Source organism: Physella acuta, unplaced genomic scaffold, assembly GCF_028476545.2.
Source record: "Physella acuta isolate Inbredline_101_S28 unplaced genomic scaffold, ASM2847654v3 ptg001131l, whole genome shotgun sequence".
NCBI classification, from domain to species: Eukaryota; Metazoa; Mollusca; class Gastropoda; family Physidae; genus Physella; species Physella acuta.
The window spans coordinates 3000-147178 of NW_026732648.1; the positions used below are offsets into that span (position 1 = coordinate 3000).

Sequence of the window (144179 nt, forward strand, 5' to 3'; positions counted from 1 at the left end):
TGGGCTATTGTTTAAATAAAAGGAATGATATCTGAATGGATTAGTAAGTCTTGGAGCCATAGCTTACTGCCCCTGTTTTGCTGCAATAAGCGGACAAGTGTCATGTTTTATGTTGGTTTTTTTTTCCCTCTTTTTTTCCCTTGCTATTCCATAATGGCACAAAAATAACTCGACACCGGAAGCTTTTTTTAAAAACTGGAATGGTGCGAGGTGGGAGTAATATAGGCTGGGTAGCTGACTGAATATGACCTTTAAGCCGAGATGTTACGACACTTGTAGGGATGTTTGAAGGAGAGTCTGTGTATTTTCTGTAGACCTCACCTCGAGCTGAGGTATATGCCCGTCTCGTGCTATGTGTACTCAAGCTACTAACAGACAGGTGTTATGCTCTGATGCCAGCTACTGCTGAGATAGAGCTAGATTTTTTTTAAAAACCGTACACAAGCGATATTTTTATCTCCTTCATCTTCTGACGCAAGCTTGACTTCCCTTTTACCTATTCTGTATTACCTTACGACAGTTTAGCTATTAGCTGAATAGTTGTCTCTCCTAGCTCATTATTTGATTAGTTTGGTGCCTGTCAGAGAGATTTTTAAATGCTTTCTCTTCATGAAGATGCTATATGTTACGGCACTGTCACAGCAATTATTTTTCGTTCAGCTGCTAGTCTTGTTGTTGTGGTGCTGTACGCTAGGACATTCATGAGATTTCTGTAAAGTTGTGGCCCTTCCGTCTGGTCGTGCCATTTATTATGACCCTCCTGTGGGTGTCATGAGTTATGTCACTCATAAATCTGCTGTATGTTATGTCACTCATAAATGTGCTGTAAGTTACGTCACTCATAAATGTGCTGTATGTTACGTCACTCATAAATGTGCTGTATGTTATGTCACTCATAAATGTGCTGTAAGTTACGTCACTCATAAATGTGCTGTATGTTACGTCACTCATAAATGTGCTGTAAGTTACGTCACTCATAAATGTGCTGTATGTTACGTCACTCATAAATGTGCTGTAAGTTACGTCACTCATAAATGTGCTGTATGTTACGTCACTCATAAATGTGCTGTATGTTACGTCACTCATAAATGTGCTGTAAGTTACGTCACTCATAAATGTGCTGTATGTTACGTCACTCATAAATGTGCTGTATGTTACGTCACTCATAAATGTGCTGTATGTTACGTCACTCATAAATGTGCTGTATGTTACGTCACTCATAAATGTGCTGTATGTTACGTCACTCATAAATGTGCTGTATGTTACGTCACTCATAAATGTGCTGTATGTTACGTCACTCATAAATGTGCTGTATGTTACGTCACTCATAAATGTGCTGTATGTTACGTCACTCATAAATGTGCTGTATGTTACGTCACTCATAAATGTGCTGTATGTTACGTCACTCATAAATGTGCTGTATGTTACGTCACTCATAAATGTGCTGTATGTTACGTCACTCATAAATGTGCTGTATGTTACGTCACTCATAAATGTGCTGTATGTTACGTCACTCATAAATGTGCTGTATGTTACGTCACTCATAAATGTGCTGTATGTTACGTCACTCATAAATGTGCTGTATGTTACGTCACTCATAAATGTGCTGTATGTTACGTCACTCATAAATGTGCTGTATGTTACGTCACTCATAAATGTGCTGTATGTTACGTCACTCATAAATGTGCTGTATGTTACGTCACTCATAAATGTGCTGTATGTTACGTCACTCATAAATGTGCTGTATGTTACGTCACTCATAAATGTTCTGTATTGTACAACCTCTAAACAGCACGGTATTGTTTCCTCGAGGATGTGTACAAATCATACTTGTGCTGGTATAAACAACATACTGAAAGCCAAAAGCCTAATCGCAACAGCCAGTCTGGCATAGCCCAAAGCCTAATCCTAACTTCATATTTTGGCATACCGGTACGCGGTACGTTATAGTCTCACCCTAGCGTGGAATACACAAGTGCCACACTAATCTACACTGATACTACATCACGTCTCATCCATCTCCCCCCCCCCCCCTTCAGTTTTTTTTTTCTGTACAAAGCAATTATTGTAGGTAGACAGATGCGTACAGGTTCGTCAAAAAACAGTTACAATTTTGAGGCTTTTATTGAGATTCTTGTGGCTTTTATCTTCAAGTAGAATGCACTGGTTTTTGCCGTGTCTTCCTCAGAACTATGCAGGCTTGCACGCTGCGTTCTGTTGAAAGATCTTTACCTTTTTTATGTTCTAAGATTCTTGTCTTTGTTCTCAGAATCTGCGACTGATTTTCTTGAGCGGGTTGTTGGTTTTATTTGACTAGAATGTTAGGTGTGATAGATACGTTCATCGGGTAGGGGTAGGACATACCATGGCTGTCAGCGTAATTGAAAACTTGTATTTACGGTTTTATTTGAAGTTGTCATTACATTTACCTTGATTCGCTAACTAGTTGAATGTTTCAATGACTTCAATTCAAAAAAAAAAAAACATTATGTATATAAATGTATTTTTTAATTCTAATGTTGGAAAAAAATTGTTCCTACACAATGAAGTATTACGATGCCGTTGATTCCGATTTCAGTCTGCTTTTCTTTCTGGATATGCTGCTTTAACCTTTGTCCAACCAAGAACAAACTTCAAGGCAGCAGTTGCTTGATTTTTGAGTTATCTCTTCTAGAAGGGTTGCTGTCCCGAGCTATTTAGCATCATCTGCCTGGCGGTTCGAACTCGGGAATTTTTTGTTTAGCAACCAGGCATTTTATGGACCCGACAAGGCCGACGATAAATTTAACTATTTCTTAAGTTATAAATTTGCATATGGATTGTCGTTTTATTGTTGCAAATTTAAAAATAAAGATGTTTCCGAACTCATACCTTGTCCATCTTTTTAAAAAATATATAAAAATATCAACTTTTGTAGGAATTTGGAAATAGAAGTTTTTTAACAACACAAACATCATTTACTTTATTTATTATCTCAGCCTAATTGTCTATGCGATTTCTACTGTAGTTTAACGTTCAAATACTTCAGTAATCTTGACTGATAGCCCCATGTTACACTAAAACTAACCCGACAATTGTATCCTGATTTCTGTAGTGATTGTGATAACACTTGAATTTTTCCTCTAAAAGTTCAGAAAGCAACGTCAGTGAGAGGTAGGCGGTGCTTTTGATGAAAATAGAAACGTAAAAACAATCAGATTAAATAATCGCTGTCTGGATTTTTCTGTTTGATGAATCAGATTAAAATAAAAAATTACCGCAACGTTCGTATTAGTCTGTCTGAATTTTTGTATTGCTTTTTAAAGTCCTTGCGATGAGTGTTTAGACTCTGGTCTGGAATCGAAAAGCTCTTGTCTATAGTTTCAAGTAGTTTTGAGGTAGATTCGCCAGTCAGAGACAGACCACTTGTAAAACTTGGCGAATGAAGTAAAGATTATCTCCCTTGTGTATTCTCAATTCCCTTTCTCTCTTAAGCTTATTTTTTATTTAATTTTTTTTATATTAATATATCTTTTTTTATGGGTTAGAGAATATTTATGACAGAATGTGGGTTAATGCGGTCAAATGGTAGAGCTCAAGAAGGTAATGATTTAGGTTCCTTTGTCCAAGTCATTGAGCACACACAGCTCTAATGAGTATCTGATTGCCTTCCGGGAAAGTAATGGCGGTTGGTCTTGGTGCTAACTATATCTCTTCATATGCCAAAGTCTAAACAAAATATAAACTCTAACTCACCAGCCCTATCGGTCAGATAGCGAACTTAACTTTTACTTATTACACAGGATAAACGAACAATCCCCTTCTTATTCGTTCTTAATTTTTTAGTGTTGAAAGGGATTCCCTCCAACACAATTAAGTATACGTATCAACTGGTTTTGCGCCATTTGTTCACTCCGTCCGATTTCCGCCTGCTTTTCTTTTTGGATTGGCTTCCAATAGTCTTTGTCCAAGAATAAGCTACAAGACAGCAGTTGTTTGATTTTTTACTTGTCTCTCTTAGAAGATTTGCTGTCCCCGGCTATCCTCGTCTGCCCGAGGGTTCGAACTTGAGACTTTGTGGTTTAGCCACCATGAGCTTTACCGACTCGACCACGCCGAGCCCCGACTTCAATCGTTTAGGTGAAGTTAGTGCCAGGTTGTACAAACCTCATTTCTGGCCGTACATCCTGTCCAGAGCTGGAGGCTAAACTTTTTCATCCTCTATTAAATCAGTACAGATCACTTGTGGAGATCTCTATCCCTCCCACTATACCCGGTATATAACACTTGTAATTTTTTTTTTACATATGTCCCATTACCTTTGACCTTTAGCGTGGGGTGGTGATCTTCTTTGGATGTTTTAGATCGACCTTAAACTGAGCGAACTTCTGAAATGCCAGGAGTATTTGGAGAATGTAAACAAGTGTCTTACCTGTTGGGGGGGGGGGGGGGCAGTGGAGGATGTCCATGGGAGTCAAGGACCGCGTTTTATAAGCTTCCGGCTTTTGGGGTACCACCCTCAAGTACTTATCATTTCTGTATTATATATATATATATATATATATATATATATATATATATATATATATATATATATATATATATATATATATATATATATAATACAGAAATATATATATATATATATATGCCACATGCCTATCTATGTTTAAATCGACTAAATTCATCAAAAATATAATATATAGGCTTATTTTCCCGTTTGTTTTAGATCATTTTTCCTGTCACTGTATGTTTAAGTATGTGCGCGTGTATTTATGTAAAGCCATATTAATTGCACAGAAGCATGGATTAATTACGGTAAAGTGAGCAATTATGTATTTCGTGCTAACCATCGTGTTGTGCAGTGTATTGTATCAGCGAAAACACACACACACACACTCACACATACACAGAGTTCAGATGTCAACTCATTGTCTGTCCCATGTCGGCATTTAGTAGGCCCGAAAGTGAATTGGTTGATCACTTTATTAACGACTCTAAAATGTCGTCCCGTAAAGCCAAACATTTTCATTAAAAAAGTGTTACCTGTCATTAATTTTTTTTAAATGTTGGTGAGTACATCACGTTTTTAATCGTGGTCTATCTGACAAGTGTGTTTTCACGTGTCGAGATCGTACTTAGCACGTGCATCGTGCTAGGAAAGGGATGATTGGCACATTTCTATTTATTGCTTTTCACAAATTTAATTGATATTTAATCCTTTAAAGTTTGTTTTTCAATTTCCTTTCCCTAGGTCATTTGACGCTTGCAAATGTCTTAAAATAAACAAATCTGTATTTATACAATCTCTATTTACATGTCTATATTTACAAAATAAGTACAGGCTATATTTGCAAAATATGTATATACAGTCTATGTTTAAATAATCTCTATTTATACATTTAGTAAATCGATATTTAATAAGACTATACAAAAATCTGCCAGTCAACCAGCTCACCTGTCTACCTACCAGTCTCCCAGCCCACTTGTCTACATATCAGTCTCCCACCTGTCTACCTACCAGTCTCCCAGCCCACCTACCAGTCTCACAGCCCACCTACCAGTCTCCCAGCCCACCTACCAGTCTCCCAGCCCACCTACCAGTCTCCCAGCCCACCTACCAGTCTCCCAGCCCACCTACCAGTCTCCCAGCCCACCTACCAGTCTCCCAGCCCACCTACCAGTCTCCCAGCCCACCTACCAGTCTCCCAGCCCACCTACCAGTCTCACAGCCCACCTACAAGTCTCCCAGCCTACCTGTCTCTGCGAGTCTCCCAGCCCACCTGTCTACCTCACAGCCCACCTACGAGTCTCCCAGCCCACCTGCCAATCTACCAGTCTCCCAGCCCACCTGTGTGGTATACAAGCCTACACGTGACACCATCCATCTATTCAATACAACATCTCATCAAAAGGTCAACACCCTGCGAACGTCACACTGTCAGTACCCGCCTGTCGTGTAGAGACAGTGGCATGAAACACCTCAGTATATACATCAGCATTATCTTTTCCCGTTCGTGCCTAAGACATATATATATATATATATATATATATATATATATATATATATATATATATATATATATATATATATATATATATATATATATATATATATATATCACGGCACTAAGTGTTTAATATACCATCTGAAGTAGAGAAAATACAAGAAACACCTATCGAAAGTCTGGGGAAAAAAAACGCATTCGATGTGTTGAATAACTATCGAAAATGCATTAGCGTTGCACAGTTTGTGTATATTTGTACTCATGTATAGCACAGTCAATATACATTTTGTGTGACTGTGTGAAACAAAGTTTGAGTAAATTGTGTGTTTGTAGGTAGCTGTGTGTGTAACACGTTTTGTATTTGTGTGTGACTGTATGCAAATTGTGTGGTATGTTACAGTTATGGGTGTTTACAGAGTCTATGTGTGTTTGTTGTAACACACAGTTAACGAACGTTTTCAGTAAAACCATTGCATTTCATCAGCACGCTGACGTCAAAGGTAACTAAATAAAACTAACTTTTTTTAAACAACCTATTTCTTAACGGTGAGTCTCTCGTCTGCTCAGTTAAACGGTATCCATGTTTCCAGCGCAGCAGGATCGTGTACACATCACCTGCCGCAGGTGTCACTGTCACAGCTAAATCGTTTAAAGTCAGGATGCCTTACCGTTGATTGCAACCATCTCGCTGGATGGAAGCAGGAATTTTTACACCTGCTCGCATCGCCACATGCTGTATTTAAACTCAGAGAGAAAAAAAGACTTCTTGTAATTTATTGAAAGAAATCGGTTCGTGCTAAATGTTGCGTGTCGTAACGAGTACGCTCATGCTGTAGGTTTAGGGGCTGAAAAACTAGTAACTTTTTTAAACACGGGCTGGTAAAAAATTTTATGTTTCGAACTAATATCTTTTTTTTTTAAATTAGTAACAAGCGTGTATATATCATGGGGACCAAGTGGTAGAATGGTAGAGCATTTAGCTGCTAGCCCGTGGGTCACGAGTTCGGATCTCCGGACGTGACTGTTGGCGAGAAACATGAACTCTACTTTAAATGCTCAGTGGATGCTATATCAATATTTACTATTTACTTTACAACACTAATTCTTCACATAGAACCTAATTTTAAAGCAACACAAATATTTAATCTTTTAATACAGAGAAGTGAAATGGCTCTTCTAAAATTTGTTTTTATTGTTTGGAATAACATTTTAAAAAAATAATTTTTCTTAGAGCATTTAATTTTTTTACAAATTTAAACGTCTGAAAGCTATTCCATATCAACTGTGAGATAAAAAATATAATGTACTGGTTTTTATTTATAATTATATGCACTGATACAAAGCTAAGCGATCCAGTTTTTTGTTGTTGTTATTAAAAGTATTAAAATAATTAAACACCATCATATTAAAAAGCAGGTGGATCGATGTCTAAAAAGGCTGTCGAAAAATAAAACATTTGTTTATCCTCATTGATAGGAAATAAGCGGTTTTTTTTAAATTTCCTCTATCATAATCATAACAAAGAGTGACTGAGGTATAGACAAAAATACACCTACACAAAACGTAGATGCTTATTGCATTATTCAGTTAAAATTCTGAATATTTGCTCTGATTAAAATCATTATACTGTTTTCTTAGGCTAACCCTAACAACTCCTAACCAAGATGTAATGCGTTAAAAATATATAGCCGTACTTTCGATTCTGTCATGTGGCAGTATAGCATACGCACTTTCCGCAACTTATTCTAAAAATATATGTTGAAATAATCTTAATTTTTAAAGGGATATAACAACCTAAAAAAAGCAGGGGCTAATATTCAAAGTTCAGAAATGTATAAATAACTACTATTTTTTCTGAAACTGTTTATTTCCAATCGTATTAATAATTTTAAAATTGTATTCAATAAATCATACTAATAATACTGTTTGATTTAATGGTGTTTAAATAATTTTAGCATTTCAAATGAAATTTTGAACAGTTTAGCTTTCTATCAGTGTATTTAATTATTAGCGCAAACCAGTTCATCTTAATTTGCTGAGGTAGTGATAAATGATGGCATTCGTACTTCTTCTGCAGTTTTTCAAAAAAATTGCTATTTCAAACAAATTGTTTTCCTTAAAGGGAAAAAAACAACAAATTCAAATATCATTATTTCTAACAGAAAAAAACAACCTTTAAAATGTAGGAAATCACACATCCATGTCCTATAAAAAGTTGTATTAGGTTAAAGAAATGTTTTGTGAGAAGAATTAGCCTTGTGACTAGTGCAGGGGTCGGCAACCTGCGGCTCGCGAGCCGCATGCGGCTCTTTTGGTGTTCAGTTGCGGCTCTTCAGCTCCATGCACAAATATTAATAATTATATTATTACCAAAACTCATAAAAATATTAGTCTGCAACACTCGGTAATAAACGATGCAACAATAGACATAAACAATAAACATTTACTATTCAATTAGAATATTTGATTACTCCCTATATAAGTGTACCCCCTATTACATTGTCCATTCCGAATTGAAACATTCAACTTCATAGTGTATATCACAAAGAAATTAAACCAGCTAAGTGTAAAACTGAAAGGAAAATCTAGCCTACGTCTTGCTTGAAGAAGTGGTTTGTTTCGAAAAAAAAATACTTTTTTGTTGAATACATGGTGAGCCATAAATTACTTAATTACGAAAAATCTGAAAAAATATCGTTATGAAACCAATGCTACTATTTAATCAATTCAATTTTAATAAAAACAAAATGAAGGATGTTTTCACTGAGAGACTTGAGCTATTCAAAACAAATGCAAGTACTCTGACTTATATAGTAGATCCTCTCAACACAAATTCAGATGAGATTATTTCATATATTCAAAGCTATTTATTAAATTCAGATGAGATTATTTCATATATTCAAAGCTATTTATTTTAAAATATATATATATATAGTATGATATTTGTTTAGGATTAAACAAATATACTATTGACATAAAAATGTTAGTGGCTCTTTAAAAACGGGTAAGATTGTAAATTGTAACTTTTGGCTCTTTCGTCTCAAAAGGTTGCCGACCCCTGGACTAGTGGTATATTTTGATGTTTATGTTTTACAAATGTAATGTCCCCATGTTTTACAAACGTAATGTCCAACATCACCGAAATGTCCTCATGTTTTGCCAACGTCATGACTAACATGCCACCGAAATGTCTTGTTTTCCAGGCCTACACGTTCCTCTTCATCAGCTCCATGTGTAACCCTATCATCTACGCCTTCCGATCTCCGGCTTTCCGTGAAGGCTACAAGGAGATACTTTGTCAGACACCAAATTACGTCATCAGCGACGGTAAGTACGGTGTACCGTTCTGTCAAATTTAGAATTTATTTATATTTTTAATTACCGAGCTTACCACTATTTTATGAACTTACACATGCTGATTAAAATTTAAAAATATTTTTGTCAGTAAAAGTGTTTGTAAATGTATGAGAACTTGGATGTTTATGTTATACAACCTATGTTTTGTTTTGTTTTTTGGCTCATAGTTTTTAAATTGTATTTTTACTCTTGATCAGCTAGACATTATTTGAAAAAAAATCTTTGATTTTTTTTTCTTTTACCGAAGGATCTTATGCTTCAACGTGTGAAAAACAAAAAAATTGTAATTACATTCTTAGATTTCAAAGTGTAATATTCACTTACCAGTAGGTCTTCGTTAAAAATATGTGTATTTTTGTTGGCAATGTGATATCTAAGAGCGTGTGTGAGTCTCCGTCATAACGGCATGCGTGTTTCTTCAGCTCTTAACGCAAGTTGGTATAGTTTTCGTCAGCTAAATATCTGACCCGGTTAGGCAGTAATCCATCAGTAGTTTCTTTTCTGTAGGATGTCCATGAGTCCACCCAGCTCTAATGGGTACCTGCCTTTTAGGCTAGCAGGCAGCCGAAAACACCATCCCTCTAATTGATTTATATATACTTAAGTGCTCCATGCCACTGTGACATATATATATATATATATATATATATATATATATATATATATATATATATATATATATATATATATATATATATATATATATATATATATATATATATATATATATATATATAGGAAAGCGCCACAGGCTTTCTGTGTGAAAACAAATTCGTCTTTAGTCTTAATCATGTTGACCTACCTATGAGTCAGAAAAGGAGTCGAAGTTTCGCGAAGCACAAAAAATAATTAGTTTCTTTTACTCGGGTACATTTGACTTGAATGTCATTATGAAATGCGACGTTTGAGTGGTTTTTACGAGTTGATTAGACCAACATTAGCAACAAACAAACTTGAGTGATGTGATTGTCTTTATTTTTTTGGAAAATATCTATATGAAATGTGTTTATTTAGACATGGTTTTCATTTTTTTTTCTTTCATAGGTCATAGGCATTACTTTTTTATTGTATTAATTTTTTTTAACTGAACACCAAAGTAATCTATTATGTAAATACGTGAAATTAAAAACATGTATGTCATGTTAATTAATTACAGCTTGATGATTAAGGGTGTTGTTTTTGTTTTAGTTCTATTTACATTTCAATACTTCTGCTCCTTAATACGAGTTTCCACAAACCAACATTTTCAGTGTTTAAACCGTTGATCCATTTCATGTATATCTGTTTGAAACTGTTCAAAGCTATATTTAAATATTGCATACTCACATATTGCTTTATTTACTTTATGTTTAATATCATTTGTATTTACTTTTCAGCAGTCCTTATACCTCGTAAATTTTTTTTTTTATCTACGACTGATAAAACACTGCTTCATTAACTTTTGTGGATTTTAAAAGCAATTATATTGTTATATGTCGAGTCACCAAAACTAATGAACTCTACTTCATCTTTTCATTAAGTTATGTCTCAACAACCGAACAAGTATATGTGTATGGACTGATGGCCTGTAGTTCTAGACTAGTAGATAGACTTGTATATACTTGTGTGAAACATGTGCCACGTTCCGGGTCTTAGTATATAGACTTTTGGTGAACATGTGCCTTGTTCTAGTTCCTAGTGTATAGTGTTAAACATGTGCCATGTTACAGGACCTAGAATATAATGTTGAACATGTGCCTTGTTCCAGTTCCTAGTGTATAGTGTTAAACATGTGCCATGTTACAGGACCTAGAATATAATGTTAAACATGTGCCTTGTTCCAGTTCCTAGTGTATAGTGTTAAACATGTGCCATGTTACAGGCCCTAGAATATAATGTAAAACATGTGCCCTGTCTTGGTCCTAGGGTATAGTGTAAAACATGTGCCTTGTTCCAGGTCCTAGTGTATAGTGTTAAACATGTGCCATGTTACAGGCCCTAGAATATAATGTAAAACATGTGCCCTGTCTAGGTCCTAGGGTATAGTGTAAAACATGTGCCTTGTTCCAGGTCCTATGGGCACCATCAGATGTGTGACACGTAAACACAACGGCTACTTCACCTCCATGTACTCTAACAGCTTGACCAGGTACTGGCTCAGCATGTACCTTATCCCGGCATGCAAGGGAGACAATGACAACTTCCTGTTTACCTTGAACTTGTTTTTTTACTATAAAAAAATGTATGTCCCTAAAAAAATCCAATTACCTTTTTTTTTTTCAATTATCCGAACTTTGTACTATTTTAAAACTTTTCTTTTTCGACTATAATCTTCTCCGTTGTTTGCAAGCTGTAATTATGGGATGTTCAGTTATAATACACGTGTGAGCCATACTAAGCCTTTAACATGAGTAAAGGTGTCGTTTTATCAGGGCGAGTATTCTTGCTCCCTCATCTACATGTACTGTATTCAAACCAAGGCCTAACATGCGTATATCACTGGACACGCCCATAATCGCTGACTCACAGCGTTCTAATTTTTTTCTCTAGTTTTTATTTTTTTACAGATTCCGTGCCATATGCCATAGAGCTGCATTTGTCAACCTGCATGTTGATTGTATTACGATGTATTCATTTTAATTATTTTATAATTTCGACACACATAATTTTTTTTTAAATTTAGTTTACCCAGCAAGATTAAACGTTTTTTTTTAACCTACTATCAGCACATTTTCTAAACAATTTGTTGAACTTTAGGTGTTTATCCTGAAACATTTTGTCATTTGGAAACGTGCATCTGCAAATTGTTATAATTCTAAAATCAGAAGTTTTCCATTTATTTAATAATTGATAATTAATTTGAACTAATCTTATTTAATCAAATAGTTATCCTTATATGAAATGAGTTGTAGCTGATATTTATGTTTAAATTAAGCCGAAGCCTGACATCAAAATGTCTTGTTTACTTCCTTCTCAATCAACGCCCAATTAAGCACATCAAAAACAGCAACAGTCTTATGTCCCTCTGAGCCTCAGTTTTTAAACGTGTATTAGAAATGTTTGCTTATTAAATGTTATCCTGTCATAACTTCTCTTGCGCGTGCCATCTTAAGGGAGATGTCGCGTGCCATCTAAAGGGAGATGTCGGAAAATCTTATCAAATTGTTGAAATAGCTAGATGTAGATTATTAAGTCAATAATCACATTTTTTTCTGGAGATTTCTCATTAATGATATAAATAAATAAATAATTCGCCGTATGTATCTAAGCTAATTTATATTTTAAACTGGTTTCTATAATTTCATCAACATAGACAGTTATACATTTTAATTACACTTAAAAAGAAATCTCCAAATCGTGTTAACCTCTTTTAGTATTTGGTTAGAGCAGTTGTATTTCGAATATCTAGTTTGATTTTTGTCTGTCCTCTCTTGTTAAATATCATTTGAAGGCTTAGTATTTGTATCAATGTTTACAAAGACCCCCCCCCCCCCCCCTCACCAAGGACATTCACACAATGATATCAAGACAAATGACCATTTCCTCTACTCTCTGACCCCATCTGAGTCACTCAACTTCACAACCCATTTTTCACATGGGAGTTCCAATATTCACTTCAAACTAACTTTTTTTTTAAAGACGTTATCACCAGTCCGTACATAAATGGAGTGGCCTAGCGGTAGAGAGCTGGACTGCTCGAGTTCGAATCCGGGTTCAAATTAGTAGACTGTCCCTGAATCCACCCATCTCTTACGGGAAGTAAGACTAGTGGGTATAGTGCTGACCACGCTATCCCTTCATATGCCGAGGTCACATAAATAGATGAACTCTACTTCACTTGACCCATAGACCGTCAGGTTTGGAAAGAGTATCTTCCTTACAGTATTTAGCATATACTGTATACTATTTTGCTCACTAGGAAATACCATTGATACATACAAAAACGGGCTAGATTAATTAATTTATCGACGAGACATGTGTTGGCTATTGGTGCGTATTTTTACATTGTTGAGTACCGCTCAGTACTAGACATTATGTTTGATATGCATTGAAATAACTGTCCGTAAAATGTATTTTAGCGCGGGTTCGTCGTTCTATAATCACCATCAATATAGACATGTGATTAAGTGCCATCAACTTTTATATAACAAATTACCGTTACAGATTTAACATAACCCTTGAAAAGAAGTGTCTTATACAAAGAAAGATCATAAAAGCATGAATGTGCCCTCGACGGAAATAACTGCCAATTTGTTTACAGGACCATCAAGTGCCATTAAGAATTTATACACGGAACCTGATCGCCGCTTTTAACGTCAGCGAAATTTCCATCCATTTTATGAGTCTAGTTTTTATGTATTTTTTGTGTTTTAACCTTGAAGTGAAAGTGCTTTTCAAACATGGAAGCCTGTAATTGCTTCTGCTCATCGCATTTGATATTTGTAAGCAATTTACTTTCATCGATCTTTTACTGTTGTGGGATAGAATTATAATTTTAATAGCGAGACCATGGCAATTTTCAATGCTAGAGAGCTGTACGCCTTTGCAATTCAGAGTTGTTGGCAGTCAAATTGGTCTTTGTTAAAATACATGCTATTAATAAACATTCTTACCCCATTGTTTTCTAAAATACTAAAAGAGCTTTTCATCCTGTATATAGCTATAGATAGACAGACAGACAGACAGACAGACAGACAGACAGACAGACAGATAGATAGATAGATAGATAGATAGATAGATAGATAGATAGATAGATAGATAGATAGATAGATAGATAGATAGATAGATAGATAGATAGATAGACAAATAGACAGACAGACAGATATATTCTAAAGAAACCCACCCTCTATATTCATACTTGAGAAGTCGGTTATACATGATAGACAAATAGACAGACAGACAGTTATATTCTAAAGAAACCCACCCTCTATATTCATACTTGAGAAGTCGGTTATACATTTTCAGGCAAAAACAACATTTTAAGTCATCTAAGAAAACTCACTTAACGTTTTAAAACAAGACAAACCCACATTTTGTTATGAAGATGTAAATGTTATTATTCTAGTAAAACGCTACCGTTATTTCACCATCTCCTAGTGAAAACATAACTTTGAAGTGTGAAGCCCTCGTGAGTTGACGAGGGTGTCCGACTTTGACAGGAACCCAATGGAAAGATAACTTTGGTGGGGGGGGGGGGTGAAAGAGATCAGTTTCTTTGTTATGTCGGTTAATTTAAGTGCAGACTTGAACACTACTTGAGGACACAATGAAACGCCTCTGCCCCTCCCCCTCGCTACTCTGAGCTTCCTATACAAACCAGCAAAAGATCGTCGTCTGCAGACGTCCACGCGATACTTATCGTGTCTGAGTTACCTCATGAATTCTGATGGAGTCCCAATTAGCTGTGAGCCGACACGTCTTGTGGCCGTACTAAGTCTGTGAGTTAAGTTGTGGCGATATGGGTATCGGATCTCTTCACGTTTATGTTTGGCTGGTATTGTAATCGCTGTCTATATAATAGAGCACCGGTATTGTAATCGGTGTGTTCAATAGAACGCTGGTATTGTAATCGGTATGTGCAATAGGATGCTGATATTGTAATCGTTGTGTTCAATAGGACGCTGGTATCGTAATCGGCGTGTTCAATAGGACGCTGGTATTGTAATCAGCCTGTATTTGTGTTCCAAGAAAAAGTTTGAATGCTTATATAACCAAGCACGTAGATAAAATGAGATGGCAGTTTGAATAATGTTAACATTTATTAACCGTTACAAGTCGAAAAGCGGGTGTAAATTATAATTGTGTGGTAAGAGCAGTTAATGTGGGCGTTAACTACAACGTTAATCAGTGTAGATAATAAGTGCGTTAACACGGGTAGTTAATAATAAAGTTAATAAGGGCAGATACTATGCGCGGATAAAATCACGATACATCTCTAAACCTTGTTAGTTAACCTCATTAAAGGTTTTCGTTAAAACTTGTATAAAGATCACGTGATGCGTTTTCCCTTCATCTTTTCGAATCACTGATTTGTTGGTGGTAAAAAAATCAAATATGCTAGGAAAGGAAACGTATTCCCAATTCCTCAGCTATCTGTATTGGAAAGTATTCTCTACATAGATTTTTTTTGACAGGAATTCCAAAATTTCGACCTCAAAATACGCCAATATTTCAGCAAGACAAGTCTAGTTCCGTAGTGACGTCAGCAATAACAAATCACCAAGTCATAGGCGCCATCTCTTGTAGAGATCTTGAGACAGTCCCCGCTTGTACAGTACTTGACAGCCATCTTGCTGTGACGTCAGGCAAACATTCCTTCCCTCCCTTTGATTACCGGGTTGGTTTTGAGCACTGATAAATTGATTCGGATTTGTGCTAGAGTCATTGGACGATTTGATAACGAGGAAAACACGACCTTTCCTTGTCTGTTAATGACCTTGCTGTTTTGTTTTATATTTCTGTATCAGCGGTAGCAAATTTTACCCAAATGTCAATAGCTCAATAACGACATTACATAATGTGTCTCAAAATTAGGTCTTTCATAGTAAAGCGCAATCAGGCTGGTCTAGATAAGTGGCTTGAGAATTATACACATAATGCCACCCGCACATATATACACAGAACCGTGTTTTTACAAGACATGATTCCTACATAATACCGTTTTACTACCATCCCGACAGATTACTACAGAATACCGTGATACGACTAGCCCGACAAATTCCTACAAAAGACCGTCTTACTACCATCCCGACAGATTCCTACAGAAGAATACGGTACTACCATCCCGACATATTCCTACAGAGGACCGTCTTACTACCATCCCGACAGATTCCTACAGAAGACCGTGCTACTACCATTCCTACAGATTCCTACAGAAGACCGTGCTACTACCATTCCGACATTTTCCTACAAAAGACCGTCTTACTACCATCCCGACATATTCCTACAGAGGACCGTCTTACTACCATCCCGACATATTCCTACAGAGAACCGTCTTACTACCATCCCGACATATTTTTACAGATGACCGTCTTACTACCATTCCGACAGATTCATACAGAAGACCGTGCTACTACATCCCGACAGATTCCTACAGAAGACCGTGCTACTACCATCCCGACATTTTCCTACAAAAGACCGTCTTACTACCATCCCGACAGATTCCTACAGAAGACCGTGCAACTACCATCCCGACAGATTCCTACAGAAGACCGTGCTACTACCATCCCGACAGATTCCTACAGAAGACCGTGCAACTACCATCCCGACAGATTCCTACAGAAGACCGTGCTACTACCATCCCGACAGATTCCTACAGAAGACCGTGCTACTACTATCCCGACAGATTCCTACAGAGGACCGTGCTACCAACATTTGATCGATAAAAATAGCTCTTGAACCTGAAACCGGAAGTGTGAGCCGCAGGGACTTAATGGACGTTGTTTGCTTTTATCACTATACGGACATTTTTTTTTACTCACTTTAATTTAATCAAGTGTCCCCAAAAACTCGAAAGATGTGAGTTTTTCCTTGTTAAAGGCAAACTTTTTGCTATCCTACTAGAGTGCTAGTGTTTAATTATGTTTGGTTAAATCAGACTTCTATTTCCCCAGAGTGTTACCAGCTGTTCACAATAACAGTATAGATAGACTCTAATTGCGGTTATATCCCTTTATTGTCTATTGTCAGGGACGATTATTGTTATGTTTTGTATCCTACTAACTTTTGAGATTTATTGGGTTAATAGAAATTGTGGCTCAGATAAGGGGAAATAAGCTAGATTTTAAAATGGTGTGTGATATGTGCATTTCCACACTGGAGTTAGTGTCCGATCACTTGTAGTCCCTAGCGGCTATTAGAATTGTAATCTAGCTGTCGGCCTATGTAAAACAGGGCGATAACTCACCGAGCGAAGCGTCCAACAATCAACACACGTCCCGCAATACTTTTATCTCTGCCTGTCAATGCAGTAAGCCATCGTCTGTACATCATGCATTTTTAAAATGTAACCAAGTTGGGTTTTTTAACATTCTATTTGATAAAGTCGATCCCGTAAAATATTTATAGGTGTAAACTGAACCAAAATGATCTGCTAACGCTACACCTAATCTCAGTTTAGAGTACATCATGCGTCTATGTTTTAAATACTATCAAACTACTTTCTTTCTTCTAACAAATCTATCTTTAAGTTTTTACCATCTTTTAACAAAGATATCTTATGGGATTAAAACTATCTTTTAGACTGTACCGTGCATATGTTTCTACCTTTTTCAATACGGAGATTTCCGTGGGTTCACGGCAGTTTCTTTCATATATCTCTTCAGGGGAGGGGGGGGCACTACCTTAGGTCCGTCCTCACCCCTCCATGGAAATATTAGTGCGCTTTTTTTTTTCAAAAAAATTCAATGTTAATTATCAGACTCAGCTGTTTGTACGAGCGTTAAGTCTAAATATTATTTAAGTGGAAAACTACAAACAATTTTTACATTTCAGAAAGCAAATAGCTCACATTTAATTTTAAATTTTTATTACACTTCTCATGTCTTATCTAATTCATTATCTTTTGTTTCTTATTTTGTATATTACAAATGTCAACAGGCTATTCCCCATTGACGACTGAGCCCACCATCTACAGCCCCGCCCGCATTTGCCTGACACCCCCACACACCAATAATGGACCTAACCGACTAACCCACCCTTGCATGGTGCAACTTCTTCCTCTCTTGCAGGTCGCCACTCTCACAGCCATTATAGCAGCGCCATGCCGGAAGCTCGTCGTCTACGTCCGGTCTAACCTTTAACCTCTCAGGTTTCTTTATTTCGTTTCGTGGTTGGTTTTTGAGTTTTGTGTTTGCCTGCCTTTTCGCTTGTGGCCTGCTGTGGCAAATTGTTGTTTTGGTTTTTTATTGCTTTTTATGTTAATGATTTTTTTTATTAATACATACGATATATTTATAATAATGAGTAAATTTATATCTTCACAAATATTCTTGTAAAATATGCCAAAGCTTCAAACTTTTAAATTTTGTTTCTAAATCACGCAAAAAATGTGTTTGTATAATGATGAAATGTAAATTTTATTATTTCATCCTTAGAAGATCTATAGTTAAGAGTAAAGGTTCTGGCCTTATTAGTGTTATAAGAAAAATTAACCTTTCATTAAATGAATGTAAATATTTGCTGGTATTAATTAACATGAGTGTGTGTTTATGATGGTTTGGAGTGACATCCCCTTTCTTTATGGACATGGTTGTTTAGTTTTATTTAGGTTTTTTCCTTTAATGAACTAAGCAGTTAAGAATTTATCGTAAATATAATTACTTTACTTATTTTAGTTACTAAAGTAAACCTAAAGCTGGGTGTACAGCAAAAGAAGTCTTGACGCACGGCTTCTAAATTTAGGCAAATATGACGCGTGACTCTTAGCCTCAAGCAACTATGACGCGTGACTTCTAGCCTTATACAGCCATGACGCGTGACTACCAGTATTAAACAGCTATGACGCGTGACTCATAGCTTTAAAGAGTTATGACGCGTGACTCTTAGCTTTAAACAGCTATGACAAGTGACTACAAAATATGATTTAGAGACCTTTGTGAATTATCCGTGTAACTTTAATGATATCTTCTTTAATATTTTAGTTCTAGTAACGTTATACTTACAATGATGGCGCACTTTATTCTCTGATTTTTCGTTCTCTTTATAGTGAAGAAAAAAGGAAAGGAGGACTTCCTTTTGGGCATGTATTGTTTTCGTCTGTTTGGATTCACATACTTGAGCACGTATCTAGTCGATGATAGTATCACATGGCAGTTGTTTTGTCGTCTCTAGCGTTTCATTGGTGTCTCAAATGTAGTTTGTTTTGCTGGGTTATAACTAGTTTTATCACTATATATATATATATATATATATATATATATATATATATATATATATATATATATATATATATACTCGCACTAATTCAGATCGCAAAAAGTCCTGACTAAATATGCAAATGCTATGTATAATTACGTTTGGAATAGACTGTAATATATGTTTTTGTATTTATACTAGTACAGCCAGTGTTAAATTTTACAGTACTTGGTTTTGTTAGCAGGCCAGGATGTCTCTGTCGTCTTTGCACTCTACTAGATCTAGTTGTCAGTCTTTGAAACGTCCAGAAACTGAAGTAATCATTGGGCTAGTTCTACTGTAATAATTTTAAATTTAGTCCACACCCCACACATATAAATTATAAACCCAGACAAAAGTGAACTTGTAACTATGATATAAAACACCGTTGGTTAAAATTAATACTCGAGGAATTTTTTTTAAGGATGAAATTAAAGGGCGACAACCCGAGTCTGTTGCTTTATATTTACTTTCCATCTCTGGAGAGTGCTCTGCCTACACATCGGTGTTAAATGACACAGTACATGACTGAAGTCTTTTTCTTGTGTACTCATATGAGAAGTGCTTGTATATATTTCCATAAGTAGCCTTTGTTTAACTCTTAATTTTCTATTCTCGATTTTTTTTTCATTCTTAAATTTATTTGATAATATGTCGAAAAATATACAAACATGCAGTTATGTAATAAAATGAACTGAAGATAAAGTACTTTTCTAAGCAGCAATAATGTATGTATATACATTGTGTTTGCAATGAGTTTAGTTTTTTTTTCAAGTGAGTAGCATGACTCTTGTTTATGTAATAGTTATTAAAATAATTCGTTTTTTTTATTCAATTAAGGAAGGTTTAAATTCGTTTTTTTTCTACACCTCAAATTTCATCAAAATCTTGGCCGGAGTTCATTATTTAACATCCCTTCAGTCAACACAATTCCAGACTTAAAAAAAAAAAACAACATTCGGCGAGACGTATTGTTTGTTGAAAAATTAGCTCATTAAACTTTTATAGACTCATTAGATATTGACATTTTGTTACAATTTTTTAGTCATTACCTTAGTTATTTGCTCTTCATTTAATTGGTAATTTTCAGTTTAAATTTCATATTAGACAATGTACTCAAGTGGAATTAAACCTCGCACTTTAAACGCTTATAATAGATTTTTTGTGCTTTTTAATTACTTTTAGCAGTAGTGTTTTCATGTTTTCTGCTGGTTGTCGGTTACCATAGTAGGTGGACAAGTCGCTAGTGAACAGAACTTTCCTCATAGTTCCTTCCAGGCATCTCATCTCTTCGTGGGGGGGGGGGGGGGCAGAACAACTCCCCTTCCGAAAGAATGCTGCCCCTCCCCACGAACAAAATGGAATTTATATAGGAAATATATACTTTTAACAGTGTCCGCCCCTCCCCCCCCCCCGGGAAATTTTAGTCCGTCCCCCCCCCGCCCCCGAAAATTTCAAAAGCCCCCCCAACCCCCCCTGAAGAAAAATGTCTGGAAGAAACACTGTTTTTGGTACGAATGTGAATCACTTTACACCGAGAGAATCGTGTCTCTATTTTTCCCCCTTAAGCAGATAATGGTACCTCTGATATTCTTCAAGCAGAGAATACTTCTTCTCTTCTGTCATGACATTAGAATATTAACTGACTGTCCTCTAGTATACGTGTCTTATCTCCTTTCAAGAACATGAAAACCTAGACTTTTTTTGTTGTACACCCATTTAGGCTAATTTAAATACATATTTTATAATAATTAATTTTTAAAAAAATACACTACAAATTTAAAAGTTGCATCAATACTTTAATGAAGAGCTCGTTTATTCATTAAGTCAACGAAGTTAGAACTAAGTTGTGTGTAGATATTGCTCTCTGCCTGTATGTAACGCATCTCTGGGTCACCATGACCTGTCTGTATCTTCAGTGTTGGTCGGGACTTGACAGATCGGCGTCTCAAGTTCAAATCCGCTAGCGCGGATCAGCTCTACATCCGCCATGTTAACAAGCTTAGGTGAACCACGTGTTTCCGGTTGTTGCATAGCCAATCGTCTGCATTCTACTTTCTTTCTAACATTGTTATGTTTATTTAAAAGAAAAAGAAAAACTAATACTATCCTTGTTTTAACGTTGATTATATTTTTTTGTTGTTGCATCAATTACTGTTTCTAACCAAATAGAGTAACAAAATCCGTTGCATGGAGTTTGTTTTGATAGGTTTTTGTTTGATTTTATTTGACTTGAGACTATTACTTTCTAAAATTATATTCGGCTACCCGTTAGATTATACTAGCTATGATTTAACGCCTGGTTTCTTTCTTGTGGAGTTATCCGAAAATTCTTGGAACTCAATATCATATTGGGACTCATCTTCAAGCCGTATCTCTAGAAACTATCTAAGATCTGATCTACATATCTGATCTACGCTGCTCATAAAATGTGGGCCTCTTCTATTCAAAGAAGGAAACAACGTTGTACACATTAAAAACGCGATCCGCTTAAACCTACGTAATCTACATCATACAATAGAAATAGACTCCTTTCCCAAAATATTTTGAACACGCTCTTCCCATGACTAGACCAGGCGCAAACAGTACTAAACCAGGCAATGTTTGCCGAGAGAAATAGGGCCTTTATCGCAGATTTTATGGCACGTACTTTAAAGGGATGAGTTCCAGTTCCCTGCCATAAACAATCTCACTAGATGTGCAATACGGAAAATCTTGTTTATATTACAAAAATACGCGCACCCAACCCCCCCCCCACCCCCCACCTAGTTCTAATCACGTAGCCCCAACCCTCTTAACCCTAATCCCAGATTAGTTTTTCTCCAGCTATAAATAGACCCGACAGTGTGATCAATCGCGAGTTATGACCAGTGCCCGGTCTGCAGCTCTGATGAGATCGATGATAATCACGGTCCTACAAGAGCACAGCGTCCATTCTGTGAATGGCGCCATTGTCTCGTACAGGACTTGACAGCCGCCTCGCCCTGTGATGCCAATGGGAGTTTATGACGTCACCGCGAGTGTGACTGTAGGGAACAGGACACAAAAAAGTTCAACGCGTTGGATATTAGATCTATAATTTGTTGCCGTAGAACCAGTCTAGAAATTTGTTTGCATGGCGAATTAGATAGTTGTTTGCTTGAGTAAACTTTGTTTCATTAGGTTATCTCCCCTACCTCTCCTACAGGAGTGCTGCCCCTTATGGAGCTTAAGCTACAACTATAATTTATGAAGTTTTTTTTTCTTGTTTTTTTGGCTGTTAAACTAACCATTGCTAACCTGATAGAGTCAAACATGATTTAACATTCTTGTCGTTGAATACTTTAAGTTCATAAAACATAGTTTAGATATTCTTTTGGCACACAACAGCCTATCTGTTATACTACGGTAGCCCGTCTGGCAGATAGTAGCCCATTTGTCATACCGGGCATACAGTAGCCTGTTATACTAGGCATACAGTAGCCCATCTGTCATACTGGGCATACAGTAGCCCATCTGTCATACTGGGCATATAGTAGCCTGTCATACTGGGCATACAGTAGCCTGTTATACTGGACATACAATAGCCTGTTATACTAGGCATACAGTGACCCATCTGTCATACAGGGCATACAGTTGCCTGTTATACTGGGCATACATTAGCCTGTTATACTGGGCATACATTAGCCTGTTATACTGGGCATACATTAGCCTGTTATACTGGGCATACATTAGCCTGTTATACTAGGCATATAGTAGCCCATTTGTCATACTGGGCATCTAGTAACCTGATAATGGCATACAGTAGCCCATCTGTCATACTGGGCATACAGTAGCCCATCTGTCATACTGGGCGTACAGTAGCCCATCTGTCATACTGGGCATACAGTAGCCTGTTATACTGGGCATATAGTAGCCCATCTGTCATACTGGGCATACAGTAGCCCATCTGTCATACTGGGCATACAGTAGCCCATCTGTCAGTTCTAAACACTAAGCATGTGAAAATTAATCGATTGTGTAAAAACTTACTTTAATGTGCAGACATTTAAGTTTTTCTTTAGGATAAGTCAAGTTTCTAGTTTTGTAATAACTCATTGCTTTATTTTTTTAAAGTTTAAAACACTTCAATTTAAAATAAGAATTAAAAAAAAAACTCGATTGAACAGAGATTTTAAAAGTGTTATTGTTAAATTGCATTTCAAATGTTTCTAATCAGGACTAATGTCAATTGCATTTGTCTCGTTAGGATTGAGTTAAGTTTTTAATCTTGTGGCATTGAATTAGTGGCCGGATGAATGTTGATTTGTTCTGATTTTTGGATTTACTGCCATCAGATTGGCCAACGGTGCACCGGACAGGCGGATATCTGCAAGCGCTGACCAGCTACGTCGTGTTGACCACAAAGAGCTTAGGTGAACACATTTACCTCGTAGAATTTACACCCCCCCACCTCCCTCCCTATACACCCTATAAATGTAAATGTAGAAAGCACAATGCTTTTTAGGTGGCTTTACAAAAACATTAGTGAACTTGAGAATGTGAGAGAATTACTTTTGTTTACTAGCAGTACAAACTTGACTATTAACTTGACGAGTTCCTATAAATTAACTGTTACATGTACATCTGATTCTTTTGAAACTTGCAACACTTTCCATTCTTCTGGTGACATAGTAAAAAAATTCTTCGTCTCACGCCTCACTACTTGGGCATACTCCTTGCCACTCTTATCTCTTCATATGATAAGTCTGATAAGGTCACAGAAATAGGTGAACTCTACTTCATACTTAATATTATATCCCTTCGGGTTAGTATTTTTTTCCTATCCTCGCTAAGTGAAAAGTGAAAAACAAACAACCTAAACAGCCTAAATATTAAAAAAGGTATACACAACCAATTTAAAAGACAGTTTATGAATGCACAAAGCTAGTCCGCCCCAATGAAACTAACCCTAAGTCTCTGATCTTACTACCAGCATCTTCAATGGACATCCAGCTAACTTGGTGTATCCTTACGCCACTGGCCAACACAGCTCCAGTGATCTTTCTGATGAGAGGTGATTTGGTTTCTTGTGTGCTTGCTGTTCTTTTTTAACACACTGTCATACTACTAGGTGATTTGGTTTCTTGCTGTTCTTGTCTAACACTGTCATACTACTAGGTGATTTGGTTTCTTGCTGTTCTTGTCTAACACTGACATACTACTAGGTGACTTGGTTTCTTGCGTGCCTGCTGTTCTTGTCTAACATACTGCCATATATCAAGGTGACTTGGTTTCTTGCGTGCCTGCTGTTCTTGTTTTAACACATTGTCACATAACTAACATTTGCTATGGTAGACCAACCATAGTTGTAATATAAAAGACTCGCAATTATTGTTCTATTTAGCATCGCCTGCTTTAGAAAAACAAATTACTCACCAAAATCTAAAATTTCAATTTTAAAGTTTTAAATCGTTATTTTTTAAAATGTGAGTTAAATGGAAAATGTGTACAGCATTCAATATATTTAGGCCCTATAGTTTCAAACTTTGAGAACCTTGCCATGTTTAATGCATAGTATGAAATATGTCATCCTTGTAGACTGATTTCTTCATCTAATTTTGTTCAAGAGTCTACATTTTTAGGCATGCCATATCACAGTTGCTTGTTAGCTATGAAGCACCTATTGTTAGGAAAAACCTACATTTTTGTTGATGGTTCCTACCTTTTTATCGAAACTTTCAAGTTGCTGTTGTCTTACTATTGTTTTAATGATTCTGGTGCACTGTTTCAAGCTGATCATGTTTGCATTTGTTTCATTCCCGTAGTCAGATTTTTATTTTTTATTTCACCTAAATAGTCTAATATTATTTGACAACATATAAATGGGGGGTATATGTGTTTTAAACAAGGCGTGCTTATCTTAATGCCATTGTAAGTTTCTTAATCAGTATATATAATTAGAAACGAAGTTGGAGGCATCCTACTTTTACCCATCACGACGACCCAAAAATCTCACCAGTCCATCATGAGCTTTATTTTAAACTAACATACGACTATAAAATATGTGTTTATGTTTGCAAAGACACCTATTTCTAATAATTTTTAAAAGATTGAAAGCTGTTTATATTTTAATTTTAAATATTTAATCAAGTTGCAACTTTCCGTGTTACGCTGATTAAAAATAACAGACTTTATTTTCAACTTTCTTTAGGATTCACCCACCACCATCTTTTCAAACTCCATTACTTGTTCAAGTATAGCCCTAATTGCCATGTTGTTTTTTTTAAAACAATTCAGCAGTAAATCACCCAAGAAGAAGGGATATTATCTCAGTTCTCTCCCCTTTCCCTGGCTCCAACCCCCACCCTTCCCACCTGCCAAAGCCAATGAGGGTAATTCTGCAAGACTCCCCGTAAATCCTGCCAAAACGAAGTAAAACTTTGCCCCTGACAACTTCCTGTATTGGAACATAAATATTGCTTGGAGTTGCCTGAATGTGAGTTTTTAGAATAGTATCCTGGCTTCTCTCCAAGGCTGTCTCATAACTTTAATTTTTACTGATTAAATAGAGGAGCTACCCATATTGTAGCATAACTTTAATTTTTACTGATTAAATAGAGGACCTACCCATATTGTAGCATAACTTTAATTTTTACTGATTAAATAGAGGAGCTACCCTTATTGTAGCATAACTTTAATTTTTACTGATTAAATAGAGGGCCTACCCATATTGTAGCATATAGGCCTAATATAATTTCTCCCAGTTTATTGGATATCAGATCCCTATCCCAATATAGCTGCTATCCGATTTGTATCTCAATATATCGGCTATCCAATCCATATCCTGATGTATCTGCCATCTTATCCCTATTCCCAGTGTATCCTTGTCATATCCTCAGAAGTTATTGCCTTTCAATGTTTTAAAATAGTTTGACCACGAATGGTTTACTCATTTGAGGTTCAGACCAAAAAGATGTTGTAATCACACTAAATACTATAATTATTTGGATATAATGTATGGGCCATATTGTGAGAGGTGGATACTTCATGAGATTTTTTTTGGAAGTGTAGTAAAACCATTTCTAGAACTGTTGGTTAGAATTCTTTTAAATCCAGTTTTAAATTATCTACTCTACTGCACATTGCCCCCCCCTTCCTCCCCCCCCCATGCTAATACTGTTGAGAGCTAGAGTGCAGTATGTGAAGAAGAAAATGTTTCACTAGTTTCCTATTAAATAGGTTGAAGGTCATAATGCAGTTGCATCATATATGTTTGTATGTGTGCTTGGTTGGCTGACAGCTTGCATGTTATAGATATGGAGTTGTGTGTCATGCTGTTGTTAAAGGTTATGTTAAAGTGCCTGTGGGTTTTGTTTTCTGTTGTTTTTAGTCAATGGGCTATGTTATGTGTTTGTGCATTTTGATATGACACATTTTGTTCTACGCTTAGTTTAGCTGTCATTGTAGCTTAAAATTTACTCTTTACACCAACTAGAGGACTGTGTTATACTTTTGGTTTTGTTGCATTGAAAAAACAAAGTGAAACTTAATTTGGTTTTAAATTTAGATCAAGAAAGTTATAAACCTTAATTTTGTGATTTAAAACATAACCTAACACTTTAACCATAGTGATTTTATGAGATGTCTAATGCAATGTATTATTGTTTTTCTTCAATTAAATAATTACCTGCCACTATTTAGTTTAAATTTATTTTGTAGTTGAGCATAATTGTAGCCTACACCTTTTTATCTTTAATGGTATCCTCTTTCTATTTTATTTACGTAATTATGACTCTTTTAAGTTTAAATATGTAGACAATTTAATTTATACCATATTTGAGGTTATATGTTTTTCTGCTACATATTTTATTAGTTGTAGACAATTTCTTGTTAATCTACTGTTGACTTACCAGTGTTTTTGCTGTTTGATTATTATTTTGTTAAACATTTTGGTCAAATCCAAGGCTTTTTAAACAACAGGTCACCACAGGCAAATTTATCTGGCAAAATTAATATTTATTACACTTTTTATTTTCATTCCTAAAAATTGTGTGTAACAATTGGGAGGGGAAACAGTTTAAGAAGCTTTGGACTGGTTGAAGCTTTCTGCTTTCACATGCTGAATTTTTTTTAATGTTGATCAACTACACCATAGATTGAGCAAGGAAAGGTCACTCTAAACCAACTAGTTTGAATTTTTAAACTGCTGGCTTGTGTTACTAGTTTTCAATTTGAATGTATGTCATTAAAGATGTTTCTGGTTACATTCTGGTAAAAACTTATTTGTTTGAGAGTGCTTTGTCACAGTAGTAGCACCCAGAGTTCTAGAGGTTTTCTCCAATTCCTACCAGCTAAAGCACCACCACAGCCAATTTTTTGCTGCCTCTCACCTCCCCTACCATACCCTGCATGTTAAAATTACATGACCAACCATTTATCAACAGTTTTAGGTTAGATATCACACAGAAGCCAACCCTGTTGTTTTGTATTGTTAGATCTAGAGTTGTAGACTCTTTCTGTTATTTTGTTAATTTTATTTGTTTGTTTTAGAAAAAGATGAAACCTACCTTTTTATCTTATTACAATAATTTTAAACAAAGATTCCTTTTTATTTTGCTTAGGATTCATTTAATTTGGTTGGGGTAGTAATGTTGTGCTTTCTATTTTCTTTAGTTGTACACCATTTGTTTTTTAAATAGAGCACTAAAATTGTTGTAAATACTAGCTTATTTCTAAAGCAAAGACTCAAAATTATTTTTTATGTCATTCATAAGAGATTTCTAACATTCTAATTTATTAAAATTTACTCTGTTTTCTTATTGTTTATATGTTAGTGGATCTAATTTATTATTAATACATTCTACATATAATATTTATTTCTAATTAATTTCAATCAAAAAATTTATTATGTTGTAATTTGAAATGTTTATTTTATGATTTTATCTAAATGATCTCATTAACATTCACTCCCAATGCACAAAAGATCTGTTTTTTTGTGACTTAAAATTGTCTCTGCTAAAAATGTAAACTTTGTTTTTTCTTTTCCCACAGACTCTGAGCAAGTCTCCAGAACCAACAGGTTGTCATCCATCATATCAACTTTACGTCGTGGCAGTTCTGTCAGTTCAGGGCGTCGCAACACTGTCACATCCATGTATGACGTCAATATCGAGCCCATGAGTCCATCAGAAGGCGGAGGGCGATTCAAAGCAGCTCGTCAAAAAAGTTTATTTAAATTATTGAGGTCAACTCGACAGTCCAACGCTCAAAGTGTTGTTCATCGCAATGGGGATTTAATTATAATGAAAGGTGGTAAAATTGTAAGCGTCAGGCGAGGGACAGAGGGGAGAGAAGGCAGTCCATTCTTAGACCGCATGCAAAGACTGCAGGAGCAGGCAAAGAAAAGTGGGGAGATAACTGCAGCGCTGGCAGGTCCAGGGCAGGTCATGTTTGGGTTAATGTGTGAGAGGATCAAGAGCAGTGACGACCAGATGAAGAGAAAATCTGACAACGACAACAACAACGACAGCTTATCGGATGTCAGCGATGACGTTTTTACAGAAAACTCATCCAGTTTGGACAACCAGGATGATAAAGAAGATGAAACTTGTAATGGTCATTCTGGTCCGAACTCTAATTCACATCAAAATGGGAAAATCAAACACACAAATCACAAACGTAAAAGGAAACCTCGCAAGAAATCTAAACCAGAGGCTGAGAAAATATCTAATTCTCTGGACATTGAAGCTGGTGTCTTATCTACAAATAAGGATATTGAAAATAAAAATGTCGATAGTAAAAATCAGGAATTTAATACAATAGAAAATTTAGTGGCAAATATTCATAAGGAGTTTACAGATTTCACATCAGTTCATAGACAATCTGCTTTTGTCTGTGAAGATAGTGAAAAGAAAAGACACATCTCTAATAGTACTGAGTCACTCAGGGAACTCTGCAGGTCAGCTCTGAGTAAAAATTCAACAGGTATTGTGATAAATGTTTCTGAGGATAATGAAATCTTAAATGTGATGCCTTTAACTCCAAACACTAGGGAGCACTTGGCCAAGTCTGACATGCATCTTGACCAGGATAGCACTGCAAGGCATGGTCCACCTGGCGGGCATGTGCCATTCTGCAGTCATGTGACTGAACACAACAGATTACAGCCGTCAAAGCCTTTTCCTGTTTCTCATAGCGCTATCAACATGTCCCGCCTGCAGCCTGCCAAGCCTTTACACTTGTCTCAGAGTTTTGACAATCTCTCACGTCGACCTGCTCACATGAGGCGGCTTCCCTCAGTCGAATACCTGGATCCACCTGTCCATATCTTCAGGTCTCACAGCAATGTTCACATGAGTACAGTAGCTGAGCATGTCAGGTCCAGGTCTAAATCTCCACAGTCAAGGTCACGGTCTAAGTCACCTGATCACAAGGCAGGCACCAAATCTTCAAACTTACGCTCACTTTCCCCATTTCGAAGGAAGAATATCTCCAATGAAAATACATTTCTTTAAACTATGTTACTGTTAGTTTAGAGCAGGGGTCTCCAAACTTTTCAGTCCGAGGGCCGCATTAACCATCGAATTTCAGTTCGGGGGCCAGTTTCTTCCAGGCATGTCTTTGATTTTTCTGGGCAAACTTCCTCAGCCATCACCAACAAACGATTTTTCCTTGGACAAAAAGATTTCTGCGGGCCGGATGAGAGGACCTCGCGGGCAGCATTCAGCACGCAGGCCGTAGTTTGGAGACCCCTGGTTTAGAGCATACTTAGTTAAATTTTCAAAAGAAAAAATGTCTTCATTAAAAATGCATTTCTGTAAATTAGGTTTCTGTTTTTCATTTCACTGTCATTTCACCCACCAGCTTAACTTAAAAACAAAGTTTATTTTAACTTTGTACTTACAGATTCCTGTGTACTTGATAGAAAGCTTGGCCAGTTTCATATAATTTGTATGTGATATTTTATTTTTTATGTACAAATCTTCAATATTCATTTGCTTTTAACTAGTCATACATGACAGAATCAAATTCTACCACAATTATCAAAACAGTTACTTAATTTTAAGTAATAGAATCATTTGTATGAAACCATGTATTATTCTAAAGCTTCATTTAATGCGCAAAAACAATCATTCCGAATAACCAAGATATTAGCAAATTTTTTATCACATAGTCAGTCTTTAAAAGAGTATGCGCCGTTGCCATAATATCATATTGCTAGTGTGAGAGATGATTTGAAATATTTTTTAATGTTAAAATTCAAACTTACGAGTTTTTTTAATACAAAAATTGGAACATGAAATGTTTTAGTCACTAAAATGTTTCAAAAGGAAAGGTTTCTATTATTATTGAATTATCAATGACATTGTAATTAGTGTAATTATTTTTTTGTGGGATTACCATAAGGCTTTAAATGGCAATATGAGAACTACTGCTTGTCAGCTCTGCAAGTAGGCCTAATTAATTGACACTGCAATTAATATGTTTTTAATATTTTGTACGCAAGCTTGCACTTGATTATACTCATATTTTTCAGAGTATTTATTACAAGAAATAAAGTATTTTGTTCAAAAGCAGAGCCTTTTTTATATATATGTTTAACTATAAACAGTATTTTGAATAATAGAAAAAGCAGTATTTGTATCCATGGAACGAAAAATGAGAAACCCATTTATTGTCATGTTTGTTTTAGAATTTTCTAACAGTGAATAAACAGTCAAAGACAAACCATCATTCTCTGTCAACCTTGGTTTGAACTTACATATATATTTACCTAAATTACTTACAATGTTTTTTTTAATGAAGTTTGCATCTTCATTATGTACATCTTTAGAAACTTTCTCCTTTGTGAAAAAATTAACTATTTTACTTTAAAATGAACTATTTAAATTTGAAAATGAACTATTTAATGTATAAAACAAAACTGCCATATTTTATGATGTATTCAATCAATCTTGTTGCTAGATGTTATTTTAACTACTGTTATGTACCTACTTACAATTGTATGTCTGTGACATAATATGTTTTTTGACTATTTTTTTATCTTTGATATTTGTAATTATTGTATCTACATCTTTAGATTGATAATATTTTAATTCTGGTCTTATCCATAATAGATAAACTGTACATAGAGCAAGGGGTTGTCGCAATTCCTATCATCACATAATGCCAAAACTGTTGCTTTTAAATTAATTTTACAGGGTAAAAGTGAGTGTTCTATAGCATGAAAAAATACACTAAGCTACATAGTTATGAAATGTAATATTGTGTATAGAGCTATCATTCACATTGTAGAATAATTTTTCATTTACAAAATATTCCTATCGATCACATACAGCCAAAATTGTTGCTTTTAAATTAATTCTCCAGGGTAACAGTGAGTGTTTTATAGCATGAAAAACTACACTAAACTACACATTTATGAAATGTAATATTGTGTATAAAGCTAGTATTCACATTGTAGAATATTTTTTTTCTTTTACAAAAAATTGCTCCATGAATCACCCATTATATTTTATGTTAGTTACTCGCTCACTAGTTTTTGATCTCCAATCGGGAATTACCATAATAAATTAATAGCCTCATATTTTATTTAAGCCATGTAAACTGAATTATAATTTTGTTTCAGTGATCTGCCTTTATTGTTTATTTAATGTTTTCATTTACAATAATGTGTTGTTTTATTTCGATGTGATGTTTTTATTGTACAAATTAAAGAAATAAAACTTTTCCCTTATCTGCTATGCTCAAATACAAGTCATTCATACTAAATCTGCCTTTGTTTTATTTGCAAGCAAATGTTTTGATTTATTAATGTGTTGATTACTGAATATCAATATTTAATAACTCCCAAAATGGACATTTTCAACAAAGCCTTAATGAAAGAGAGATAACTCAAAATATTATTTTGGTTCGTGTTCTTTTATCAAGATTATGGTATTCCCCATTTTGAATTCTTGATGTGCACTGTGTTTAGTTGCAAGAACATTATGTTGGCCAAGAAAAAAATACTTGGTTATTTCATCTTACAGTCATAACCACCCAATATTGCTATCATTGGTTTTAGCTGAAAATATATTCAAATTTTTGTATGGGAATGCTGAAAATGGAAATTCTATACATTGAGTTAATCACCGTCCAAAATATCTAAATTACAGGATGGAGGCTGATTAGTTTAAGAGATAAACTTTCAGTTGATTCAGCTACATTTTGATGCAAATACATATGTGCGTTTATGTTACAAATATATGCTGCTGTTAATGGAAATATTACTCCAAATGGTGTGGGTCTGTGCTGCAAGGAATATTGCCTACACTCCACACTATTTTCAGCATTTTGTGTAGTGGAATGGTTTCCTGCATATCTTGCCTCGCTGATTCTGCTTTTCATGTCCTGATCCACGCTCTGTCCTTATTAGATTCCTTATACACGTAAAGTGTCCTTATTCTTGCCAATATGTGAAGTGATCTACCTCTGAAAGTCGCTCCCAGCAGCTACCAGTTGCATTGCTTTTATAACATTTAGTGCCATTATTAGTGCAACACCCTGTATGTCTGTGACCTTAGTTACTGATTATATCTTCAGCTAGTGGGACGGAGTGGTCTAGCGGTAGAGAGCTGGACTGCTAACCCATAAGTCTCGAGTTCGAATCCGGGTTCAAATCAGTAGACCGTCCCTGAGTCCACCCAACTCTGATGGGTACCTAACTCCCATTAGGGAAAGTAAAGGTGGCTGGGCATAGTGCTGACCACACTATCTCTTCATATGCCGAGGTCACAGAAACAAGTGAACTCTACTTCGCTTGCCCCATAGACCGTCAGGTTTAAAAGGGTAACTTTACTTACTTTACTATATCTTCAGCTAATAGCCAGGTCTGCCTGCTTTGATTCAAGCAGGTTTCACATAAGCCAAGAATCATGATGTTTGGATCCGTCTCATTTCCCTTGCTACTTGAAGGGAGAGCAATGAAAGGTTCATCTCTTACAAGTCATTATTCTGGTTTTTTCTTTAGTCACCAGATTGTTGATTCACTGGCTTTCCAAAGGCTTTCACTAGCACACAACATAAGCTCTGGAGAGGAATCTTCATCCCTATGCTTTTGTTGGTTTAAAGTGTATTTTCTGTATCATGTAGTTGATGGAGTAGTGATGATATAAGCTAACTGTTAGCCTAAAGTTTTTCATCCTAATGGCGCTTTTTTATTAGCAGTTGCCCACTATGAAGAATACATTTAGTAGGCCTACTTATGAAGCCCATTAAAAGTCAATGATAAATGTAAATATTTTCCCATATGTGCTAAGGATATAGGGGGCAGATGAAGTAGTGTTCACCTGTTTCAATGATCTTAGCATACAGGAGGATAATGTGGTCAGAACTTTGCAAAAAATTACTTTCTTTCCCTAATATCAGATATGGATATCAGAGTTGGATGGACTCAGTGACATTCAAATGATTTGAATTAAGATTCTAACTCAAGACTTTTGGGTTAGCATTCTAGCACTCTAATATTATTGAACCTGTAAAGAAATCGGACATGCGAAAAATAAAGTTAATTTATCAAATGACGTGTTTTTTCAGTAGTGGCCGGTATTTAGAGTAGCGTGGCAGACTTCTTATAGATCTATGTCTCGGTAAATAGTCAGACCATTCTAATGTAAACAATTTTCAGTTGCCTTAACTACGAATGGAAATGTTTCTCTGTAGGCCAAAATTTCAATTTTTTTTTTCAAAATAGTTTCTAGACCTAGAATCTAGCTCTAGATCTAGATTCTATTAACTTTATCAGTTGAACTAAAGATTTAGAATCTAAATCATGATTAGAATAAATCTAGATCTAGATCTAGAGAGTCTAGAATCTAGATTCTAGATCTAGATTCTAAAATCTAGAAAATCTAGACCTAAATTGATGGATCGAATTCTATACTAGAAGACACTAGAAGTAAAACCAGATTGGCGAGATTATTCATTAATAATTATTCAAGTCATTAGTCAAGATCTTGCTCACTCAATCAATCTGCAATCAATGATATTAAATGATAATGATTGAATCATAGGCCTAATGATTTAATTTTAAATTTATATATTATATTAGGTTAGGTTAGATCTAGAATCTAGAATTCTAGATCTAATAATGTCTAATATTAATAACGTATTAGTATTATACTTTAACTTTATACAATCATTGTTTAAATACAGTGAAGTTCCCTTTTCTAATTCAACACAGTCCATAGGGCCAGTGAAGTAGAGTTCACCTGTTTCTATGACCTCTGCATATGAATGGATAATGTTGTCAGCACTATGCCCAGCTGACTTTACTTTCCCTAATGTAATGTGAGTTAGTTTCCCCATGAGAGTTGGGTGAACTCACTGATGGTCTACTGACTTTAACCCAGATTCAATCTCGAGAGTTTCCGGTTAGCATCCTAGTGCTCTACTGCTAGGCCATCATGTCCCATTGCTATATATAAGCAACATCCAAAACAATAAATTTGAATAATAAAAGCAATCTCATTTAAACAGGCCATGTTTAATTTACATTTTAATTTATATTTTCCTAATATTATTAATATCTTAGATCTGAGTCTAATCCAATGAAAACAAAATTGAAATGTACAAACAGAATAAGACAGAAATCAGACCTGCTTCATCAGTTACAAGAGACACACAAGAATTAGTTCTAGCAACTCACGAAAAACAAGAAAACCCTACAGCAACAAATACTACTGATAAAGCTAATAAAGATACTGTGATCGATGTGAGTGATACTGCAAAACATGAGCGTAAAATAAAAACTATACACATGCAAAAAAGTGCAGAAGGCTTGTATAATAGATTGACGAGGAAGCCACATTGGTGTTAACAGCCTTTATTTACAGACGCCATGATGGTAAGAGAGGAAGTGACGAGAGACACATAATACACATAAACATGTAAGGGACATCACTCAAGATTATCTCAATCTATTACATCCCTTTACCCTTAGAACACAATAACACATCTCTCAATAGAACAATTGATAGTATCCTGAAATCACCAATTATATTGTAACATGAACACTATGGTAGATTACATCCTTACAAACAATGCACAATATGCCACAACATAATCAAGATACAAAACAATGATGTCAAAGTCTTTTTGACCTTTAAAATCATAGGTCTAACTTATTTGGGACTTTGATTGTCCTGCATGACCTTCTCAGTAGCTTTTGATTTGGTGACTCAAGATTCTGACCATCTGGATTCTCTATCTCAGGAGGTCTAGGATTTAAATCATTAACTCCAGAATTTACATTTTCTGACTCCAGACAACTTGGTTCACTCATATCAACAGAACTTGGTTGTGGACAACTGAGTTGATGTGAACTGTTCAGATTTGGTGGGATTGACAGATTCACACTTATTATCTGCACAAGTTATTTTTAACTGTATAAGGCACAGGTCCTGTACATTGAACAATTTGACCTGGTATCCATTTTTCCTTTCTCCCATAATTTCTTAGATACACATTCTTATTAACTGCAAATTTTCTTTCAATGAATGTTTGTCATGATTTAATGGAACTATTTTTGAATTGGCATCTGGAAGTATTATGCTATTATTCAGATCCTTGACTGACATAGATTTCTTTGATTGATCAATTTCCTCAGGTAATCTGATAGTGCTTTCCTGGTAACCAAAAATACTGTTTATGAGTAATATTCTGGACCATATCACTTTGCAACTGTGATCCAGTATTTGAAATGGGTGTATTAAATGGCAAAAATCTTTTTTCTTTTCTTTTGATGTTACCCTTTTAGTTTCTTTAAGTGCTAATGATGTTAGCAAAGTTGTTTGATGATCACATTCCTTCTTACTAATGTATTCTCTTTAAAACATTTGAAATTGCCATATCACCATAATCATTTATTAAGTTACAAATACTTTGTTTAGGCAACTCTGACTGATAATGGACTGCATCTTCTCCATCTTTTATATTATCTTCACAAAGGGTTTTATTTCTTATTTTATATGGCTTTAAGTCATCATTCACAGACTCTTCAGGCCAACCATTCTTACAGTACTCATATACTTTTATTAAGCACTCATCTTTTTGTGTTTCTCTTTTAATATCATTCACATTTATATTGGAGTTATCCATGATAGTGAAGAGAACAAATACATCTTCTGGTACATAGCTCAGGCTTTGGTTTTTTAAAGGTAATCTACTAAGACTATCTGCACTATTCTCAGATCCAGGTTTGTATTTCAATTCATAATTGTATGCAGTTAGTGTGATAGCCCATCTTTGAATTCTTGGTGAGGCATGCTCAGGTAGGGTTTTGTTTTCTCCAAATAAACCTAGCAATGGTTTATGATCTGTAAAGATGGTGAACTTCCTACCAAACAGAAACTTATGAAATTTCTTAACACCAAAAATGATGCCTAAGCCTTCCCTATCTAACTGAGAATAATTTTTCTCAGCCTGGTTCAAAGATCTACTGGCAAAAGCAATGGGTCTGTCACCCTTCTCATCCATGTGGGACAAGACTGCTCCTACACCATCTGGTGAAGCATCACATGTCAATACAAGTCTTTTCCCTGGGTCATAGTGAGTTAGTAAGGTGTCAGCAGACAAAGCCTCTTTTGCTGTATTAAAAGCAGTATCTTGTTGTTTACCCCAGTGCCAAGTTGCATTTTTCTGTAGCAGCTTGTACAGTGGTGATAATTTACCAGACAGATTTCCTATGAACTTTGCATAGTAATTTATTAAGCCCAAAAAAGCTCTTAGTTGTTGGGTATTTTCAGGTTTGGGTGCTTCTTTAATGGCTTTTGTTTTCTCAGGTTGAGGTCTGATGCCTTGCTTGCTTAATATATAACCAAGAAAACTAATTTCTGTCAGCATGAATTGACATTTATCTTTGTTTATCTTTAAACCTTTTTCGCCAACAATTTTCAAGACTTTATCTAGTGTTTTAAGATGTTCAGTGTCATTCTTACCAGTTATGTACACATTGTCAAAGTACACACAAACATTTGGAATGTCCTTAAAAATACTGTCCATGACAGCTTGGAAAATTCCAGGGCTAGATGATATGCCAAAACATAGTCTTTCATATTGGTAGAGTCCTTTATGTGTGTTTATTGTCGTATAGACTTTTGAATCTGGATGCAGTTCTAGTTGAGTGTAAGCATGACTAAAGTCTAATTCAGTGAATTTGTCTCCTCCTGCCAAATTCAAAGAGATTTCCTCAATGTTAGGTATAGGGTACCTATTTAGCTCTATTTGCTTATTCAGTGTAGTTTTATAATCTCCACAAATTCTTATAGAACCATCCTTCTTTAACACTGGCACAATGGGTGTCGCCCAATCGGAATAGTCTACCTTCTTTATAATGCCATTAGATTCCAATCTACTTAGCTCATTTTCAATTTTATTCCTCATTGCATAAGGTGGAACTCTAGCTTTGCAGTATCTTGGATTTGTATCTTTAATGCTTAACTTCACTGTTCTATCATTTAGTAATCCATGATTACCAAAAACACATTTATTTTCAGATATAACTTTATCTAGTGAAGTAAGACTAGATTCTTTTACATTCTTCAATGAACAAATACTCTCCCAATTTAACTTAAGATCACTTAACCAGTTCCTACCTAGTAATGGCGGTCCATTTCCTTCAACCACAAGAAGAGGAAGTTTAACACTTTGACCATTATAATTTACATGAACCATACACTCTCCTATTACCGGAACATTGTCACCAGTGTATGTTGTTAGACACTTGTGACATGGCTGTAGAGGCACTGATCCTTCTGTGACAGCGTCAAAATCTTTCTTTGTTATAATTGTTAGAGATGCTCCAGTGTCAAGTTGGAAGCTGATGCTCTTACCGTTGATATAAACTTGTACATTGATGGGAGCATGACTTATTGATTTAACAGAGAACAGGTTGAAATCCGGCTGCAAATCAATTTGAGCATTTTCACAGGTAGAGTGGTTCATTGGTTGGGTTAGGTAGTCTTGGTGAGAGTTAACATAGTGCTGCTTTTGGTTGCGGTACTGTCTTGACTGGCTAGATTTAGCAACAGACGAAGACTTTGCAAAGCAGGCCTTGGCAATGTGACCTTGCTTACCGCACTTATAACAAGTTGCAGACTTGAACTTGCACCGATGAGATGCATGGGGACCTTTGCATCGATGACATTTTTGATAATTATTACTAGATTTAGATCTAGGATTTGAACGAGCAGGCTGTTTAGCATAAGTTGGAATGCTCTGATGGGGTTGATGTTTATTGACTAACCTGCTGTTTACTGCATGGATCTCTGAAGGTGCTAAAGATCTCGCCGCATCTGATGACTGCTGGAATGACATTGCAAGTTGTATTGCTTTTTCCAATGTTAGATCTGATTCGAGCAGCAACTTTCTTTGAACATCAGGACTGTTTACACCTGTCACAAACTTTTCACATAGTCTGTCAGACAGCGTGTCTCCAAATTCACAAAATTCACTTAAATGACGTAAAGCAGCAACATATTCTGATATTGACTCGTTTGGTTGACGAGTCCTACTGTCAAATCTAGCTCGACATAGAAACTTTGATGGGGTAGGCGCATGGTGGTCTGTTAGCAATTTGCTCAGCTCGTTAAAGCTCTTGGTAATTAGACTAGCTGGTGCGCATAAGTCCTTTAGTAGCCTAAATTGTTGAGGCCCTATGACTGTTAACAAAATAGCTCTCTTTTTGGCTTCTATCGTCACGTTGTTTGCTTCTAGGTAAAAGCTTAACCTCTCTAGGTAATCTTGAATGATTTCATCATTCGCATCAAATTGATTTATTTGGCCATACAGCGCCATAATTCTAGAAATAATTAGCTAATAAGCTCTAGCAAACCTCTTTTTTGCGTAAGTAGGTGCTCTTTCTAGTAGATGTTTATCCTTCGTCGCCAATATAATAGATTGACGAGGAAGCCACATTGGTGTTAACAGCCTTTATTTACAGACGCCATGATGGTAAGAGAGGAAGTGACGAGAGACACATAATACACATAAACATGTAAGGGACATCACTCAAGATTATCTCAATCTATTACAGCTTGAATAAAACACCTGAAGAAATAGCAGCTAATCAAGCTAGAATGGAGCCTGAAAATATCCAAAGCATTGAAAAAACTGATGGAAAGACTCACCCTAAAACTGATGTAAGGCATGAAAAAAAGAAAAGAGATTCTCACAAATCTCGAAGGAAAATTGCTAATGAAGACTCAACAAAACAAAAAGGTATTTCATCTGAAGGATCCTCAATGGCCAACATAGAGAGCCCCAAATCAACATCCAAAGACACTGTATCCCCTTTGACACCATCTGCTGCACCTGATATTTCTGTCCTATTGAACCAGCAAAACCAAGACAAGGGAGTTAAGTATGATATGTTTCAACAAGCAATGACTCCATCTACTGATGTAACAATAAAGAAACCTCCTATCAATGCTGATGATTTGCTTATAAAAAAAAGAATGCTTAAGAAAGTTGATCGTCATTCAGAATACAATCCAGGTTTGTGAAACAGAATATCATGCAATATTACGTAATAAAAAACAGTAGTGGTTGGTCATTTTATTTATGTTATATGGGACAAGAGAGGGAATATAGAGCAATATGTAATCCTATTTTCTTTTGGCTTGATGAATCAGTTGCCAAGCTTATAATTTTATTACCATATTTAAGGTGATTTCCTTTGTGATGATTGGTGGGTAAAGTATGTCAATTACTGGTGCATGATCTATCACTTAGTCTTGCATAGTTTAGTATTTAATGCACTAACTTGTATGGTGTGTTGTTAAAACTATTTCCTACTATCACAGTGACTCTTTCAAGGAAAGAACTTTTTGAGGAGGAATTTGAGAAATCAGGAAATATACCACCCGAGTATTTACCTATTCATATTGTAAAGGTAATCTGAGTACTGTTAAAATTGTGTCCTATTCATATTGTAAAGATAATCTGAGTACTGTTAAAATTGTGTCCTATTCATATTGTAAAGGTAATCTGAGTACTGTTAAAATTGTGTAACCATAATAATAATAGTGCTGAAAGTATCTATATTGATGTGATTGTCATTTGCAAGAGAAACTGAAATCAAAAAGATTATGCAATTTGTTTTTGTATGTATAGGAAAATTTAAAAAAATAATATTACTAGTATCCTTACAGCATGGTGGTGGTTCATTCATAGGTCAGATAATATAGAGATCAAATGAAGGGCTTGTGTATTCAGCACACTATTGAAGCCTTTTTCAACTAATTTAAGTCAGGTGCCCATCAGAGTTGGGTGGACCTAGGTCATCATATGACTCAAAGACCTTTGCATAAGTAGTTGTAATCTCTACCAATCTATCAGTCTGTCATCCCATAACCCAGGGGATGGCTGAGGCACTGCATTTTCTTTTTCATTCCTTTTAACCTTCTTTCTTGGGCTTCTGCTGTTTGAAGTAATTCTTTAACCGGCAGCCTAGTCCATCCATTGATGTTCAGACTTTAAGCTTATTCATTTAAAAAACTGTATTATTCACAAAAGCATGTTTTTTTTTTTATTTTCTTTTTAACTATTGCCATCTTATTTTGTCAGTTGTAGGCCTACTCTGTTTTTTCCAATACAAATTTCATATTCAATTTTTAAAATATTTTCATATAGTTCAACTTAAATGTAAAGTAGAAAAAGTATAAAATATTCATAATAACATTACATAATAATATTACAAAACAAATACTTTTCTTTCTAATTATGCTTCTTGTCTAAGCCAATATATTTAAATCCGAAAAGCACATATCTTAATTCAAATTTGAGGTGTAGTCTACCTTTCTAAAGTACTTTGACAAAACCTTTTTGACAGCCCATCATCATCCAGCAGAACCTTTCTGCTGATCTGGTGACCTTGAACCTGAATGGAATTGACCAGCTGACAGATTTCCTGTTTGCACACTTGCATGGAGGCGGCATGACAACTGTTCCCAAATTTTCAAATCTAAAAAAATTGAATATGGTTGGTAAGTCTGAATTTAAATGTTGAATCTGTCAAAGTCTCATTAGATTTCTGTGCATAACTGGGTTGTCAGGGCTGTGACAAAAGTTTGGTAACTGCTACAGGCTTTGTTTTTATTTTTAGGGTGCACCAACATAAGTGATCAAGGATTAATTTGGATAACTCGTTTATTTCCTGACATACAAATGGTTAGTTTTCATTTATTTCTTTTTTATTATATAAGCATCTTTAAATAATTCAATAGGTATTTAAATTAATTGGAATAATTTTACTTTCTTCTCTGTTTAACTGGTTAGACTAGTTTAATTAAAAAAAAAAAATATTATTTACTTAAAAAGATTGTTTTTGCTATTTCTTGGCTTGTTAAATTTTACTTTATTTTTCATATTTTACCTCCATTTTGTAAAGATATTAGTAAATAAGAAAATATTTAAAAAGCTAAAGAATAATAATTTTTGAGTAATAAAATTATATTCAATTATATTTGCATCCATACCTCACTAAAACAAGTTTTGGTTGTTGTCGACTTGCCAAACCCACATATTTTTATACCAATAATAGGTAATGATACTTTTAATCCTAGGACTATGTTAATGTTTTAGATTAATTATTATAGGGCTAGCTTCGAGGTACCATTATCATCAATACTAACTGTACGATGATGTAGTGTTTCCTCACAGATATATTCCAAAATTTGTATTAACTGTTGACTGAGTACTCTCTTGTAGCACCAAGTCTTAAAGTAAAAATTTCTCTTTAGACCTTCCAATCCATTGGGCAGATGAAGTAGAATTCATGTTTTTTGACTTCGGCATATAAAGGTATGATGTGGTCAGGAATATTCCCAGCTGCCTTTAATTTCCCCAATGTAAGTCAGGTACACATTAGAGCTGGGTGGACTCAGGGACACTACAGTTACACCTCCAAATTGAGATCTGAACTTTAGACCTTCGAGCTAGCACCTAAACGCTCAAGCACCAAACCTCAACTTAACATCAATTAAACTTCTGCAGCTGGAGGTGAATGCCTGCAGAAAAATCACAGAGAAAGGCCTGCACTATTTGTTCAGTAATTGCAACAAGTTGCAGAATGTGTCTGCCATGGCTACTAATGCTGCCATAATTCCAGACTCATACGGTAAGTCTCTTTGTTTCTTATAATTTCTTGCATTATATGTCATCATTTATATAGTGAAATGCTATTTTTCTGCTAATTATAAACATTTATTACTAAGAGATTGTATGCATATAAAGACAAATATAACTTATTTGTTGGGTGATCACTACTACTATGGTGCATAAAAATACAAGTGCTTTTTACTTGAAATAATAATCAAGCGGATACCAAATTGCAATCATTACTGTAGGTAACTGTATGTTACTTAACTACATTGATCAATTTTTTTTAACTTTGTTATAATGGATACTTAAAATAAACTATTAAATAAAAATATGTTTTTTTTTGGTAGTTCACACCAGACTTTCTAAAGGCTCCTTTCAGTGGGCAGGTAACCCACTTATATCAGAGGGGAAACAATACTCCATCTTGACAGGTAAACAGAAAAACGAGAAAATGTTTTTTTGCAAATAAAAAAAATAGTTTGAATGTTGTAGTTGATTTAGTGTATTGTTCAAGCATTATACAACATGATTACCAACATAAAAGCCAATAGTTCAGTGGCTCAAGGCTGTAAGACTTGGCTGAGTCCAATCAGCTCTATTGGGTACTTGACTGTGGCGAGGGCAAATAAACGTGGGCATAGAGTGCTGACCATACAATATTTTCATATGCCAACATCATTGAAATGGATAAACTCTACTTCATCTGCTCTAAGAACCATCTGGTTTGAAAGAGTACTTAAAGTGCTGATTGCATCAGCATTAGTTTTAGCACTTTTTAAAATTGTATCCTCTAACGTTGTAGACAAAATAATTTTGTTTTTCCATTTCAACAATATGATCATCATAGACAGTGTTGAAACTAAAAATTATTGAAATATAGGCCTAACCTAAAACATATATTTAAATGCGCTAGCAGTTTAAAAATAATGTTTTGTATCAAAGGTGAAAATCAGGAAGAGTACAAGGACCTAGAGAAAAGAAAACTTGTTATTTTGAGGGATGGAAGCCTGGATGAGCAGGTTTTGAATCTTCTCAGTGGAGGTAAAAACAAAACCCTGAAGCCATTTAGTTGTTGCCAGTCTTTTGTTTTGCCAGGAACAACAGACTCAAACACTTGGAATATTTTTGAAATACCTGCACAGAGTGTAAGTGGCTTATCAAGTTTTGTTTCTACCTTACAACATAATGGTAATTTTAATTATAGAAATAAATATTACATTGTTGATGCTACAGATAATCAGATGTAAGAAATATTTTCTTATTGATTAGAATTTTTTGCATGAGAATTTTCATAATTTTTTTTTTACAATTATTTTTGCTTTAAATATAAACACCTAAGAACATTATTATCATTCTTTATTGTATTAAATATTTCTGTCAGATATTCAGTTGATTCTATTATACCAACAGTTGTTTTTAGATATGTACGCTTATACTATACAAACTCTAAGTGCTAGTGTGGTGTTAGATATTTTTCTATCTTCATTAAAAAAGTATATTAATCACTAAAATAGTGACTTGTCTCAGAGGGTTCATTTACAATGATTGTTTTCATCCTAGCCATTTAACCAACAATGTTTTCTAGCCTCTAAAAGAAACCTTAGTCTCTGAAGGTTCTGTTGTAATGAACATTTAATGAACAATGTTTTCTAGCCTCTGAAAGAAACCTTAGTCTCTGGAGGTTCTCTTGATATGAAAATGTAACAAACAATGTTTTCTAGCCGCTGAAAGAAACCTTAGTCTCTGAAGGTTCTGTTGTAATGAACATTTAATCAACAATGTTTTCTAGCCTCTAAAAGAAACCTTAGTCTCTGAAGGTTCTGTTGTAATGAACATTTAACCAACAATGTTTTCTAGCCTCTGAAAGAAACCTTGGTCTCTGAAGGTTCTGTTGTAATGAACATTTAACCAACAATGTTTTCTAGCCTCTGAAAGAAACCTTGGTCTCTGAAGGTTCTGTTGTAATGAACATTTAATGACCAACGTTTTCTAGCCTCTGAAAGAAACCTTGGTCTCTGAAGGTTCTGTTGTAATGAACATTTAATGCCCAACGTTTTCTAGCCTCTGAAAGAAACCTTAGTCTCTGAATGTTCTGTTGTAATGAACATTTAATGACCAATGTTTTCTAGCCTCTAAAAGAAACCTTAGTCTCTGAAGGTTCTGTTGTAATGAACATTTAACCAACAATGTTTTCTAGCCTCTAAAAGAAACCTTAGTCTCTGGAGGTTCTGTTGTAATGATTGTGTATACTCCACCCACTGAGGACACTAAAATTGTTGCATGTGCAGAAAAAATGGCGGACATTATTGCATCAGTAATTATTAAGGTATTAACTACTTGTTTTTATTATCTAAATAACTTTAAATTTTATTTAATTGTTATGTTAATAATTTTAGTTTTGATGTTGATATTTTTTTCATAAAATTTACATATAATCTAACAAAACACACCATTTAATTGTTGCAATTCTTTTGAATTACCAATAACAACATTCTCTAATACTTGAAAATTTTTTGGACTGATCACTTGTGGTACAGTTGTGCTTTTCTCTTGAGGAAAAGTTCATATTTGCTTGTAAACTGTTGAAAGAAAATAAGTACAAAAAATAAGAACGGACATTGTTAAAACATCCTGCTCTGTTGTAGAAGTTTCATCAAATCATTAAAATATTTCCAGCAAAAACAGCTGTGTTCACTAAGTATGGGGTGTTACTAAACATCTAGGCACAGGATAAAGTGATGACAAATTTTATGATCCTATTCTTTTTAATAGTTGCTGTCGGGTTTTTAACAACCCTCTGTTCTATAATTGTGTCAAAAGTACAGTTGTGCTTTATATAAATGTCCTTCACCTTCACCCCCAGTGTTCTGATGTTGTGTTTCTACTTGTGGAAGTATCTGACACACCTGGTGGCAGCAAGGTGAAAACTTTGATCAAGAGAAGAATTAAATACCTCATCAAAAGTCTCTATGCTGCAACCTATGAGCTTTACCAGTAAGGTTTTATTTGAGGAAAATTTATGAAACTTTGACAGATTATTTTCATTTATTTGATTTATTTCACACCACAAGTTCACATTTTTAATATAATGATTTTTTCCATACCCTTATTATAAAGCTGCTATTCTTCAAATAACATATTACAGGATGCAGTTTTCTAACATAATATATGTAAGTTAAAGGTAACCTCAAGTTTTTACTTCTGATCAGGAGGAACTATCAATTGGAACACCTTGACTTTAAAGGTCAGCAAGGGTTAGCATGGGGAATCTCCAGTCTAGAGAGTTTAGAAAATCTAGTGGAAAAGGAAGAGACTCAGAGAATGACAACAATAAATGTAGTAAGTTTGCCTTCATGTTCAGTAATTACTTTACACATATTAATTATGCTATAAAATCAGCATTCACATCCAGACTATCAAAATATATAGGGTGTAAAATACCGAAGGTTTATAAAGATTTTTTACCAAATATGTTGTTGATACTTTAATTTAAAGTATTATTTGCTAAGTTTATTTCTTGAGATATTAAAAAAAATGGCTTTACTTATACAGTATTGTAGATCTAACAAATTAGAGAGTTAGCATACTGCATGCCAAGGTCTGAGTTGTTTTTTTAGAATAAAGTGTGCTATTTGTACATTTTGAAAATCTGGGCCTGTTTTAAGAGTAAAAATGTTCTAATTTCTTTTAACATTTTAATTTAAAATACATTACAATAATTAATCTGTTTATATTGAATGATAGAAAAATTTACCTATGTAAATTTATTGCTATTGCAGACCAGAGAAAATTTTCAGAAGGATGTGACCTCAGCTTTAATTAAATGTGCTGAAAATGTGAAGGTCCTTGTTCCCTGGGTGCATTGTGAATGGTCGAAAAAAACATTGGAAATTATAGATAAGGTGGTTTTTCATAGTGTTTAGTTATATATCAGGTGTTTTGCTCTGTGTTAGATTACAAAATTATAGGTCTGTGTTTTGTCTAATGTATTAAACTGTAGATCTGTGTGTTTTGTTCGATGTGTTAAATTACAGATCTGTGTTTTTTCAACTGTGTTAAATTGTAGATCACATGTTTTACTCTGTGTGTTAGATTACATGTCAGATGTTTAGTCCAATATGTTAAATTATAGATCTGTGTTTTGTCAAATCTGTTAAATCATAGATCAGATGTTTCTATGTGTCTGAAAACAGAGTCAGAAAAAATTATATTGAAATAAAATACAACGATATATTTAAAAGAAATTAAATTGGTGTATAAAATATGTTCTCATCATCCTATCTTTTGTTTACTCTACCAATTTTAAAATTTAAAAAATAAATAAATCTTCTAGTTGCTATTTTTAAATTAATTTCATAGTCTAAAATGAAAAAAATTATGCAAAGGAGACATTTTGATAAAATATTTTCAGTTAGACAGATCATAAAAAACATGTTTAATGACAAATTTACTCATTTTTCCATTATTCTCCACCTATCAAAGAGGTTTTTCATATCAGAATTCATTATTTTACTTTATTTTATTCTTGTCCAGCTACCCAAGTCAGGTTTTACAGACCAGAAATCACTATTTCACCAAACAGATGTGGAGGCTAAAGCTCAGGGATATACCAAGTACTCCTATCAAAAATTAGGGAAGGTTCTCAATCTGCTGCACTACTGGGTAGGTTTTCTTGATTTTGTAACCTTTACTGCTTATAAAAAAAATTGATTATAGGAGTAAGTTATAGATTTTTTAACAATATGTTTGTAGCCTACACATAGAAGATGAGCATAACGATGTTGATTTTTCAAATTCCTTTTAAGCTATTTATCAAATATTTTTAGTCTAATGATGTGAAACAATGTAGAATTTTAAGTACATACAACTTAAAGTGAAATATAGCAGTAAGAAATTCTTTTTCAGTTCATTAAAGTAGTTTAATCTTTTCTTTATATGCTACTTTTTTAAAGTAAGCTACAGGTTTAGAAATTAGTTAAAATGAGAGGTAAAAACATGTTTTTGTTTCATACCACAATTTCAGGGAAATGGTCTGTATTTGTGGCATCAGCGAAAGAGTTTGTGTGCCACAGACCTAATGACTTATGAAAGTCTGTTGGTCAAATTCCTGACTACAACACCTCCTGACAAGGTCAGGGTCACCTCCATAGGTCACAGTGTTCCATGCTGGAAGGTCAATTCATTTGAGGCTTTTATTCAAGCAGAAAAACTTCATGGAGAGGTGAGATTTTTTTTTTTTTTTTTTTTTTTGCATTTAAGCAAATTCTAAAAATTGTATGTTGATGTGACAATCGCTTTGATTTTTACTTTTTATTTTTTAAAATTTTTTTGCATTTGACATTTTAAATTATTTTTGTTATTTGCTTCTTCCTATTTCCCAAGTGTACCTAAAGCTTTGTTATATTGGTTTAGAGATTCTTGCTTTTATAATTTTTTACCAGGCTTTGAAAGCTGCAGATATTTTTAAAAGACAAGGCTTGCTTATAAAACTGAGTCCACTTTTGTTTGAAAAAAGCCAAGATGGAGATTCTGTGTATGTAAGGATGTCAGATATCCCAGAGAGTCACAGCATGTTGGTGAGTTGAAATCTTGTGTGTCTCCATTTTAAAGGCTCAGTTGGACTTAGCTAATATTCTCACTGAATTTTTTAATACTGTCCTATATGTACATAGGTGGACTGAATGTTTTATATTTTTCACAATATGAAAAACATTAACTGCCATTAAAGTATTTTAAAAAATAAATAAACAATGTTTTAAAAGCTCAGATAAACCTATTTGTATTTTAAAAAATGTAAAATTATAGCTCCTTTAATTCCTCAACTCATGAAGTTGTCCAATTTACAAAATTCTTTTTATTATTAAAGAAGTGGACTTTTTCAAGTTTAATTTTCTATTTTTTAAAGTCACAAATGTTTAGCCAAATAACAAGTTGATCCATTAAAACAATGTTTCTCAGCAAAGTTTATGGCCCGAGCCTTGCCCTCAGCAGAGGATTATACAAACAAACAGATGCTACAACTTCCTACCCACAATTCCTGACGGCTTTATGTCAAAACTTTTAAGGTAGCTTTACATGTTTCCATTTTCAATAAGCTTTTAATTAATTTTATTCAAGCAGCTAACACATTGAAGACAAATTTAAGCAGCTTTATACCTTCCACCATTCCTATAAAACCTTGTCCATCTTAAGTGCTACACCCATTTATACAACAAGTGTGTATGTGTGTATATTTAACGAGCGGCTAAGTTCATTACAAAAATTAACTTCTGGTTTTGATGAACAGGTCAGTGTTGAAAGTGTTCCAGCCCTTGTGTATCTGGCGCACTGGTTTCTTGATTAGACAGGGTCCAGTGGACATCAGAGCCTCTCTACACAGATACAAGGGTGACGCAAGACTTGACAGTAATCTATTTTTTATCTCGCTGTTTTTTTATGACTGTCCAATGTATTATATTTAAGATACACTATTACTGGTTCAACTGTGACTCAATGTATTTTTAATTTTAAAAGTATCATTTAACTTAAATAAAAGCCAAAATTTTATTTTAGTTCAATGATTACAAAATTAATCATGTAATATTTAATTAACTGATTTATGTTTTTTTAATCTATAATTTACCAAATTGTTTTATTGTTTTGAAATAAATTGTATCAAACTGTGACCTAAATAGCTGTATTGATTGTAATACATTATTTAAATATATTTAGTAAAACTAATTAATATTGTACTTTATATGTTTCACTGACCTTTTTTAACTTATCTGTGACCCGAGTATGCTTAATTAATAATATGCATAATAAATTAAAATTAAAATAATGTTTATCTCATCAAGAAATCAGCCTCAAGTTTTAACATTATGCTTTACGTAATTGTGCATTATTGAACAGCAACTCAAGAATTCAGCCTTTTGTTTTCCCAACCCCAGAGACTCCAGTGCTGGTTGTATCTGCTAGGGCTGTTGACATCAGGCAGAAGAAAAGTTCCAGCATCATCGACTCCTCGCAGGAGGCTCGCAGTACCATGTTTGCTGCTCTCAGACAAGTCCTGCTAGTAGTGGACAGTGTGGTGCAGAAAATGAAACTTTATGGATTTGTATGTGGTGCTTCTGTCTTAGCTAAGTGTACACTTTATGGATTTGTATGTGGTGTTTATGTCTTAGCTAAGTGTACACTATAAATTTGTATGTGGTGTTTCTGTCTTAACTAGGTCTACACTTTATGGATTTGTATGTGGTGTTGCTGTCTTAACTAGGTCGAGATTTTATGGATTTGTATGTGGTGTTTCTGTCTTAACTAGGTCGAGATTTTATGGATTTGTATGTGGTGTTTTTATCTTGGTTTAGTGAACATTGTATGTGGGTTTTTTTTTTCTAGGATAGATCCACAGTGTGGATTTGTATGTGGTGTTTCTATCTTAACTAGGTCGAGATTTTATGGATTTGAATGTGGTGTTTTTATCATGGTTAGATCTACACTATGAATTTGTATGCGATTTTCTATCTTGGTTTGGTGTAGGTTGTATTGATTTGTATTTGGTGTTTGTATCTTAGCTAAGTCTACACTGTAGAAATTTGTATGTGCTGTTTCTGTCTTCATTAGGTGTACATTCGGCTGAAATATTATTAAAAACATTACCTTAAAACTAGTGTAAAAAGCTAATTATTATTTAATTTAGAAAGTTACTGTTTTTTTTTTATTTAAAAAAAAGTAATTTCAATTTTTAAACAATTTATGCTGTTTCAATATATTTAGTAAAACTTTAACAAACAGTAACAATATATTTGTATACAAAATAACAGTTTATAGTCTAAGGAAAGTATAGTGTTGCTTAATTTTATTAAGAACATATTTTTCTTTTTAATGGAGTAGGGGAGGCAACTGAAAAAAAATGAATGAAATAATTTAAATAAACAAATGTGCCTAAAGCCCAGATTTTTGTACAGGTGACACTAGTTTGTCCAGAGTGCTCAGAATCAAACACAGAGAAAATGATTGACGTCACGAAGACATGGCACCTGCCTTACTACATTGGCTTGATATCCAGCAGACACAAGCACTGCAAGAGTCATCCAAAGATTGACCACAACTATTTGTGTGAGCCCCAGACTGAGCAAGGAGGTTGGTCACAATTCTTCTTGGTACATTCATAAGGGACCATAGAAGGTGGGTCACAATTCTCCTTGGTATATTCATAAAGGGCCATATGAGGTGGGTACCAATTCTTCTTCGTACATTCATAAGGGACCATAGAAAGTTAGTCACAATTCTTCTTTGTACATTCTTAAGGGACCATATAATTAAATTGGGATAACTGCTGCTGTTTTAATTTTGAGTGTTCATTAATATTCAACATGCATAGCATTTGTAATTAGAGACTAGTAAAAAGAACAAAAAAAATTAGTTAAGTAAGCTATTTTGGTTTGGCCTTTACAGAAAGTCTGTTGATTCCACATCACAACTATCCCTACATGATTGATGCTAATGTGATTGTTGAAGATACTATCAGGGCAGATCGCCATAGGCCAATGGATTCCCCAGAAAAGTGAGACATGTTTGTTTACGTTTTCCAATAGATAGTGACATTATTTTATTTGTCTTGTTTGTATTTGGTTTCCATAGAGAGAAACAAACTATGATTGATGGATTTATTTTAAAAGCAAAATAAAGTTGTCAAAATATGCTTAAAAAGTAGAGTCCATATGTTTTTTGGCCTCTGCATATAAAGGGATGGTGTGGTCAGTACTATGAACAGCCGCCTTTACTTTCCTAAATGTAAGTAAAGCACCCATCAGAACTGGGTTGTCCTACAGTCACAAGTCTTAACAAAGATCTGAACTCTAGACCTTTGGGCTAGTAGCAAATCGCTCTACCATTTCACCATGCCTCCACGTTTACATATGCGTGATCAATTTAAATGAATTTAATTTTAACTATGTATATAATAATTTGTTACACATATGATGTAAAAATATATAATTTATAAAAAATATTGTATTGATGTTTCCTCCCCTCAGATGTTTTTACTGTGGAGGAACTCATGGCGTTCTCTGTTTACATTGCCACATGTGCTCCAGCTGTGTACACCAGTTTGCTGTAAAAAAAATTTTTTACTTTAACTTTCCATAATTTTAAAATTGATAATTATTTTTTTATATTTACCAATATTTTTAAAAATAGTGTCAAACAATGTTTACAAATTACTTATTTTGTGTAAATTGGAGGTGGGTATGAAATTAACTGGATTACAATTGCTTTTAGTATCTTAGCCATAATAGCTGATGAAGTAGAGTTCTTCTGCCCTATCAATATTCAGCTCTTGAGAAGCTCTACATTTCTTACATTTGATAGTAAAAATAAATTACTGCTTATAAACATGGGAAAAAATTTATTATAAACAAAGTTTAAAATTAGGTGGGACATCAACGGAATTTTTTTATTATCTTATATAAGGTGAAACAATAAAAGGATTTCTGCCAACTTTGTAATGTCTATGCATTCTTTAAAATAAAAAACATAGTCTAAAGTTATAATTTTAGAATCAGCTATATAAATGAAATTAAATATCCATAAAGTAAATTAGTAAAGTACCCTTCTAAAACAGGCAGGCCATAGTGCAGGCAAAATACTTTCTCTAACGTGAGTCAGGTATCCATTAGAGCTCAGTAGACTCAGGAACATCCTACAGACTCAAACTCAAGACTTTTAGGTTAGCAGTCGTAAGCTCTACCACTCGACCATGCCATCCTTATCTATGACCTTATATTTTTCTACAGAAAATGATTAAGGTTGTCCAACCAGGCCATATCACATCCAAGTCATTCAAGCTGCAGAAGTATGTTGAGATGCAGCTCAAGAACGATGACCGCATTGTCAGCAACACAAAAGGGTCGGTGTACTACTACAAGAAAGGTCACCGCATGAACTTCCTGCCCCCAATGACTCCATTCTTCTGGGATGAAGCACAGATAACTATATCCAAGGGAGCGAATTTCTTTTTAGTTATGACATTGTAAGTTTATTAGAGCTATTTAAAGTTATTATCAATTTGATGTAACAAAAAAAAAAAATTTGTATTAAGGGTTTTGCTTAAAGTTTTTTCTAGTATGTGTTGAAATAGAAAATTCAGTTTGAAAATAAACAGTTAAAGTTTGTATATTCTAAACAAAGAAGCTATACATTTCAGGTTGTGGAGAAATAACTATGATAAAATGTATAAAGTTGTTTAGTAGAAACTTGAAAATCATTTAACATTTAAATTTTTTAAGGTGTTGTGCTAGAGTTCTGTGTGTGTTTTCAGTGGTACTGGTGTTGTGTTTTCAGTGGTACTAGTGTTGTGTTTTCAGTGGTACTAGTGTTGTTTTCAGTGGTACTGGTATTGTGTTTTCAGTGGTACTAGTGTTGTGTTTTCAGTGGTACTGATGTTGTGTTTTCAGTGGTACTGGTGTTGTGTTTTCAGTGGTACTGATGTTGTGCTAGAGTTTTGTGTGCGTTTTCAGTGGTACTGGTATTGTGTTTTCAGTGGTACTGGTGTTGTGTTTTCAGTGGTACTGGTGTTGTGTTTTCAGTGGTACTGGTGTTGTGTTTTCAGTGGTACTGGTGTTGTGTTTTCAGTGGTACTGGTGTTGTGTTGTGTTTTCAGTGGTACTGGTGTTGTGTTTTCAGTGGTACTGATGTTGTGTTTTCAGTGGTACTGGTGTTGTGTTTTCAGTGGTACTGGTATTGTGTTTTCAGTGGTACCGGTGTTGTCCTGGAGTATCGTGGGATTGCAGGAGAGTTTGTCAACCAACAGGGGAAGATGCAGCAGAATGAAGTATGGAAAAGCAGGGATGCCAATCTGATTAATGTTCGTCTAGAATCTGTTGAGGTAAAAACAAACTGCTTCAATCATACAAAGATTTTAATTTAACTTTTTCAAAGACTTTAATTGAATTTAAAATTGTTCTCATTATTTATTTATTTGAAGACAGGGTTTAAGCATCATAAAATGTGTTTGTTGCTCAAGCTTTTTTCACCAGATTGCTAGAGTGCCTAAACATCAGCATTTCAAATTGACTTTTAATTTAGTATTATACAAATGAAGTAAAAGTAAAACATCTAAAATTACAAAGTAAAAATTAGAATGTAACCTCAAGAAACATACTTTGGCAATAAAAAAAAAAAACATGGAAAAAGTGTTTTAAACAACTTTTTAAAATACATTCAATAAATAGCTTGTTTTTCTTTTTGTGGTGAGCAACTAGAATGTATATACATTTTAAAAATATTATTTGTATGCTAAAATTGACAACTAGACAAAAAAAAACATACAATTATGTTTCATAATATTTGCAGCAGTCTAGATTTATTATTCCTCTGAATATATCATGGTGTGTAAGTTCCACTAATGTGTAAAAGTACTCTTTGTTAAAAAAAAATTTGCTTTGACAGGTGGGTAAACGTGTGAGAGTGGTGATTGCAATAAAAGGTTTGGACGTTCTGACTGAAGAGGTTGATGGCTGGCACATGAGGCTGGAACTCCTCTCAAAGAAAGCTGGATATTATACCATACATACACCTGGCATTAAGGTAAAACATTGAGTGATTCGTACAGCTGGTAAACATTTGGGTGGGTCATACACCTGGCATTAAACATTTGGGTGGGTCATACACCTGGGTAAACATTTGGGTGGGTCATACATCTGGCATTAAACATTTGGGTGGGTCATACACCTGGGTAAACATTTGGGTGGGTCATACATCTGGCACTAAGGTAAACATTTGGGTGGGTCATACACCTGGCATTAAACATTTGGGTGGGTCATACATCTGGCACTAAGGTAAACATTTGGGTGGGTCATACACCTGGCATTAAGGTAAATATTTGGGTGGGTCATACACCTGGCATTAAACATTTGGGTGGGTCATACACCTGGCATTAAACATTTGGGTGGGTCATACACCTGGCATTGAGGTAAATATTTGGGTGGGTCATACACCCGGCATTAAGGTAAACATTTGGGTGGGTCATACACCTGGCATTGAGGTAAACATTTGGGTGGGTCATACACCTGGCATTGAGGTAAATATTTGGGTGGGGCATACACCCGGCATTAAGGTAAACATTTGGGTGGGTCATACACCCGGCATTAAGGTAAACATTTGGGTGGGTCATACACCTGGCATTGAGGTAAACATTTGGGTGGGTCATAAACCTGGCATCAAGGTAAAGTTTTGGGTGGGTCATAAACCTGTCATTAAGGTAAATATTTGGGTGGGTCATACACCTGGCATTAAGGTAAACATTTGGGTGGGTCATACACCTGGCATTAAGGTAAACATTTGGGTGGGTCATACACCTGACATCAAGGTAAACATTTGGGTGGGTCATACACCTGGCATTAAGGTAAACATTTGGGTGGGTCATACACCTGACATTAAGGTAAACATTTGGGTGGGTCATACACCTGACATCAAGGTAAACATTTGGGTGGGTCATACACCTGGCATTAAGGTAAATATTTGGGTGGGTCATACACCCGGTATTAAGGTAAACATTTGGGTGGGTCATACACCTAGTATTGAGGTAAAAATTTAACTAGACATGCATAATGTATAACGGTAAACAAGGTGGGAATTATGCTGTCAGCATATAAGCCATTATAAGCCTAGTATTAAAGTGCTCATTAACATAAGACATGTAACATTAATTTACCAATCATTGATGTTTTAAAACAATTCTTACATTTAGTTAATGAAAAAAAAACCAATGAAACAATTTGAAAAATGTAACAAAATGAAAAAGCTCGGTATGAAATTTTTGTTATCTAGAGGGAGTGGCAGTGGAATGAAAATTACTTTAGTGAAGGGTCTTGTCTAGAGGTGATGGTGGATGAAAACACAACACATCCAGCAGTCATCAAGGAGAAGTCAGCTGACGGATACCTCACTCTAGGTACAGCAATCTTAAATGTGATACTTTAGGTACAGCAATCTTAAATGTTATACTCTAGGTACAGCAATCTTAAATGTGATACTCTAGGTACAGCAATCTTAAATGTGATACTCTAGGTACAGCAATCTTAAATGTGATACTCTAGGTACAGCAATCTTAAATGTGATACTCTAGGTACAGCAATCTTAAATGTGATACCATACTCTAGGTACTACAATCAGTGACTTGTTTTAACTGTCTCTGATATAATTTGCAGTTAAAGTACAGTTATTCTCTTAGTAATACCAGGTAGCTATAACTCCTTTCAAATTGATTTGGTGAAATCCCTTTGGAATAAAGCTGATGATTCTTAGATAACAATTATCATCAGATAGGTTAAATTTTGAATTTTTTTTTCAAAAATGATATTCCGTTTCATTCTTAACCACTCAACCAAAAATATTTTTATGATTATGTATTTATTTCCTTTATTATAAATGGGATCAGTAAATGACACAGATAAACTGTGAGAGATCTAACTTTAATACTGAAATGTGTTTCTTAATTTGTTTTACTATTTGATAAACTTTCAACACAACTATGAGATAGCTAACTTTACTTTAACAATGAAGATGTATTTAGAATTTAAATTTTAGATTAACCTTCAGCTCAATAAACTTTAACAATGAAATCTTCTCTAGATGTAAATGGGGAACAGATGGAGCATGTCTACACCAGCCCTAAGCTCAGACCTGCTGGAACTACCTCTGCTCTCTCAACCCTACTGGCATCAACTTTAAAACCTGGTAACAGTTACATGTTACATTTATTCTATTACACATGTGTAGGCAGTTCGGCTACTAGCCAAAAGGTCTCAAGTTCGGATCTCAGCCCGGACTCAGGGCTGTAGGATGTTTCTGAGTCCACTCAGTTTTAATGAGTACCCAACTCACATTGGGTAAAGTAAAGGTGGCTGGGTATTGTGCTGATCACACAATACCTTCATATGCCGAGGTCAAGAACCTTACAAACTCTACTTCATCAGCCCTATGGATCTTTAGGTCTAAAAGGGGTATTTTTTTTACATGTGCAGGCTACATCTAGGCTTCTATCTGTAATATTTGAGTAAACTTAAGATATTTCCATTCTTGTGCCTTATGTTTATTAGGGCAGATAAGCTCAAGTCCTGATAAGCTCAAGTCCTTATTTATCCATATTAAAAACTGTTTTGTGTATGGTGTTCAGATTTAATAAATATTCCAATTGATTTTTTTAAAATTATAATTTATTACCAAAACAGTGCAGGCAGGAACATTTTAACCAAAAAAAACCATCTGTTGCTAAAACTGTGTTATAATTTTTTTTTTAAATCTTTAAATTTAAAAAATAATTGCTTATATTTTTTAATCATTTTTATTATGTCGAAACAGGTGAGACAGGTGTTGAAAGAAGTCCAGTGCCAGTATGGTCATTTCTAAAGGTAATTGAGTCATGTGTATCAAAAGGGAACTCATTCAGAACTTTTCCAATTTAGGTAGTCCCCCTTGGTGCAGGAGCAAAAAGTTTGACAGAAATTCACTGCAGAAAAATATACAGATATAACTTAACCTTTATAGCATGTCTCTCATTTTTATTTTTTAAAGCAACAGTTTTGTGTAAATTAATGCAAGCATGACACTTGTATCAATTAATTTAAAAATGAAGTGTAGGAGAAATAACTCACACCAAATTTTTTAATTATAGAAATCAAACTTACAAAGAGTTTAACTGTTAGCACTTTCTAAGGAACTTTTATGAAATTGGCATGAGTACAAAAGCAATCATTTTTTGTGTTTTCATAATGTATCTATATAGGATAAAAGTGTAAAGTGTTTCTTGAATATTAGACCTATAAATTTCATACATTTCAATTAAACTTATTTCATACTTAGTTTTCAATTCAATTAGACTATGGATATTATTGATACTATGAAATGGTAAAAAAAAAATTTATAAAAAGCCTTTTCTAAAAAGGGTTTTTTTTTAAAAAAAATATGTCCTAAAAGTAAATAATGATCATCTGTTTTAATGACCTCTGCACAAAAAGTGGTGGTGTGTGTTGCAAAGTGAGTTTTGGTACAGGGTCGATGCTGAACGTTACTAACAATAGATGACGACGATCCAATGAAGAACACAGAATGACGCTACGATGTTTCCATCTTTTATTACATATAATACCAACAGCTACATAGACGATAGACGGGACGACGACTTCTAGACATCCTCACAAGACGACGACAAGACCAAGACTGACTTCCAACTATCTTCATAACAACCAAAACATTCTCTCTTACGTCACATCCTTATTTATTCACGCATTCATAATCTTTTATTAATACCGCTACACACATACTCTCAAACCATCCACAACTTTATTAACTCCATTCAACTACACACATACTCTCAAACTCATTCAATACACTTAAGTCCATTCACAAAAGTGTGGTCAGCACTATGCCCAGCTGCCTTTGTTTTCCTAAAGTGAGTCTGGATGAACTCTGATGGGTGTCCTAAAGACTCAAGCCCAGGGATCCAAACTCGTGACTATTTGGCTACCAGTCACATGATTTTCCTCTCATTTACCTAGTCCCTCAGATTATGCTAATGCTGGAACACAAATACCACTAGAAAAAGGATAATGTTGCCTAATATTTATTTGGAATTGAATTTCTGTCATCATATTTTTTTGCAAAAAAATGCATCCTTTGCATAAAAGAAATTTAGTATGTATAAATATATGTATATATATAAGTAACGGATACAGTAATATTCACTGTTTATATATATATATATATATATATATATATATATATATATATATATATATATATATATATATATATATATAAACAGGGAATATTACTGTATCAGTATATATATACTGTGTATATATATATACATGTATATATATAAAGACTGTCAGACTGAGAGACAGATCTACTGCCTGACTAACAGACAGTTATACATTTATAAATGGAGACAGGCCTATTTTAATAATCTGTTTATTGCCATGTAGAAAAAAATAACAATGAATATTACTGAATTAGTTATTTCCCATATATAATCTAAAGTTTATCAGGGGGAAAAATCAATGAGTACAATTGGTAAAAAAAAATACAGTGATATTAAAATAATACATTTAAAAAAATAGAAAATGTAATTCATTATTATTATTTTTCAAATCATATTTATGAAAACTCTTATATGATATCCAAACTCTTTTTATATTTTAATTATCTTTTGACACTATTCGAAATGAAAACCATTTAGATTTGTGAAATATTGAATTTGTAGACCAGATACAGTTAACTTTACTCAACGCTCTTACATCTCCTTGCATGATTTAAATATTATTTAGTCAAGTAAATCCTTCATTTAAATCCTTCATTATATAATAAAGACTTTAAGCCTTTCTAACCAACAACATCAGTTGAGGATGTCCACACACTTGGTAGCTGTGAGGAGCATACATTGCTTCTATGCTTGCAGGTCAATATAAGCAAATTACCCAATTCCCCTCATTCACCCTAGACCAGGGGTCGGCAACCTTTTGAGAGGGAAGAGCCAAAAATTACAATTTTCAAAATTTCCCAGTTTTTAAAGAGCCACTAGCATTTTTGTTATTTCAATGTTTTATTATTTGATTAAAAATAGGTAAATACATTTGATTTTTTATTTAAAATAAATCGCTTTAAATATGAAATAATATTTGTTCATATAAAACATACACTTGTTTCACCAGAATTATGAAATTAGTAATAAAAAATATAAATATAGGACTATTCAAATCCACTTTAGAAGCAGTTAACCTTTTTGTTTTCTTTCTTGACGGATATCCCCGGCTCAGAAGGCGCCTCCAATACCCAGGCACGCCTCAACATGGCAAAAACCGACTACCTGGCTTGTATATCGGCTTGACTACCGTGTATCGGTCGATTCTGTCCTTTGCTTCTCACCAGGCTTATCTTTCACCCCACTGAACGCAGGGTAAACTCGTACCCCACCGTCTAGTACCCGTCTCAACAGTTGGAAGCTAATAAAAAAAAAACTACGTCACTCACGTCAAATTAATGATTACTGACAGATAGAGAAACGCATTCTGAATAAAATTGCATTCCCCATTTAACGATATTCGAAAAAGTCGGCTTTTGGGCAGTGGCAAGCATGGAATTGTTGCCACGGGGCTGTCCACAATATGGCTTTGGGGTTGGACCTGGTGCCCAAGCTACTGTTAGCTGTCCGTATACTTTCTAGTGCACATATTCGCACTGTTCTCTAATGCGTCTTTTTCTTCTGTTTAAACATGTGTTTCTTTATAGTATAATTTTTGTTATGAGTTTTGAAAATAAAATACAAGGAGCGGGAGAGCCACATCTTGACATCAAAAGAGCCGCATGCGGTTCGCGACCTGCAGGTTGCCGACCCCTGCCCTAGACTTGTCTAAGGATTCTTGTCCTTTACCATTCCACAACAACACAGTGCAAGTAAAAATCACCATACAGGCACAAATGTAGACCTACCAAAGCTCAAGAATATCCAACATGCCTACCATGATCAACACACATAAAGACACATTTCTTTACCCTGCACATTCTAAGCAGAAAAGTTGCAATGTTTGACTAATTTAAAAATTTAATAAGCTATTTGTTATTTTATCAGAAATCCAAGATTTTAGTCACCAATATTTTATTCCCCAAGATTTTAGTCACCAAGATTTTAATCACCAAAATTTTAGTCACCAAGGTTTTTTTAGTCACCAAGATTATAGTCCCCAAGATTTTAATTCTCAAGACTTTAGTCCCCAAGATTATATTGTTTTTAAAATGATTTGTGCTGACAAATAGTTTGAATTTGATGCTGTAATGTGTATCTCTTAAATTTTCTTTGTTCTTGTATTATGCATATACAATTGCATATTTTCTTTCTTTATTTTTTATTTACCAACAATCTTTTTAGTCAACCATTTTTAAATGTGCTTTCCATTATGTAATTTTTCTCTCTTCATTTTTTTTTCTCTCCAGCTCCAGGTACCCTGTGGCTTTAGAGCACTGCTTACACCTGCAGTCAACAGCCGACCAGGTCAAAGTTCAGATCAAGAAAGGCCCCAAAATTTGGTTACAGCCTGTACAGGGATTAGCTTTCCTTCAGGTTGTTCTATACTTTTTGAAAATGCTATTCTGTACTTTTTTAATAATGTTCTATACTTTTTAAAAATATTTTTAATACTTTTTTAAAATACTATTCTATACTTTTTTCAATACTATTCTATACTTTTTTCAATACTATTCTATACTTTTTAAAAATATTATTCTATACTTTTTAGAAATACTATTCTATACTTCTTTTTAAATGCTATTCTTTACTTTTTAAAAATACTATTCTATACTTTTTATAAAATATTTTTGCTAAAACCTATTCTTCTTCTCATGAACGATGAACTATACTTTTTTTTAAAAATACTATTGTTTATAAATCTATTCTTCTTTTCATAAATGATAAACTATACTTTTGTTTATTTTAGTTCTATCTCTTCCTTTTATGCCTGTATTTAAACTAATTTATACTATCTAATAAAAGTTTGAAATTTTCACTTTAATTTGAAAATGTTGTTTTTTACATTATTTATTAAAGGCTTTGATAAGATTCTTACCTTGCTTATTTAGTCTAACATTTATTTACAGGAGGATTTAAAAACTAGTTACATCATAATATGCTTGCTGTCTTAACTCAGATTTAATTGTTATGTTTGTTCAATGATCCTTTAACACTTAGTGGTAACTTAATTACTTTTGAGGATGTTAGTTCATTTAATTCACTTTTTATTTTGTTTTAATACAGTTCTTTATGCCAAGCAAGTTCAGCTGAGGGATAGTGTAGAAAAGATTATGTTTACTGATGGCAAATGGAACTTTCCAAGTAGATTTTTTTTTAATTTTCAGATTTTAAAACTATTTTTATTACTTAAATAAAACACCTGTTAACAATCTCTAGTTTATTTATAATTTTTGTGTTCTTTCTTTTTTTTTAAATCAGAAATATTTTTTTTATTATTATTATATTGGGAAAAGCAACATTATAAATCTTTAATGCGGAAATTATTTTAAAAAGTAAAGCTAGAGTGCACAAATAATTTTATGCTAGTGAATTTTAAAAACTGTTCTGAAAATTTTAACTATTATTAAAGTTCATCTTCCTTAAAAATAAAAAATGAATTCTGTATTAATTTCACTTCAGCTATTTTTATGTATGTTGTCAGTGACTGCCCTAATGCTGCTACCCAGCAGACTATCTAAAGTGGACATGACTGCATGTTCTCAGCAAAGTTTAACAGGAAAGTTTAAATTACATCCCCTGTGCTGCTTCAGAGGTGAGGTTATGTGTGGATAACATATTTATAAACAGAATGTCGATATTATAAAAATGTGCATCTATTTTTATCTAATTGTATCTGTTATATAAACACAGTTTTGTTGTTATTCTTTTATTGTGTTTTTACAATTTATCTATGTATGAAAAAGTATTTCTTCAATATTAAATATACTTGATACATTTTAATTAAACTTAATTTATCCATAATTTTATAAATCAATTATATTATGGATATATTTGCTACTATAAATAACACAAAGGGATATTGTGGTTGGATGGTTTACAATAGCTAACCCAAAAGTGTTGAGTTTGGATTCTGGCCTAAAGTCTGTAAGATATCCCTAAGACCTCTCAGCTCTGATTATAACCTAATTCCTGTTAAGGAAACCATGGTGGCTGTGCTATAGTCATTGAAACAGTAAATTCTACTTCATTTTTTATATCTTTGCTGGTAATAGGAAAAGTTTAAGAAAATAACACAAACCTAAAAAATCAACCTTCTCTATACCAGGGGATGTAAACACAGTTCTGTCCTCTGGTCCGTGTGTGCCCCAGCTGAAAACTTTAGAATGCTACCATGTTGTCCACATGCTGGACAATACCGGGTTTGAGCTGGACAACATCCGGCTAGAGGACTCTGGAGAGACACCTACAGCAGAGTTTGACTTTGATCAAGTTTTATCTGGCCAGTCACCAGAGCTGGGCCTGCTGTGGGCTTGGATGATTATGGTGCTTAGACTTCAACATGTGAGATTGGTTTTTTTTTTTGTTGAAATTTTTGTGTAGGTCTAGATAAATAGATACTATATAAAATAAAATAAAAATTCAAAGTCAAATTCAAAATAGAATATTGATGCTAATTGCTAAGATTTTTTAACTTTAATGCTAAAGATTTTATATATATATATATATATATATATATATATATATATATATATATATATATATATATATATATATATATATATATATATAGTACTTCATCCTATTTTTTGTTAGCTCCTACTTCCAGAAAAATAGAGTGCCTACTAAAATATTTAAAAAATTCCCCAAGTAACTTTTTAATTATAATATTTTATTGTCTATGCAATGTTCTTTTATTAGGATGATTTAACAGAGATAAAGAAAATAACCAAAGACATTCCAAAGATAGAGAATGTATCAACACATCAGGTTAGCAATAAATATAATTTTAAAAAAAATTATAATGAGGCCAAGTAGACAGATTAAAATTTAAAAAGACCAAAGGCTAATGCATATAAAGTAAAAAAAAAAATTGACAAAAGCCTATATAATGAAAAGCTGAATGCAAACAACTTACTTTGAAAAGTATATTTTTAAATTATTTTTTTATTCTTTCTAATCAGGTCAATTCTGGACTCCGACAAGTGCTGACTTTTCTAAGTCAGGCACTTTTTATGAGTTTTGGCAAAGACTTCCAGTTCAAAGAAATAATTTCGGAAGCAACTATTGAGGTGTCAAATTTGTTATTTTACCATTAATACTTTTGTATTGTTAAAAAGATACAATGCATAAATGTATAGTAACATAATGAATAGTGCTATATTTCTCTTCCAAAAAATTTCTATGGAAATTTTTAAAATACTATCTAATTTTACAATAAGCCGTACCTAAAATTATATGAATAATGTCATGATAATTAACTATAAAAAATTTTGTTTTTTAATTGAACATGTATACTTACAGCTTTGGAGTGCACTGATGCTACAGTTTGGAGAATCTCAGGGGCTTGTCCGAGTGTCCCAACTCTTCACTGCTGAGAGTATTTTGGTGTGCGAATCTCACAGTGCAGCCTGGCAAGTCAACAGGCAACTGGAGCACTTCTCAGAGTTGCCAGGACTTTACCCACAGTTTGTCTACTCTCTTAACCTCAGTGGGAACAAGATTTCTGACCTGCCTCCACAGCTGTTCACTTGTAAGTCATAACTTTTGCCATCAGCTTTTTACAATATTTAAAAATCTTGTTTACAGTGTGAATTTAAAGTGTGGTACTCTGTATTAAGGCTAATGAAAAATAAAAGTAAAGTACCCTTTTGAACCTGATGGTAAATGGGGTTAGGAAAGTAGAGTTGGCTTGCTTCAGTGACCTCTGCATATGAAGGGATGGTGTGGTTAGCATTAAGACCACCCACCTTAACTTTCCCTAGTATGCTTACAATCATAATTATTACCATATTTATTTCAATTTTGTTTTCCATTTTTTAGCCTGCAACTTTTTATTTTGTCCATTATCTATACATCTTGAAAATTTGACTGAAATGCACATATTTTGTTTGTGGCCAAAGTGAGCCTTAACAAATGTTTATCTTGTACCAAGCGATGCCAAACCTGAAGGATCTGTGTGTGAGCAACAACAGGATCTCCTCCATCCCAGTAGAGATTGGCAACTGTAAACAGTTGTCCAACCTGGCAATAGCAGAAAACAATTTGAAGGACCTGCCCAGCACCCTGCACAGATGCCAGGACATTTTACGCTTAGACATGGAGAAAAATAATTTTACAGGTGCATAAAATTTTTAATTATTTAATAATATATAATAAATAAAAATTATTAAAACATTAAACGAAAACTTTTCAATACAATTTTAATTTGAAATTAGAGTACATGACTTATGATATTTTTTTAACAAAGTGGACTATTTAGTTCAATTATCTGCTGTTTTTAAATTACAATTGTTAATTGTTTTCAACACAATATGTATCCGAAGTAGGTGGTTAAATGTGTAAGTTCCCCAATTGATAGCCGTACAATTTTGACTTGCATGTATTATCATTTGTCCAATTGGCTATGTACCCTTTCCAATGAAATGGATTATGAGGCATCTTTTTCTTCAGCACTACAAAGGATAGTGTTTTCAACTTTAACCTAGCTCAGTACAGTATCTAACAGTAGAAGTATAAATGACTGGACATTGTATTTGGCCACACCGTACCACCATATGCCTTGACCTCACCAACAAATCAAGCCTGTAAAAAATGTGCTATTTTGTTTCTTATGTCCTATAACACTGTGGTTTACAGAGCTCCCATCAGTGGTTCTAAAACTGAAGAATTTGAAGCGCCTGTATGCCCAGCACCTCCAGCTGCTCTCACTGCCAGAAAACATTGGTGACCTTGACAACCTGGAGACCCTGTCACTCAGCGGGAACTGCCTGACGTCCCTCCCTGACAGCATGCGCAAGATGCAAAAACTGACCACTCTGTCCATGAATGGGGTGGTCTGGCTGAAGAGTCGCAGCAACAGTTTGCTGTCCAGGGAGAACTTTGAGGATTTTCTCAAGGTCAACAACCTGCACCAGTGGCTGGACAGGCGCAATCAGGTTCTAACTTTGTCTCAACTTTTCTGTTTAATGATTGCTTTTATTTTATATGTTACACTTATTTTTAAAATTGTAACTTTTCTGTTTAATGATTGCTTTCTTTTTATATGTTACACTTATTTTTAAAATTGTAACTTTTGTCTTTTTTGTTTAATGATTGCTTTCTTTTTATATGTTACACTTATTTTTAAAATTGTAACTTTTGTCAACTTTTCTGTTTAATGATTGCTTGCTTTTTATATTTTACACACTTATTTTTAAATTGCAACTTTTGTCAACTTTTCTGTTTAATGATTGCTTTCTTTTTATATTTTACACACCTATTTTTAAAATTGCACCTTTTGTCAACTTTTCTGTTTAACGATTGCTTTTTTTTTATATGTTACACTTATTTTTAAAATTGTAACTTTTGTCAGTTTTTCTATCTAATAATTGTTTTCTTTTTTACATTTCTACACTCTTTTCAGTATAATGATTGCTTTCTTTTTATATGTTACACTTATTTTTAAAATTGTAACTTTTGTCAACTTTTCTGATTAATGATTGCTTTTTTTTTATATGTTACACTAATTTTTAAAATTGTAACTTTTGTCTTTTCTGTTTAATGATTGCTTGCTTTTTATATTTTACACACTTATTTTAAAATTGCACCTTTTGTCAACTTATTTGTTTATTGATTGTTTTCTTTTTAACATGTCTACTCTCTATTTTGTTTAATTATCATAAGCTCTTAAAGTTTATACACTCAACTAATGTTAAGTTTTGTAAAAACTTGTTTTGTCTTGACTATTAAAACATGCTGTGTTGGATTTAATGCAATGAATCTTGTTATTAAAGAAAAACATTTTCCCGAATATTTTTGACTCTGCTGATTTATCATCTGAAACTGATTCCATGGTGTTTTGACAAGATGATTATTTCCCCTTGTAGGACAAGTCCTCCATCTTCCAACTGTTTGATGAGGACACCAATGGTACTTTAGACTCCAGGGAGATTGGGAAACTCAATGCTACCATGTTCCACATCTTCCCCAGGTTTGGCTACATGGGCAAACAGCAGCCAGGTAAACTACCCTGTTTTTACCTGTAACATCTGGTATATAGAGAAACAGCTGTAATACTCAAATCTAATTTAATTTACAAAAAGTATTAGGGGGCCTAAAAAAAATTTTTTATATAATTTAACATTGTGCAAATAATAAAAATGTTCTCCAAATTTTGATTTCTGTTTATTTATTTTATCACTTAGAGTGAATAAGAAATATTTTGTACAATTTACGTGACACTTCTGAATGTAAATACTGTCAGAGATTTTCTTAGTTGTACAATTTTTAGTCTTTTAACTTCTAACATTTTCCCCACATTTTTATTGAATTTCCTGTAAGTTTCTCTTGTCTTCTCTCTGGATAAAACATTAATATTACAAATGACTGATAGCTCTACTTGTTGCCCTTAGATGATGATACACCCAGTGGGTTCCCTGAAGTGCTGTTTGAGTTGAAGAACCTGCAGTACCTGTCCTTACAGTTTCTTGGCATTGTCAGCGTCCCAGAGGACATAAAAAAATTAACAAAACTTTCCACACTCCATCTTGGCAACAACCCTAATTTGTTGACCATTTCTGCACATGTTGGATCCTTACCTTTAAAACGTGAGATTTCCATGTTTTATTTCAAAAAGATTTTTTTTTATTAAGAATGCTTTGTTTTTAATTTACTTTTAATCTAATTTTATAAAAACCCTCTTCAAATATTTGTTTTGTTCTATTGTTTCTTTTTTTATATTGTTGGTGTTTTATTTATTTATTTTTTTTAGCTTTCATGTTTTATTAATTTAAAATTTATTTTTAATCTGAATTATTTATAATTTATTTTTAATTTCAAAATCAGATTAATAATATAATTATTTCAATCAATTATTAAAAATTTGGAACCATCTTTGTTTTTTCAGGTCTTGAACTGGAGGCGTGCCCTCGTCTGAAAACTCCTCCCAAAGAGATCAGGGCTAAAGGTTTTGTAACCACAATGGCATACCTCAAACGTCTGGTCACGGGGTCAGTGACCTGTCACAGGACTAAACTGATGCTGGTTGGGCTAGGGGGAGCAGGTAAAACCAGGTGAGAAATAAGGGAGACAATTATTTATTTGCTACACAGGAGCTGGTAAAACCAGGTGAGAGATAAGGGAGATAACAATTTATGTAAAACTGGTTGAGATAAGGGAGGCAACCATGAAATATTTGATGAGAAATCACATTGTCAAGTGAGTTATGCTTCCTGTTTTAACATGCCTGACTCAAGTGATGCCCATACAAAAACTATAGAACATATTTATTTTAAACTATATATTGAAATATAAAAAGGACCAACTCAGAAGACAACTTCAAAACTAAATAGGTAGAGCATTCAGCACATTTTTTAAAAATTGAATTTTATTTTGATGAAATAGTAAATTGCCTATAACAGAAAAATAGTTGATCGTGCTCACACTATGAACTGCTTTAGACTAATTGCTTTAAATAGCCCTCTAAGTCAGTAAACTTCCTTGAGTTCACCCAGCTCTGAAGGGTACCTAACTCACGTTAGGGAAAGTAAAGACATGGTTGGACATAGTGCTGATCACACTATCCCTTCATATGTCTAGGTCACAAAAACAGGTGAACTCTACTTCACTTGCCCCTGGACCATCAGTTTCACAAAGGGAACTTAATATCTACTATCACTCTAAATTTTCTTCTAACATAAGCATGTTAACATTTTCTCTGCAGCCTTGTCAGAACTCTGCTAAGTGGGGGAAAGACAAAGCTAACTATGGAAGAAGAGTTAACAGATGATAGGTTGAGCTCAGTATGTCTACCAGCTTATACTACCTTAGCTCTGTGCTCATTTCCCTGGATTAGAATAGTTTCATTATTTAAATGTACATTATTTACAAAAGTCTTCTTCAGATAGAAAAGTATATTCTGTTTTAGTAACATTTTTTAGCTAAATGCATGCAATATAAGCTGATGTTCAAAATAATTAAGGATTTTAAAAAAAAAATTTAAATTTAATTTTCAAATTTATAATCTTTCTAATTATTTTTTTAAGAAAGTTGAAATTTAGTAAAAAAAAAAAAAAACTATTTCATTTGGACTTGCTTTGATGACCAGGGTGGGGGGGGGGGGGGGATTTGGGGCTTAAAGATATGCCTGAAAAAAACCATTGCAATTACAGAAGTAAAAATCATCCTCTTAATTTCTTTGATCAATTCCTTTTCCCTCTAATTGTTCCCTGGAAGTAATTGTTTCATTCTTTTAACTGTTCCTCTTTTTAAACTTTTCCCTGTTCTCTTGCAGGGATTGACATTTCCTCTTGGTCAGTGCCTACAGAGGAAGGGGAGTTAACCTTCAGTGTTTGGGACTTTGCTGGTCAAACTGTCTACTACAATACCCATCAGGTAAAAGAACCTGCAATCTTTGTTTGCTTCCCACTTTTACTTTAATAAATTTGTAAAAACTAATTTTTATGTTATAAAACTTAAAATCTATTGCTATTTTAAATGTATTTATTTTGAATTAAATTATGAAAGTTGTCCAATATATAATATAAAATATAATATAATATTTGATATAAACTTTTGTGGGTGTAGAATTAAACTATCCTTGATTTTGTGACTTAATCAACAACAAACTTTCATCAATTTCTTTATGTTCACAGTTCTTCCTGTCAGACAGAGCGGTTTACCTTCTCTTGTGGAACATCCGTCTGGGCCACGAACATGCTGGTCTACAATTTTGGCTGAGCTCTGTGTCCGTCCATGCACCCAAAGCCCCCATTTTTGTTGTTGGTACTCATCTGGACAAGGTCAAGCTACTATCACACCAATTATAAAATTATTAAATAATTACTTGCTTTATTATAAAAGGGTACTGATAACTTTACTGGGCATATTCCAAGGTTGTTTTTTTAGCTAGGATCACTACCCCTAACCCCTGATTATAGACAGTGATATTAGTAGGTGTTTTCCTTCCTGAATTACAACTGAGAGTGGTATAATTTTAATTGCATCATTGTCCAACAGATGTCAAAAGTGGAGTTGCCCATCATAGAGTTACAGAAGAAATACCCACAAATAATTGGGTTCCATTTTGTTTCTTCTCTCACTGGCCAGGTAAGTGATGACTGTGTAGCCATTTTATCATCAATAGTGCTGTTTTTTTTTTTTAAATCAACTAAAAATATTAACTGGAAAAATAAAAAAACTACTACTTATTTTCAGTCTCAAATATTTTAATTAAAAATATGTTGTTATTTTTAAAATTTTTACTCAACCAAATATTTCTAGGGCATAGAAGAGTTAAAGAAACAGCTGATACAAGAAACATTGAAACAACAATATATTGGAGAAAAAATACCAGGAGTCTGGCTCAGCTTTGAAGAATCAATTAAGAGGCAAGTTTTAGTCTGCACTTTTATTAGTAAAAGATTTTACAGCATATTGTTCTAGGAGTCTAACCTTAAACGTAATATTAACATAACCTGCTGTAATATAATGTAGCAAGAATAAATGTTGATTTCATTTAAAAAAAAATTCTATTTTTAAGGGAGTTAACCTATTTTTCTGTTTTCCGATAAACTCACCACATTTTTAGTAAAAAACAATATTTGAATGGCTGTTATCAAACTATTGGTTTTGTTTTATATTTCAGTATACATGATAGAAATGTGATTGAATATAAGGAGCTAGAGACCAAAGCGAACAGATCTGGCATATTTGATAGTACTGAGGTATGCTGTTTGTGCTGTAGTCAATCTAATTTTTAAAAGATTTTTTTCGCTAACTAGTGTAAACATCAATGGAAATTTTTATGATTTAACAGCATAGTTTTAAAAATTAGGGTTGATTTAGTGAAATCTAAAAATATTTTATATATATTATAGTAATAAAACTTTTTATTTAAAATATTCCTTCACAATGTTTGCTAATTTTTTTACCCACTCATGTGGATTTCTGTGTATGTAACTGTTCTTGTGTTTATTAAAAAATTAAATGTAATCCACTTTTTATTGTGTGTGATGGATTAGGTAGCCCAGGCAGTACAGTTTTTACATGAACTTGGTTCTCTGCAACACTTCAGCAACGCCAATCTCAAGTCACATGTTGTCATAAACCCACAGTGGATAGTTGATGTCATGGCATGTGTGGTGTCTGTCAAAGATTCTCATATCAAGGTATGTGTGTTGTGTTTGTCATTCTCATATAAAGGTATGTGTGTTGTGTCTGTCATTCTCATATCAAGGTATGTGTGTTGTGTCTGTCATTCTCATATCAAGGTATGTGTGTTGTGTCTGTCATTCTCATATCAAATTATGTGTGTTGTGTCTGTCATTCTCATATCAAGGTATGTGTGTTGTGTCTGTCATTCTCATATCAAGGTATGTGTGTTGTGTCTGTCAAAGATTCTCATATAAAGGTATGTGGTGTGTCTGTCATTCTCATATAAAGGTATGTGTGTTGTGTCTGTCATTCTCATATAAAGGTATGTGTGTTGTGTCTGTCATTCTCATATAAAAGTATGTGTGTTGTGTCTGTCAAAGATTCTCATATAAAGGTATGTGTGTTGTGTCTGTCATTCTCATATAAAGGTATGTGTGTTGTGTCTGTCATTCTCATATAAAAGTATGTGTGTTGTGTCTGTCAAAGATTCTCATATCAAGGTATGTGTGTTGTGTCTGTCATTCTCATATCAAGGTATGTGTTTTGTGTCTGTCATTCTCATATCAAATTATGTGTGTTGTGTCTGTCATTCTCATATCAAGGTATGTGTGTTGTGTCTGTCATTCTCATATCAAGGTATGTGTGGTGTGTCTGTCATTCTCATATAAAGGTATGTGTGTTGTGTCTGTCATTCTCATATAAAGGTATGTGTGTTGTGTCTGTCATTCTCATATAAAGGTATGTGTGTTGTGTCTGTCATTCTCATATAAAGGTATGTGTGTTGTGTCTGTCATTCTCATATCAAGGTATGTGGTGTGTCTGTCATTCTCATATAAAGGTATGTGTGGTGTGTCTGTCATTCTCATATAAAGGTATGTGTGTTGTGTCTGTCATTCTCATATCAAGGTATGTGTGGTGTGTCTGTCATTCTCATATCAAGGTATGTGTGTTGTGTCTGTCAAAGATTCTCATATCAAGGTATGTGTGTTGTGTCTGTCATTCTCATATCAAGGTATGTGTGGTGTGTCTGTCATTCTCATATAAAGGTATGTGTGTTGAGTTTGTCATTCTCATATAAAGGTATGTGTGTTGTGCCTGTCATTCTCATATCAAGGTATGTGTGTTGTGTCTGTCATTCTCATATAAAGGTATGTGTGTTGTGTCTGTCATTCTCATATAAAGGTATGTGTGTTGTGTCTGTCATTCTCATATAAAGGTATGTGTGTTGTGTCTGTCATTCTCATATCAAGGTATGTGGTGTGTCTGTCATTCTCATATAAAGGTATGTGTGGTGTGACTGTCATTCTCATATAAAGGTATGTGTGTTGTGTCTGTCATTCTCATATCAAGGTATGTGTGGTTTGTCTGTCATTCTCATATCAAGGTATGTGTGTTGTGTCTGTCAAAGATTCTCATATAAAGGTATGTGTGTTGTGTCTGTCATTCTCATATAAAGGTATGTGTGTTGTGTCTGTCATTCTCATATAAAGGTATGTGTGTTGTGTCTGTCATTCTCATATAAAGGTATGTGTTGTGCCTGTCATTCTCATATAAAGGTATGTGTGTTGTGTCTGTCATTCTCATATAAAGGTATGTGTGGTGTGTCTGTCATTCTCATATAAAGGTATGTGTTGTGTCTGTCATTCTCATATCAAGGTATGTGTGTTGTGTCTGTCATTCTCATATAAAGGTATGTGTGGTGTGTCTGTCAAAGATTCTCATATAAAGGTATGTGTGTTGTCTGTCAAAGATTCTCATATCAAGGTATGTGTGTTGTGTCTGTCATTCTCATATAAAGGTATGTGTGTTGTGTCTGTCATTCTCATATAAAGGTATGTGTGTTGTGTCTGTCATTCTCATATAAAGGTTTGTGTGTTGTGTCTGTCATTCTCATATAAAGGTATGTGTGTTGTGTCTGTCATTCTCATATCAAGGTATGTGTGTTGTGTCTGTCAAAGATTCTCATATAAAGGTATGTGGTGTGTCTGTCATTCTCATATAAAGGTATGTGTGTTGTGTCTGTCATTCTCATATAAAGGTATGTGTGTTGTGTCTGTCATTCTCATATAAAAGTATGTGTGTTGTGTCTGTCAAAGATTCTCATATCAAGGTATGTGTGTTGTGTCTGTCATTCTCATATCAAGGTATGTGTGTTGTGTCTGTCAAAGATTCTCATATAAAGGTATGTGTGTTGTGTCTGTCATTCTCATATCAAGGTATGTGTGGTGTGTCTGTCATTCTCATATAAAGGTATGTGTGTTGAGTTTGTCATTCTCATATAAAGGTATGTGTGTTGTGCCTGTCATTCTCATATCAAGGTATGTGTGTTGTGTCTGTCATTCTCATATAAAGGTATGTGTGTTGTGTCTGTCATTCTCATATAAAAGTATGTGTGTTGTGTCTGTCATTCTCATATAAAGGTATGTGTGTTGTGTCTGTCATTCTCATATCAAGGTATGTGGTGTGTCTGTCATTCTCATATAAAGGTATGTGTGGTGTGACTGTCATTCTCATATAAAGGTATGTGTGTTGTGTCTGTCATTCTCATATCAAGGTATGTGTGGTTTGTCTGTCATTCTCATATCAAGGTATGTGTGTTGTGTCTGTCAAAGATTCTCATATAAAGGTATGTGTGTTGTGTCTGTCATTCTCATATAAAGGTATGTGTGTTGTGTCTGTCATTCTCATATAAAGGTATGTGTGTTGTGTCTGTCATTCTCATATAAAGGTATGTGTTGTGCCTGTCATTCTCATATAAAGGTATGTGTGTTGTGTCTGTCATTCTCATATAAAGGTATGTGTGGTGTGTCTGTCATTCTCATATAAAGGTATGTGTTGTGTCTGTCATTCTCATATCAAGGTATGTGTGTTGTGTCTGTCATTCTCATATAAAGGTATGTGTGGTGTGTCTGTCAAAGATTCTCATATAAAGGTATGTGTGTTGTCTGTCAAAGATTCTCATATCAAGGTATGTGTGTTGTGTCTGTCATTCTCATATAAAGGTATGTGTGTTGTGTCTGTCATTCTCATATAAAGGTATGTGTGTTGTGTCTGTCATTCTCATATAAAGGTATGTGTGTTGTGTCTGTCATTCTCATATAAAGGTATGTGTGTTGTGTCTGTCATTCTCATATCAAGGTATGTGTGTTGTGTCTGTCAAAGATTCTCATATAAAGGTATGTGGTGTGTCTGTCATTCTCATATAAAGGTATGTGTGTTGTGTCTGTCATTCTCATATAAAGGTATGTGTGTTGTGTCTGTCATTCTCATATAAAAGTATGTGTGTTGTGTCTGTCAAAGATTCTCATATCAAGGTATGTGTGTTGTGTCTGTCATTCTCATATAAAGGTATGTGTGTTGTGTCTGTCAAAGACATCATATAAAGGTATGTGTGTTGTGTCTGTCATTCTCATATCAAGGTATGTGTGTTGTGTCTGTCATTCTCATATAAAGGTATGTGTGTTGTGTCTGTCATTCTCATATAAAGGTATGTGTGTTGTGTCTGTCATTCTCATATCAAGGTATGTGTGTTGTGTCTGTCATTCTCATATAAAGGTATGTGTGGTGTGTCTGTCATTCTCATATAAAGGTATGTGTGGTGTGTCTGTCATTCTCATATAAAGGTATGTTTCTATGTGTGTTGTGTCTGTCAAAGATTCTCATATAAAGGTATGTCTTTACTTATCAAATATATTCATATAAAGTTATGTCATTGCTGGTGTTGGATTGGACAAAGACTTTGTCATTTCATGGCTTATGTAAGATATGTCAAAAGCTGCCAAAGATTTTTGTAGTATTTATGGTATAATTTGCATTGTTTACAGGAGAGTCAGCATGGTAAGGCTGGTAGATGAAGTATTGTGTACATCAGATATCTGTCATATAAAATTAGTACTATTACAGCCTGATGTCAAGCAAGCATTTGTTATCTTTGTATGACCAAGATGACAAAAATATGTTCTTTCCTCATGAAGGATGGCAGGCTACTGCACTCTGAACTGTCAAAAGTATGGGAAAAGTATGACCCATCACTCTATACGTGGCTGCTGAAACTGACAGAAGAGTTTGACTTAACTTTCCCATTGAAGGATGAACCTGTCAATCTAGTGCCATGCTTACTGCCAGAGGTTCAACCACAGGTGAAATGTTTGTTCCTCTCTGCTAGTTTTGCTGACAATTTATTTGAATTATTTATTTATTTATTAATTTTTTTTTTTTTTTGAAGTAACTATTTATTATCAAAGCAATCAACGAAAGCGAGAGGACTAACAATAATTAATTTTGAATATGAAAGCTTTCAACATGATAACAAATTACATTTTTAAAGCGAACACAGGAAGCCTACAGCTAAAATTTAAATAGTTTTCAAATTCAAGCTAATGAATTGTATATAACAATTTAAAATGTAATTAAACTGTAATCTTTTGTTTATTTTTTATATGTCCTTTAGTTTGATTGGCCAGAACTGCATAAAAATAGCTTTGAGAAGGAGACAAAAATAGTTTATAAATTTGATTACCTCCCTGCTGGATTGTTTAACAGAGGACAGGTATTTCTTTTTATTTTTACTTTCTCGTATATACGTAGTATAGAGAAAGTATTGTAATCGTGCAAAAAAAAAAAATCGAGATTTTTACAAATCTCGACGTTTTACACCTCACTGATACAGAAAAACATAATTTTGCAATCTTGTCCGTATGTCTGTGTGTGTGTGTGTCTGTGTGTGTGTCTGTCCGTGTGTAAACACGATAACTTGAGTACCGTTACAGCTAGGTTGATGAAATTTCATATATAAGTATTTTATCAAAATCGTAGATCCGTATCAACTTTTGAGCGATTTCCGATAACCGGAAGTGGTACTTTTCCTACTTTGAATTTTTTAAAAGCCTATAACTTGAGTACTATTTCAGATAGATAAATGAAATTTCACATGTAAGTAAAAGATCTAATTCTCTACCTTCTGTAAAATTTTGAGTAATTTCCGTTGACTGGAAGTAGTAATTTACGCTACTTCCGATTTCTCAAAAAACTAATGTAAATTTTAAAAGTACTAATAATATTGCGCACTATTATGCGCTTTTTTTATTTGCGTTCACTTGGTGTGCAATTAATTTGTCTACGAGATTTTATTCTATTTTTAAAACTTTAAGTATTTAAAATGGATTAAAAATCATGTCTATAGCCCGAGTTTCCATCCCCTGTTATTTTATATAAGAATATTCGAGAAAGTTTAGGGGAGATCACTCCCGGTTTATTAATGTTAAATATAGTGTAGGCTATAAATAGATCAATGTAGATTGATAAGGTTTCAGTTGTTTTTTTTATGTTTACCAAAGTTATACTGGAATCAGATACAAATATTTTAATGTAGTTTGATAATGTTTTTTAGAATGTTTACAACAATACTGGACTCCACTAAACTTTCTTTGATCTTGTTAGGATGTAGTTTGATAATGTTTTAGTTTTTTGCATGCTTACCTAAGTTATTCTGGAATCAGCTACCAATGTTTGAATGTAGTTTGATTATGTTTTTTAGAATGTTTACCACAATACTGGACTCCACTAAGCTTTCTTTGATCTCGTTAGGAGGTAGTTTGATTATGTTTTTTTAGAATGTTTACCCTAATACTGGACTCCACTAAACTGTCTTTGATCCTGTTGTCCAGGTGAGGCTGCACCAGTTTAGTGACAGCGCCCTGATATGGAAACGTGGCTCTTACTTGAAGAAAAATGGCCACATCTGTCTCATACAGCAAACACAGTAAGTGCTCACTTGTTGTTGCCAGAGATTTATAATGTGGCAATAGTTGTGATCTCTACCTCAAGTCAACAGCCTTCTATAATCCCTGACACAATCATAGACTAAATTCCTGACCCAATCACTGACAGAATATGTGTTACAACCACCTGACACAATTGCTGACTAACACAATTACTTACACAAAATTACTTACACTAAATTACTGACAGAATATGTAATACAATCTTTGACACAATCACTGACTAACACAATTCCTAACACAATTCCTTACACAATCACTGACTAAATTACTGACAGAATATGTGATACAATCTTTGACACAATCACTAACACAATGACTAACACAATTCCTAACACAATTATGTTCACAATTATTGACTAAATTACTGACAGAATATGTCATACAATTTTGTTACACAATCACTGAATACCAAAATTACTAACAAAATTACTGACTAAATCTATGACACAGTCTGCCATATAATCACTGACACAATTACTGATACTGATTTAGACTGGTTGCTTCAGCAATGAGTATAATATTTTTTTAATTTATAAGTATTGGGGATCAACATACTCTAAAAGTTATTTAAATTGTAGTTTAGAGAAATGGTCAGGCCACATAACTTGGTAAACTCTACCCAATAGAGTCAATAACCTTTGAACTTGTGACTGCCCTTGTGATGCCATGGTCAAATGGCTGCTAGCTCAAAGGTCTCAAGTTTGGAACCCGAACAAACTCGGGACTGCAGGATGTTCCTGAGTCCATCCAGCTCTAATGGGTACCTGACTCACATTTTGAAAAATAAAGGCACCTGGGCATAGTGCTGACTTCACCATATCCATTCATATGTCACAGTCATGAAGCATATGAACTCTGCTTCCTCTGCCATATCATAAGATCTGGATGGGAACTTTACTTTTACTAACACAACCTGATTTGTAAAATATGACCTCAGTTCAGGTAACATGTTCATGTACTCACCAGGGAGTGTGAACTGACTGTAAGGGCACATGGGCCACACCCAGACAACGTGGTGCTGCTGGTCCATGAAATGTTTGAGAGTCTGATCATTGAATCATTTCAAGGGATTATGTACGACTTCTTCTTGCCTTGTCCTGACTGCATGAGCGTGGTAAGTATTCGTACAATTAATGCAGCTGTTGAATTTTTTCATCAAGATCTATATATATAATTCTCTTCATGGGGACCGTAGGAGACACCACGCAGCTTAGCCGTTCCTACCCCGCTCTCTAGGCTTATCGCCTAGCAAGAAGGGGGGAGGATGGGGGAAGAGAGGGTAGTGTCAAATTCACAAATTATGAATTACTGAAAAGTAGAAAATAAAACAACTAAATAGCGGCGTATGCTTTTGGCACGGGTCAGCTCGTTTGAATTTAAGTATGCTTTAGACTATCTTCGGGCAGATGAAGTCGAGCTCACCTGATTCTGTGACCTCGGCATGTGTAGGGATAATGTGGTTAGCAGTATGCCCATCTGCTTTTACTTTCTCAGGGATGTCCTACAGACTGAAGCCAGGATCCGAACTCGAGACTTTTGGGTTGGTAGCCAAATGCTCTACTACATAGCCACTCCATCCCTTAATCTTATATCACACAAATTGTTTATGAAACTAGGCTTTTTCCTCTTTTTTTTTTAAATTGGCAAAAACTGTATGGCTTTGTAAGATTATACAATTTTTAAACTTCAGGCAGCAAAAGATCCTCACATGTTTCCTGCCTCCATCATCAGAAGAGCTACAGAACTTAAGTCACCATTCTTACAGTGCTTAAAGTATTTCCATACTATTTCAATGACTGACTTGCATGGTTAGTAGATTGTCTCTAAAATATATAACAAATTCATATAAATGCTCATTAACAAAATTCAGTTTAAAGTTGCATAATCAGTTCACTATTGTTTAGTTTTTTTAGTAGTTGGTGAAATCAATGTTTAGGTAAAATTGAATTATTTCCATTCTACCATAGCCATAATGCCACCAGACAACAACCAAGATTTCGACCTTCACCTTGTGCAGGCTGTGAGAGGAATGAAAGAGCTGCAGAAAGATTTAATTGCTGGTAATTGAAAACTTTGGGGAGGGAGTGGTCGGAGGTTAGAGCTTGGGGCTGCTGGCCCAAAAGTCTGGATTGGGTTTGGGGCCTGGGCCTGAGTCTGTTGGACATCTGTGCATAGTTCCACCCAGCTCTGATTGGTACCTGACTCCAGAGGGGGGGTGCGGGTGGGTGGGGGGGCGGACCGCACCGGGTGACACCATTTAGAGGGGGTGACACCAAGGCAAAAAATAGCAAAATATATAGAGAAAAACTTGAGGGGGGTGCAAAATGAAAGTTTGGGGGGGTGCAAATCAAAAATTCAAAAGTTTGTCCCCAGGGGGAAGGGTTGCTACACCTCTGGGGGGTGACACCATTAAGTGCCGCACTGGGTGACACCCGACCTCGCTACGCCACTGCCTGACTCAAGATAGCTTATTATATTTTGTTTATTGAAATTAGGCAAACAGTGAAGCTTTTCTGTTTTAGCTGTACAGATTAGTAGGGGGTGTGCAGTGAGAAGCTGTGTGCCTATGTGAGTTTAGTTTAACTTTTGCATAATATAGCGGTCTAATATCCACAGCTTTTGTAGCAATATTAAAATAATATCAAGAAGTTGTTTTTTAGGGGATATGTGATCAGTGTTTCTTTCAGACTTTTTTCTCCCCAAAGTGGTGTACTTGAAATTTTCGGGGTAGGGGGACGGACACTGGTAAAAGTATATTTTCTATATAAATTCTATTTTGTAATAGGAAACGGTAGATGTTCTTAGAAACGATCTTTAAATGCGAATATTGTCAAGTTTGAGCTTATGTGCAAGGCTTTGCCCCTACCAGAAGAGAAACTCTTCACGCAAAACACTTATAACATTAGACACATAATTTAAGCCATAATGTTAGTATTTTTATTATGGAGTATCGATGACGTCATTTCTTTGAGGGGGAGAGGGGGGTCGGCATAAACGATCTACCGGGGGTGGGGCTTTGCCCCTACCCGATGAGATGCATGAAAGAAACTCTTCACGCAAAACACTTTAAAGATTAGACACATTAATTGGGCCATAATGTCCGTGTTTTTATTATAGAGTATCGCTGACATAATTTCTTAAGAGGGGGGGCTTAAATGTTCTTTTGGGGGGGGCAGGGGCTGGGGCTTCGCCCCTAACCAAATAACTGCATGAAAGAAACTCAGCAAGCAAAGCACTTTTAAGATTAGACAAAATTGGTTTTTTAATTCAATGTTTACTCGAGAATCAATGACGTCATATTGCTGTGTGCACTCTCCGGCTTGATACTATTTTCTACTATATGCTCCATATGACATCACGTTTTGTTTTTTACTCTGCTTGTGTTTTCTCTATAGTGTTCTTGACAGATAGATACAGACAGCAAAACTATTATATTAACAACTAGCCATCCCGGCCAGGCCCTGCTCTGGCTTCTGTTTAATACCTTTCTGTTAAAGACCATTACCTGTGTGTTTAGTAATCATCATAAATCCAGCATTTCCCATCCAAACCACAACCAACCAAAACCAAAACAACGAAACGCAAACATAACGCTAACACAAATACAGAAAAATTACGAAAACAAAAACCTATCAACAAACCCAACCACAACCACAAATAACAATACGAACTCAAAGAAAAAACAAACGAAAAAGCAAACAAAAACAAACCAAATCCAAATGCAAAACCAAACACAAATACAAACCCAAAGAAAAAAACACAAACAAAAACGAAAAAAGAAGAACAAAAACGAAACAAATCAAAACGCAACCACTAACGCAAACCCAACCTAAACACAAAGAAAACACTAACGCAAACATAAACACAAAGTGCTCACAGTCTAGCCCGGGGCGGAATCGCCTGTTTCAGCTTAATAAACGACTATAGTACCCCAACTTATTCATAGTCTTTTGCACTCACTTAAACGAACGCGCCCGTTTCAATTTTATGAACAATTATAATAATCCAAGCTTATCCGTAAAATACCTACAACATTTGCACTTGATCAATCCCCGCTAATTATGTAATTATTTTTTTTCCCAACACCAAAACAAAGTAATAAAAAGAAAATTCTTTTCCACTAATGCAATGTTTTTTATAAAGGGAAGTAATAGTGTTTTCCTAATTTATCAAAGGGAAGTAAGTGCTAAAGGACTAAATAAAGACATAATTAGAATTTTTGTGAAAGATGATATTTTTTTAAAACTTGTGTTTAATGAACATGCCGACAATTATCACTTTCAGTTTGAAAAATGAAAATTATTTCCCAACACTTTCAATATTTGAAGAGCCCAGTGCTAAAAGTACTTAAGTCACATTTTTGTGAAAATCAAACCAAGCATTGATCGTTATTCCTCTAATTTAACTTTATCTTATAAACAAAAAGTGATACTGAAGAATGTATTTAATTTGCTCTTCCAAACAAACAAATAGTATAAAAACGTAATGTTTCATAGTAAATTTTAATCTTTGAACTCATTTTTCTCAAAATTATGTTTTTGTGACTTAAGTACTTTTAGCACTAAGGTCTTCATTTATTTTTCAATTCATAAATTTAGACCATAAGGACTTTAATAACCTAACACTTAAATCCATCCCACGACAAACATTTTACACTTTACATATTACAAGTTACATACAGAATTGAGCTTTATATATTAGATATGTAAATAAAAAGTAGAACACATGTAACTGAAAAGAACAGCATTGAGTAAAGTGAGTTTTTACGTCTTAATATATTGTGTTTTTAAAAAAGCAAATAGTTTTTAATTTAGAATAGCTTAGAAAGAAAACTGCATTATCTTTAAAATATCAATATAATTTAAGTGTTTAAACTAGCATTTTAATGAAATTATTAACAATGAATAGCTTTTTCTATTTTATTACCACTGATTTTCTCTATATTTTTAACCACTTTTGGAGACATAGTCATAGGTTTTTTCCCTTGGTAATTTTATAAATTTTAAATGGGAAGTAACTGTGAAGGCGTAGATTTGTTTGAGTTGTGTAGGGTTGATGGTGCACCACAGAGAGAGTTGATTAAGGAGTCTTTTAGGTCTGGAAATTGTTTTTAATGAAATCACTGAAATTTACAGATAGGCCTACAGATACAGATATAGATCTACTTATATAAGGACAGTGTGTAAGTAAGAGTTTAAGAAGCTGTAGGAATGAAGCCAAATAGAACTTTGAACTTGGGTTATGGATCAGCACAAGCCTGTTTAGCTTTAAAATAAAGATGGCTGTCCAATGTGTTAATTTTTGACATTAGCAATGTTAAATGCATTACTTTAGCTTTTGGTTATAGCTTTAATTATATAACTGTTTGTTGTTTCTGTTAGATTCTAACACTATTTTACAATTATCTAATTCAAGAATATATTTTATATAAATTTAAATATATAAAAGAGAAGAAACTATTCATTCACTTGAGGTTATTTTAAAATGTTTATGATTACAATTATTTTTGTTTAACCATTGAGTCATATATTATCCATCATGTCATCTGCAGATATTTTTGTGTGTTTCTGTGAAAAAGACAATGTGGCCAGAGATAAAGAGTCAGTCCTACCAAGCAGGGTTGTTGAAGATGTGGAAAAAACTGGCTATAAATGGTAGTAGGCTACAAAGCATGTTTGTTGTTATGTGCTATTTTTTGTTTTAGCCTATTTGTGCATCCAAATTTTAATATTAAACTTAAGTGTAATAATTGCAATAATTTAACTGCACTAATTTTTGTTCTTTTTAATGTATGTATTACTAGCTGAACACAATTATTCTCAAATTTTTTGTCATATCTGATATCCCTAAATGTTAAAATAATATTTTTATGGTCATATTTTTTTTTTCAATCTTGCCACATATAGCTGGAAACCCAAGGAAAGTGAATCTATTGATGAGATGGCAAAGGCGTTGGTTGACGTGAAGATATTTTTGGTGTTTATGTCCAACAACTTTGTCCAGGACGAGCTGTGCTGTAATTTATTCAAGTATGCCAGGTTGACTTTGAGAAAGCCAATTATACTTGTTGCCATCGGGGAGAACACAGAATGGACTAAAAGTAATATGGGAATTCTTGTTGTTGATGAGGTAAAAAAATGGTTGCATTGTTTTGTAGAGGTTATTTTAATAATTAATAAGCTTTTACTTCTTAGATGTTAATTAGCATTTTTTTTTTAAGTTTTACATTTGTTGGCTTTGTTTTAGATCGACTTTTAAATAAGCATTTAAGTGAAATAATAAAAAATAAATTGATTTTTCTATCTTGTTACCACTGAATTTCTCTATATTTTTAACTACTTTTAAAAATATAGTAGATCTAGATCTAATAAATTCTTTCCCCTGATAATTTAAAAAAAAATTAAATGGGAGGTAACTTTTATGAAAAAGAAATACATGATTTTTGTTATTTAAAATGTCGTTTTTTACTAAATCTACCTTTGTTTATGAGTAATTGTTAAGAACAAATATAAAAAAAAGGTGAATTTTAATAAGAGAGGGAAAAAAATGGCTACTCCACCATTTATGCTAACTGTATTGTCCAATGTCATTAGGTATACGTCAATATGATGAAGGCTAGCAGATACAATCACAAAATGGAAGAACTGACAGCAATGTTAAAAGAAAAACATGCCATCAAGAAGGAGAGATCTAGGTCAAAACATTACCCACCATGCTTTATTTCTTACTCCTGGCTCAATTCTGCTCAAGCTGTTGCTAAAGGTTCAAGGTCAGGATAATTTTTTATTTCTCAGCTGTATAGAAAATAGGATACTATGAGAATTGGATTGTTTTTAAAACTCTGTTAATATTGGTAAGAAAACAAAATTTTGTAATATTATGCTAACCAGATGTTTGAATTCTCAGTTTAGCAACTGAAATAGTTAAGACAGACTTCTTCTTCTTCGTTCTTAATTTTTAGTGTTGGGAGGGATCGAGCCTTATCTGCCGGAGTGTTTGAACTTGAGACTTTTTTTTTTCGACTCGACCATGCTTCCATCACAATTAAGGATTACGTGTCAACTGGTTATGCGCCTTTGAGGCCATTGACTCCGATTTCAGCCTGCTTTTCTTTTTGGATTTGCTTCCAAAGCCTTTGTTCAACCAAGAACAAACTACAAGGCAGCAGTTGTTTAATTTTGGAGTTGTCAGACAACATTGTTAATTTTTGCTTTTGTAGAATTTCTGATTTTAATATGCTTCATCCATCACATAAATTAAAAGGATTTAATTTAATATAATTTAGTGAGTGTTTCTGCCAACTTCAGTCTGTGTTGACATGATTGTTGAAAATAGTCATGTGATATCTATTTATATCAATAACTGTTGACCATGAAATCTTGTTTAGATCTTATCCATATCTCATCATGTTTAACCCTTTTTTCTATTGTCTCTTATAACGAACTGAACGAGTTATAAAAATTATTTTAAATCTCTCATTACAGGAAAGAAGAGGGAGCCATAGGTTATGGAGACCCAAGGGAGATCAAAAGCTTTCTTGAACAAAATGGCATCAAGTGTTGGATTGATGTAGAAAGAGTTGGAGCCGTAAGAAAATATATAAAAAATTTTTCGTGTTTGATAAGCTTGTGGTCCTAATTCAACAATTTGATCAGATATATTTACAAAAAAATTATAATTACAGAGCAATTCTAGTTAAAATATCAATTCATAATTAAAATATTAATGAGTAGTTAAAATATGAATTACAGCATGGTTTGTTCGAGGACATTGGTGAGGGCCTGATCAACTGTCAGGTGGTCGTGGTCTGTATATCAGATGAGTACACAGTGTCAGAGAACTGTGAAAGAGAGTTCCGCTATGCTGCCAACACACTGAAGCTGCCCATTGTCCTGGCTATTGTTGGGACTGGAAACAAATGGAGGGCAAAAGAGGTTGGTTGTTATACCATTTTAAATGTGAACATTATTCAGGTAATAATAAAATAAGTATATTATACAAGTATATGTATGTGTATATATATATATATATATATATATATATATATATATATATATATATATATATATATATATATATATATATATATATATATATATATATATATATATATATATATGCATATTTTATTCTAATCTTTGTTTCCCTTTACCCCTCACAATCCTGTATGCTTGTACAATGTTCAGGGTTTCTCTGGTTGTTTCCCCTTATTTAATCGAGTTGAAGACATATATATATATATATATATATATATATATATATATATATATATATATATATATATATATATATATATATATATATATATATATATACACACATAGAGGAAGAGAGAGAATTCAAATGCTAGAATATATATTTGTATTTATGCATAGCCTATATGTTTACATATATCTGATCGTATAAATTATTTCTCAATGTAACAAAATGTCTGCTTTATCTTACCAGCTGGGAATCTTGTCTCTGACATACCCACTGGTCAGTTTCCAAGAAAAAAGTGAGACAGCCATGGGGAAACTTCTGGAACTTGTCCGCTCCAACATCCCTAACGATGAGCAGGCTCGGAGAGAGAGGAAGAGTGAGAGAAAGAAGAGGAAAAAAGATGATGAAAATAAACAAATTCAAGAACAAAAAAGGCTATCCTTTCAGGTAACTGACTGGTTTATTTCTACATAATATAAAATCACTATTTTGGTGTCATGATTTCTTATAATCCTGCCTAAAATTTAAACTATGTATTTTCTGATTAGGAGCTCTGTGAACTGGCCCAGCGCAAGTTTTTACGCCAAGTTAGCCAGTATGCTGACAGGATAGACATAATCCCCTACCCTAATTTAATGATGGTCGATCTTTGTCCTGAAGAGAAAGGTAAATTGAATTCGCACTTTAATTAAAAAATAACTCCACAAACATTTTTATGAATCTTTTTCACAAAAATTAAGTTTCTAATATTCCACAGTTATATTATTTTGTTTTTGAATTCATTTTTATTTATTAAAATAAAATTTTAAACTAGTGTCTATCTTCCTTTTTTTCTTTTTTTTTTTTGTAAAATTCACAATTTTATTTTAACAAACAGGGCAGGAAGAGAACCCGGAGAAACATGAAACGGAAACCAATGAAACAAAGCGTCCTCAAATTGAAAGAAAATTTTCAAAATTGTCAGCCGCTTCAGAAATATATGATCAGAAATTCTGTGTTTATCTCTTGTGTGAACATGAGGAGGTAAAGTTTAAAGAAAAGTTGTGTGGGCAGTTGTCATATATGATGTATACAAACATTTGGATTTATGAAATAAAGCCTTTATCATTTTTCTGTTTTAAACTTTCATGCCTTAAAGAAAACAATATTTGTATAAATGTTAACACAAAGCTGTTAGTCAATTACTTTGTATGTAATTATAGTCACAAAACAAGATAAGAATTAGATTTATGAAAGAGAAAATGTTTGGCAAACTAGTTTGGCAAAATTTGTAAACAATATTTGTATGCTTAAAGTCGATTCATCTCATTCAAACAAATTAATTTTAGGGGTGGCATACCAGTGGAAACCCTATCTTGTTGGATTCAAAATTTGGTCACAATTTTGACAAATACCTGCCTTATGTAGCCAGAATAACTGCCATTGCCAAATTCAGCAAGAAAATTGTGCTTAACTCCCTTACTTCAGAAATCGGGCAAAAATATCTCAAACTGCTTGAGGAGGTTAGTTAATAATATTGATCTGCTAACCTATTGTACTGTGTTTTTAATGCTTAGAAAATTTTATATCTTTTTTCTAAACTCTCATGTACAAAGGAGAGCATGTCAAATTAAGTGTGTATTTTTGTGTTAGAGTCCCACTGTGGCATTGACAGCAGATCTGCAGGAAAGTTATGGAGAGCTCAGGCAGATGGTTCTAGAGGTTGATGCTGCTCATGTCAAGGGAAAGTTAGAAAGGTGAAGGTCATGTTTTAAAAAAAAGTATGCATATATATATATATATATATATATATATATATATATATATATATATATATATATATATATATATATATGTACATTTTGGAATCATTATTTTTAAATTTCCCTTAGACAAAAAAAATTCCCAAATACAATATTATAGACATTTTTTTTTAAATTCTGAAGTCTGCCATGTCATTTTAGTTTTCCTTTAAGTAAACATGTAAACGTAGTTTAACATATTTACTTGCCTAAAATGAGGTAATAGTCTCAGCCCATAGTTGACGGCGTATTTGGTGTAAATCAGATAGACAAATCATACTTAATTGTGTTTTGGGAAATCACGTCTCATATTACCATTAGGAACAAAGATGATGAAGAAGAAGAGCCTTAATGTGTCCTGGGCAATAATAGGCTTATCCTACTATGCATGTGCCAGACTTTTCTAGCATGCCATATTAACACTTCTATACCCAGGTGTCTGCTGCCAAGTGGCAAACATATCTGGCTGTGTGAGGTCATGTGCCAGATTTTTCTAGCATGACATGTTAACACTTCTATATCCAGGTGTCTACTGCCAACTGGCAAGCATATCTGGCTGTGTGAGGTCATGTGCCAGATTTTTCTAGCATGACATGTTGACACTTTTATACCCAGGTGTCTACTGCCAAGTGGCAAACATATCTGGCCATATTTTTCTAGCATGACATGTTAACACTTCTATACCCAGGTGTCTACTGCCAAGTGGCAAGCATATCTGGCTATGCGAGGTCATGTGCCAGATTTTTCTAGCATGACATGTTGACACTTTTATACCCAGGTGTCTACTGCCAAGTGGCAAACATATCTGGCCATATTTTTCTAGCATGACATGTTAACACTTCTATACCCAGGTGTCTACTGCCAAGTGGCAAACATATCTGGCTGTGCGAGGCTCATCGTAAGAACGCCAGGGTGACAGTCATGTCGAGGGAGTCTGTTGTGAACACACTTCAGCACCAGAGTGAAACCTTGGGGGTGGACCACATGCTACAGGCTCTACAGGAACTAGACCCACTTGCCCTACCCCAGAAGCTGCGGCTTTCTTTAGCAGGCAGTGAGGGGAATTTGCAAGGTAACAAAAGACAAACCTCTTGTAGCATGGGGTGACACTAAAAGTGAATTATTTGCTGTAGGCAAAATGTGACACTTTTTAATTTAGTTGTAATAAATTTTGCTTTCAGATACAAATTTATCTATTAGTTTGCTCCAATATTTGTGATTTTTAAAAATGTCATATTTTAATAATTATGTCTTCCTTTATTAATTACTGACTAGGACCTTGCTACCTTCTGCTGTACCTAGAGTAGTTCTAGCTCTACACATCTGTACTTGCAGACTCTGTTTCACTTGTTATATAGGAAAAAAGCCACCCATTTCTCACGCAAAATTCTAATTTTTTTTTAAGATAATTAGATTGATGGAGATGTTCCTAACTTTATTTTTTCAGTCAAAGCTCCTCTAAAATCAAGCCCAGCTAAAAGTTCCATCAAAAATAAAACAGAGTTATCTCAGCCTGTCAGCTTGCAGACTGGAGTGTCTGATGACAACAAACAAGAGAAGAGGGGAGAACACTCTACACACAAACCACAAGAAGAAAACAGGCCCAATACAGCAACTAGCAGGGCTTGTATAGTTATGTAACTTTTAGAAATAAATTTTAGCTACTTTAATATTCATTCACTAATGAAATTTAGTACAAGTTTTTATTTGGTAATTTTTTGTAAACATCCTGGCCTGTATTCCCATCTTATTTCTTATTGTCCATATTAAACTTAACTAAACACAGAATGCACATTTTAACGGTTTAGCAGTTTATTTAAAGTAAACAAATATTATATCACAAGCATAGTCTAATTAACTCTTTTACAAGTACTCTGACACTAAGCTTTCTGTTTTCTTTCCAGGATTTTTTTTTTAAATTTACAAAATATAATTTTAATGTACATTGTATCCTACTTTTAACTTGTGTTTTTCCTAGTAATTGTTTCTAAAAAAACAATTTTTTATTCTGGCACATTTCATGTTTTGTCTAGATTTTTATTTAGACAAAAACTAAATTTACACACTGTAAAATTTTTTATTGTTATTTAACTTTAGATACAACTATTTTTACAAAACTTTTGTGGTTTGCTAATACTTCATAACTAAAAGTGACACTTAGATTGCATGAGAGTGTTATAGATAGAGGTTGCTGTTTTTAGCCTTTATAATCAGCCTACAAGACATTTGCTCAACTTTTAGTAGACCTACTGTCTGCTAGTGTTAAGATTTTAAACTGCTGATTTTTAATTAATTGAATTTTTTTAACTTTAAAAAAATTCTTGCCTTTGTGATCTAGAATCTCATAAAGATAGTTTTTTTTTTTTAAATTTGTAGCTTACCTGTGTTTATACCTTTACACTTCTCTATCAATTATTTATATAAATTTATATTGTAGAGTTTAATGTTGTATGTATAATTGATACAGTTGATGTTATACTTTATTGTTTATACACATTTTTTATTTACATTTTTACATCTACTGCTATTGCAGATATGCCATATTGGCCTGTAATGTTACTAGGCAATGCTCTGTGATAAGTTTTAGAATTTTTTTATCGTTTTAATTAAATAAATGTTTTATATATCTGGTTGATACAAAGATATATTTTAACTCCAACATACAAGAGCATCATATTCCATCCATTTATCTGTTGACATAATTTAGTTGCTGTAAAAATATGTGGCATCTTTTACACAAATTGATGTTATTAAAAAGTTGTAACTTCTCTTTTAATGTGAAGAGTTGTGTCTCTTACTTTCAGCTACTTGGGATTAAAATTTCATTAAGTTACTCTTAATTTAATTTTAGCCCACATCTTAATAAGTGGTATAGCTTGTCATTTTTCCCGTTTTTAAAGAAATCCTGTTTTACCCTTTGGTGACAACATTTTCACAAAATTTTTGGTGAGTTTAAAAACAAAATAAACTCTCATTTAAATTTTTATTTACAGAAACAATTGTTTGAATTTTATAATTTCCACAACAACAAAAAACTTAAAATACCCTAAATTTTTTGTCAGAAACATGTCTTTGAATTCCATTTCTACATGGAAAACAATTTTATTTTTCTTGTATGATCAGTTACATTTTTATTTTTCACTTCATTTGCAATATTGTTTCGCCTTTCCAAATGAATAAAAAAGTAGATGCAAACTTTTTTAAAAATCTCAACATGCACGACATTGTCTCTGCTTGTTTTGCTTACAATGGCTTCCTGTTCCCGTGAAATTGTATCTACATCATCGACACAAATTGAAGATTGAAATTACCCTTTCCCTGCAGAAAAACAAGATGGTTTGTGTTCCATGAAACCGCCATCTTGTTCGGCCATCTTGTCCCTGAATCTCCTCAAGCGTTCTGATGAGATTTCTGGTTCATCTGCTTGCTCTGGAATATCAGCTGGAGAAAAAAATTTCAGCCTTCAAAAAATTTGCTGCGTGAAACGCCCATGTTTCTTCTGGGAAATTTTTTTTTATAAATACAGAATATTTTTTTAATTTGATTTTTGTTGCCACACATTAAACAAGACCGTTGTAATTTTTTAACCTGTAGTTTTTTTTATTAATGATGTAATGTCAACTCTTGCGAGATATGAAAGGTCATTTGACAAACTTTACATGTGTGTCATAACTCAAATGTGTTCGTGATGTTCCTCGTGTCTTGCTCCAGAGGCGTAGCGACCCTTCCCGGCGCCCGAGGACAAACTTTCAATTTGGCGCCCCCCCCCCCACATATATTTTTTTATATTTATAATGCAAAACTGCAGCTAAAATGAACTTTTACTTTTTTTCAACCCATTTTGGCGCCCCCTAAGGTCTGGCGCCCGGGGACATATGTACCCCCCGCTACGCTACCCCTCTGTCTTGGTCTGTGGGACACGGCTTACTAGGGAGTCCCCGTAATTAAAAATAACATGACAAGCTATACATGTGTATAACGTAAATGTGTTTTGGCTGTTCCTCATGTCTTGCTCTGTGTGGGGCACGGGCTACTAGGGAGTCCCCTCGTAAATACTTCCAACTTAATTCCTAATTTCCTCATCGATTGATTATCACTAAGTGGGTTCTGCTGTCGTTCTTGTCTGTGGGTGATGCTGTGTCGGATGCTTCAGGGCATATCACTTGAGTCCATCTTCCACATCTCCGCCCTTCCACACATGCACACACACGCTCTCTCTCACACACACGCATGCGCTTGGTGCTTAAATATTTCCTATCGCTCATCTTGTCAGCTGGACATAGCACCAGACGGTTGGGGAGGGGTGAGGTACGGTGTAGTTTACCAGGACGCCATTCTAAAATATCTGTAGTTAGGGGTCGTCTATAAATGACGTCACACTCGTAGTGGGGAGAGGTTCCGTAATTTTGTGATGGTGTGTAATGAGAGGGGGGGTCAGATGGTGTGACGTCACACTTGCATTATAAAAAAGCAATGTTAGAAAAGGAATTTTAGCCGCTATTTCGCATTTTAGAAAACTGTTTTAATAAATTGTAATAGGAAATGATTAACATCCTCTATGCTGACAGAGTTCAGACAAGATTTTGCAAAAATATCGATATATATCGATAAATATTTTTGTAACTTCACGTAATTTAGAAATATTTAGTCTGACAAATTCCAGACACCATTTAGAGCTGAGCTGACTCACTGGCTCTGTCTGAGGGCAAAACACAAGCATACTTTTAAAATCTACAACAGCCTTCTCGATCTTGTGGTAGTGGTTTGAGTGGGGCGTAGCTCGCAATAAATAAAAAAAAAACCTTCACGATATTGTGACATTTGCTCTGCCTTACAGTGTGGTGTGGGGGGGGGGGGCGTGGCTCGCAATAAACAAGTAAGCCTTCACGATATTGTGACATTTGTTCTGCCCTACTGTGTGGGGTAGGTGAGGGAGGGGCGGGGGTGGGCGTGGCTCGCAATCAATAAAAAAAATCTTCACATTGTGATATTTGCTCAGTCATTTTTTTTTACCAACACGAAAACGCCATTTGTGAACACCACCAGAAGAGGTTTAACTTTTTTTTATCACACCCTAGACCTAGCTATCTCTATCGCACTGTTATTATCGATATTTTTTTTTAAGTCAAGGGGAAATAATGCAATTTTCAAATGGATCCGCAGACCATGGCTACCATTATCTGCATTATCTTCGGTACGTCAGGGGAGGTTATCGTTCCATTTGACGTGACGAATGCCGACCAAGCAATCCAGAGTTATGTCTGTTTGCCCATGCCTCCATTGTTTACTGCTCGAAAATATTGTAAGGTTTGTAACATGGCCTGCAACATGTATTGATCTACAAGCCCTACAGCCATTTGCGCTAACCCTACTCTGAGAGACGGAGCTAAAGTTAGGAAGAGACTTTGAGGTCCAGATACTCCATTTATCAAAATTATGCAACTAAATTTTTTATCCAGTTAAAAAATGAAAAAAATAATTTGGCCGCTATCAAATCAAAGACCAGTTTTAGGGCTGAAAAACTCGCATGTTTATCGACCATTTGGAAACATTTAAATATTTTAGTAGGACAAGATTTATTCACTGTTACACTAAATATAATTGTGAGGCCGAGCATTCCTTTATATTATGTGGGGTTTTTTTTAAATTTCTTTCTATGATAAAATTATAATTTAAATACTCCATTTCACACTCATGTTTCCTCTGTTAAAAGCAAAGTACAGATCCGACACAACGAACCCATATTGCAGAATTTTCTACTATGCTGTTGTGGCTTCCTTAGATATCCTCTGAACCTCTTCAAGTCAAGGTTTGATCTAGGGTTTTACTGTTCCCAACTAAATTTAAAACGTTTTGGTCTTAGGGTTTTATTTTTTCTAACTAAATTTTTTAAACGTTTTAGTCTTTGGTTTTTATTTTTCCAACTTAATTTTAAACGTTTTGGTCTTAGCTTTTTTTTTTGCCAAACTAAATTTTTATTAAGTAATGGTCTAAGATTTTACTTTTCCCAACTAAATGTAAAATATTCCGGTCTTAGAGTTTTATTTTTCCCAAGTTTTGGTTTATAGTTTTTTTAATTTTTTTATAACTAAATTACAAGTACAGCCGCCCCCATCCCCACATACACACAATATGTAGAAAAAACCAAAAAAAAAAACCAGTAGAAATGCATATTCTCAGAAATAAAATAAGAAAACGAGTCAGAAAAAAAATTATTTAAAACATTAACAAGATTTTGTGGAGTGTCAAGCTTCATCTAAGGCCGTGCGATGCGCTAGGAACCCAAAGGGAAGATGATGGCAATGATGATATGTAATTTGAAAACTCGTTTAAACGATGCTTTTGTAAACATTACTTCAAAGTTTAAAACAGTATTTTGTTAACATTAACTCAGCGTTTAAAAATTATTTTGTTAACAATACCTCACTGTTTAAATGATACTTTTGTTAACATTGCCTCTCCCTAAAGCAACGCTTTTGCCAACATAATTTAATCATGTAAACGACTAAACGACGCTACTGTAAGAATTGTTTTCGCGGACGTCCGCATTTCACACCAGCCTCCGACTGGGTCATAGTGCCCCGATCTCTGACCACGTGACCACTACCGATGACTCACTTGTCTTCCCCCCGAAACTAATCTCCGGGGGTGAGTCTGCACCACGCAACACTGACACCCCAACTACTCCCCCCCCCGGACATTGTGAGAGGGGGGTGCTGTTTAACCCGCACCCTGTTGCCTTGATTCGCTCTTCGATTGAGACATCACATTAGCATAAGTTAACGCTCTCGACGTCCCCTCGTTTTTCTCATTAAGTAACTGTCCGCAGGAGTCCCTATAGATAGCAACGACACTCGTTATTTGGTAATAGGATGTTTGTAACATTCATTAAAATTATGTCGGAGTCCAAATGTTTTTAAAGGTTTCTTTATATATCTATATTTATTGTACCCGTCCATAACAAAAATTCTGCGTTATGCCACTATACACTTAAAGGTAAATGTATACATCCTTATACATTCATATATATGGGGGTTATACACACACACGCACACACACACACATATATATATAAATAAATTTAAAATATATATATATATATATATATATATATATATATATATATATATATATATATATATATATATATATATATACAGAGAGAGAGAGAGAGAGAGAGATCTGTAATATTATAATTGGTATTATGAAAGAGTTAAATAATTATTTTGTAGAATGATGCTCATTTGTAATGTTGTAATGGATGGACATGTATTGCAATAAAATTACAAATGAACTCTGCGGTCATCTATCATAATTTTTTTGCCAGTCCTATCATTCGTCCATCTCTCATCTATAATGCTAGAACAGAAAGCGTGTGGCGTGGTAGAAAGGGGTGGAGGGGGGAGCAAACTTAACTAGGCTACTATTTATATCATCGGGAATTTTCTGTGGTATTTTTTTTCACTTTTTTTTCTCTAGCTGCTAAAAACAAACTGGGCATTTCGTTAGAGCGAGCGATCAGAGATATTGATGACGGTAAACCCCGCCCCAAGCTGAGTGTGTGGGGGGGGAGGGGGCGGTTGAGATAGGGTGGACAAAGGTCACAAATGCCCCTAGTTATTTCTGCTAAGAAGACAGGGAAAAAAAATAATTCTTGCAATCTTGAATGTATTCGTTCATTACCCATCCCAATCCCCTACTTCCTCCATCCCCACCCCTATCTCCACCAAACCCCCTCTCATCCACCTATCGAGGAATAGTGAGTAAAGGTCGAATAATCTGCAACTCATCGATAATATTTCATGTTCGCCGGTGGCTATTAATAGAAAGATGGATGAACGGGACGGGAAATTCGGTACCAAAAATGGCGGGTAAATTCTATTATCTTTCAATCTCCATCTTCCTCCTTCGCGCTCTCTCTCTCTCTCTCCCTCTATCTCCCTCTCTCTCCCTATTTAACTCATCCTCTATTTCAATTTCTTCTTCCCTTTCTCTTTCTCATTCTTTCCCTCCCGTTTCTTTCTAAACACTGTTTTATCATATCAAAAAGTTTTGCAGTAAAAATAAATAATACATGGAACAATAATATTAATACAATTAAGAAAATAAATCGAAATAAATCTCAATATTTTATAACTTATTAAAGGGGGATTAATCTTTCAAAGCCAAAAACAAGGATAATCTAACAATATGGGTTTTATTATTTTTTTTCGAGAATAGAAAAAAAAAACCCACATTATTTTTCAACTGATTTGTTTCATAATCCGATTTGGTTTTTTTTCCCCCCTTCATGTTTTGAATCATAGCTATTATTGAAATTTTTCGAAACCCAAATCGAAAATTAGAAAAAATGAAACCACAATTTGTGTAATAGTGTAGTGTAGTGAAGCGATAGAACTCGAAGAAAATTTGTGTAATTTGGAGTTAGTTGTTGGAGTTTAAAAATAGGGAAGATTTTTTTGTGCCTTTTGCTTTGAGGAGTGGAAATAGCTAGAACACATGCCATTTTAAAAAAAATGTTTTTATTATTTATTTTATGTGAGAACATGACGTGACACAATTTGATACTTTGACACAGAACACAAAGACACAGATGACCCAAAAGACATACACAGCTGATAAAAAAGACATTGACCCATTTGACACAGAAGACATTGACACAGAACATATAGACAAAGTTGACACAGAAGACAGACACAGTTGACAAATAACATATAGACATAGTTAACACAAAAGACATAGACACAGTTGACAAAGAACATATAGACAAAGTTGACACAGAAGACATGGACACTGTTGACACAGATGACTTTTAGAGAAAAATTACTTTTGAAAATGACTTGCTATGTCCTTAATAGCAAAACGAGTAAATTTAAAAAACACTACATGCTTTTAGTATTTTACGACATGTGGCACAGAAATATAGATTTGTACTGTCACTTTTAGAATGTATGCTTATAGAATGTATAGGATATGGAAGCCTGGCCACAATGTCTGCCAAATTATTCGCCTTTTTACTTTCTCATGTACAGAGTATAGAGAAAGTATTGTAATCGTGCACAAAAAATCATATGAAATTTTGACAGTTTGCACCGTTTAACTTTTCAGTACTTTATCATAAACGGAGTATAGGTGACTAATCGGGCAAAAATTCTAAATCCAGATTTATTAAAATTTCGGCGTTTTATGCGTAATCGAGTCGGAAAAACTGGACATTGCAATTCTGTCCGGATGTGTGGATGTGTGGATGTGTGTCTATAAACACGATAACTTGAGTACCGTTACAGCTAGGTTGATGAAATTTCATATATAAGTATTATATCAAATTTGTAGATCCTATCAACTTTTCAGCGATTTCCGATAACAGGAAGTGGAACTGTTTCTACTTTCGATTTTTAAAAGCCTATAACTTGAGTACTTTTTCAGATAGATGAATGAAATTTCACATACAAGTGAAAGATATAATTCTCTGCCCTCTAACAGATTTTGAGTTATTTCCGTTGACCAAAAGTAGTAATTTACGATATTTCCGATTTCTCAAAAAAAATGCATGTGAATTTATAAAGTACTAATAATATCCCGCATTGTTATGCACATCTTGTTTAGCTTTCACTTGGTGTGCAATTCTTTTTTCTACGAGATTCAATTCTATTTTAAAAAGTTAAAGTAATTAAAAATGGTTTAAAATATTGCCTATATCCCGAGTTGCCATCCCCCGTAGTGTTATATAAGAATATCCGAAAAAGTTTAGGGGAGATCACTCCCGGTTTATTTATGTTCGTTATTTATCGTGACTGCGACACACGTATGTGTTTAGATCTAGAACTTAACTGACGCCGTGCATCATAGGAAGATTTACTGAACCGATTTTTCTGTTATTTATAGATCGTAAACAGCCAGCTTTAATTTATTATAGAAAGAAAGTGATAATTCCACAATTAAATTGAGGCGGCTTCAAATATTAACATAGAATCTAACATCCCTAAGATCTTAAAGGTTTTGATATTTTGAGTGCATTAAATATTTAAGACGATTTTTATCAAATGCATAATATTTACAATCATTTAAAAGTATAAATATTTTCAACCCTGCATGTTTTTTTTTTTTTTAATATTGTATTTATTTTGTTTAACCGATTCAGTGTGTAAGGTAGATACATGTTGATAAGTCCGCTGGGTGGAGTTGTAACCCCTGCTACAAAATACGAGTTGTCTCCATTACTACTCTATTGTATAGATACCATTTGGGATATTTTCATTTTTTAATTCCATTATCTGAAAGTGTATTAACCTTTTCAGTGACCCTTCTGGTAGCTTAGGGGACTTCCAGAGTTTGAGGTGTATCTGGGGGCATAAAAAGAGAGAGGGGGTAGAAAAAAAATGGTGGGTTTTATTTTCATTTTCACTCTTGTCAATGAGTGGGATGCCCGGGGTAAAGTGGGATTCCTCTCGCGATAATCACGCTTTGGCACGCGCTTGGGTTGTCCTAGTGGTCACATCGGTTTCTGTAAGGTTTTCTTTTTTTTTTTTCGTAACGGAGAAAGTAAACGATAATTTCTATCTTGTAAGGCTTTTTGTTCCTCAACAGACAATGTTGATGATTTATAAATTGTGTAGGTTTTTTTTTTTTTTTTTTTTTTTTTTTTCCGCAGTTGACAAAATAAAAAAAAAAAATTATAATGTATTTGTAAAGATTACGATTGGAAAAATTATATAGATGGAGATGTGCACAGATAAAAAACCATTGGCTACACATCGAAGTGCTCAATTCTGAATATTTCTACAACGAGTATCCAACAATGGACTCTTCCAAAAATTGTGTGTTAGATTTAGTAGTATTTTAACATCAGGTTTAGCGGATTAAGGTTAGGGTTTCCCTTGTGGATATAGCTAGCAAGATACTATACCTTTAAAGTTTATAGTCAGTGACATCCCTTTCAGGGGTTCTTCCAGGCATCTCTTCGGGGCCACCTCGAAGAAAGTCTACCGCCCCCTCCCTCCCTCGAAGGAAATCGAATTTATATAGAAAATATATACTTTTATCAGTGTCCGCCCCCCCCCCCCCGGGAAATTTTAGTCCTCCCCCCCCCCCCCACGAAAATATCATCAAGTGCCCCCCCCCCCCCTCCGGAGAAAAAAGTCTGAAAGAAACACTGATCCCTTTTCTAAAAGAGACTCCATGTATAACTGTAGCAAAAAAAGGGAACACGGTGATCTCTAGACAAGGTTCCTGGTGTAAAGGCGAACAACTAGGTTGGCTTATGGTGTCGATGTAGGGGCCCACTGATGTTTTTTAAATCTTAGTTTAAAGTTTTAGCCCTGAATACCTCTGTACCTCTGCGAAATGAAAAACTCATGTGTATGATTGTCTTGTGCTGTATTAATAATATTATTTCAACGATCCGTTTAGATCGTACGCAAGTACTCCACGTATGTGTGTGTGTGTGTGTGCCTATCGTTGTGTAGGGGTGTGATGGTGGGGGGGGGGGGGGGTTAGTACACCACCAAGACCACGTTGTTACACCCGTCCAATTTACTTTAGTACAACAGAGAGACCAACTCACCACTATCTTTGTGAGGCGGGGGGGGGGGTGTCGGTACACTGCATAGTCTGTTACACTATCTTTGTGTTTCGATGTGAGGGAGTTACACTACATAGACCACGTTGCTACATAGTACAACAGAGAGACGAACTCACCAAACACGGGTATTGAAAGCGGTTAAGCAGCACGCAAGGGAAGCCATTAGAGTAACTTCTGGTTCTTTTGTGTTTGAAGTCAAGAGTTAGACTTCCTAGAGGGGAGACTACTAGAGAATAAAACGTACTATAAAAAATATCCAATAATGTAAAGCAATTCAGTGTAGATTCCAAAGAAAAAAAAAAAAAAGCTAAAAGTAGTCTGTTGTGTAGTTTTCTCTCATCCATCGCCAAGTCGGCGTTTTCTCGTCCGCGGCGATCAATAGCTATTTATACCCCCCTCGTGCCTAAGCGAGGCTACTGCGTTATCTCGTGAAAGCTTACAAATCATGTATTGTGACATCCCCGAGGATGGGCGTCTCCTCCGTCCCCCTCGGGATGAGACTTCCCATCTTGAAACAGATGACCTTTGCCCGGAGAATTAGGGAGGCGATTGAATTACACTTGTTTGCACGCCGTCCAAGTATGTTTGTAAGAAACAAAACTGCTGTTTGCGCACCCGCTGGTGGAGTGGTATCTATGTGAGAGAACTTTCTGTCTACTCCCCCACCCCCCGTCCACCACCACCAACCACGACGCAATAGCCTCTTTGATGGAGTGCCAAAAATGTCATTCTGTTAAAAGGGGAAAAAACTATACAATGGAGGAAAAAGATATTGTTTCATTTTTATTTTCGTGCGTATTATTTTTGACATTCTTTTTGAATATTATTCAGACTACAGAAACACTAAGAGACAATGTTGTTCAACAGAGATGATTCTCGAAAAAAAATTAAATTTCATTACAATAAATTTTTAAAAAATTAATAACTGTATTATCTATTTTATTTTGAAGTTCTTAAAAATTACTTGTTGACTTCTGGCTAAAGTCAAAATGTCTAGGCTATCTAGTAGTTTCTCTGACACTTATTTTAGACCGTCTGATCTATATTTGATTATACATGAAATATTTATTGAAGTCTGTACCCTGCAGGATCTATTAGTTAAAAATCCTATGTTACAAATACACAACAGTAACAGTGTGACGTGGCATAAACGTGGCGATGGTGTGAACATTGACTCTTTGTTATAGTCACGTGACGTTATTTTTGGTCCTCCACTGAGAGCTATGCAGTGCACGAATTGCTTGGGTCTAAACGGGCATTTAGAGCTTGTGACGTGAAAAGATTAATTTGAACATTTAGAGCTTGTGACGTGAAAAGATTAATTTGAACATTTAGAGCTTGTGACGTGAAAAGATTAATTTGAACATTTAGAGGTTGTGGCATGAAAAGATCAATTAGAACATTTAGAGGTTGTGGCATGAAAAGATCAATAGGAACATTTAGAGGTTGTGGCATAAAAAGATCAATTAGAACATTTAGAGGTTGTGGCATGAAAAGATTAATTGGAACATTTAGAGGTTGTGGCATGAATAGATCAATTGGAACATTTAGAGGTTGTGGCATAAAAGATCAGTTGGAACATTAATTAGAGGTTGTGGCATGAATAGATCAATTGGAACATTTAGAGGTTGTTGCGTGAAAAGATCAATTGGAACATTTAGAGGTTGTGGCATAAAAGATCAGTTGGAACATTAATTAGAGGTTGTGGCATGAAAAGATTAATTGAACATTTAGAGGTTGCGGCATGAAAAGATCAATTTGAACATTTAGAGGTTGTGGCATGAATAGAGCAATTAGAACATTTAGAGGTTGTGACATGAATAGATCAATTTGAACATTTAGAGGTTGTGGCATGAATAGATCAATTTGAACATTTAGAGGTTGTGGCATAAATAGAGCAATTAGAACATTTAGAGGTTGTTGCGTGAAAAGATCAATTGGAACATTTAGAGGTTGTGGCATGAATAGATCAATTTGAACATTTAGAGGTTGTGACATGAAAAGATCAATTGGAACATTTAGAGGTTGTGGCATAAAAGATCAGTTGGAACATTTAGAGGTTGTGACATGAAAAGATCAATTAGAACATTTAGAGGTTGTTGCGTGAAAAGATCAATTGGAACATTTAGAGGTTGTGGCATAAAAAGATCAATAGGAACATTTAGAGGTTGTGGCATGAAAAGATCATTTGGAACATTTAGAGGTTGTGGCATGAATAGAGCAATTCGAACATTTGGAGGCTGTGGTATGAAAAGATCCGTTGATAAATAATGTTGTACATTTCTATTAATAAATAGAATTTTCTGACAAGAAATTATCGCGAAGATACAAAACAGATTTAAAGCTCATTCGAATTCTTTTAACAATAAAAAAAAAATATCCAAAGAGTAAAAACAAACCATCTGATGAAAGAAAAACTAACGGGAAAGTTTGAATGAAACAATGTGAAAAGTCTAAAAATAGAGAATTAGAAAAAAAAATGTTTTAAAAGACTCTGAGCAGACCTAGATCTAAAAGAATACAAAGAAACTTTAAAAGTCGACGAGGAAAAAATGAAACGGAACAAACTTTAGAAATCCCACTGAGCAAGAGTAAACGAAACAAGATCTAAAAAGTCTACCGTCGGCGGAGCACGGATGAAGGCAGTAAATTATGTGTCCTTTGCCCTGGCCCAGCCGTGCTGACTTATTGATGAGAATATTGTTTCGTTACTCGAGATACTCAATCTTTTCCATTTCATCTTTTTTTTTGTCACAATCCTTCCGACCTTTTGACAAAGAATTTTTTTTTATAAAAATGTGCACATGAGTTATATAAAAATGTGTACGTAGAGAAAGAGGTTGGAGAGGGGGGATGAAAAGGACATTATAACTAGATCTTGGACTTAAAATGAATTTATTTTTCAAAAATAAAAAAATTCTAAAAATACTCCAAAAAGTTTTGATTATTTTTTTTATCTTTTCTTTTTCGTCCTTCAACAAAAAGTAAAAAAAATATCTTTTAAAAATATGTCGTATTAATACGATTTAAAAAAAATCAGTTAACATAGTTCTGACCATATAGAAATAAATAAATACATATATGTGTTTGTGTGTGTGTGCATTTTTTTTTTGCGTGCGTGAGTCCGTGCGTGCGTGCTTTCGTGCGAGCGTACGAGCGTTCTTGCGCGTGTGTGTATATGTGTGTGTGTGTGTGTGTATTCTACAAGGACATAAATGGTTGGCAGAAATGTTGCGCAACTTTGATTTGCATTGTTTTATTTACGCTGGGAATTTATTTTTAACAAAATTCCAGATTTAAAACCGATTGTTTTTTTTTTAGCCAGACTGATTATATGAGGGAAAAAATCATAGCTTTCACTATTAGAGTTTAACCGAAGAAACCCAGGGAATATCAATAGTGACAGGGGGTTATTACTGACTGTCAGAGACAGCGCATCATAAATGACATCAATGACAGCATGTCAGTCTCCTGGATCTGAAATAAGACAGAAATCAAGTAAATGACATTGTCATTTTGACGTTGATTTGGTCTCTGTAAAGTTGTTTATTTTTTATATTTCGGCGTAAAAATAATCAATTATTTTAAAGCACATTACTTGGATTAGTCAATTTTCAACTTTTGGACACGTTTGTTCAGGCACTTTTTATGTCTGACAATCGGTTCAGTTGTTTTTTAATGTATGACCTGAAGTAGAGTTCACATTTTTCAGTGACCTCGGCATATGAAGGGATAGTATTGTCAGCACAATGCCCAGGCGCCTTTACTTTCCCTAAAGTGGGTCAGGTACCTATTAGAGCTGAGTAGACTCAAGGACCTTGAACTCTCAGCTTTCGGGCTATCAATCATGCGATCTACTTCTAGACCACACCGACAAGGCAAAAACTTTCTTTACAGTTTTTTTTTAAAGTGTTTGATGGTCGGTAGGTTTCAGCATTTGTGCTCTAAGATAGTAGGTACATTTGCTGGAACGCCCCCCCCCCCTAAAGAATCGTCATTCCCCCCTCCCCCCGAGAGAAATTGAATTTATATAGAAAATATATACTTTTAAAGTGCCCCCCCCCCCCCCAACACGGTAGAAAAAAGTCTGGAAGAAACACGGATGTCCGATTGCAGAACCTATTATGTCTACATTCGTTTTTCTTTAACGAAAAAACTACCTTACCTTAGAAATTCTTTCCGACATCTCTTGTTTGGTTTTTTCTTTTTTTTTTTAATTTTGGGGTGGGGGAGGAGGGCAGCACGAATAAAAATATATATAGTTTAAATAGAAAACAGATACGTTAACTAGTGTCCACTCTTTCTCCCAAAGCTTCAAGGTCCCCCCTCCTCGGAGTAAAATATCTAAAAGAAACACCGCCCTCCCCTTAGTCTGAAGAGACTAAATCAGCATGCTAGAGTAAATATTTTGCCCCGCTATGGATTCGATCACACAACCCCCACTCGTTGATCGGCTCACTGTTTTTCCTCATGAAATGAGGCACACGACGCCATCACGCTTGATTACAGCCATTGTCGTCTCCCCCTCGCCGCCCATCTTTTTTTTTAAAACGTGGCAAATCTCGTGTGATGAAAAGACTTTTCCCGTGATCTTGTTTTCCTTTCCTGGCAATATTGGCGCGCTTTTTCTTGCCAGTTTGTCGCATGGAATTAGATCGTTGTTCAAATGGGGTAAGAAGGCACCCAATGCTTCGCGAGTGCACCGCACGGCCATTAAAACAGATGTGGCCAGATTTTGTTTTAGCAATAAAAAAGTGGATGAGTTTAGATTATACGAAAAAAAACAACAGCTAGTTCAATTAACAAATTAAAAAAAAATTTAAAAAAGGAAGAAAAAAAAACAAAAAAAAAACATCGCATTTTAGGAAGCTAGTTTCAAAGCTGGAATTGAAAGTTAAATGTGTTTGTTACATACTCACATACACACTCACAAACACGCACACACGCACATACATACAAATAGAAATCATATTTCATTTAGTTTGAGTAGTTTAAACGAAATATTTTATTTTTCTAAAATAGTTTAATCGGAATTCATTTAGCATGAGTGGGAAAATGAGACGTTAGGATGTAAGGATCGTTCAAAGAATAACAGTAAATTTAGGTTCAATGAATAGATGGGTTTTATTTATTGCACAGGTCACTGACCTATCTGCACTGAAGAAAAACAACAGATGTCTATGTTTCTTAAATGGAGATCTGGTTTTATCCATCTGGTTATAAAATTAATCAGAGCTGAGTGGACTCTTGGACGTACTACTGGTCAGGTACCCTTTAGAGCTGGGTGGACTCAGGGACGTTCTACTTGTCAGGTACCCTTTTGAGCTGGGGGGACTGAGGGACGTTCTACTTGTCAGGTACCCTTTAGAGTTGGGTGGACTCAGGTGCGTCCTACTGGTCAGGTACCCTTTTGAGCTGGGTGGACTCAGGGTCGTCCTACTGACTCAAGCCCGGGATCCGAACTCGAGACTCTCGAGTTGGCAGTCATACCTTTCCATTGACGTCCCGAAAACAAACATCTAGACAGTCCTAGTCACATTCTAGCTAAAGATAATAATGCAACTACTAATTAAATATTTCTTTATAAGATTTTATTTTTCTACTAACTTCATAGTTCAGTAGTAACCAAACACTTTCCTTCACCGCTTCAGTTAAATGGCAGTTCTAAAGTGAAATTTGGTCTAGAAATATTCAAAAACATCCCCACCTGCCCGAGGGTAAGCTGTTGAAGGGGCCTGACCCTGGGGTAGTCCCCACAGTCTTGTAATTAAGCCATCGAAGTGGTCAGTTATTTAGCCAGTGGGCAGCACATACCCCCTCCCCTCCCGCACCGATACATCCTTAAAGCGGACCGTCCCCCCATTATGTGAGGATCATTCTAGTATTTAGCCAGAAGGGCACTCCCCCTCCCCCCCCCCCACCCCCTCCAGCACTACTTTAAAGCGGACTGTCCACCCATTATGCTAGGATCAGTCTAGTCATCACAAGAAGTGGCCAGTCATTTAGCCTAAAGGGCGCTCACCCCCCCCCCCCTCCACCACTACCCCCCACCCCCAGCATGATGCTGCACCCAACTGCCCACCACTGGAGCCCATGGCCTAACTCCAATCTTCAGAACGGGACGTACATGTATCATCCTGTTGTGTTTGCCCTGCGCCACAAGTACTTCGTCAGCTGTGTGCTACTGCTGTGTGCCAGTCTAATTTGGTTCTCGCTGTTTAACTTAATGCGGATATTGGTAGTTGAAAAACTAGGACTTAATAAAATATCAAATGAAATACTAAGTAGTGGTAATATCAGTTTTTGTTATATAGGGGATTAGATTGCAGAGAATAGATTCTAACAATAGCTTTCTAAAACATTTGGAACAGCGAAATCGTAATAGTGACGTATAAAAACGTCATTATTCACATTCGTTAATCTGTATTATATACTTGAGGTACTATGAAGCTTTCCTTTGTATATATTTTTAAACACATTAGAATCATCATTTCCCTTTTGTGCCTAAGACACATGGAGCCGCTATAGAAAACCTTTCTACTTGTGCCAGTCTCTAGCAATTGTCTAGGCAATCCGAAAATATAGGCCTATAGGCTGTCTGTGATATGTTTCTTATTTAAGTTTAATTAAAGACTGCATACAGTACCAGAAACAGATTAAAAAGTAGATCTTTGAAGAATGTTTGGTTTTACAATGAAGGTTTTATTCACAATGGTCTAAGAAGGTGAACTTCACTTCTTTAAAGTAACAAATCTTCTTTGTTATGATTCGTCATCATCATCATCATCATCATCATCATCATCATTATCAACATCATCATCATCATCCTCATCAACATCAACATTGTCATCATCAACATCATCATTATTATTATCAATCATGGCAAAGATACACAACCACACATCTATTTTTAATTATTAGTATATAATTTATAGACATGTATAAATAATTGATATAGGTGCTTAAGTATATATATATATATATATATATATATATATATATATATATATATATATATATTCAAATGATGCTGATGGCCCCTCATATTGTTAGACCCATTGATTGATTTCTCGACGACACCCTCGCATGTAGCAGTGTTCCCCTCTAGCCAGACACCGCGTGCTGCAATGGCCGGCCGTTGACTTGGTCCGCACCATTGCTGGACCTGATGCTCAGATTTGAAGGGCTTGTCGACCAACACGCGAGGGAAATTAACCACTGTGGTCTTAATTGGTCCTCCCTCCGAGTGGACCGGGCAAACATTATTCCTCCGCGTTGTGAAAGTAGTTCCTTGTGACGCGTTCTGTGCACGTGCATCAGTCCACAGGTGTGGCTGTGTTAATTAGTGTGGAGAGTTTCGTTTCTGTCGTGCGCGCACGTACGTGCTAATGTACAAAGGATTTTTTAAAAAAATTTCTTTAATTTTTTTTTTGACAAGATAAAAATCTGGATTATTATTTCATGAATTGACAGACTTTACTTTTAAATATGGGATTTTGTGTCTGGAACAAAAATTAAAATTTTCTCATCCACGGAAATAAAAATAAAACGTCAGCTGATTTTATAGGAATAAAGTGTTCGATTTCTGAAGGATTATTTTTAATGGATTAATACTCAACGGATTATTTTTTACGCATCTGAAAAGCGGATATATGTTTTCTATAAATAAAAGACAAAGAATTAAAATTTACATAAAATGTGATCAAAACCTTTTCGATTTATTCGAATAAGTGCTAGGATATATTTTGTTTTGTCAGTGAGTTGTCAAGAAATGGGACGGAAAAGCTACAACAATGTTCGATTAAAACGAGGATTACTTTTGTATGTGTTTATATTCTTGACTGTGGCCTTCCTATTGTCATTAAACATCAAAACATTAAAAATAAATTCTTCCTTTCAAAGTGTGTCGGTGCGCAGTTTGAGCGAGCTAAGGCTGGATGTAAATTTTACTTTCCCAGAAGTAAACGAAACCCGAGTCCTACTCAGCAACGAGTCGTTCGTAGACCACGAGTTGTTCTTCTTCGATGATGAGTACGATCAAAACAATTCCAATAACCGTAACTCTGTGTTACAAGGAAGAGAGTTATTGCCCTTTCAACCGCGGATTTCCAACGCAGAACGGGAGGTTTTGTTGATGTTGTTTCAACGTTTTGTGCAGGCATGCGCTAAGTTTAACGTGACGTACTTCCTGTACGGCGGTACTTTACTCGGCTCGCTGCGTCATCACGACATCATACCCTGGGATGATGACGTCGATGTAATCGTCAACGCCTCGGATAGATCCAAATTACGTCACGCTTTAACCGTGATAACCAACGATTTCGCATTGCACAGCCCAGAAAACCAACGCTGGAAATTTTACTGGCGAAAGCCTCAAACAATCCTACACAAACCTTTCCGGTGGCCTTACATCGATATCTTCTTCTTCCTCGAAAACACCACACACATTTACGACGAAGCCTCGGCGTATAGAAAAGAGTTCTCCTACCACAAGGGGCTGGTGTTCCCCTTGTGTCTACGCCCATTCGCCGGCGCCCTTCTCCCCGTGCCTTATAACTCTCTAGCCGTCATCGAGAGAAACTACTCTCCCAGTCTCTGTGCCTCTCCGGCTTTCTCCCACAAAATGGAGTCGCTGATGCCTCGAAGATTTAAGTCCACGGTCCCCTGTACGCATCTGTATCAGTTGTATCCCTTTGTTCGTCATGCCACAGTGGACGGCCTCGCCGTGGAACAATTAGTGAAAAGTAATCAAATCATTAAGACATTTGTTATACCCGAACAGTGTTACAGAATTCCAGTGGGGGATAAAATTACACCCATGGGGTCAAGGTAACAGATTACCAGTATAAAAATATTTTGTTATAAATTATGTCATTAAAAAATAATTAAAATTAACACTTTCTTGTTTATATTCTAATTTAGTAATTTCGCATTCAGTAGAAATATTTGTTTCCAATGAAAGGAAAGTCAAAACTAGCAACGATAATTTATAAGGGATCATCGATTGGAACTTTTCACGCTGACGATGACCTCTAAGTCTAACAGAAGCCCTGCAAGTGGTGGTCAAACATGGTCTTTTGATTAGTGCTGTGGACATTGATTTCAGCGCTCCAAACTCTCTAGCTCCAACTACAAATCTTCAGTCAAGTTTCAATCTCCGATTCTCTCTCACTAGATTACTCCACTTAGCTAGAAATTTAGAATGTTTCTTGCTTTAGAAAGTGGGATATTAGAAAGTGGGACATCAGAAAGTGGGATATTAGAAAGTGGGACATTAGAAAGTGGGATATTAGAAAGTGGGACATTAGAAAGTGGACTTTAGAAAGTGGAACATTAGAAAGTGGGACGGACATTAGAAAGTGGGACATTAGAAAGTGGGACTTTAGAAAGCGGGACATTAGAAAGTGGGACTTTAGAAAGTGGGGCATTAGAAAGTGGGACATTGGAAAGTGGGACTTTAGAAAGTGGGACATTAGAAAGTGGGACATTGGAAAGTGGGACTTTAGAAAGTGGGACATTAGAAAGTGGGACATTAGAAAGTGGGACATTAGAAAGTGGGACATTGGAAAGTGGGACTTTAGAAAGTGGGACTTTATAAAGTGGGACTTTAGAAAGTGAGACATTAGAAAGTGAGACATTAGAAAGTGAAATATTAGAAAGTGGGACATTAGAAAGTGGGACATTAGAAAGTGGGACATTAGAAAGTGGGACATTAGAAAGTAGGATTTTAGAAAGTGGGACATTAGAAAGTGGGACATTAGAAAGTGGGACATTAGAAAGTGGAACATTAGAAAGTGGGATATTAGAAAGTGGGACATTAGAAAGTGGGACTTAAGTGGGACATTTGAAAGTGACTTGATCATGGTTTCTTACAGATATTATTTTCATGAGGGGGGGGGGGGGCTTTCTATACGAGATGGAAACAGCGGATTAGAAGATAATAGATTTAGCTAATCGGCTTATTAATATATCCAGCTAAAATAAAAATGTAATACCATTGAAACTTTGACCTATATTTTGATAATAAAATGATAAGCTGGGGCTGACCCCTTCCTTTACCCTTAAATTCAGGATACGCTCCTGCCCCAATCATAAACTAGCAAGTATATAAACCATCATTCCACCAATTTCGCATTCCTCTACATTCTTAATAATGACACATCTACGCGGCTGTCTGCGTTACCTTGGATCTGAATACAAGAAACCTAATCGGTAACTAAAATCACGTGTCACAACCTTATTCTGAGTTGTCACTACCAAATCAGGATTCCTGTTAGAGAAATCAGTTTCTTTTAAAAATGTAACATCCTCTTTTAAAAATTAAATCTTGTTAAACGCACACAAAAAATAAAAAAAATAAAAATTGCAACACGCACAGCCGCTTCACTGAACAAAACAAAACGTCTCAAAACTCGCATCAGGCCAAAAATCCACATTTTTTAAAGATACACCCAGTCAAATAATAATTCAGTTTGTTTACTGTTACCAGAGAATTCGTTTATTAAATTGTTAATAGCTTTTTGTATTAAAGTAGTTTTATTTTCAATAAACCTCTAGTTTAAAACTTTTTTCGCTCCCTCCCCCTTACACCTTAGTACGGAGTGGCATAGCGGTAGAGCGCCCCATTAATCTCTGATGGGCGCCTAACACACATTAGGGAGGGGAACTTTACCATATCCTTTGGTTTTAAAATTACCCCCTCATCCTTTCCCTCGTAGATTCAAGTTATAAAACTACCCCATTAACGTGCCGTCCCCTTGCCCCGAACCCTGTAGTTTTAAAACTACCCCCCCCCTCATATTTTCCCGTTACCCTCTAGCTATAAAACTACCCCCTTACCTTGCTCCATACACTCAAGCTATAAAACCACCCCCTTATCCTCCGCAATACCGTTATTAAACCACCCCTATGCCCCCTCCCCCATACCGTTATAAAACCACCCCTGACCCCCCATACCGTTATTACATTAAATCACCCCTTACCCCCCCTCCCCCTTACCGTTATAACCCCCCCCCCTGATCCCCCCCATACCGTTATTAAACCACCCCCTTATCCTCCTCCCTCCATACCATTATAAAACCAGCCCCATAAAATTAGTCTCTCGTCGACTTGATCCACATTAATTACCAACTGTCCAGCGTTAATTGATGCCACCTCTCCAGGGTTAATGATGCCACTTCCAGCCACGACAGAAACGACTGCCTGTCACGTGATAATTGCTTTAAAAATAAACCTACTTAAACCTACTTTAATCTACTTAAACCTACTTAAATCGTCTCGGGACTTTTTATCGATTCTTTAAATTTCGCTTTTATAGTCAAGCGTCTTCAAGGAATTGAATGTTTGTTGTTGATAAATTGAATGTTTGTTGTTAATAAATTGAATGGTTGTTATTGATAAATTGAATGTTTGTTATTGATAAATTGAATGGTTGTTATTGATAAATTGAATGTTTGTTATTGTTAATTCAGCTTTAAAAAGTTGCATTTGGTTCATACTATTTTCAGCATTTTATTATTTAACAATATAGTTGTTTGTTGAAATGTTAACCGATTTTAACAACGAATCACATAAAATTCATTTGTGCTTTAAAGTATAGAAAAATGCCTTCTGCCCCCTCTTCTGCCTTCTGCCCTGTTGTTGTTACGTTTAAATGTAGGCCTATACAGTTATCGATTAGGTAAACTTCTAGACGGTATCTATTTTCGCTCTACATTCTGATGTAAATAGAACTAGCTGATCCGCTATCGATTGTTATAGCCCCTTATGTGGTGTTTAGATGGCTTATCTCCCCTGTCCCTTAGGCTAGGAACAAAGCTTTGAGCCCTCCTCCCCACTGCTCCCCCACCCTGAGTAATGTACGACGGTTAAAGATGCGACCCTGACCCCTCCACCCCTTACACATTTGTATATTTAGATTCCAGCTTTGCATGTTAAGTTAGGCTGAAGAAACCCCCACCCTCCCTCCAATCCCCTTAACCCCCCTACACCCCCTTATGTGAAACATGAAAGAATCAGAGCTGTAGCTAAGCCCCTCCCCATCCTCAAGTTTCCACCCCCCCCCCACCTCCCCAAGGCTGTTGCATATTGGGATGAGAGCTGTGACCCCCAGGCACATAGCTGCATATTTTCTGTTCATTAGAAGGTTGGAACAAAATCTCTACCCCCCCCCCCCCCCCGCCCCAAGGAAGCCAAACTTGGTGATTACGACCACTCTAATTAACTATTTTATAATCGACGAGGGATTCCGCTTTTAGTCTGCTTCAGTCTATTAATAAAATGGTTAAAATGTCAATTTATTTTTTTACCATTCTTATAAATATAATAGAACTGAGGTTCTAAGAGATAACAGTCTAAAAATAGAATCTAGAAATAGTCTAAAAATAGAATCAATAATCTCCAGATATTCAATGATGTATGGCTAATGTCTCGAGAGCGGCTATAATAGTTAGGCGTATGGATTTGATACAAAAAAAAATGTTTGTTTTTCAGTTTTCAGATTTTTATTTTTATTTTGCAACACTAGTAGTATAAAACAAACGAAAATAAGAAACTTTGTTCTAAAAAATTAAACTATGTTAGTAATAGAACGCCGTGGTCATAAGGTAGAGCGTTCGACAGCTAACCTGAAAGTCTCGAGTTCCACCCCAGATTTGAGTCACCGAGACCAACCTGATCTCACTTTTAGGAAAGTAAATGCGTTTGTGCATACAAAAAATCATTACATTATCCCTTCATATGCCGATTTTACATAAACAGTTCGACTCTACCTCACCTGTTTTTATTGAGCTTTTGATCCGAAGAGTAACACTGTATGTTGAAACTCAGCTGATAGTGTGTGTATAATTGCTCTCACTTTCCCAATCCTAAACCTGACTTCAGCCCAAAGCTGACTCGTATCTTTCCTGAGTTAAAACATAAAACGCAATCTGCCCCTAAAGCTAAGCCCATTTATAATGCAGAGTAGGAAAAACAATGATTCAATGCGATACCACCCTACCACAGCAGTGTCTATACCAACCAATGATACATTGAATCAACATTTTAGCCACTCGCAACTTTCACAACTTACAGTAAACCCCCCTCTCCCCAACCGCCCCTCATCTTCCATCCCCCCCCCCCCCCCTTACTATCCCCAGTCTGTAAATCGTCATCAAACATTCATCAGTGGGGTTAATTTCACGCGCAATCGTGACGGTGAAAGTATTAATCTACATACAGCAGTTGGCGCTCACACTACTTCCGGTCTGTAGGGCGCCTCCCGGCGTAATCAGATCAATTACTTCCGCTAGACTATCGATAATTGGTGTTTGTTAGTTTGTCAATGAGATCCCTGCCCAACATTTTTCTTTTTCCTCCGTTCTATTTCTACTAGAGTGGTAGGAAAACACAATCCAGAGGTCGAAGGTCAAATGTTGAAATAGCCATATCAGAATGAGTGGTTTGTTAAAAATACGCGGTGTAGCCTACTGGGATGGAATTAAATTATCTTAAATAATAACTTGTGATTTTAACCGGTTGGCAATGTGGTAGATGGTGTAGAGTTTGTCTAGTAATTTAACCTCGTCATATGATGTTCCACCTTTGTGCAGAATAAAATAATGTCTAGTTGAGTATTTTGAACCTGGGACTCAGTTTCTTACAGGCATATCTTCTGTAGAAGGGGTGTGGTAGGGAAAACGTCTACCATCCTCTACCATCCTCACTATACCACCCCCCCCCCCACCCCAAACACACACATATCCCCAAAGAAATATAAATATTGTATAATAATTTATCTAGAAAATATATTATTTAATTTGCGACCGCCCCTATCTCCTGATATTTAAAAAAAAATTGTAAAGCCCTTTTCGGAGAAAAAATGTCCGAAAGGAACCCTGAGCTGAGCGTCCATTGCCGCTACTCCTTAAGTCAGGTCGCCAGCAGACTTTGGAACAGAATTCTGGTTGTTATTCGTGCTGTCTACCACACATCCACACTCTACTGGAGCCATTCATTTAAAAAACATCACTGGATAATTGGTCAACACATTAATTCAGTATTACTTCCAGAACTTTAACCCCACCCCACCACACTCGTCACTCACCACCCCCCACCCCCACATCCCACTTTCTACTGAACGAGTCCCAACCTTCGGGCACCAGTACCTTATTTCAGATGATTGGTTACCAGCTAATAGAGGAAGCAGAAGGGAGATAACTGCAGGCAGCACTGCCGTCACATCAAATTAATTCCCCTCAAACCATTCATGACTTACTTCCACCTGCATAACTTTACTCTCCAATACTGGACCGATTGAGCTAATATTCTTTACATAAATTCGACTCCGTTTAAATTACCTACTAATTTTTACTATCAACTCACTTCTCACTATTGTCGACTAAATAAGTTAGTATTTTATTTGCATCAACGATTTTGCTGCCTAGGGCGTCCCCCCTCTCCACCCCCCTTTCACGCCACCCATTTTATCTGTTTTTTCCAACCCCTCCAGCTAAGCCAACCCAGACATGCCCCCCACCCCCTACAGCTAAGCCCACCCAGACATGCCCCCCCAACCCCTACAGCTAAGCCCACCCAGACATGCCCCCCAACCCCTACAGCTAAGCCCACCCAGACATGCCCCCCCCAACCCCTACAGCTAACCCACCCAGACATGCCCCCCCCCAACCCCTACAGCTAAGCCCACCCAGACATGCCCCCCCAACCCCTACAGCTAAGCCCACCCAGACATGCCCCCCAACCCCTACAGCTAAGCCCACCCAGACATGCCCCCCCCAACCCCTACAGCTAACCCACCCAGACATGCCCCACCCCCCAACCCCTCCAGCTAAGCCAACCCAGACATGCCCCCCCAACCCCTACAACTAAGCCAACCCAGACATGCCCCCCCCCTCACCCCCCCCCCCCCCCACAACCTCACCCTGAGATATCACTGCTTGTTTCCTCACTCCAGACACTGAATTAGCCCTGTAAATAATTAATCAACGACTTCCGGTTGTGTCACGTGCTATTGGAACAAGCCAATCAGAATGAGTCGAGATCCATACCTCGTGATGTGACGTCACGTGCGAACAAATACGGCTACAATGGCTCTATAAGCTTGTAGATTTACCAAACCAGGTTCAAACCCAAACTAGAATATAACCCATGTGAGAAGATTAAACAGATGTGAACTCGAAACTAGACTGTCCTAATAAAAATAATTTGAAAAAAAATCTATAATTAACCCCTCCATCTTCCATTAATAACCAAACCCCATACCTAATAAATACTTTTTTCAAAACACCATACATCTCCATTTTTAAGCCCCCCCCCCCTTCTACCGTTGTACCTAGCACAAATGTACGCAATTAATTCCCTCCATTTGTTCCGATCGCGAGACCAATGTCTCTAATGTTGCCATCGATCTGATAATGTAACGACACTGTCCGGAGTACGTGCTAAACGGACGGAAATTTGACATTAGATGAAGGGAAAGTCCGGCCCTGGACTCGCGGTTCGGAAATCTCATTAAAGTGTCAGGAATGTCACGTGTCGATTTTATTCTTTTTTTTACATTTTGATTTTGGTGATTCCCGGGAGGCTGGTGGTGGGGAGTGGTGTCAACAAACGTAGTCATTTCAGTTTGTGTGCAAGTCTCAATTGCTAGTTAGATGTAAGTCCATCATTCCATCTATCCCTCTGTCCACCTGTCAGTTTGTGATTCCATCCATCCATCCATCCATCCATCCGTCCATCCGTCCATCCATCCATTCATCCATCCATCCATCCATCCATCCATCCATCCATCCATCCATCCATCCATCCATCCATCCATCCATCCATCCATCCATCCATCCATCCATCCGTCCATCCGTCCATCCGTCCATCCGTCCATCCGTCCATCCGTCCATCCGTCCATCCGTCCATCCGTCCATCCGTCCATCCGTCCATCCGTCCATCCGTCCATCCGTCCATCCGTCCATCCGTCCATCCGTCCATCCGTCCATCCGTCCATCCGTCCATCCACCCATCCATCCATCCACCCACCCACCCACCCACCCACCCATCCATCCATCCATCCATCCATCCATCCATCCATCCATTCGTCAATCCGTCCGTCAATCCTTGCGTCATCGAGTCATTTCATCCATTCAACCATCCATCCATCCATCCATCCAACCATCCATCTATCCATCCGTCAATGCGTCCGTCAATCATTGCGTCCTCGTGTCATTTCATCCATTCAACCTTTTCTCCGTTCTCTTTGTTCATTCTTTTAATCGTCCACTCTTACATTCTTTCATTTGTAGTTTCGCTCTACGCTTCTCTCTCGTTATTTCATTCCCCTTTGTTATCAGTTTTTCTCGTATGCCATCTATATCACTACTTCGTTATTTTTTTCCCCAGTCTCCCACAACCTTCTTACTCCCCTCCAGTTAATATCCCCGGACTATCGCAGAAATCAAACCCATTAAAAAGAAAACCTTATACACCTCTACCCTCTGAGACTACTTGCCCGGCTGTTAAATATTCAAATATATTCATGAAATGCACGGCGGGAGACGGTGTGACAATCCGCGAAGCAAATCGTCCAAAAAAGACACAAGCCCGTGTCTTCGCGGAGCCGTCCCTTTAATCCCCTTAAGAGATCCCCATGTTTACTTTAGTTCTCTTGGAAAATCTCCATGGAGATAGAGAGTCCCATCCGCAACAATTCCGCGTGTAGATGGAAGTCATTTCGTCGAGTATCGACCAAGACGGTCGCCGGGCTCCGTGGGGAAATATACAATTAGGGCTCCCCAGTCCATGATGACGCTAGACCCCGGGAGTGGTGTATGGGGTTCAAGGGACGAGAGACCAACGGTTTTCTTTCTTTCTTAGATAGATAGAGTGTTTATTGAATGAATCAGATGGGCTGGTTTAACGATCTCAGATGGGAGGGGGTGGGGGTCCGTTGAACGATAGGGTGTAAATGAGTAAAAGAGGGGTAAATTGCGATCTTAACGATTTGTGGAGTTGGGGTTCTTAAAAGGCGTTCTGTACATGATGGTCATATTTAAACAAGATGATTAAGTGCTTGAGTTTCGGTTAGGAGAGATAGATATTTCGGACGACATTTTATAATTTATGACGATAAGTGGAATTTTTTAGTGCAAATCTTAGCCATAAATGTAGATATAGCTGCAATCGTTATATGTAGCTATTGCTGCACTATAATTATTTAAACATTAAAATAATTGACACTTTGGTATTACATTAAGCACCACCATCAATGTATGCACTCATGAATAAAATATAAGAATGGACAAAAATCCCAAAACCAGTAAAGTCCACATATTGTTTGGCTACTTGGCAATGGTGTTAAATGATTCAGACATTTTAAAACAATATCTCGACCTCTTAACATGATTAAGATGGTCATCGAAAGTATACCCATATAGTAGCTGTCACATTTGTTTTACTATAATATATTATTTTCGTTGGGAGTCAATCTACTTTTCTGTAACATAATTGTGAAAACTACTTAACTTACAACGTGATTGTGAAAAATACTTAACTTACAACGTGATTGTGAAAACTACTTAACTCGACTACCATTGGGATTAGGAGTCGAGACAGTGTGAAAATTGATCAGTTTTTTGGGAATTCCCATAACGTGAAAAGTCTAACAGTAAAACGAAATAAATCGACGTCTGCTCGTTAGCGTTATAAAATAGAACGGATAATTTTCGCATTTTCTAGTTTACTGGTTGTGAATTATATGTCTTTATACATTTTAAAGCTGAAATAATTTTCGTCATTTATCCATTCATTTGTTATTATTACATTAAAAAAAAAGAAATAGGCTTATAATGTTATGCCTACTGCCACGAAGATAAAGATTGTCTTTGCTGTACTGCTGGTTGTGGGGCGTTCAGCAAATAAGATGAAAAGTAATACGAGTTTTGGCTTTATGTTAAAACTGACAATGATGGTAAACTAGTTTCAGTACTAAAAATGTATGAATTTCTTAGACAATAACACTAACTGCTGACTTGTATCTTGTTCTTTCATGAACAAAAGCTATGGAAGTAGATCCTAAAAGAAAAGCAGATTGAAACCGCAGGCAACGACCTATACAGCGTGATTTGACACGCAATACTTAACTGTGTTGGAGGATAAATCCCGTCTAACATTACAATTAAGAAAGAAGAAGAAGAATGAACACAAAAAAACCCCGCTGAGATGTTAAATAAGAAACGAATACTAATAAAATGGACTAAAATATTTTTTTAAAATTTACACGTGTAATAGAAGCAGTACAAAAGAAACAGGTCGGGACAGTTGGCTCAGTGAAAAATAAAGTACAGTTCATTTTTCTTTCTTTGCAATTGTTATCAATAAAAAGATTGGTCTGCACTCCGTACTATGCTAAGCTGTCTTTATTTTCCACGAACCTAGGCAAACCCACCTAAGCTGGTTGTACTAAAAGATGTCCTTCAGACACGAGCTAATTTTACATCAGAGCTGGGTGGGTAAAAAAACGCACTACAGCTCCCTACAGACTCGAGCCAATTTTACATCAGAGCTGGGTGGGTAAAACACACACTACAGTTCCCTACAGACTCGAGCCAAGTTTACATCAGAGCTGGTTGGGAGCTGGCTCGAAGCTGTTTGGGTAAAACCACCTCGGTCAAAAATGGAGTGCACTACCACTTGATCCAACACTCTCGTATACAACAAATTGGTTTTGTTGAACATGAATGTAAGTACTTTCTGGGTAGGAAATTTCGTCGGACTGGACATCTCTTCCTAGATGGTCCAGGACTGTCCACCTGATCCAACAGCTCTATCAACGATGTATTTTATTCTTTGGGGGTCAGTGCTGCTATCTGAGAATCTTTCCAGCGTTCATTCAACCGTGGTTTAATCATACTCATTAGCCTTATATAAAAATATCCAGCTCTAATGATCCTTGTTTTTAATCAGTTATTTCTAAACCTAAATTATTTTGGACAAGGCAGATAATTTTTAAAATTGTTTTTTTTTTAAATATCTATTTTGAACATTCACTTTTTAGCTGCATATTTAACAGACAAAACAATTTCATATCTTAAAGCACAAGAGATCTGTCCCATGGGACATAGGGGCGTCTTTGGATCAATTCCCCCTCCCTAAATACACACACACTTCTAGAGGCATAGATCATCTGATCTGTACCCATCCACCGATCGTCTGCCCCGTGGAACTTTCTGGAAGAACGGGATCAAATTCAGCTGATGAGGACGCAAATATTGACCGAGGTTAGGCAATTTTCGGGCGGCTGCGTTGATTTATGTCATAATCGGGGTGTTTACTTTAACTGTGGATGCTGGGAAAATGGATTTGTTTAGTCCTGCAGCGGTTCAAAAGTCTGGCATCGTCTACTGCGCATGTCAAGATGTTTCTGCCGGTGATTGAAATTTACTTTCCTAAAAGTCTGGGATAGTGTTGTTTTTTTTTTAATTTATTTATCTGCACCGTATTTAAAATACGGAGAATATAAAACTACATTAAAGATTGTGCTGGACGAATTTGATTACATTTTTTTTTGTTTTGGGTGTCCGGAATAAAGGGAGTAGAGTTTTTAGCTATTTTTATCAAGCTTGAAAGTATAATCGTATTCAACAACGTTTTTGGAATTTTCTTATCATAAACATGAATATATTTTAATAATAATAATAATAAAATTTCTTCTTACGAGATTATTGTTTATTTGAATATATATATATATATATATATATATATATATATATATATATATATATATATATATATATATATATATATATATATAATATAGTAATATATTATATATAATATATTTATATTTATATATAATATATTTATATAATATATTATATATAATAATATATAATATATTATATATAATATATTACTATATTTTATATATATATATATATATATATATATATATATATATATATATATATATATATATATATATATATATATATATATTACTATATTATATATATATATATATATTATATATTACAAATAAAAATGAGATTGCCATCTCTACGAAACTTTAAAATGTGACATAAATAAATAAAAAATATATAGTTTACTTTTTTCTTTAAGTCATACAGGTCATTCTCTTTTTGTCTGACTAAGCTTATCAAATTCTGGATGTAATGTGGGACGGCGTGGTCTTGTGGTAGACGGCTAATCCGAATTCTAGAGTTCGAATTCAGGATCAAGTCCGTAGAACGTCCCTGAATCCACCCAGCTGTGATAAGTACATAATACAAGTTAAGGAAAGAAAAGGCGGTTGGCTGACCACATTATCCCTTCATATGCCGAGGTCAAGAAACATAGGAGTTTTTACTTGACTTGTATGTTAGAAATAAAATCAAACTCCCTTGAATAATGAAACACACAGCTCTGAAACTCCTGAGACTCGTAAAACTGATCTACTGGATGTCCGGGTGTCCGATAGCTGGCGGTTTTAGACGTACCGTGTCAGGTAGCTTAATACTCTTGTGGTTTGTCCAATTTTTCGCTATAGTGATGGGTGTCCCCTCTATAGGTCAAGGGAGGAAGGGGAAGGGCAGTGTACTGAAAAGTATTTTTTTTTAATTATTAAAACCTTCAGTTCATAATGGACTGGATAAATGCCGTCTAGGATAATTACATTTTGTCATCGCATTTAGAAATTTAGAACGAAATATTAATACAGATACAGACAAAAGCTTCATGAATTAAGAGGGGGAGGGGGAGGTGAGCAGGTATTAATAGCACATGGTTTGTATTTTAAAGTTTTTAATTATAAGTTGTTGACAAAACAAGTGCAATGAAAACTTTTTTTTAAATTTCATTGTTCATTTCATTAAACTAAAGTTGGCTGTAGAATATTGTTGGCTGTAGAATATTAAAAAGCAAAAAACCACCCCTCCTCTATGTCATTTTTCTTATCTGATACTGAATTACACATGTTTTGTTATGGTTTTATAAGTTTTTATTATAATACAATATATATATATATATATATATATATATATATATATATATATATATATATATATATAATGCCATCTTATTTTAGATCTACTCTGTGGTATTGTTGTATGTAGAGAGCGCCACTGATGCGACTCTTTACTCTCGATTCAAGCAAAGGTTTCTGAAGTTTATCTAACCGACAAGGGGGAATAACTTGGAGTGAGCAACAAACTCGAGGAACTTTCTTTTGACGAAGAGCGATCGAGACGTTGGACATGGCGAATCTTTTAGCTCACGAGGGGCACGTGCTTTTACCGATAAGTGCATTATGGACGTGGACGGCAGAGGGGCTATTTTTAGACACCACTAACGCTAAAAAGCTAAAACTTAACATATGTTTTAGTTGCTTCCTTTGATGTATTATATAACTCGTGCCTTTTTTTGTGACTAACTTTGAGCGTACACAATTTAATTCGTTGATCATAAATAAATATATCGCGTCATTGTGGAGTATTTTTAAAATGTAAAAATATTTCTTGATGTCCAAATTCTCTTTTTTTCTATGTTCCCTGTAGAAACGTTTACGTGTTCCTTTATTGTCAGACACAGCGGGCGCCAAGGGGATCTGGGGCGCCACGGGATCTAGGGCGTGGTTTTTTATGGTTTGGATGTGGCCGAGCTGAGAGATTAACCCGACGACGTCATAGAGGAATGAATCACGTTGTAGGAATCATGATTTAAGTTAATCCATACTTCGTTACATGTGTTTGGATTCTTTACATTTAGAATGATTTTTTTATACAGACGTAAGAAATCTTTAATTATTTGATAGCTTATTACTTTTTCTAGAGCTACTTAAACAATTGTCGTTTTAAGATAGTCATATAGTACATGTACTTTCTTACATTAATAGTAACTACTTACTTTATAAAAACAAATTCTTAGGATAAAGAAAATAAAAATCTACCTATATTACACACGGGGACGTAGCACTGGCGTTTTTTTTTTCAGCGAAATTAGAAAAAAAAACTTTTTAAAATAATTGTTTTCTTCGATATTACAGCAGAAGTTTTTATTTTCATTTTTATTCTGGTAATTCTACAACAAAAAATTCATTTTGTTTCTGCTTTCCATAACTCTTTAGTATATTTTGATATTCTTTTTTCGTTTTATTTTACATTTAAAATACAAACGTTGCTTTGATTCGGAGAGTTATTTCAATATATCCCATCTATAAATAAAAATCAGTTCCGGGATAAGCTCGTGTATCGAAGACACAACGCAGACAACTCCGATGTATTCAAATTTCCTGGCATAGACTGATGCCTACGGGGCACCGAGGTTATAGTCTCCAACATTTTCATCCTGGCCGCCGGCCTGTAGAGGGTTAACGCTAGTCCCAGATAATTCATGCGCTGTCGAGTTATCAGCCTAGCCAGACCACAGCGCTCCTACATAGGAAATACATCCGCATATATCAAGAAAAGAGGGGTAGGGGGATGAGATATTTGTGTGGAGAATTAGCATGTCATTACTGTAACAACAGAATCATAGAAAGTAGGATTTTTCCCCCCTCTCTTGTTTTTTTTAATGGATCGGCTTGATGCATAAAGATGTGAATACGAATGCATATTCATATCTGTATTAGCAAGTATACTGGTGTCGGGAGGATTTTCCGGAGCTGAGACGCGGTCTTGCCGGAACCGGCTCGTAAATTTGAAGTTAACATTGGTAATGTGTTTCCATTAGAGCTGTCTACGTATACAGACAGTACTCAGCTTTGTGGGACGGAGTAGTCTAGCGGTAGAGAGCTGGACTGCTAACCCGTAAGTCACGAGTTCGAATCCGGGTTTAAGTCAGTAGACCGTCCCTGAGTCCACCCAACTCTGATGGGTACCAAACTCACGTTAGGGAAAGTAAAGGCGGCTGGGCATAGTGCTGACCACACTATCTCTTCATATGCCGAGGTCACAGAAACAGGTGAACTCTACTTCAGTTGCCCCATAGACTGTCAGGTTTGAAAGGGAAACTTTACTTTTACTCAGCTTTGTAGCGTATAGTCACTTAACTTCTGATTTTCCTATAGACAATGCAGTACTTTATAACATACTGTCCCTTAGGTTCGTACTTACTCATAGGCAATGCAGTACTTCATAACATACAGTCCCTTAGGTTCGTACTTACTCATAGGCAATGCAGTACATTGTAAAATATATAGGCTTACTCCGTGATACCTTGTAACACATATACACTGTGTCAGAAAGGAAGACAGGCAGACAAACGGACAGACAGACACTGTGACCAGAGTGAAATTTGTATAAAAAGTTCAAACCTTTTCCAGGTTTACTGGGCATGCGCACGTGAGCATTTGTTACCATCCGCTAAGTGGTTAGATCGTACAAAAAAGTTGAAATATATAAAGCCGAAAGGAAAGGAATAATTCCTAGTTTCTAATCACTAGGTTCTGAATGTGATCCAATACAATATTATATTTAAAATATTAATTTTTTCATGAGCAAGAGTCCATTTTATACATTATCTCTAAATTACAAAACATAACATTTCTGTGTTAAATCTCATTTTAAAAGCCAGTATATTCTTGTTTTCATTTTTAAAAGTTCGTTGTAAGTCATGGAAACAAATAATTCTCCAAAGGAAGAGAAAGATAGCTTAGGAATTTCTTTTTTCTCTCAATTCTGAAAAAGGAGCTTTAAATATTGTAATTTGATTTATATTGTACCGCCGAAGCGTTCACCCCACAATGTTTTCTAAGTTAATTAGTACCCCAATCAAATACGATATTTATTTAATTATTTTTGAAGCAATGGCTCGTATTTACTTTTTATAAAGCGCATCCGCGTTTAAAAAAAAAAAGAACCGCCCACGTAATATGAAGTGAAATCAATTCAACTAGACGTTTGTGTACGTGGGATATTTTTTAACGTCTCAGTAAAGATTGATGGAAGAGCCTCGCCTTTTAAGATTGACGTCTCTTTTGATTTTACGAAACACGTCCCAGCCTTCAGAGAAGGGGTGGTCGATTTGAAACCAGCGGGCTTACTCATTCGTTTTGATCTGTTATCGTTCGAAGACGGACAGCAAAGCCGCGGACATTCCTTGGACGTAAAGGTCAGAGTTCGCGATGGATGAAAAGTTTCACGGGCAACTCAATTTGAAAACAAATACCGCAAAACCGTCCTTGAAATATTTATTTTTTAATCCGTAAAATGGGGCGTCTGTGATTTTTTTTTAAAGAATATTCTTAAAATAGAGATAGATTCTACGTCATATTTTGAAGATTACGTCCCCTGCTGAGAGTTATTTCCCCTTTCCTTACAGTTTCCAAATCTTTTACTCTTCGGCAGAGCTCCAAATTTTCTTTTTCTTACCTCGTTGCCTTATGCGTGGACAGACCAGGAAATGAGCCCCACATCTTCCAGACGAAAGAAAAGCACGTCCAATGGCCGTACTTGACCAGGCTTTCGAAAACATTGGATTTCCTTGGAGGGTTTGTTTTTGAAAGAGATCCCTCGATTGGTGTTTATAGAGTATCTTCGCGAGTGAACTTTGATGTAGGAGTTTTTTATTTTCTCTCGGATGAAAAAAATAAAACATCGAATTCATATATTTTATTACAGAATATGTAATAAGGTTTTTATTGATTGGGTTAGAGATGCATGATTCGGAATGAGATGGGTTCTCGTTTTAGATGCGGAATGAAAGGTTTATTGAGATTAAACAAAATAAAAACCGGTTAATCAGATTGGGGCATGGCTACAACTATCGTAACGAAGATAAGGGGAGGTAACACAATGTGAAGTTATGGGCCCTGTTCGTGGTGGGTTCTGGGCCCATTTCTATCACGTAGCCTCGGTTTTTGTTTCCCGGGGTCGCAGTCCAATTCGCCCGTGCTGGGTGATTATTTCAAGGCCGTTATGACATTCCAGGGATCCGGAGCTACAGTTAATAACATCGATGGGAGGCTACTGGTGGATATGTGTGATTGGGGGAGGGGGTTGATGAAAAGAACCTGGTTGTGCTTTATTAGGGGGGGGGAGGTTTTGGTGGTCATGTATGATGGGGAGGGGAGGGAGAGTGAGAAGAACCTGGTTGTTGCTTATTGGGAGGGGGGGGGATTCGGTGGTCAAGTATGGTGGGGAGGGGCAGTTAGAAGAACCTGGTTGTGCTCTATTAGGTGGACGTGGAGGGGGGTATGGGCAGCTCTACGTGGTCATGTCCATGTACGAGAAAGGGGGGTGAGATAGCTGCTGGACGTGGGACGGAGTGGGGGGGGATGAGAAGCTACTGGTTGCCCAGTAGTGATACGTAGAGGGGGTGGGTGGGTGTGAAGGTGAGTGAATTAATACCCAGACAACCAAGCCTTACACTGATAGAGTGTTTGATAAGCTAGATGGGACAGACAGTTCTGTATGAAATGCCAATTAACGGTACTCACGGTGGAGGCATACGTGGGGTTAATCTTGCAAACTTTTTTTTTCTCCTGATATTAGTTAATGTATCTGAGCTGGGCCTGATTTAATTATCACCAACAAGAAAATTACATTGTGTTTGTCAGTCTAAAGGTGACTGGACATTTTTCATCTGTTGTTTCACCTTGGTCACCACTAAGTATAAAAATTTAAAAAATAGATAATGACTACCTTGACTCACTACATGATAGTGTTAACGGTTTCTTTTTTTTTTTTTTATTTAGGTTTTTTGTAGGGATCATTTTATGTGTGTTTTAAGGCTTTCACTTTGATTTAGGTTATAACTAACTAGACGGTTAAGGACAAGTCTCGATAATAAACCTCATTATAACATTATCGATATGACGATATTTTGTGGTTTACTTTACCAAAACCTACTCGAGCCGCACTACTTCCATTATACGTAATCCTTTAATAACGGCCTTCCTTACGCAGACGATTCACTAATCCCATCAATATACTACCGCCAGTCTTTAATGTAGGAACCCTATATGTCACAATAGTCTACAATAATTCTTGTAACAGTTTTTTTTTAATCCCTAGAAAAAATCTTAATTTTTTTTAGATAAAATCCCATCGGAAAACAGCTTTTATTTTCTTTCTGTGTGTGGTACAGATTTGTCTCCCTTTTACCGGTGGATATCCTAGCCTAGAGAGACTCAAGTAATGGCTTTGTCTCGGCCATCCTGGGGTTTACACTGGCACGATGGTGTGTCTGTGTGTCTTTCTAGTGGGATAGATAGGTGATACACTCACAGCATACACTCACAGCATACACTCACTGCATAACTCACTACCTTCACTCACTGCATACACTCTCAGCATACACTCACTGCATACGCTCACTGCATAGACTCACAGCATACACTCGCTTCTTACACTCACAACATACACTCACTACATACACTCACAGCATACACTTACTGCATACACTCACAGCATACACTCACATACACTTACTACATACACTAACAGCATTGTGACCTACTTAGGTCGATTCAGGTTCTATTTTTATTTTGACATTGTATGATACCTTATATGGAGTGATTGTGCAACAACCGGAAAATTTCCACTGACTTATTAAGGGGTCTAAGATATAGAAATTTTCCATTAAGATCTGATTGAATGACTACCCCATAGCTCAATGGCTAGGATCTCGGCGCGCCACGGCGGCGGCCGAGGTTCGAATACTCGGTGAGAAACTGAGTATTGTCTATGGTGCCTAGTGGTCTAGTGGCTTAGAAACTCGGCTTGCTGCCGAGTAGTGTGGCATAGTGGTTAGGAACACCATTAGTGGCCTAGTGGTTAGAACCACGTAAAGTGTCACACCACAGGAAACACAACCAGCACGATAACAGTAGCTCAAGTGGCCTTGAGTGATCTGTGAGTCTCCATTTGAGACTTGTCGCGCAGGCAGTTTTACCTTGATCAGGCAGCCGTCCATATTGTCCGGCTATATATTCTGACCATTTGAACGTGAGAGAATTTAAGTCCTGTGTGTGCCTTGCTTTCTTAAGTTGATTTGGTCTTCTAGTTTAATATTACTTGTCGCCAAGTAATTCTTGAAGCTATTGCAGTGTTGTGTGGCCTGTGGCTATTATTAGGCAGTGTTGAAATCTGTGATAGTGTTTTTTCCTACATTTTGTAAGTTGGGTTTTGATATTTTATATATTAAATATTTTATCTAGTTTAAACTTGTGTTCTGCCACAACTGTGTTCGCTGATTAAAGGTTGTATGTAGATTGGATGAGTGTTAATTACAATAGTATCACTAGTTATCCCTAGACATAGAATTCGAGCCCTAGTGTGTCGTTGTGTTAGTGTTCATCCACTTAGGCCGTAAGGCATTTGCATATGACCCCGAAAAAAGAATCCGGGGACGTTCACCGTCTATTTGGCTGATAGATAGGTAAACGTTACAAAGTGGGGGCTCGCCGAGATTTAATCTGTCGTTCCAGTTGTTGGTTATATCAGTTAAATAATAAGGTTAGTTGGATTTAGTTGTTTTTATATCCAGTAGCGCCGTGTTTTTACAACGCGCGCAAGCATAGAGTTATCTAGGTCAACAGCCAGACGTGTCACGATAGGAGGTCAAGTACACGGCTCAACGCACCGTGTTAAGTTAGTGAACCTAGGCTTGTTGTGATTTGAAAGTTAGTGTTATGGAGTCTTTTTTGGCTAATCCTACTTTTGAAGAGGTCGAGAAGTTGAGTAGAAAAATTTTGATGAGTGTTGTTAAGGAATTGAAATTGGATTATTCTGTTACGCAGAAGTCAGAGGTGTTGAGAGATAAAGTTGTTGTTCATTTTATTAATGAAGGGGTATTTGATGAAAGTTTGTTGGCTGGTGTGTTACTCCGCGAGGAGAAACCTCTAGAGAAGATAGAATTAGAAGCTAGAATTGCTTTAGAGAAGGCATTAAAAGAAAAGGAGTTAGAGGCTAAAATTGCTTTAGATAAGAGGAGGTTGGAATTAGAGTTTGGTCAAGTTAGTGATGTCACTTCTCCGGTAGATCCAAAAAAGTTGTCGGTAGGGCAAGTGATTGCCAAATTTGGGAAATTAGTTCCTAAATTTGATGAAACAGATTTGGTCGTTTTCTTTAACTCATTTGAGAGTTTAGCGAAGACATGTGAATGGCCCGAAACTTCCATTACTGCTTTATTGAGCTCTGTCCTTACTGGGAAAGCTGCAAAAACATACCAGGCACTCTCTCACGACGTTCAAAATAACTATAGTTTGGTCAAGACTGCCATTTTGAAGGCCTACGAACTGACGCCCGAGGCCTATCGGACAAAATTCCGAACACTCCGCAAGTCACCCACTCAATCATATGTGGAATTTCTCTTTGAAAAGGAGAAAATATTCTCAAGGTGGCTACACTCTGAAGAAGTTTCTGAGTTTGAGAAACTCAGGTCTCTTATCCTAAGGGAAGAATTCCTATCGTCCCTGCCTGAAGAGATACGACTACACATACTGGATAACAAGATAATTGACATCCAGAAGGCTGCTGAGTCGGCTGACACATATATGTTGGTGCATAAGAAACCACCAGTGTCAGGAAACCGCCTCAACCCCGTGCTTCCCCTTTTTGGCAGCAATCCTCCTGTTGGCCAACACGTGAAGGCATTACAGTCCAGAGAGAAACCCAGATCAACTCTCAATCGTCGAGCAGTATGCCAGTTCTGCAAAAGACCTGGTCATCTTGTCAGGGACTGTTACAAACGTCGTCAATATAACAGAGAGGTGGTGCGTACTTCCGCGCACTATGCTCTATCCCCTCAAGCAGCCAGTTCAACTATGAACTCTAGAATTCTAAAGGACTCTAACCCTAAGTGTCCTCAAGAAGGTAGTCAAGTCTCCACACATTATGTGCAGTCACATTTTGACTGTTCTCGCCACCATCCAGTTTCTTCCGAGTCTACCGATCTCGAGGGATCGAGAAAAGTTGACTTTTCATCTTTTATTGCCGAAGCCATCATTAGCAAACCAGGTGATCCGTTGTCTCAGCGGAATATCACCGTCCTTAGAGACACAGGAGCGTCACAATCACTCCTTTTGAAAAGTTCAATGGACATTACACCTGAGACGAACACCGGAAGGATTTCCATTATCCAGGGAGTGGGGACAAAATCTACTGTAGTCCCTCTACACAAGTTTGCTCTGAAACATCATCTCGTCGAAGGTGAAGTCATTTTAGGTGTGATAGATAGTATTCCAGTCCCAGGAGTACACCTACTTTTAGGGAATGACCTTGCGGGAAGCAAAGTATACCCCTGTACGGTTTCAGACCCTTTGTCAACAGTTCCAGATAATGATAATGAACTGTATCCTGCATGTGCGGTGACAAGAAGCCAGACCAAACAATTAGCTGACACAACGCCTGAACCACACCTACCGTCATCGTCAAGAAATTCGACTCCCAAACTGGAGTCTATGCTTCCAGAAAACACAGGCCTGGGCTTACCCCTGAGGATATCTCAGGAAGACATCATTAAAGCTCAACAAGTCGACGCGGAACTCAAGGCAACGGTCGAAAAATCTCTATCATCTGACGATGGAGAATATTTCTCCGAGAACGGCCTCTTCTTTCGTCGCGCTATACCAGTGAATGCCTCACCAGCCGAACCATGGTTGGGTAAAAACCAGCTGTGGGTCCCTCCACCTTATCGGCATGAAATACTTAAGCTGGCACATGACCATCCAATGTCAGCGCACCCAGGAGTAACTAAAACGACGGCGAAGATCAAAGAACTGTTCTTTTGGCCCAAAATGAGAAAAGATGTGTCGCGTTACTGCAGAAGTTGCACGAACTGTCAGTTGGCCGGAAAGCCAAACCAGACAATTCCTAAGGCCCCTTTGAGTCCGATTCCTGTATTAGAAGAACCCTTTTCAAAAATCGTCATGGACTGTGTAGGTCCCTTGCCTAAAACCAAGGCGGGCAACGAGTACCTACTTACCTTTATGTGTTCAAGTACCCGTTTTCCCGAGGCAATTCCCTTACGGAACATTAAGGCAAAGACTGTAGTCAGAGCCATGACCCGGTTCTTCACTACCTTTGGATTACCTAGAATCGTGCAAACAGATCAAGGCAGCAACTTCACCAGTCACCATTTTCAGGAAGCGCTGGCCAAGCTAGGCGTTACCCACATCACCAGCTCAGCCTACCACCCTCAGTCTCAAGGCGTACTTGAGAGGTTCCACCAAACCCTCAAAACCATGCTAAGAACGTTCGCTAACAGTAACACCCAATGGGATGAGTCTGTTCCTTGGATTATTTTCGCCGCGAGGGACTGTGTCCAGGACTCTTTAGGCTACTCTCCTTTTCAACTTGTGTTTGGACATTCTGTCCGTGGTCCCCTGAAGCTGATCCACGAACAGTGGACAGGTACCAGCGTTCATCCTGTGGAAAACTTTGATGATTTTCACGTTCGACTGAAAGCCGTGTGCGAAATGGCTCACAAGAACTTAAGAAAGGCCCAAGTGAGAATGAAAGGACTGTATGATAAGAGTTCTTGTAAACGAACATTCAATCCAGGCGACAAAGTTCTTGTGCTAGTGCCTAATCTGAACAATGCGTTATCCTTGAGATATTGTGGACCCTTTACTGTGCATTCAAAATTAAGTGATTTGAACTATGTGGTCAATACGCCCGACAGAAGAAAGAAACAGACAGTGTATCATGTTAACTCACTGAAAAAGTATTATGATAATTGTAACAATTTTCATTCCACAGCTAAAATTACTTTATCTGTATGTTCAAATGTTTCTGATGATGTGATACATGATAAATTGAAACCCCCAAAATTGGTAAATTCTTCCTTTTTAGATAATTTGAATGTCCACCTTATGCATTTGTCCACAGAGGAAAGCCATAGATTGTCTCAGTTATTCGAGACATTTCCCTCTATTTTTGGGGATGTCCCCAAAGAAGCGAAGGTTCCACCTCATGATGTAGACGTAGGTGACGCAAAACCCATTAAACAGCACCCCTATAGAGTTAACCCGGAAAAAGCTGTTTTGATAAAAGATGAAATTGATTATATGCTCAAGAATGATATCATTTAGCCCAGTTTCAGCAACTGGAGTTCCCCATGTCTCCTAGTACCGAAAGACGGAGGATCTTTCAGGTTTGAGACCGACTTTAGGAAGGTAAATGCGCTCACCAAAGCTGATTCCTCGGATAGAGGACGTTATTGATAAAGTTGGTCAAGCTAAGATAATTTCCAAAATTGATTTACTTTCAGGATACTGGCAAATCCCCTTATCTGACCGTGCAAAAGAAATATCTGCTTTTGTAACCCCTAATGGTTTTTATAGATACAAACGTATGCCTTTTGGTATGCGCAATGCTGGTCAAACTTTCCAGAGGGTCATTAACTCTGTCATTGCTGACATAGACCAATGTGAGGCCTACATAGATGATATAGTTGTATTTTCTAATACTTTTGAAGAACATATTGTTCAGTTGACTAACCTTTTTAGAAAATTGTCTGAAGTGAATTTTACTGTAAACTTACATAAAAGTAATTTCTGTAAAGGTTCAATTACCTATTTGGGTTATCAAGTGGGAACGAACCAAGTTCGGCCCATTGAAGCTAAAGTAGATGCTATTGTAAGGTTACCTCCTCCCAAAAATTGTAAAGAAATCAAAAAGTTCCTTGGGATGGCTGGTTACTATAGACGGTTCTGTCAAAACTTTTCAGCTATTGCTGAACCTCTTACTGCATTATTGAAAAAGGGTGTTGAGTTTGAATGGTCAAAAAAATGTCAAGAAGCTTTTTTAACCATTAAGTCATTTTTATCTAATGCTCCTGTTATGGCTGCACCAAATTTCAGCAAACCCTTTAAACTTGCCATTGATGCTAGCAACTTAGCCATTGGCTCAGTCCTATTTCAAGAAGACAACATGGGAATTGACCATCCCATTGCTTTTTTTTCCAGGAAGTTAAATGAAAACCAAAAGAATTATTCTACTATTGAAAAAGAGGCTTTAGCTTTGGTTTTGTCATTACAACATTTTGAAGTCTATGTCTCTTCTTCAACCAATCCAGTCAGAGTGTTTTCTGACCATGATCCCCTGAAATTTACCTCTAAGTTAGGACAGACAAATCAAAGAATATTGAGATGGTGTTTATATTTCCAAAATTTTAATCTGGAAATTTCACACATTAAAGGTAGTGATAATGTTGTGGCTGATTGTTTGTCAAGGATGTAAAATCTTATTGCACACATAGATCATGTGACATGTTTTGTGGTTCATTAAGACCATACACAAGTGTTGTGTTTTCACATGAAAATGAGTGGTAGGATTTTTGATTTTTTTCAAAATTCCATTCCTGTTGAATATTTTGTTTATTTTCAGGTGAACCTTAATTAAAGGTGGTTTTTGATTATATGTAATCTTTTATAATAATATGTCTCATATGACTCAGTTGATATTGTAGCTAGTCACTGAAATAAAGGTCTTACCCTGGCGGGTTTACCACTTTTAATATCCTCATGGAAATATTGTAATACCCTTTTTTTGAGGGATTTTGATGTATAATTACCCTTTGAAGGGTTACTCCCCTTTCACCAATTGTAAAAGTTGGAGTTACTTCCCTTTTATGTTCAGGGATATTTTCATCTGGTATTATGATTTTGATTGCCTACATTTGTAAAACAATTTTTTTTATTCCATTGCCAGATTGGTTCCTTATGTATGTTTTTGTGGAACCTATCTGTCACTTCCAAAAAGGGAGGGGATGTGACCTACTTAGGTCGATTCAGGTTCTATTTTTATTTTGACATTGTATGATACCTTATATGGAGTGATTGTGCAACAACCGGAAAATTTCCACTGACTTATTAAGGGGTCTAAGATATAGAAATTTTCCATTAAGATCTGATTGAATGATTCTAATCAGATGACTACCCCATAGCTCAATGGCTAGGATCTCGGCGCGCCACGGCGGCGGCCGAGGTTCGAATACTCAGTGAGAAACTGAGTATTGTCTATGGTGCCTAGTGGTCTAGTGGCTTAGAAACTCGGCTTGCTGCCGAGTAGTGTGGCATAGTGGTTAGGAACACCATTAGTGGCCTAGTGGTTAGAACCACGTAAAGTGTCACACCACAGGAAACACAACCAGCACGATAACAGTAGCTCAAGTGGCCTTGAGTGATCTGTGAGTCTCCATTTGAGACTTGTCGCGCAGGCAGTTTTACCTTGATCAGGCAGCCGTCCATATTGTCCGGCTATATATTCTGACCATTTGAACGTGAGAGAATTTAAGTCCTGTGTGTGCCTTGCTTTCTTAAGTTGATTTGGTCTTCTAGTTTAATATTACTTGTCGCCAAGTAATTCTTGAAGCTATTGCAGTGTTGTGTGGCCTGTGGCTATTATTAGGCAGTGTTGAAATCTGTGATAGTGTTTTTTCCTACATTTTGTAAGTTGGGTTTTGATATTTTATATATTAAATATTTTATCTAGTTTAAACTTGTGTTCTGCCACAACTGTGTTCGCTGATTAAAGGTTGTATGTAGATTGGATGAGTGTTAATTACAATAGTATCACTAGTTATCCCTAGACATAGAATTCGAGCCCTAGTGTGTCGTTGTGTTAGTGTTCATCCACTTAGGCCGTAAGGCATTTGCATATGACCCCGAAAAAAGAATCCGGGGACGTTCACCGTCTATTTGGCTGATAGATAGGTAAACGTTACAGCATACACTCACTGCATACACTCAATGCATACATTCACTGCATACACTCAAAGCATACACTCAAAGCATACACTCACTGCATACACTCACAACATACACTCACTGCATACACTAACAGCATACACTCACATACACTCACATACACTTACTGCATACACTCACAGCATACACTCACATACACTCACTGCATACACTCACTGCATACACTCACTGCATACACTTACTGCGTACACTCACAGCATACACTCACAGCATACACTCAAAGCATACACTCACTGCATACACTCACAGCATACACTCACAGCATACACTCACATACACTCACTGCATGCATTCACAGCATACACTCACTGCATACACTCACTGCATACACTCAAAGCATCCACTCACTGCATACACTCACAGCTTACACGCACAGTATACACTCACATACACTGACTGCATACATTCACAGCATACACCCACTGCATACACTCACTGGATACACTCACAGTATACACTCCCATACACTCATATACACTCACTGCATACACTCACTGCATACACTCACTGCATACACTCACTGCATACACTCACAGCATACACTCACTGCATACACTCACAGCATACACTCACAACATATACTCACAGCATAAACTCACAGCATGCACTCACAACATACAATCACAGCATACACTCCCAGCATAGACTCACAACATACACTTACAACATACACTCACTAAATACACTCACTGCATACACTCACAGCATACACTCATAACATACACTCACTAAATACACTCACTGCATACACTCACAGCATACACTCATAACATACACTCACTACATACACTCACAGCATAGACTCACTTCAAAGATTCGCTGTACAGTTGTCAATTGATTTAACCAGCCGTCTTGTGATTTCTTTGGGTTACTAAGTAGTTACAGTTGAATAATAAAAAAATGTCGAGTGATAATGAAAATTATGACTGAAAATTATAACTGATTATGAAAATTGTGCCTAATTAGACAGTTATGGTGGATAGTGAAATATTGAAAATTAAGACCGATAATATCGAAAAAATATTATTTTAGACACGATGTATTTATAAATACTACTGTCATGTTAAGTGCAGAAGGCAGCTTAATTTCCTGGTCATTGATCTGGTTTGGCTCGGATTATCTTGTCCAATATCCACTAGATACAAAGTTTAATGGTTGTGGATAAGTAAGGATAAAGGAGGAAGGGGTATCCACATTCAGTATCTACGACTCACTCAATATATAGTAGATATTTCAGTTAAGGTAACTCGTAGGCTTATATAAGGAAAATAAATCAATTCAAGATGATAGGAAGAAAAAATTATAAACGCATCGTTTATATTTAGAGTTTTCTGTATTGGAATGTTTAAAGTATTATAAATTGTTAATACACTTAATATTATATTATACGAATAGATGATACAACTGTATATGTATATACATAAAATGATCATTTGGAAAGATATAGTATGTTAACAATGTTAAAAACGTTGGTAAAATATAAATTGATGAAACATATGTATAGTTATACCTGTGTTTGGATTGGATAAAATATTACATGACATCAGAGGATAATATATATCACACAGAAACAGGTACCATCGTTTTATAACATCCCTCAACACATAACTGCTACAAACATAACATGAAGTTATTAAACACGGAAATATGTTTAAAAACATAACATGACGTCATTTGAGACGAAGCTATTTAAAAACTATAACAGGAAGTCTCCTAACAAGTAACTACGGTATAAAATAACGTAAAAGGTCCAAACGTGGCGTCAATAAACACAAGAACACAAAGCTACTGTAAAATTCTATTATGCAAATGCCGATAGCTCACAAAAAAGCCTAAGTACAGTAAAATTCTAAAATATTGGTGCCCATGACAATAAATAACCTAGCAATATGTTAGCAGCTCAATGTGTATAGTAACAAATAGCTACAGTAAAACATAAACATATACATGACTATAGTAATAAAATGTACTGTAAAATCCTAACATGCCATCACTGAATTCAAAAACACGCTACTTGTAAATATGTACACCAAACTTGAAAAATAAAGATTTCTTTGTTTAAAATATAAAAAAAAGATAACGAAGCATACAGTTAATGAAACAAAGTGAACTAATTAAGTAATTAATGAAAGTGTTAAGAAATTTTCAAGGATTTTAACAAACATATTTGCTTTACAAAATTAGAATAATCAATTAGAAAAAAAATAATTACATCCTCGCTTCGCTAATGCGTTTGAATTTTCATTGTCTACATTAGGGCTATCCAATCATACATTCTATCAATTATAACGGTAATGAACTTTCATCCATCATATATTCCTAACCTTGTAAACATTATTATTACTGCTCTCACTATATAAAAAAACAATATAAGAAAATATTATCATGCTCTAATAAGTCTTTATCTGCGTTTGTTTTTCCTACATTCAACTAAATAATTTTGAGATAAAAAAGTTACGTTTGAAATTAAGAATAACTAATTTATTAGATAAAGAAATATTTCTGTTCCTATAAGGCTGTCTTTATAAATTAAGATAACAATTTAATATCACGGTCAGTGATCGAGATATAATATTTAATTCAATTGCCTCTTTATTCTAATTTCTATGTTGGAGAATCGAGTTGATGGAAATTCGTCGATCGATTGATGGATATTTTCATACGTTTTTATGATCCCAGTAAACCTCAACAAAAAAAATGAAATAGTGGAAGAAGCGGGTGTGAGGGTGTAGAGGGAGGAGGGGGGATTGGTTGGAGGGGGGAGGGGCACGTGACCGACAAGAATCAGTTGGTCTAGACGTCTAATGTAATAGCCGTGACGTAAAACTCAATTTAGCCACTACTTTAGGGTGATTGGTAGCCCAGGGGGGAGGGGGGGGGGGGACGGGGGACTCTAGTGTTGCTCAGGGTTGCACGAAGACTAGAGCTGCCATAAACCCTCATAATACATAGACATATAGAGGCAGTTAACATATGACTATATACTTACACACGCAAAATACACAAACACTCACAATACACAAACGTTCATATGCATTAAACAAATACTTCTCACATAGGCAATCACTACACGTTCCCAACACACACACATCGACACAACCACTACTCAAAAGCGTAACACAAAAACACATTCACAGTTCACAAACTATTTTAATAAAGTAGATTACTAGAAAAAATCACACGCTAAAACTCACATCGTCAACACACAAACACACATATACACACCACACTCGCGTACACATATAAAGATATATTAAACACGCATAATTTACACAATTACAAAGTGTTTCACATTTCCATATCAGAAAAAAAAAAACTCTGATGTACAGACTTGATGTCTAGACTCCCAATAAACGTATTAACCCTCCCCCTCACACACGCACAAACACAAACGCATACAGACACACGCATATAAACAATCTTATACGATAGATAAATACAATGAATAAAATAAAATCCCCTCAAGGGAGGAAGAATCGGGCACGAGACATGAAAATCCTGAGAAATCTGGCCACTTCAACATACTCGTGACGTAAAAAAACAAAAACATTGGGATCATTCATTATAAAAACATTACATTTTCCACATCACGAAATCAGTTAATTTACACATTCATTTTAAAGCATGGGAACCCAGTTTTTAGATGAATGAATACATTTTTAGAGAGTGATATCAAAATATCTCAAAATTAAATTACAGGGGTATTGTGTTGGGGAGTTTTCTTTGTTTTACGGAACAAATTGAACGGGTTTTCAAAAAATTATTTTATAAAAATTGGCTACATTTTTTCCCACGTTTTCTTTAACTTGCTTTCTCTGTTTGTCTTTCCAATCAAATCTTGCGATCGAAATTTCTGGCACTTCCCAGTTAGCTAGCGCGCTGAAATTTTCAGGGAAGCTTTCTTTTGGATGACCATTGAATATTCAATTGTTATTATTACTAAATTGGTCAATGGAAACATTTTATTGAGCATTTTAGACCGCTATATAATCTATATATATATAATTCTCCTCTGCTAGCCATTAGAAAAAAAACCAGCGACGCGTACCTCGCGCGCAGTGAAGCGAACGATCACATGTCGCCACAGGCTTAGGGGCAGAGAATTTAGCTTGAACCGAGTTTAAACTTACAGGAGGTAGGCCAGTTTGGGGGAGACGATATGGTCGAGTGGTTGGGCACACGATTGCTATCCCACTCGACACGGGTTCAAATCTATGTGTTCTAGTCAGTAACGTATTCAAACAACGAGTTTTTTACGAGTTGTCTTTTTACGAGTTGTCTTTTTACGAGTTGTCTTTTTACGAGTTGTCTTCGTTTACCCAAAAAAAGTGAAAAGATAAAATCGATAGCAAGATTTTAATGCAAACAAACAGACAAAGACTAAAAAGTAGAAAATAATAATCATTAAAAAAGTTTTAAAAAACCCACGTTTTCTGATTGAACTAAAAAGTAGAAAATAAATGCTATAGGCCCTACATCACAATAATGCAAGCGATCACTCTACTATAAGCGAGCAAAAACGTGTGGCGCCGTGATTTTCTTACAGTTTCTAATACTGTTGACTCTCTACAAGCTCCCTAATAAAAGTCAATAGTATTATCTAATCAATAGTAATATAACTTTTACTTCGGCGCCCCACGTTTTTGATCGCTTATAGTAGAGTGATCGCTTGCATTATTGTGATGTAGGGCCTATAGCATTTATTTTCTACTTTTTAGTTCAATCAGAAAACGTGGGTTTTTTAAAACTTTTTTAATGATTATTATTTTTTTAACACTAAAATTATATCACACAAAAATAATATTGAATTATTGCCTTAAAAGGAATTATTAATTTCTAGATAAAAGCAAATATTTTTTTGTGTCTTCGTGTATATTTTATGATTAGCTTGATCTTACTCCTTTTTCTTATTTGCTAAATAATCCGGACCTCGGAATTAAAAAGGATTTTGTAGACAAAACATGGAACATCTGCCTTCACAAACCCTGGATACAGGTACGCTCCAAGACACGGACTCCAAAACGAACTCAACCCTTTCAGAGTTATTCAATTTATTCAGAGTTACAGCTATGTGCTCTAGTTTTTGACCACACCGTCCCATTAAACTGTATTTACTCAAGAAAATTCTGAGTTTATAGAAAAAAGTGAAGGTCGCGTGGTTCTCATTAAAAAGAAATGCATCAAGTCTATTTTAATAACTACTTGAAGCTGTCCTAGTTGAAGACTGACTGCTTTGTGTTGATGTTAACAAAAACAAGATCGCGAGAGGGATAATAAAAAATCTTACAAGGAAAGTTCAGTTTACGGTTAAATATTACAACATAGTACTATAATAAATATACAAGAGGTGCGACAACCAGCTACGCCTATTATTACATATTACTCAAGTCTGAATGCCATTTAATAAATTGCACCCCTCCCTACATCTAAAACTGGATTTTATTTACAAATAATTTAGCTGGGTTATGTACACGTATTAATTACTACAAAAAAGAGCTAATTATTCACAAGTTGATTAAGACAAACGTTAATAACATCTTAACAGTAACCGGAGAATTGGGGTGTGTGTGACATAAGCTTATATCTTTTATGTCAAGGATATGATAATGCAAAATTTAAAAACAACGTTTTAACTACTAGTTTAATGTTTTAAAAATAAAAGAATCGGTTCAACAGTAGTTTTGTTGTGTCAGTCGTAAAATGTAAGGTTAGAAAGCCTAATGCAGTGTGTTTGTGGAAGAAAGGTAAAGTAGGTTTGGGAAATACCTGGATCTTGACCTGTTTTATTTATAGCATGGTATGAAAATACCTTTTGTAAGACGTGTTTTATTTCGTTCGTTCAGGAATCTGTTGGTTTGTAAAAGATTTTACAACTTTCTTTTTCGGTGGGTTTTACACGAACGCCAGGTGTTGAACTTGTATAATTTAGTTTGTCAAAGGTCTGCTAAAGCCAAGTTTGAGAACGCCTGATTCAGAACTTGTAGTATCTAGTTTGTCAAAGGTCTGCAAAAGCCAAGTTTCAAAACGCCTGATTCAGAACTTGTAGTATCTAGTTTGTCAAAGATCTGCAAAAGCCAAGTTTCAAAACGCCTGATTCAGAACTTGTAGTATCTAGTTTGTCAAAGGTCTGCTAAAGCCAAGTTTGAAAACGCAGAATTCTGTACGTTTTTTATCAACGAACCGACGTCCATACTCGCTCGTCTAGCAACCGCCTTAAGTCTTTTACTACCTCGCCTCAAGCTGGCTGGAACTGACTTGACCTCACGCAATGGTTTTCCGTTGACCACAGGTAAGGTCAAAGGCAAGGGACGAGTGCTGGTTTCAGTAACGAAGATTCCATTTTCGACGTCAGGTTGTTTCCCTTGACCTGCAGTTACTTCCCTTTTCACGACGTTGACAGAGTAGTCCGATGTTGCCCAGTCTTGTATGTCGCCTTGTGCGAAGAGAACGAAGATGAGACCGCCGACAATGTTGAACCCTGCCACCAGACAGAAGACGACAAGCCAACCATCTCTTGAACCCTGGAAGACGAGGCACAGCTATTGATACATGTGATATATAATCATGTTCTGAAACTTATTTTCTTAGTCTTAATACAGACACAATACTGAGTGTCTTGGTAAGTTTCAATTTTTTGTTCTAAAATTCTGACTAGTTTCCCTGAAATAGGACAAGACGATCAAATAGGATCGCAAATTTGGGAAATCCTATAATGGTTATATCCCTAGCCCGACTCTTACCCACCCACCATTATTAGTACAGTGTTTATGTCAGATATTTTTCTCCGTAAAGGGGGAGGGGGCAATAGAAGCTTTCCGGGGTGGGGGGGGGGGGGGGGTGGGGGGGAAATCAGTGTTTCTTCCAAACTTGTTTTCTCCGGGGGGGGGGGGGGGGGGCACTTGAAATTTTCGGGGGGCGGTTAACATTTTTCGGGGGGGGGGGGGGGGGGAGGGCGGAGCCCCCCCGAAGAGATGCCTGGAAGAAACTCAGGGGGGGAATCTGTCACTGGTATATATTTTTTGTATAAATTTAAATTCTAATATCTCAGGGACTGTAGATGTGCTTCGTGGAAACCGTTTGTTCAACATCGCTTTGATTCCTTACAAGGATATTGTTTACTATACTGTCAGACGGACCAATCAATACACTTATTAAAAACTTTCTTATGCAACTTTTCTAATTAAATTATGTACTTTCCTGCTTTTATTTTCATATTTGTTTGTCTAACTCCAAACCATTTTATTTTATTTTGGAATCTTTATTAAAAAAGATCTATTTTTATCCATTTATTATTGAATCTCCGCTAGCTTATGCTAAGTAATCCTTTGAGTAATTCCCTGCCCTAATTTTCTGACTTAGCGGCATGATTTTTTTTAAACCCGCAAAATCTAGCAACATGGATCTAACACAAAAACTCAATTAAGATATTGATGGGGAAAAAATGTAAAACGAAAATGTTAATTTTTTAAAACATTTTTGCCATGATAAATATAAAAGCTTAGACAGGAGACGACGGGGTTTATGCAGGCTATAATGTGAGAATGTATAGCTAAGAATATTTTTACATCGCTTTACAAAACAAGACTGGTTGAGTGTTTGTAATAATTGGCTAGCTTGTTCCATATGTACATTATGTGTTGTTGGTCCTAGTTACCTAATTACAGACATATTTATTCATATAAAGCTAGTAATAGCTATATGGTGTAATATTAAAAAAACATATCATGTTTATTCTCTCGCTTTCTGATTCTCTCTCTCTCTCTCTCTGTCTCTCTCTGAGTCTCTCTCTCTCTCTCTATCTCACACACACACATACAAACACACGCATTCTCTCAAATGCACATCATAACAAAACAGACAGCCACATCTTCTATTTAACTGTCTCCCCGAAACACAGCTGAGCAAAAGTATAAATACCATTACACTCTATACCACCAAATAACAACCCTATTACATACACAAACCCACTTACCCCAGCTATGACTATAGCCCATACACAAACCCATTTACCCCAAGTATGAATAAAGCCCATACACAAACCCATTAACCTCCAGACTAAAGCCCACAATTACCCCAGCTATCACTAATCCCACACTTACCCCAGCTATGACTAAAGCCCACGCTTACCCCAGCTATGACTAAAGGCCACGCTTACCCCAGCTATGACTAAAGGCCACGCTTACCCCAGCTATGACTAAAGCCCACACTTACCCCAGCTATGACTAAAGCCCACACTTACCCCAGCTATGACTAAAGCCCACACTTACCCCAGCTATGACTAAAGCCCACACTTACCCCAGCTATGACTAAAGCCCACACTTACCCCAGCTATGACTAAAGCCCACACTTACCCCAGCTATGACTAAAGCCCACACTTACCCCAGCTATGACTAAAGCCCACGCTTACCCCAGCTATGACTAAAGCCCACACTTACCCCAGCTATGACTAAAGTTAACACTTACCCCAGCTATGACTAAAGCCCACACTTACCCCAGCTATGACTAAAGCCCACACTTACCCCAGCTATGACTAAAGCCCACACTTACCCCAGCTATGACTAAAGCCCACACTTACCCCAGCTATGACTAAAGCCCACACTTACCCCAGCTATGACTAAAGCCCACACTTACCCCAGCTATGACTAAAGCCCACGCTTACCCCAGCTATGACTAAAGCCCACGCTTACCCCAGCTATGACTAAAGCCCACACTTACCCCAGCTATGACTAAAGCCCACACTTACCCCAGCTATGACTAAAGCCCACACTTACCCCAGCTATGACTAAAGCCCACACTTACCCCAGCTATGACTAAAGCCCACACTTACCCCAGCTATGACTAAAGCCCACACTTACCCCAGCTATGACTAAAGCCCACACTTACCCCAGCTATGACTAAAGCCCACACTTACCCCAGCTATGACTAAAGCCCACACTTACCCCAGCTATGACTAAAGCCCACGCTTACCCCAGCTATGACTAAAGCCCACACTTACCCCAGCTATGACTAAAGTTAACACTTACCCCAGCTATGACTAAAGCCCACACTTACCCCAGCTATCACTAAAGGCCACACTTACCCCAACTATGACTAAAGCCCACACTTACCCCAGCTATGACTAAAGGCCACACTTACCCCAACTATGACTAAAGTTAACACTTACCCCAGCTATGACTAAAGCCCACACTTACCCCAGCTATGACTAAAGCCCACACTTACCCCAACTATCACTAAAGCCCACACTTACCCCAGCTATGACTAAAGCCCACGCTTACCCCAGCTATGACTAAAGCCCACACTTACCCCAGCTATGACTAAAGCCCACACTTACCCCAGCTATGACTAAAGCCCACACTTACCCCAGGAATTGACTAAAGCCCACACTTACCCCAGCTATGACTAAAGCCCACACTTACCCCAGCTATGACTAAAGCCCACACTTACCCCAGCTATGACTAAAGTTAACACTTACCCCAGCTATGACTAAAGCCCACACTTACCCCAGCTATGACTAAAGCCCGCGCTTACCCCAGCTATGACTAAAGCCCACACTTACCCCAGCTATGACTAAAGCCCACACTTACCCCAGCTATGACTAAAGCCCACGCTTACCCCAGCTATGACTAAAGCCCACACTTACCCCAACTATCACTAAAGCCCACGCTTACCCCAGCTATGACTAAAGCCCACGCTTACCCCAGCTATGACTAAAGCCCACACTTACCCCAGCTATGACTAAAGCCCACACTTACCCCAGCTATGACTGAAGCCCACGCTTACCCCAGCTATGACTAAAGCCCACACTTACCCCAGCTATGACTAAAGTTAACACTTACCCCAGCTATGACTAAAGCCCACGCTTACCCCAGCTATGACTAAAGCCCACACTTACCCCAGCTATGACTAAAGCCCACGCTTACCCCAGCTATGACTAAAGCCCACACTTACCCCAGCTATGACTAAAGCCCACACTTACCCCAGCTATGACTAAAGCCCACACTTACCCCAGCTATGACTAAAGCCCACGCTTACCCCAGCTATGACTAAAGCCCACGCTTACCCCAGCTATGACTAAAGCCCACACTTACCCCAGCTATGACTAAAGTTAACACTTACCCCAGCTATGACTAAAGCCCACACTTACCCCAGCTATGACTAAAGGCCACACTTACCCCAGCTATGACTAAAGCCCACACTTACCCCAGCTATGACTAAAGCCCACGCTTACCCCAGCTATGACTAAAGCCCACACTTACCCCAGCTATGACTAAAGCCCACACTTACCCCAGCTATGACTAAAGCCCACGCTTACCCCAGCTATGACTAAAGTTAACACTTACCCCAGCTATGACTAAAGGCCACACTTACCCCAGCTATGACTAAAGCCCACGCTTACCCCAGCTATGACTAAAGCCCACGCTTACCCCAGCTATGACTAAAGTTAACACTTACCCCAGCTATGACTATAGCCCACACTTACCCCAGCTATGACTAAAGCCCACGCTTACCCCAGCTATGACTAAAGCCCACACTTACCCCAACTATGACTAAAGTTAACACTTACCCCAGCTATTAGCAGAGATGTAACAACAGGGGCGGGCAGAGATATGAGAGTGGCAACTGTAGACACGACACCGTTCAGTAGACCAGCGTACCTAGACACGGAGAGTAGGGTTAAAATCAGGTAATATTGATAATTAAACGAACGCTAAATAATACAATTAGTGACATAAAGATTTAAACAATCTAGCGTACCCAGAGATGTGATCTAAGTGTCAAAACAATTTAATATAAATGGTAAACAGAATTTTAAAATTTTGGTTAAAAAGGTCTGTATCAATAAGGGGCGATCTAATTATTAGTTGTTTTTTCTAGATATACAATAAAATTAGTGTTAAAATTATCATCGTTCGTGTTAACGTAATTCTAGCAGAGCATGACATGTATGTTAAAAGCATTGTTTCCCTCTTGTCCACGTACCCATATCCCCAACAGTCGTCCCCCCCTTGTATGGCCCCCTATCCCCACTACCCATCGCTTACAACCGATAACCGGCTAATAAATTGATCCCCCGGCACCACCCAAGTTCAGATTTTCGACCCGTAGGGGAGGGGTTATGGTGGATGGGAGGTCACTATATTTTATGGGGCAGTTTTTTTTTTCTCATCATCTCTATGACGAGACCCTTCAGTCCTGTCTATGAGTGCTGTCACGAGTCCGCCATCTTAGCTTAACGTTACTTTCTAGTCCGTCCATCTTAGGTTAACGTTACTTTCTAGTCCGTCCATCTTAGGTTAACGTTACTTTCTAGTCCGTCCATCTTAGGTTAACGTTACTTTCTAGTCCGTCCATCTTAGCTTAACGTTACTTTCTAGTCCGTCCATCTTAGCTTATTGTTACTTTCTAGTCCGCCCATCTTAGCTTAAATTTTCTTTCAGTCCGTCCATCTTAGCTTACTGTCTAGTCCGTCCATCTTAGCATAAAGTTCTTTTCTAGTCCGCCCATCTTAGCTTAAATTTTCTTTTAGTCCGTCCATCTTAGCTTACTTTCTAGTCCGTCCATCTTAGCATAAAGTTCTTTTCTAGTCCGCCCATCTTAGCTTAAATTTTCTTTTAGTCCGTCCATCTTAGGTTACTTTCTAGTCCGTCCATCTTAGCATAAAGTTCTTTTCTAGTCCGTCCATCTTAGCTTAAAGTTACTTTCTAGTCCGCCCATCTTAGGTTAACGTTACTTTCTAGTCCGTCCATCTTAGCTTAAAGTTCTTTTCTAGTCCGTCCATCTTAACGTTACTCTCTAGTCCGTCCATCTTAGCTTAACGTTACTCTCTAGTCCGTCCATCTTAGGTTAACGTTGCTTTCTAGTCCGTCCATCTTAGGTTAACGTTGCTTTCTAGTTGGTCCATCTTAGGTTAACGTTACTCTCTAGTTCGTCCATCTTAGGTTAACGTTGCTTTCTAGTTGGTCCATCTTAGGTTGACGTTACTTTCTAGTCCGTCCATCTTAGGTTAACGTTGCTTTCTAGTTGGTCCATCTTAGGTTAACGTTACTCTCTAGTCCGTCCATCTTAGCTTAACGTTACTTTCTAGTTCGTCCATCTTAGGTTAACTTTACTTTCCCCGCTTAAAGTCAAGATCCTACGATACTATACCCAGACAAACAAACTAAACTTTGCTACTACAGTAGTCCGTAAACCAGAACTAGGCTTGATGATTAAAATCGGAATGTTTGGTATATACACACATACGGGTTTGTGTATAGACGAGTTTGGACATTGTAGTTATATAACATTTGTTTTTATACAGTCTCTAACTTGAAAGGCTAAAGCTACACAGTATAAATTCACGTAGGCTTTGTACAGTATGTTAGCAGAAATCATAAAACAAAATGTCTACCAGCGAAGTATTTGTTAATCATGTTATTTTTTAATAATATTTTTTCGTTTGCTCATATAGATATTGATTTTACAAATATACACCTTTAAAGAAAGCTTACTGTAAAGCCTATAACACAAAAAAAATTTATATCGTTTAGACTTTGGTTAAGGTTTTGATGAAGAATTAGGGTCAGTGTTATTTTATGTGTGGCTTTAAATGTAAGGAGCTAATTTAAAGAGAAATTTCGTGTAGCTAATTCGTATTGAAGTGGACTTGTAAACTTAAAAGTTATATTTTAATTTCCTCTGTTTTGTTCTCAGTTACTGGTTTCTTTTTATATCTGTTGATTATTTTTTTTTTCAATTCAAAACAATGCCTATTATAACCTATAACAACGATTTGATTTTTACATGTTTAATTTGTTGTTTTATTTTTATTTATTTGATTTTCTTTTTGTGTGGGGATCAATGAGGACCATAAGCAAGCTAAAAACACAGTTGCGTCCCTTACCTTGGAGCGATGTCAAGCAGATTGATCCTGAAGGCCACGGACGTGAGGTTCTGGAATGATAGGGCCAGTACGA

General features: G+C 35.8%; 5 protein-coding genes across 5 annotated transcripts in view; 4 read left to right on the top strand and 1 right to left on the bottom strand.

Annotated features, from left to right (window-relative positions):
- Positions 1–9130: 9130 nt before the first annotated feature.
- LOC131956171 (uncharacterized) lies at positions 9131–29876 on the top strand. Its single transcript, XM_059320595.1, has 4 exons — positions 9131–9314; positions 23534–23611; positions 24172–24252; positions 28230–29876. The coding sequence occupies exons 1-4, from the start codon at positions 9131–9133 to the stop codon at positions 29690–29692; spliced, it is 1806 nt and encodes a 601-aa protein (XP_059176578.1). The 3' UTR covers positions 29693–29876.
- A 9381-nt stretch (positions 29877–39257) lies between these two features.
- Positions 39258–42450, top strand: LOC131956158 (uncharacterized). Its single transcript, XM_059320581.1, has 6 exons — positions 39258–39713; positions 40022–40110; positions 41050–41203; positions 41323–41387; positions 42213–42336; positions 42434–42450. The coding sequence occupies exons 1-6, from the start codon at positions 39296–39298 to the stop codon at positions 42448–42450; spliced, it is 867 nt and encodes a 288-aa protein (XP_059176564.1). The 5' UTR covers positions 39258–39295.
- A 3085-nt stretch (positions 42451–45535) lies between these two features.
- Positions 45536–50473, top strand: LOC131956159 (uncharacterized). Its single transcript, XM_059320582.1, has 9 exons — positions 45536–45659; positions 46100–46222; positions 46854–46982; positions 47344–47541; positions 47762–47896; positions 48279–48385; positions 48607–48725; positions 49250–49416; positions 50267–50473. The coding sequence occupies exons 1-9, from the start codon at positions 45642–45644 to the stop codon at positions 50471–50473; spliced, it is 1203 nt and encodes a 400-aa protein (XP_059176565.1). The 5' UTR covers positions 45536–45641.
- A 1626-nt stretch (positions 50474–52099) lies between these two features.
- LOC131956160 (uncharacterized) lies at positions 52100–88220 on the top strand. The gene is made up of 43 exons (XM_059320583.1): positions 52100–52332; positions 53055–53187; positions 53751–53888; positions 55131–55254; positions 55935–56039; positions 56664–56713; positions 60294–60420; positions 61111–61188; positions 61529–61639; positions 62153–62388; positions 62746–62814; positions 63009–63116; positions 63349–63577; positions 63980–64165; positions 64684–64982; positions 65913–66045; positions 66438–66632; positions 66932–67097; positions 67748–67811; positions 68317–68418; positions 68679–68825; positions 69043–69132; positions 69307–69413; positions 69671–69749; positions 70047–70193; positions 74154–74318; positions 74630–74728; positions 75846–75940; positions 76929–77076; positions 77653–77770; positions 77930–78022; positions 81514–81616; positions 81869–82091; positions 82556–82731; positions 83447–83549; positions 83714–83896; positions 84411–84611; positions 84713–84830; positions 85042–85187; positions 85493–85666; positions 85797–85900; positions 86797–87017; positions 87393–88220. Exons 1-43 carry the CDS (start codon positions 52100–52102, stop codon positions 87584–87586), a joined length of 6120 nt encoding a protein of 2039 aa, XP_059176566.1. The 3' UTR covers positions 87587–88220.
- A 49122-nt stretch (positions 88221–137342) lies between these two features.
- The window catches only part of LOC131956161 (sialin-like), a 10837-nt gene continuing 4000 nt past the window's right edge, over positions 137343–144179 (bottom strand). The window contains exons 3-5 of the mRNA XM_059320584.1: positions 144107–144179; positions 141788–141878; positions 137343–137762 (exon numbers count right to left, since the gene is read on the bottom strand). The exon at positions 144107–144179 is cut by the window's right edge and continues 78 nt beyond it. Coding sequence (XP_059176567.1) covers positions 137343–137762; positions 141788–141878; positions 144107–144179 — 584 coding nt within the window. The remainder of the gene's footprint in view (positions 137763–141787; positions 141879–144106) is intronic.

What these genes read in the sequence shown, in the direction of transcription:
- LOC131956171 (XM_059320595.1), top strand. Translation starts at nt 9,131, where the DNA reads ATGTCCTCATGTTTTGCCAACGTCATGACTAACATGCCACCGAAATGT. An exon ending in AAATTACGTCATCAGCGACG is followed by an intron (nt 9,315 to 23,533) that starts GTAAGTACGGTG and finishes TACTGCCATCAG; the next exon opens with ATTGGCCAACGGTGCACCGG. An exon ending in AGTGATCTTTCTGATGAGAG is followed by an intron (nt 24,253 to 28,229) that starts GTGATTTGGTTT and finishes CTTTTCCCACAG; the next exon opens with ACTCTGAGCAAGTCTCCAGA.
- LOC131956158 (XM_059320581.1), top strand. Translation starts at nt 39,296, where the DNA reads ATGGAGCCTGAAAATATCCAAAGCATTGAAAAAACTGATGGAAAGACT. An exon ending in TACCTATTCATATTGTAAAG is followed by an intron (nt 40,111 to 41,049) that starts GTAATCTGAGTA and finishes CCTTTTTGACAG; the next exon opens with CCCATCATCATCCAGCAGAA. An exon ending in TATTTCCTGACATACAAATG is followed by an intron (nt 41,388 to 42,212) that starts GTTAGTTTTCAT and finishes AAACTTCTGCAG; the next exon opens with CTGGAGGTGAATGCCTGCAG.
- LOC131956159 (XM_059320582.1), top strand. An exon ending in CAGAAAAACTTCATGGAGAG is followed by an intron (nt 47,542 to 47,761) that starts GTGAGATTTTTT and finishes ATTTTTTACCAG; the next exon opens with GCTTTGAAAGCTGCAGATAT. An exon ending in TTTATGTCAAAACTTTTAAG is followed by an intron (nt 48,386 to 48,606) that starts GTAGCTTTACAT and finishes TTTGATGAACAG; the next exon opens with GTCAGTGTTGAAAGTGTTCC.
- LOC131956160 (XM_059320583.1), top strand. Translation starts at nt 52,100, where the DNA reads ATGATTAAGGTTGTCCAACCAGGCCATATCACATCCAAGTCATTCAAG. An exon ending in TCCCCTGTGCTGCTTCAGAG is followed by an intron (nt 61,640 to 62,152) that starts GTGAGGTTATGT and finishes TCTCTATACCAG; the next exon opens with GGGATGTAAACACAGTTCTG. An exon ending in AGAATGTATCAACACATCAG is followed by an intron (nt 62,815 to 63,008) that starts GTTAGCAATAAA and finishes CTTTCTAATCAG; the next exon opens with GTCAATTCTGGACTCCGACA.